At 36.1% G+C, this 121091-nt stretch overlaps 3 protein-coding genes and 1 long non-coding RNA gene across 5 annotated transcripts in view; 3 read left to right on the top strand and 1 right to left on the bottom strand.

The window, feature by feature from the left end:
* Positions 1-439, top strand: part of LOC123322984 — a 4317-nt gene extending 3878 nt beyond the window's left edge. Inside the window, exon 1 of the mRNA XM_044911125.1 lies at positions 1-439. This exon is cut by the window's left edge and continues 3878 nt beyond it. Coding sequence (XP_044767060.1) covers positions 1-439 — 439 coding nt within the window.
* A 6181-nt stretch (positions 440-6620) lies between these two features.
* On the top strand, positions 6621-6864 carry LOC123311760. Its single transcript, XR_006537508.1, has 2 exons — positions 6621-6682; positions 6739-6864. It is a non-coding gene; the product is annotated as an uncharacterized LOC123311760 (long non-coding RNA).
* Positions 6865-18642: 11778 nt separating this feature from the next.
* Positions 18643-19658, bottom strand: LOC123311722. Its single transcript, XM_044895796.1, has 2 exons — positions 19113-19658; positions 18643-19059 (listed from the first exon to the last, which is right to left on the bottom strand). The coding sequence occupies exons 1-2, from the start codon at positions 19197-19199 to the stop codon at positions 18751-18753; spliced, it is 396 nt and encodes a 131-aa protein (XP_044751731.1). The 5' UTR covers positions 19200-19658; the 3' UTR covers positions 18643-18750.
* A 6171-nt stretch (positions 19659-25829) lies between these two features.
* On the top strand, positions 25830-110478 carry LOC123311667 (sodium-dependent neutral amino acid transporter B(0)AT3-like). 2 transcript variants are annotated; one of them, XM_044895737.1, is made up of 12 exons: positions 25830-26474; positions 54582-54941; positions 86081-86324; positions 91963-92105; positions 95956-95999; positions 96051-96143; positions 96201-96369; positions 96733-96836; positions 97898-98129; positions 109154-109379; positions 109444-109697; positions 109827-110478. In XM_044895737.1, exons 1-12 carry the CDS (start codon positions 26421-26423, stop codon positions 110373-110375), a joined length of 2472 nt encoding a protein of 823 aa, XP_044751672.1. In that variant the 5' UTR covers positions 25830-26420; the 3' UTR covers positions 110376-110478. The 2 variants fall into 2 exon arrangements, with proteins under 2 accessions (XP_044751672.1, XP_044751675.1); XM_044895740.1 differs by lacking the exons at positions 25830-26474; positions 54582-54941 and adding an exon at positions 72841-72989.
* Positions 110479-121091: the final 10613 nt, after the last annotated feature.

Raw genomic sequence — 121091 nt, forward strand, 5'->3', positions numbered from 1 at the left:
ATCATCATTATGTCCCTTTACTGATAACCAAGCACTGATCAGATTGCGAACAAAAATTTCAGATAGAACCGATGCAGAGGATTTTCGTATGCCATTTGTATTGCCCACAAACCATGAAGTTGTGAAACGTTTGATTTTCGAAGAACATATAAAGAATAATCATGTTGGAGTACAAGAATTGATGAGTATTCTTAGAGCGAATTATTGGATTCTTAAAAGTAGACGCACTATTAGATCCGTTATCAGTAGTTGCATCTCTTGTAAGCGATTTAGATGCAAACTTCTCAAATATCCTGCCATAAGTTTACCAGAAAAGAAAAGCGATAATCATACCAAAGGTGAAGAGGAACAGTTATCAAAAAGATCGTTAACTAGAGATGCGGTAGTTAGAACGAGATCAGGAAGGCCTGTAAAAGTTCCTGAAAGATTTGAACATTGATTGTGTCATTACTTCGATGTATGAATGACACAAGGTGGGAGTGTGTTGGAATTAAGAATCCCCCTACTTTGTTTTTCGAATATATGTTGATCGTCGAGTTATCAGTGTGTAATGTTTTTTTGAGTAGAACTTGTCATAGTTGTCAAATACATATATTGAAATAAAAGTTGTTAATATAAGAAGTAGATTTGGCCCTCAATTAGAAAAGGTACACCCATATCTGATAGCTAGGGAACTATAGACTGAGGAAACATCAGTTCCAACATTAGGGGTGGACTACCCCTAACATTTAGGGGGATGAAAAATAGATGTTGTACTTCCTATACTCGATTATGCTGACGTAGCCTATATGGGTCTCACAAACACACAGCTGATGAAACTGGAGCGGTTACAAAATGCAGGTGTACGATTTGTCTACAACTTAAGGAAATTTGATCGTATAAGTCAATTCAGGCAAAATATGGGATTGCTACCCATCAAACAACGTCGAATTTGGCATCTTCTTTTACTGGGGTTCAAGGTGTTGAGGTCCCGCGAGCCTGAATACCTGTATGATGGTCTTAGTCTTCTGGGAGATGGGGTCCGTCAGACAAGGGCACTCTATAACTTTACCTTGAGGATACCACTCTACTCGACTAGTGTTTGCTCGAATAGCTTCACAGTTCTGTTTCCCCGGCTCTGGAATCGCCTCCCTCCGGATATCGTTCGGAAGGTAACTTACCTTTCATTTAGGTTTTTCCTCAGGAGATATTTAAGTGCTTCACCCATCACACTTACTTGATACCCATGTTTAATATGGTCCCTTTCTTCGGCGACGTCTATCCTTCTCCCTCCCATTTCCCTTTCTCCCTATTTTGGAGCAGGTTGAACTTAATTTAAGTTAGGTCAGGTATTCTTGTTTTTAGATATAAGTTTCTTTAATAGATTACTTCTGGTTGGCAGGAAGAAATTGCATTGCGATATGTCCACCTTTTGCACAATTCTATAAAAATGTATGAAACTTGTCTTAATGCAATAAAGAGTTCAATAATGTTGGCCGATTCTCATAGATACCGGATAAGCACAAAAAATTTCATCAAAATCGATCAAGCCGTTTCGGAGGAGTATGGTAACGAAAACTATGACACGAGAATTTTATATATTAGATTTATAAAAGAATAATGGAGAGCATAAATCTTGTTCAGGGCTTAAGAAGAAACCTAGGCAAATCTTCACTCAGAGCCGGAATGAGGGAGTGGCGGGAGAGGCCGTCGCCACGGCAGCTATAGCGATCTGGGGGCGAAAAATAAGTATAAAGAAAAACAAAATTCTCTCCAATTGAATATGTTTCATTCAATATTCAGCACAAATTATAATATTATAAAAATTGGCCATATCACATTATAGTCATGTGTATGAATGAATTCTATTAATGTGTGAACGTAAATGAACATCATACTCTACTGAAGGTTCTCGAGAGAATCATCTCCTGAGAACTTCTGGAATTCCTGCTGACAACCCAGACAACCTCGGTTATTCCCAAAGAACAACATGATTTTTATTCCGGGAAGGTCTATTTTAACTAATCTTCTGACATGTGTTGATACGTGGACTGCTGAATTAGATCGTAAAAATCCGGTAGACGTTATCTATCTCGATTTTTCCAGCGCATTTGACAAGGTGCCGATTAAACGGTAACTTCATAAAATGGAACACTTTGGTATTCGTGGCCGTCTACTAAGCTGGATGGAGGCATTTCTCTGCGGGCGTTCCTTTTCGGTCAAGGTTGGTGCTGCGCGCTCTTCATTCAGGCCAGCTTCGAGTGGTGTTCCTCAAGGCTCAGTTTTGGGCCCTCTACTGTTTCTGCTATACGTCTCTGAGTTGCCAAACCAGATATCGTCCACTAGTGCTTGCTATGCCAATGACATGAAGTTTTTTAATGACCCGATTAAATTTGGTGCCACAAGATGATCTAGTCGTAGCCGCAACCAAAGTTGCACTGACAGCGTTACCAGTGCAGCTTTTAAACACCTTCTAACGCAGCTCCTACAAAAAGATGGATCAGTCGAACAGGACAAAATTTGTATCCGGAGGTAAAATACCCTCCCATTCGGATCTCCGGGGGAGGGTGCCTGAGCGAGTAAATCATCGAACAAACACCAATGAAAAGCACATAGCTTTTGCATACCAACAACACCGCTAGAATACAGCATAATGGCTCCACAACCGACCATTTCTCAACCAACTCCGGAATAAAACAAGGCTGCGTATTTTCGCCATAGCTTTTGCCAGAAGTTGCTGAAGACTTCAGCTTTTTCGATGGAATATGTTCGAAAGGCTTCCCATTTGGCGAACTGAAGAAGAAAGCATTGAATTATAGTTCCGATTCATTTTTCGACGAATTTTAGAGCTTCAAATTCAAGGTAGAGCGATATTTGACAATCTACAGAATATGAATGCTACTGATCTTCTAGAAAATACGGTGGCGCCGCTCGAAAAATTTTTGACTTCATCAGTAACCATAGCTGCCACTGCAACATGTAGACGTTCTAAAGGCTAACTAATTCAGCAGGCTTATCAATATAAAGGAATCACGACATCATTGGTATTTTTCCTTTCTTCAGCAACACCAAAGCGATAATAGTGAAATTATAGTTAACTTTGAATGCATGTTTTTGTTATTTTGGGTCCCTTTTGTTCTGATTCTATTTTAATCAATTTTCTTCAAAAACAGGAAAAAATTTTCCGGGCGAAGAAAATTAGTCGATTATGAAACCTAGACAAATACAAATCAAGAATATAGAGAAAGAATTTCATAGGGGGCATATAATATGAGAATTCGCCAGAATCCTAGTTCCGGCTCTGTCTCCACTGGTCTGGTAAGAGGATTTCAAAGGGAAGGGAAACAGCAAACTAACCTTTCTTCCGTACAAGAGCTGTGTGGCTATCACCTCGCTGATAGAGAATATATAAGGAACTTCACTCAAAGTTGCTCAATATAAATCTGACTTGCTTAATAAAGATGATTTCACAATAATGGAATAGCACAAATGGTGCGATGAATGCGGCGACATTACAGAGGATACCCTCAAGGCGTCGCTAGCAACTAGGACAAAAAACGCCTGACAAACCCGAGTCAGGCACCCTAACATTCACGACTAGACATCATGTGTAGTATTGGTCTTTAGTCAAAGACCAAAGACCAAAGAACCAATGCAGTCGCATTGGTTTCTACAGCGACATTCTGTTGTTGCTTTGCTGGTTTCATTTGTCCCTGAGACCGAAAATCTTACGTTCAAATATTTCGAGAAACGAAAATAAGTGTTGCAATTACAAAAAAACGTTATATTTATGAGGTAGCCATAATCCATTTGCAGACGGAATGCAATTAGTACTTACCAAGGGCAGCTGATCAGCAAAATTCATAATAAACATACATTTCTAACCTATCATAATTAATTTTCATAAATGAATTTGAACTGAATATTTTAGAACGCCTGGACTAGATATTCAGATGAAAATCCTCCGATTCGAACTCGGGAAAATGTAGCATTACATTTGGCGGCCGTGGCGCTCTTAGAACATAGATAGTAGATACATGGAATGAACATTCAGTGCTACGAATGAATTGTTTGTAGTACACACATTCGATGCACAGATTACAGAGATTACAGAGATTCTCTGTAACCTGTGATTCGATGTTTCTCTGTCTAGGGCGACACTAAGGCAGTGGCGTTATATTGAAAAATTTACATACTTCCTACTTCCTACCTATTCGTTCTAAATATAGACGTGACAATGATGTCCGAGTCTCAATTGTGATTGGAACACTAAGCAACTATCTCACTCCAGTCTTTGGAATGTTTATTTTCCATTCTATGTATCTGTTATGGGAAATGTAATTATTTAGGTCAGTATTCATAATGCTTGGTTATTATGAATAATGACCATTAAAATCGGGCAATTTGATAAATTTGAATTATTTTAAAATAATTTCTCACATTGCCCGATCATTATAAATACCGATATTATTTCTTTGGGCACTTTGATTAATTGACACCAATGGGACAACCTATGTGAAAAGAATGGCGAAGATATTCCACAGATAGAGATTTAACTAAGAGAATGTGCAAGATTGTCATCCAAGACAGGCTATAGTCGATGTGGCTGTAAAGATAGCTGTAAATCCAACGAGCGCAAGTGTCGTAAAGAAAAAAAGCTATGTAACTCGAAATGTCACCAAAGTGGAAGCTGCTCTAATAGGCCTGTTTTGGTTCACTTTTAGGATGGTTCCAGAACGGTTCAAAACAGTCGCACATTTATTTATTCAGCGTATGCTCGCGCGTAGCATGTGTGTAGCTTCCCATAGCATTGCTGCTCCACTACTTTGAACCGATTCGGAACCGCCTAAAGTGTGAACCAAAACAAAGCCAGAGAATAGAGCCTGTATTGGCCTGTATTGCTACGTATTGACATTTTGTGTGAATATAAATTTGAAAGTACGTACATATCTAATACATTAGTTTTATTTGGACTTAAGTTTTGTTTGTACTTATTTCATCCCACCGGTTTGTTTGTCAGCAAGTGAAATTTTGTTTGTTATGTTTTGTTTGTTACTTTGTCAGTTAGGTATGCAAAAATTTGTTATTTTTTATAAGAAATATGAATTATATATGTTAGCAAATGTTAATTTGACCCCCCTTAAAATATACTGATAATGTCCGACGACGAATGTCGAAGGAAGAATAAGAGTATAGAACCTATGCTCTGTGAACTCTGTGCTCCAATGTTACCTGCTCTCTCTTTGGCACAGGCCGAATAGACAATTACTTGAACTATCTTGTCGGGCGATACGCTTTGTACCTGACCCTGTGTTAGAGCACCTCCACGTGCTAGATAACCGACCGCCATCTTACTTTGTGAATAAAAAGTACCAACCACGTGTTTTATTAAATCTAACATCAGAAGTGGGATTAAATTTCTTCTTTCGAGAAAAGAAATTGAGGATCCTATTTTGTGAGTGAAAATCGTTTGTGTTTTGTGAGAATCTACAAGAATAAGCCGAAATGGACCAGCAAAATCTCAACAAAGCTCCCGAAGAAAGTGAAGCCATTTCGGTAATGCGGATAATGGAGAACCAGGCCCAACTTCAAATGAAGATGATGGAGTTGCTAGCCAACATGTTTAGTTTAAGGAACGACACCGACCACGTGGTGACCGCATAATTATCGTTAGCCCAATTTGACCCCGACGATACATCCTTTTCAACCAAGGAGTGGATTGAGGAAGTTGATCAAATTAAATTCGTAAACAGGTACGTCTGATACTGTTGTGGGCAAGCCCTGAAAGGCCGTGCAGCCTAAATTTATCAAAATTGGAAACCGATTGTTAGAAATTGGTTAACATTTTCTAGGAATCTAGAGAAAGCGTTCCCTGAGAAAGGAACTCCGGCCACGAGGCTTAAAGCTAGCATGTTGATAAGTAGTGCAAATTTTAGTTCGTTAGTAGAGTATGCTCATGCCAAGTTGAATTCGATCAGGAAACTTTTCCGTGGGAAATAGTGTTGAGCTTGATAACACATGATATCACAAATGTAGAAGTTAAGAATAGATTATTAGTGCAAGAATCTAAGAATGAAATGCAGCAGCTGAAATTGCATCCTTCATAGGATTCCGACGCTCCATATTAGTCTCAGATAATAGTAGAAAACTAGAAAAGTGAAGCAGCTACTGAAAACAGAATCAGACAAAACCTTTCATGGGAATTGTAAGAACTGTGGAAAATTTAGGCATAGAAAGTTAGATTATTGTAAAGAAATGTTGTTTTAATTCTAATCCAGAAAATTCCAGTCTTGAATGTAATTTCTGTGATAGAAAGGGACATACTGAAGATTTTTATTTTGTTAAGAAAAAGAGAGAAACAAGTTCAGTCAAACTTTAGTTACCCAGTGTTCGTAACAATCGATTAGCACATTAGATTTGAATCTAGACTTGTCAGGATTGGACGAGCGATTAGTAAAGTATTGAATAAATCGAATGTTGTCAAATAACAAAAATATCAAGCATGTCGACTAACTTAGTCGAAACATACCTAGTGAAAATAAGATACTGGCGCTTTGTTATGTTTCAGGAAAATCAAAACCAATTGCAAAAGTTTGATCTGTTTTGTACGTGAATTCTTATGAAGATTTACACAAGACAAGCGCTCTCAAGAATGTAAAATGTTCCCGTTGAGCAATCCAGGAGTATAGTATAACGCTGGCAGGTCTCGAACATCAGGTTAGGTTACCGATTGATGTTAATCAGAAAATTTCCATGAAGGTGACATCTATCGAATGAAGAAAAACTGAAGCCAACATTTATTGGACCTTTCGAAGTGCAAGCAGTCCTACCAAACGATCTATATGCCTTGAGAAGAGTAGGAGTCCAGAATAGAACCAATGAGATCTTGGCCTAAAAAAAAGCAAATAGTGATGAGTGAGTGCTAGTTTCAATGATGCGCCATGATGAAGTGAAATATTCTCATGTCCATCAGATTTTATGTCCTATACTGTTCCTTATGAGATTCTTATTGTTATGTTATGATCCATTGTATTGTCTCATGTTCATTTTATGTTGAATGTTTTCCAAAGCACTTGAAATTCCATGATAAGTTTTCGGTACTTTAAATACGAATATGTAAAATTGACAAGTAAGGCCCAGACGGGATGTCGCTAGTGAGGCTAACTCTGTGCAATTGACAAGTAAGGTCCGGACGGGAGTCCCTAGTTGAGGCTAACCTCTGTGCAATTTCACAGTTGTGATATTGACAAGTAAGGCCTAGACGGGAGGTCGCTAGTGAGGCTAACTTCTGTGCAATTGACAAGTAAGGCCCGGACGGGAGTCCCTAGTAGAGGCTAACTTCTGTGCAATTTTATAGTAGTGATATTGACAAGTAAGGCCCAGACGGGATGTCGCTAGTGAGGCTAACTCTGTGCAATTGACAAGTAAGGTCCGGACGGGAGTCCCTAGTTGAGGCTAACCTCTGTGCAATTTCACAGTTGTGATATTGACAAGTAAGGCCTAGACGGGAGGTCGCTAGTGAGGCTAACTTCTGTGCAATTGACAAGTAAGGCCCGGACGGGAGTCCCTAGTAGAGGCTAACTTCTGTGCAATGTCACAAACCTAATTTAACAGTTTATATGTTGTAAATGACAATTTTATCAACTTTTGAAATTCCAAGTGTTTTGCTGACCTGATCTGTAAACAGTAAGCGGTGGTGGTTTTTTTTCTCGCTTGGCTCTTTTTTCCACCTATAATAATGCCGCAGCGCGAGCCAGCGCATCAAACAGAGCCATGTACCCAAAGATTCAACTGTTTTATGTTTACAAGCACCCTTTAACAATGTTGTTTGATATTAAGATATTGTTTATGCCTAGTAAGTGAAACGAGGACGTTTCAGTGGTCAGTATGGCCGTGTTAGCAAATGTTAATTTGACCCCCCTTAAAATATACTGATAATGTCCGACGACGAATGTCGAAGGAAGAATAAGAGTATAGAACCTATGCTCTGTGAACTCTGTGCTCCAATGTTACCTGCTCTCTCTTTGGCACAGGCCGAATAGACAATTACTTGAACTATCTTGTCGGGCGATACGCTTTGTACCTGACCCTGTGTTAGAGCACCTCCACGTGCTAGATAACCGACCGCCATCTTACTTTGTGAATAAAAAGTACCAACCACGTGTTTTATTAAATCTAACATATATAATTTTCAAATTGCCCACCTGATTTTTAGCATTATACATAATGACCGGGCAATGTAATATTTGCAACATAATTTATCATTTTGTCATATCCTTTTGGGCACTTTTTAAATTGCCCGGGCATTATAAACAATGCCCAATTATTTACATTGCCCGTAACATATCTATGTTCTGAGGTGGCGCTATGCTGCAGTGTGTGTTGCATATTAGAGGAGGCGAAACGACAATTTGATTCCGCCGACAACGTAATGCACGCGATCGACGGACGTTCACAGTTCTTATCAGTTTGCCGACTGATTGGGAATATCCGAGGTTTCAATAGGGCAAAGGAGGCTGAGCTCCGTTGGCTATTTACGGGTTCATTTCAATTTAACGGCTTCGTGGTGAACTCGAATTCTGGATTCTTTGTGATTTTGCTGTCAGTGGTTAATACTGAATCGGAAATATAATGGATGGAATAGAGGAAATTGAACATTGCGAAACTATTGTACATTGGATTTTGGGAACTAATTTCAGTCAGGTAGAATATCCAATGAAAAAAAAAATCATCTCTAGGCTGGACGATTCATTCTCGATGGACGATAAACATTTAGTCTGGAAACCATTGCAAAGAAAATTAATTTCAGAAAAAATATCCCTTTTTATTATATTGGAGAAATATAATTGATTGACTGCTAATACTCGAATTCATTGCTGATCAAAAGTTTAGCCCCCCTGGTTCAAATGACCACGAGCCGAGCAATGATGTGAGTACCAGTGTACTTACATCATTTATATGGCACATAGTGATGAAATCATTTTTGTGAGGTTTGTTTTCTCTTCAAGTAGTTGTCAGCGTATGGATAAATTACTTCTGAAAAAATTCGTCCTGCAAATCAGGCGGGTTCAGCTATAGTAGAGTAGTTTCGGGTAATATGGCCTGTACCCATTTTTCCAAAACTAACCAACTGTAGTGGGGTACGTAACCTCCATATCGTCTAGGCTCTTCATTTGACCGTCTCGGTTGATCCCTGTGTCCCACCGAGTGCGCATGTGCGGAAATCGAAAATTATCGGAAGAGATCTTATTTTTTAGGTAAGTTCAACTTATTCTCTCTCGTTATGCATTATCTTTTTTTATATTGCGGTTGCATAGTAATTTAGGTAATCTATAGGGAACGATTTGTCAAAATCAGCTAAGCGATCGTTGCCGTGGGGCACACAAGCTTTTCCCTCCATTGATTCGCATGCTGTTTTGGTCGAGTATTGTGCCTGTTCTTAGAAAAAATGTTCTTCCCGGCGTTTGATTAGAGTGATTGAACTATAAATTTCTCAGATATGCCTCTTTACAGTGATAATAAAAAGCTTTGTGTGCCCCACGACAACGATTGCTCAGCTGAGTTTGACAAATCGTTAGAGTTCCCTATAAGATTATTTCGTAGTGGCATTTCATGAAAGAATTGTCATCAAATTCTTAGGTTATATTCTTTATAATCAGAAAAGAACACTACGGACATTATGGCGTACTATGTAGGTGGCTTATTATATAGACTACCAGGCTATATTGTTCACCCGTTATCTCGTCTTTCTAAATGGTAATTTTTTTTCTCCCAAGACAATGGCCCCACGAAATCCCGTTGCAGAAAGGAAACGACAAACTGGTGGAAAAAGTTCATGAAAAAAGCGAAAAGAAGAAAATTGGTTCATTGAAAGGCTGAAAGCTACCAAACTTGTAATGTACCCCGAACAACTATTTGAGACGTTTGGCATCTTAAGAAGATCTACCAGCCGAGAAAGCGACTTTTGAGAGATTAGGAAGAAAACCCACCTAACAATGGCCTGGGCCATTGTGACCTACCTTGTTTAAATTCTAACGAATATTTAATTTTGACAAGAACTGCTGTTTGATTTATGTTTCGATGTTAATTAGCTTTAATTTATCATTGTTGTTTACTTTTAAGTTCAAAGAAGAGATACATACACCGAATAAAGATTTTTCAATCTTATAAAATTCAAATTTTATTTCCAAAAAGACTTATGGTGTGCCATATTACCCGAAATTACTCTAATATAAAACAAAGTGATATTCGGACATAGTTCTATTTCTTGTCAATAAATGAGGCACAACCATTGTAAGTAATAAATAGGTAATCAATAGTTTGACTCATATAAAGGTCCAATTCTGATAGAAATAAAAGATGAGCGAAAAAATTGCATGGTGTTTGAAGAAAATTGATATTTCAATTTTAAGAGGATATAGCGATAAATAGAGATCATGTAAGGAAGTATGTGATGTAAATTTAAAAAATAGAGTCGTTTCATCACGATTTGTTATACGTTTTTGTAGAAAAATTACCTTATAAAATTATTTGTTGAAATTTATTTTGTATTTTATGATTTCATGATATCTAGGAAACTAATGCATTTAGATATAACATATGGTAAATAATGAATGTCTCAAATTGGATGAAAAATGAAAATACGTAATTTTGTCATATTTGTCATCCCCCACAACTTTGTGGTCGACCCTGTGTATTTCAATTTATCCTAGATATGAACCTAGATTTTTAATAGCCCTACAACTTTTATTTAAGAAAATTTTCTATAACCCCTGTATATTTTGACATGATTTACCGTTCTGGTAATTTTTTCTCACCCTGTTTATGGAGCTTCAAATCAATTTCGTATGTAAAATATTTCGCAACTGATGAAGAAACGATCCCAAACAACACACTTCCGTCTAAATGACATCTCATTTATGTCAAAAGGGATCTAAAATGATCTTGCTCTGAATTATGATCAAAATTAGATTATCTAAATAAGACGTTTTCTATGAATGATGTTTTTGAAATATCTTTTAGATTTCTAGTCTTATGCCTGGCAAAATTCTTAGGTCAGTAAGATATCTGAAAATAGATTAGTTTCCAAATATACATCTGAAAAACGTTTTTCTTATATCTAATTGTATTAATCGCGAAAGAATCACTGGGCGGACAACTAATAGATATGATATACCATACCAATATTAGACATCAATATCTGACTTTATTAAGACATCTAGATCACATATGGAGAACATCTAACTAAAATGGTCGAAAACCAGTGACCAGATGAATATCTTTCAGATATATCATTTTGTATCGTCTATGAACATTAGAATTCAAATTGTACCAAATATGTCGATTAATATCTTCAAAGAAGACCATATATTGAAAAAACGTTTATTGGATATCTTAATTTTATAATCATGATGAAATTAGTTTTCAGACGGGAAATAGATATCATATACCATATCGATATGACACATCAATATCGGACTTTGTTTAGACGCCTAGATTACATATATAAAACATCTAAGTAAAATGGTCGAAAAACAGTGAACAAATAAATTTCTTCTAGATTTGTCATTGCTAGATCGTCTTTAAACTTAACGATTCCAAGTGTCGCAAATAATAATAAGAAGTCAATGCCATCTATTGAAGTGACTTCCGAAATTAATTATTCATAAACCATATTTCTACGATAGTCAAAAAATTTTGGACTAATCAACATCTTCCTAGTGTATTTTTCAAATTAATATTGTATTTATCATCTAAGTATCAATGCTAAAAAGCACATGTAAGTATTCGTATTCCTACTGATAGGGATGTTTTTCTAGGAGACTTAGTATCAGGATTTTGAAATTCGTGAAAATTTTCATATGATAAAACTGATTGGACAATTTTTTCAATAAAAATCGAAAATCGAGTATGAATATTGGTACCTATTCCAAAAACAATAATGGTGAAGAATGATTGACTCCTAAATTCAATATGTTAAATATGAATTTCGAACGAAACTATTGATTAACCCAAGATACTCTTGATAGTCTTGAGGAAAAAGGATATTTTTCCGAGTTTGCAGAAAATAGGTGTTTGGTTGAAGGGTCGAGAGATATGCGATGAGAAGGACTAGACACGAACTTCGATCGGGTTGGATCGCTTGGTGGCGAACTCTTATCGCAATTCGCAAGAAGCCGCGAACCGGCCATGGGCCAATAGAGTTAAAGTTCATAGTGCATAGCCATTTGAACTTGAACATTCAACATTTCCGTTAGTATACAACCCTTCTTTGTAAGAAGGTCAAGTCGGCTAGTGATTGTGTTCGTTTTTTGATTAGTGATTTGTGCTGTAATAATTGAACAAGGTGAGTGCATTTTCTACTTAGGGTAGTTACAGCAGGTAATCCCTTCACACATTAATCAAATTGCTTGAACATAGTAAAATACTATTTACTTCGATATGGTATTAGTTTGAATGTGTGCTCTCTGTTAAAAATGATATCCAGTTATCGTTTTCAAATACTTACCTGAATTTTTGGCTACAATAAATTGAGATATAGGTAGATTTAAAATAGAAATATTTTTCATAGATCAATCGTCTAATAAAGTCTATTAAATGATATTTTTTAGATAACCATTGACGAGTCAATACTATTTTGTTAGATAGGTACTATTAATGGTATATATTATATTTAAAATGCGCTCCTCTGAGGAATATCAATCGGAAATTTGACGAATAATCGAATATACAGAGTTTGAAATCTTCGAGGAAATGTTTAGATGTTTTTCAGATCATTTAAGAATTCGAATATTTTTTTGTATTTCGATGTTCGAATTGAAAATTTTGAATCAATTAATCCATAGGAGTTCATTATACAGCAGCGTTTTCTATTTCTATGTAAAATTTACTTGGTGAAGACGGTTATCTGAAAAAGTCTATTGATACACATCTTCTAGACATTGATTCAGAAGTGAATTTTGAATCAATTCACTCAGGAAACTCTTGCTGAATAATGCAACCCTTATTATAAGTACTAACAAAACAGGATTCAATCTGAAATTTGACGAATAATTGAATATACGGAGTTTGAAATCTTCGAGGAAATGTTTAGATGTTTTTTAGATCATTTAAGAATTCGGATGTTTTTTCGTATTTCGATGTTAGAATTGAAATTTTTGTATCAATTAATCCATAGGAGTTCGTTACCGCAGCGTTTTCTATTTCTATGTAGAATTCACTTGGTGAAGAGGGTTATCTGAAAAAGTCTATTGATAGACATCTTCAGACATCGATTCAGAAGTGAATTTTGAATCACCTCACTCAACACTTGCTGAATAATGTAACCCTTATTATTATAAGTAGGTACTTACAAAACAGGATTCAATCTGAAATTTGACGAATAATTGAATATACGGAGTTTGAAATCTTCGAGGAAATGTTTAGATGTTTTTTAGATCATTTAAGAATTCGAATGTTTTTTCGTATTTCGATGTTCGAATTGAAAATTCTGTATCAATTAATCCATAGGAGTTCATTAGAGCAGCGTTTTTTATTTCTAAAAAATACTAAAGGTATCTAAAGAGTACGGAAATTGAATCCTATTGATTTATAATTTCTATCTCCAGGTTTTGGTTCATCGCTTTCTTTTCTTCAAAAGAATATTTTTTCGCATATTTTCTCAACTTGTAATTGATATTCAATCAAGAAACATTTAGCTATTTGTAATTTATGTTGCTTCCAGAGGCTGTATATGTTCTCTTCGAAAGTGAAACGCCAGCAGACTTGAATGATGCTGTCATAAAACGGGCCATTCAAGACTGGTTACGACTAGCCAATCAACGGTACGAATATGAGAGGAATAAAAACACATATACAATAATCTCATCTATTTATATTATGTTTTTTCCAATTTTATGAATTTGTGTTATGTTTTTGAATTATATTTATTTTTTTTTTATTATAAATATATTTATTCATCAGAACCTGTTTTTTCTCTTCCAACTCCCATACAAACTGTCAAGCATTCCGTATAAGTATGAACTCGCCCATCACTAATCTGTAGATTTTCAAGTGGTCAGATTTTATAGATATGATTCGAAGATGTGGATCTTGAATCTACGGAACGTCCATTTTCTTTCACATGGACCCTTCTTCGAAACATATCTTGTGAAATAAATATGTCTAGTTAAGAGGTCATTAATATCACGTTCTTCAAATTATCCTAATTTAATTCCAAAGTTGACAACAATTAGAGGACAAAAACTGTATACACAATACAAGGTCATTCTAGAAATATCTAACAGACGTTCATCTTTGATCATCTAAAATAGGTGAATACTAACACCATCTTTTTGAATAAATAATCTTTCCTCTAATAGACATCCGATTTCTTCAACGATAAAGACAATGCTCCAAAGTCTAAAGAAGATCTTTGGTGCTACATGATTTAGATATCCTGATTGTCCATGTTTTTCAGATCATCTATATATTATCAGATTGTTGATCGAAGAAAAATGTCAAAAATCTAATGATATATAAACGTTATCGAATGATTTTAATAAAGTACATCCTCAAACGTCTATTATATATCAAACAAAATACCAAATCAGGATAATCTCGAGAATATCAGAAATGGTACTTGTTATAGAGATAATTAGAATTACGTCGAATAGACGTCTAAAGAAGTGATACTTTTCAACGTAAATCTCGCGGACATTTTTCCGTCGAATCTAGGTTAAAGATTCGATACTTTCTGATGTTTTATAGATCATCTAAAAGTCTATGAGCTATGGTCTATAAAATGTTTTAAATATGTGTGTGTGTTGTTTGGGATACTTGCTTCCATACCAAAGGAGTGAAAAATTGAATAATTTCCGTCACTAGACGATTTTGAAGAAATCTCCGAGGGAAGCTTGTATAGACGTTCTTGGTACCTACTCTTAGTTTTGATTCATAGCCATACCCCATTCAAAATTAGAAAAATAATTGTGTGAAACACGTTGGGAAACACTATTTTTCGTATATCGCGTTTTTTTGCGCAACGAGCGCTCATTACCAATTATTCAAATCAAACAATAGCAATCATAATAATATATCATAATAATATATGCATTTGCAATTAACTGTTCTCCTAGCAAAGGGATAAGCTGCTTAGGTACATGGACTACAAAAAAACCTTCGATTCACAACTGAACCTATTCCAATAACCCGCGGAATTTTCCAAGGAGACTCGCTCAGCCCTCTATGGTTCTGCATGGCCCTGAACCCCTTGTTTCATAGATTTAATTCTACGGACTACGGATTTGCCATCAAGAGCGGCAGTAGAACTATGATGAAGCTGAATCTTCTCCTTTACGATTTAAAACTTCTTGCATCTACTAAAAACCAAATGTAACAGATGCTGAAAGTGGTAAAAGAATTCTCCGACGATATCAAAATGAAGTTTGGATTGGAAAAATGTTGTCTTCTCAATATATCTACCTATACCTAGAGGCAAAATAGTAGACGACACATCCAAAATCAAGGAAGGTGCGAAAATCGAAGCATTGAAGGAAGGAGACACGTACAAGTATCTATAGGAATCAAATAGTCCACACGGATCAATCAAACCCAGATAAAAAGAGAATTGACGGAGGAGTTCACTCGAAGACCGAGAAAGGATGATGGAAACTGGTCTAAACAGCAAGAACATGAGCAATGCAATTAATACATACGCTTGGTCGGCACTCATCATTCGATATCATTTCGTGGACCACCACCGATTCAGCATCACTACAGAGAAAAATAAGGACAATGCTGACAAAACATGGTATACATTACCCTAAGAGCTCAATAGAAAAAAAAATAGAAACGGGTAGAGAAGCTCATCGAGAGGATGTTGGACAGCGCACTCCCTTTTGGGTTTCGGAGAGGGAAATCAATCACTGACTGTGATACTCTACTGACTGGCCATATTTATCAAGCATTCAACAAAAAACAAAATACTCTGGTGGTCTTTCTCGACATTTCCAATGCTTATGATTGTGTCGATCTTGGCATACTTTGGCGAGATTTGTTTGATATTGGGGTACCCCGGAACTTCTGTAACCTGATATATCGGCTCTATCGACACAGATCAGTCAGGATTACAGGTTCATCTGGCACGAATTTTAGTAGGGTTGTTGCCAATGGCTTGATTCAGGGTTCCCTCCTGAGCCCCCTTCTATTTGATCTGTACTCGTTGTGCCCACCCAATTAATTGCCCTGAAACGCACATCTGATTCAATACGCTGATATGACTATGCTCTGCTCCGTTCGGGGAGTGAGATCAACCAGATTGTTGATCAGTGCAATAACTGTTTAGGTGATTTGAATATATGGTTGTCCTCCCGCAACCTTAAAATAAATACCCTGAAGTCGGCGGCTGTTATGTTTACAAAAACTGTTATCCCCAGGGACCTAGAACCTGTTACTTTTGGAGCACAGCCCATCGAATGGAAATCTGAGGTGAAATATCTGGGGGTCACCTTTGAGCAAAAGCTCAAATGGGGAAAACATATAGATCATATGTGTACTAAAGGATGTTGGATCGGGATATCGTCCCGATCCAACATCATCAAAAGTCTATGTCGACCCTCATGGGGATCTCACCCTTTCACGCTTCTGAACATTTACAAGGGACTGGTCCGTCCTCACTTGGATTTCGGAGGAGCATTTGTGTGGGAGATGTGCCAAGGCTCAGCTGCAAAAACTGGACAGAGTTCAGTTTGCTGCCATTCTCCCCTATTTCCTGACTGACATAAGTATCAGATCAATGAATACAGAAATATATAAATCTGAATTAAAAAAAGAAGCAATAATTAACATATGCCTATTCCAGAAGATTTTAGCTGACAGATTCTGTGATTATACAGATATATAAACAAATGCCTCCCGATCGTATGATGCTGATTCGGTTGGATATGGGATATGGACTAGCTTTGCCGGTTAAAATTTGTGGTAGACTTCCGGATCATTGGTCGGTTTACACAGCGGAGACATTCGCTATATGTAGGGCCATTCAGGTGATCATTGAGAGGAACCTCTCGAGAGCGGTGATCGTATCAGATGCTCTGGGTGTGCTCAATAGACTGAAATACGGTAAAGTTGATGCCGACACTGATGTGGTTACGGTGAACATTTTAACACTGCTTGCGAGAGCAAAGGCTGCCGGTCTGCGAATTGCTCTAATGTGGGTTCCCAGTCACTCTCATGTTGCGCATAATGATACTGCGGACATGCTGGCGAACCGAGGCAGGGGTCTTTCCGGCCATTCCCAATTAAAGGGTGATCCAAGAGAATTATGGCCGACCTTTAAGAATAAAATATGGAAGGAGTGGACGGAGAAATTTGAAAGGATTGGCCTGACCAAGAGCAGACTTCATGCATCGATGGTGAGACCGAGCTGCTTCTGGAGAGAGACCTGGTTCAAGGGTCTGAATGGACCAAGGTTTACTATCACGACAATGATTAGGATTAGGTCGGGGCATTCTCTGACGCCTGCTCACTTGGCGAGGATAAGTATTAGGGACTCTCCGTTATGCAGCTGTGGTGAGATTGGCGACCTGAAGCACATCTTCTTTGTCTGTGGTGATAATTCCCATAATATAGATAGGCTATTTCAAGAACTTCTTGCCCTAGGGCTAACAGCCCCCATCAGTTTGTGTGAGGTTTTTCTCTCCCCCAGGCCCGAGGTGAGGATCTTGTTGAACGACTTCTTGACTAGCTCACATATAAGACAAAGTCGCATTGTCTTAGATTACATGATAACGTTATTCAGCACTCTTTACTTCCTAAGTGTCCATTTCCATCCAGTTCCCCTACATGTTTTAACTTTTATACTCTAGGGAAAAAGCAGTCACTGTATTGAAAGCCTAATTTAAATTTCACCATTACTACTGTGCTAGAAGTAACTTCTTCGCAGCTTGATATAGATTCATTCTAGACTCCTGCGCCCCTAGGAATCAGGCTGTCAAACAGTAGGTACCATCTACCTAGAGTTTGGGAGCATAGCCGACCGGCTGTTCCAGGGTTCACTGTCTCTCTTGATATGGGGGACCGCATATGAGAGGACAGGAACTACCAGAAAGATGAAGAAGAAGAATTTCGTATTTATGTTTGTTTTATTCGTTTTTTTATTTTGAAGAAATGTACATAATTGTTTTAACCTAATTCATTTCAATTCTTCCACCCAAACATTTAATAATAATAATATCCAAGCAATATCAATTTCGATAATCAGTTATGTACTTACAGAGCCTTAATTTTTTCCGGAAATGACGAGAGAGTTGTAAAAATACAAACTGAAATGGTCTGCAGCTATAAAAAGGAAAACCACTGTAATAAGTAATTATAATTATGGATTCAATAGTTTTGATAACACGGGTCAACACCAAATTTGACTTTGACTGCAAAGCGAGGGGTAAATATCTGGCCAAAATGTTGTACACCATAAATCCTTTGTTGGAAATAAATCCCTAGAAATCCTAATAAATCCCTTGAAATCCTGGTAAGCTACCAATAATTTCCTATAAATCCTAATAAAAGCCCTAAAATCCTTATAATTCAGAAAAAATCCCTATAAATCCCCATAAATCCGAAGAAATCCCCGTAAATCCTATTAGCTTAGACGCGAGTGAAAGGACTAGTAATAAGATGCATTCAAAAATTTAAAAAAATTTTTATTAGCAACCCTTATGTAGTAAACAAGACTAACTAAAATACAGTATTATTCGCTGTCTATATTTTCTAATAATAACTAATAATATGTCATCACTTCTGCTTTTTATTAGAGTAAGCAATATTAATCTGACTCAACACGTCTTCAGTGATATTGAAAATACCCGATTCTTTCTCCTTTATTGCTATAGGTCCGAAAAATATATATTGTGTTTCTACATTTGACAAATCTTCTTTCCCAGGCCATTTAAATTCACATTTCTTTCTTTTATTCTGTTTTAAAAATGTGATTTCGACTATTGGATTATCGGCAGTACCATCAATATGCCTCAGAAGTTTTCCAATAAACCATCCTTCGTCATAATATACGGCATAATATTTATTATTCTCTAAGAAAATTGTCAAGCTCGATGAACTGGAATGTTGGTTGTAGTATTTTTTGTCTGAATTTTTTCCTTGATATTCGCCTTCATTAAAGTTAATTCCAATACCAGCTTCAGAGTCATTTTCAGAGAACGTTTCTGTACTTGGACTGTCGTCATATTTTATGATGGTATCATCTTCAGAACTATCTGAGATATCTCCAGAGTTCTCTCTCTTACCTCTCTTCGAGCTTCTCTTTATGTATGTTCCTTTGGATTTTAATGAATTCAACTTTTTGCGACCTACTTCTAGTGCCCTTTGAGGTCTTTCTGTACTTTTTACAACAAAACGTTGTAGTCTGTCTGTACTAACCCTATTTTTAGTTTCCTCTAGCAACCAACAGAGCGAAGATTTTCTGATAATTTTCGATTTATTTCCAACAGTGACTCGGACATATGGACCATCTTCAATTTTGTCATCCATTAATTTCTGATCATAACTTCTCAGAATTAAGTTATCCATAACTCCGACACTCGATATGTTGCACAAATCCTTGAACAAATGACTATTTGGATTGTTCAAGTCATCGCCGTTAATTTCTTCATTTTCAATTGGTAGAGAAGTGAAATGTTGAAGCCTCGGTTGAAGTTGATTTGGTGAAACATTTGGTGAACCTCGGTATGAACTATCACTGTTGTCGATCATGTTGTCGTCGATCTGTATATCCTCTTCATCTTCTGGACTTTTATCCTCGCTTTCATCTTTTACAAGGTCTTTTAATGGTGGAATTGTAGCATTATACATGGTGTTTTCTTCTACAAACATGCCAAGTTCTCGCGTATGCGCTAGAGCATCTTGTCGTGCACGCTCGACTGCGTCGGCTATCATAGTATCCATATAGTGTTTTAAATCTGTAAACACCAGCGAATTCGTGTCAATATTCATTTTCTCTTGCCGTTTTTGTTCCCTTGGAAATGAAATGACATTGTTCAGATCGTGTATAATATTATTTACTGTCTTAATTCTCTCTAAACGCCTCAAAATATCTTTAACATTAAAGTTAATCACCGTCGAATACGTGGAGGTCATGGATCTCATAGTCCTAAACGTCTGTTCACATTTCTGGCTTCCAAAAAGTACAGGTAGAAACATGTCGCTTGATAGAGATGGATTTTCACGAATGTTTACGACAATATTAATTAATGAGTGTGCATTCAACTCTATGCAAGTATAGCAGTTTGATGAAATGAAATGCTCTCCGATTTTGTATTTGTTTATTGTAAGCCACTGACGCCAAATTCTAAGAAAGAAAACGCAATACCACATTGAATAAATTCGATGCGTTACATCTATTTTGGGATCTAAAAACGAATCAATAACTAAACGCATCAATTTTAAATAAGCAACGATGCCTTTATTCTGTGGATCCTTCTCTATCAAATCAATAACGTGATTTGAACATAATTTCTCTGCGGCTTTAAAATTCATCTTGTCTTCTAATTTTAAATCAGATTTTGTTAACAAGTGTTTGTCCTTGGAGTGCTCTGCGATCAGTTGTTCCAGTTGTTTAGCAGTTGCATAAAAATCACCAAACCTTAACTTGATTTTTTCATTAAGCAATCTAGTACGTAACTTGGTGGCTATATGTACCGTATCTTGAACATAAGAAGCGCAGTCTTCTGTAGAGTAATTTGCTTTAAACCATCTCCATTCTGGTCGTGATGAATCTTTAGTAGAAGACAATTGAGCGCCTTGCCTCATTGCCTTCAGAAGACGTGTATCTCCATCAGATCCAAAACCCAATACAGTAGCACCTCGCTCCTTCAAATTTAATTTGATATGTTGCCACCTTTTCGTAACATCGGCGGCTGTGAATCTGTTATCTGTGCCGAAGATTGCAAGACAATAACCTGGCGCATTTTGTGATATAGGCTGGGCCATAATTACATAGGCATAATTTGATCTTATAGCGTTTTCAAAGTGGTCCTGAATTGCTTTTGCAGATGTTGCTAAAAACGTGTCTCTTGCCGGTATTCCATCGACTAATGGCATCGTGAATCCAACTAACTTATTAGTCCTCGGATCATACTCAATTTTACTGGTTACTCTAGTTGCGTCCTCACTAATCCACAAAACTTTAGGTAAATTTCTTTGCTCCATAAACTGACAAAGGCCATCAAAGTCGAAATACCCTTCCTCTGTGTTAGGAGAATTTTTTGCAACAAATTTATTCAAACAGCTTATGGATGGTAAAGTGCTCTTCATATTTTCGTAGAGCGTTTCGTATAGCAGTCTCCCCCCTACATAAAATAAATATAATGAAAAGTATTTAATTCTGTCATGATATGTATTCCGATATTTTGACTGGCTAGAGTTTTTGGCAGACAAATCAAACAACCAGCGCAAAAGTTGGCCTGGTGAGTTGGTATCATCTTGATCTTGAGGTTTCTGTACAGTAGACTCAAAATTGACTAAAACACTTTGTAGTTGCATTCCCAGCTCATCTTTTCGTTCGATGATATTTTTAGTGAAATTGCAAACTTCATCGACGACAGAAAAATAGGAAGTGATGCAAGTTTGGTTATTCCCAGAACTAGAAATTTGGCTCAATCGTTTGCGTTTAGCCCTTTCTAACCTTTGATACTTTGGAGATGACCATTTAGATAAAGTGTGGGATAAGGTTGACGATGAGGTTTGAATGCTCGAGTGGACCATATTCAAGTCATTGGAAGACACCGAGGAAGACACCGAAGCGGACTCTTTAGGAGTATATATTTCGCTTTGGTTACTTTGAATGCATTTCTGAATGAGATAACTATCGTCCCAACTATCTCTGGATGTACTCGCCTGTGGCTTCGATATGTCCTTACAGGTTTGATAACTTTCTCGAATAACTTGGTTGGATACAATGTTGATTTTGGGTGCATTTTCTAGTTCCTCCGAGACTTTATCTTCAACAGGGGATATGTCGGCAGAGGTCACTGTTGAAGATCTTTCAGGAGTTATAAGAATCATATTATCCACGAGATTATCCAGCTCATTTGGCTTTTCACGAGGCTTTTCACGCAGTTCTTCATCATCTCTAGTGAGGATATTTACAACTTCCCTAACTTTTGTTTCAGTTGATAGGTTTTGTCTCGAGTTTTGTTGAAGAAAAGTGGTCAAAAGATTTTGTCGAGGTGGAACTCGGTGTGGACTCAATTTTTCCTTCAGTTTTTCCTTGCAGTCTCGCTTGCAGTATTGGTATTGCGTAGGTGTGGCATCAAATTGCTTTAAGTGTGTCATAAGATGCTTGTAAAAGTTACCATATACCCATCTCGGAGCAAGATTTTCTTTTTTGGGTACCCTCAAAATTTTGTGTGAAGTTTCACAAAAGCATCGCATTATACAACATACTTCATTCCGCTGACCATACCTTACCTCAAATACAATTCGTGAATAATTATCTTTCAAAGTATTCCAAACATCAACATTTGAACATTTGCCCTTCAGCCAATTTTTTACAGTCATTGAAACAAGGCGAGTCTCATTCGTGAAGTCGATTATCTTATCCCGAGTCTTATTCTGAGAAGCGCCTTCAACACCACCTGCAAAATAAAATTATGTATAAGGTAAATAAATCATTCGAGAAAAACAGTATTCTTCGGTTTAGGGCGGGTGCAGAAAATAATATGGATTATTGAGTTACCGTGTATATAGATAGGTAGACACTTAGACAAAGATTATCCAAGAACTTTCAATTTAATCTGGAACCGAGTCTGGCACTCACATTTATTTATTTATTGAAAATGAATATTTCCTTGTCGTTATTTTCAGCATATGCCTAATGATAAGTATTGTATTAAATGACCTATATTAGAAAGAATAGGCCAGAAAACTAACTGTCGGAAAATATGAGGGTACAGAAGTCAGAAAAAGTCATACGTATCTGAAGACGGTAACTCGATAAATGGATCTATAATCAAATAAAAATTATATTAAGAGGAATTTATTACCTTCATTACTACTCGATGTTTGCTTTGCCGATATGCTATTATTTTTAGATGATAGGGCATTATTTTGATCAGAATATTTGTTTTTGAAGAATTCGGCAATGAGAAATATGGTTTTTCTTTGCCCTGGAACAAACTTAAAGCATTCTTTTTTCTGATGAAATAACCCATAGTAGGATTGATATTCTCTTTCTTCAATCACTAACGGCGCTGTTTCGCGCATAAAGTTTTCCATATCAAGAAGATCTTGATCGCAAATATTTCGTAGTACCAACGGATTATTGAAGCCATTAATCAATAAAACATTTTTAATCACTGGCGAAATGGCTATATTCAAAGCATTTGCCACCTCAACAAAAACGTCTTGCCTAATATCCTCCGATTCCTGCCCGGTTTCCTCCATTGGTTATTGTTCTTTAGGAAGCCAGCAGCTCAGTTAACGATAACCTTGAATCCTAGCTAGAATCCTAAATTGTAAAAGGAAAATTTTAATTCACAAACCACTGAGGTTTCAAAGAAATCAATGAAAACTAAAGTGAAAATGAGAAAGCCTCGGAGTCTAGAGCCGCCAGGCGTGGGAAACGGGTCTACGAGTGAATTTTTTACGACTACTTCCGAAACTCGTTCTGATATAAAAAAAACAGTTTGAGAAACATGCTGTAAAAAAGGATTTAACATCGTAAAATAAAAGAAGAATTCCTGCAGTAGTCGCTCGACCACGAATCCCTATGAACATTATGATCGTTACAGTGAGTTTTATTACGAAAAAAAGTCTTAAAAAAACAACAGGCCGTCGTGGGGCTATCTGAGATGACGATATTATATCGTATTGTCATCCAATATAGACACTTAAGTGAAGCTAATAGGAAACCTGTCAAAAGTTGAATACAAGATTTCACTCTGCGAACTGGACATAAACCTTGTTATGAAGAAGATTAAATGGATAAAACTCACCTTAAGTTCCACTAAGGGTGTCAAGGGTTGTTAACTCACTAATTGATCACTATAAATCACCAGAAATAAACTGGAATAATAATAGTTGTATCATTAATATTCTCTCGCATAGGCTGAACTAGTGGCCATTGCGTGCCGAAGACATGCGTAAATATCTAAAATGTAATGTAATTGGTCGAGATCCTCGAACGATGGACACGTGGTAGGCGATTGCTTCTGCGCAGTATATGATCATTTGAATCCTGGGTAAATCCTTGGTAAATCCTCGATAAATCCTTGGTTATCAATTGTAAATCCTTTTAATTCCTCATAAATCCTCATAAATCCTCATAAATCCCCGTAAATCCTCATAAATCCCCGTAAATCCCTGTAAATCACCGTAAATCCCACAGACTGTACACCATAAATCCTCAGATATTTACCCCTCGCTGCAAAGCATAAAATTTCGATAGTTTAGATCCTAGTTAGACGAAAAAAAAATATATGGCATGAAAAAGTTTGCTTCTGTGTTTAGGAGACTGATTCAACGATAGCATTTACAATAAAAACAAGCAAAATGTGGAGACCATGGCTTGTCTTGATTCCAAACAGGAAGGTCAAAATATGCTTCATAGGCTTCAGAGAAAACGTGAGATGTCTTTAATTCGTATTTCACGTCACGAATTATAATAAATTGACCACATATAAAACAAAATGCATCAGCATCGTATTTACACTTTCTTGACGATATTTGAAGTTTGTCTGGGCTAGTAAACAACACCTGATCATTGTTTATGAATCGAGTGCCCTCTAGCGGCACCTTGTAAACGTAAACACCCCACTCTCATCGGACGGTCTTTTTGAATTATTAAAAATTATAAAAAAAATGAAGAACGACTATTAATACTATAACTATCACAAAAGCAAACTTTATACCAAAAAAAGTTATTTTCTTTTCGTTTTTGTGCATAATCAACCGGAAAATCCTAGTATAAACGTTAGGACAAAGAACAAAAATTTTTTTGTAGAGTCGTGTAATTCATCATTGAAAGTCACTTCTAACCACGTTCAGGAATCCAAGTTCTTAAAAACATCACTTTTACGTTAAAAATTTGTGCAGTAAAACTTTCTGCGCTGAAATGGTCTGCAGATATAAAAAGGAAAACCACTGTAATAAGTAATTTTAATTATTGATTCAATAGTTTTGATAATTCATCATCAAAAGTCACATCTAACCACTTTCAGAAATCCAAGTTCTCAAAAACTTCTCTTTTACGTTAAAAATTTGTGCAGTAAAACTGTCTGCGCGAAAACTTAAAGCACACGCTTCAGTTAAGTTTTTGTGGTCTTTTCAAATATTGAAACAGATTTTCTAAATTTCGATTTACAGGGTGTTGTTTCAAGGATTGAAACAATTCATAATGTTTTGCTAACCCGGACCTGGATTTTACTTGCGGTTATTGCATGATATATTTGACCTCTGAATATCAAATACGTTTGCCAAATATGAAGAACATATACCGGCTGGTTCGTCTGATATGGCCTCAGGAACAAACGAGCAAAATTCATAAAACATTCTGTATCTCGGCTACGAAGACAGTAAGATCCAATAAATGTGGTATCTCCAGAACCTCCTCGGTGCCACCTATTCGGCTATTGAGTATTTCCGTTTCCCAATGGAACACCCTGTATAGGAGATTTTTGATGAAATGATATATTCTGATGAGTTCTAACATCTGTTAAACGTAAACTAGAGTAACCTTTAAAATCATCCTGTAGACACGATTCACGTAGTTGTTTAATAAAAAACATTAATCGCAGAATTATCTTTTGATAAAACGTTACATCTCTACCTGTATTGCATTATCATCATTATCTCCCATTCTTGTTTTTGTTTATCTGAGCGATAACGAAACACAGGTTTCGTGTTACCTGGCTCGCAGTGTTTAGTTCGGTCAACTTCTATTTTCTAAGACAAGCGAATAAGGATTTTTACGATACCTACCAATTATTCAGGTGCATCAATCGACACGCGTGAAAATAATCCAGTCTCTTGCAAATAATCTGAATAAAAGCAAAAGTGCAGAATTGTAACGGAGGCATTAGAATAAACAGACTACTACTTTCACAATATATGCAAACTAGAGAGTCAAGAGCGTTCCGCATATTTTAAATGGTATTCAGTTGTGATTTTCATTGGACCGTAGAAGGTTGTCGTATGGTATGACGTTGATCCATCGTTTTGATTGCGAGTACTCGACTCGTCCACTAATTAACAGTGCGTGTGTTCGTGTGTTCTTCCTTAACTCAACTTTTAATGAAGTTAAAATTTGACTTATCAGTTTAACTTATAGAAACATTGTCATTCTCCGAAGATTTCGTTCGTCAATAATGTGAGTGTTGTGAATAGATCAACTAAGGATAAAAAAATAAGAAACGTTTTGATCGAAGTGAAATTCAAATTAGGAAACGAAAATGAGGGAGAAGTGGAATAAAGAGGAAAATAGAGAGACAAGGGATGATGATCCGGTAAGTTATGAGTTGCTTGTTTAATTAAATACAATTTCTATAACTTATCCGCACTGTTACCATGATAATGATAATTATTTCATGATAAAAATAATGAAACGAATATCGATAGGTACCTGCAGGTGCAATACTTTGTCACTATTTTGGAAACAGATTTCACGATATTACAGTGAGAATAAAATTGGAAATACGATAATTAGATGGGTTATGACTTTGATATTTGTCTCTTTTTGTTTCTTTGGCCCTTTAGCGAGAAGCGGTGAGAGTTATAGGAGAACATCTAGCAAAATATATTCGCTCTTTTTTCTTCGTAGTCAATCGGTTTTTGGGTTTTGACTCCTGAAGCCATGTATAGAACGTTCATTATAACATTCTGAAATATTTTCACTTATACCGGCTGAAAGGAGTATACCTATCATATCTACTTTTGTTTTTCCCCATGACACAATATACATTTTGAAATATTTCGATTACTTTGAAGCACTTTTCCTTCGACACTTCGACACAAATATTCAGTATTTTGAAATTTTTTTCCACAAGAGATTGAAAATAAAAACCAGTGTACCTACTATTCCCAGTGGAAAAGTGCCACTAGAATGTTTTTATGGTTTTTATACATTTTCGAGAATAAAGAAGCTATGGCACGTTTTCGAAATCGACAAAATATCATATCTAGTCTAGAAGTACCAGAAACCGCCAAAATCAAGCAATTTGGGATATTACGCGTGTTCGACTATCACACTGAAGACACTGCAGATGCTATTGTGATAGCGGAACTAACTTATCGTTAGATACTTGGGACAAATAAGGCTCATGCAGGACATAATAAGACCCACTTTGCACAAAACTGCAACAAAACATGAACCCCATCTCATATTTAGGTTCCAATTTATTAGGATATAAAAGTACCTACGAGTAACTTTACATAGATGAAGCATCGCCATGTGTTTTATGAAATTTTCATGAAGTTAGGTCCTTGCTAGCAATCTTATTTTAGCTTGGAAAATATGAGTTTGATTCTATTGGTGAGTAGCCTAATTATTCAATTATAATTTTATTGATTGTTTTTGGTTTAATACCTCACAATTGCATTGTCCGAAATAAAGCCCATTTATACTTATACCTCTAAAAACACATCTAATAAGGACACTTGTTCATCATGGTACTGCCCTCTATGCCAGGAATCACGGACGCCATATGAGACGTTGCATTCAATGCACTTCATGGGCTCATGAGGAGTGTTTAGGGTATACATACAACATCTGATGATTATATTATGAATCAAATGTGATGCATGAGTTTGATTTTGGTTATGCAGGAATTTATTTTATGTTAAATATTCATTTTGTTATAAGTTTACCACAATGTTCTTCATTACTGTCACTTCTCAATATTTTATTGCATTTTCATTATATGGGCCTTATTAGTGTCATTGACAGGAATAAGAGTAATAAGACCCTTTTACAGTGTTTCAAAAAAGCACGATATACAATTCACTTTTTGTCAAACGAATAGTTACTTCAATGATGAAAAAAATCATATGCATTGCATTTAAAAAAATAAAGATAAGTCAATTTGAAATTCGTCATGTTGATAGTCTTTTTGTGGACACTGCATATGCTAGAGATGCTTTATTATGGCTGGCTATGATTCTTTGAAATCTTGTGTTTCAATCTATGTAAAGTTGTCATTGGTATGTTCAAGGGTTCGTGAATTACTATTAAATAACATAGCATCTACAGGTATCATTTTTTTGGCAAAATAACGAATATTTCGAAAACTGTTGAAGGAAAATATGTGTCTCATTTGAAGAATCAAAGTCACCCCTTATTTCTTTATTGTGGGACTCCCGATATATTCGAAAATATTTTTAGGTTGTGCTATTCATGGGGTAATTCAAGTTTGCATCAAAAAATTTTGCTTAACTTTGACGGTTACGCTTATATCGTCCGCTGTGGCACTAGTGGGACACCCTGTATTTGTATTAATGTTTGAATATATTTTTTTTCAAATTCATGTTCTGAATATAGAGTTATAAGTATATGACTTTATGTTTAATGTACTTTTATTTTATTCTGTTTCTTCTTAGGTGGGCCTTATTTGTCAAGTGGGGTAACTTTGGACGAAATATGAAGTTTTCCACCGAATACAAAAAGTGCAAGGTGAAAAAATATTGAAAAAAATAATATAGATTCTTTGCTATCTTCTTTGAATATATTTCATATAAAAAATCGTCAAAATTAGGATAAATATATTTTTTTAATTTAAATATATATAGTGTCCTAACTTCCCCGTACACATGGGGTAAATTCGGACAGCACTCAAATTGATGTAACTCCGCGTGTTTAATGAATTCGGACACCAAAACTACTGAAATAAACATATTTTAGTGGTTTTTGATGAAAATTTGATATAAAAAGCACGTTTGCATATTTTTGAAACAATTATATATTTTGGCACACCATACATTTCAGCTGCCTTCCATATATTTAACTTGCGTCTTCTTTTGTAGTTTCTGACGATTTTGTTATTTGTAGGTGTCCGAATTTACCCTAACCTATATCCTTACCTAACCTATATCATTATCGGCAAAAAATATCACCTAACCTCAAATTTGGCCAGAACGTAGTTTATACCTCAGCTTAGAACGGCAAATGGTTATGTCAATCTATTTCATCAGTGCTAACAGTTTGAACTAATTATAAATCGTTATTTGCATTATTCTTTAATTTTTATTTATCATATCAAACTCAACTATACCTACGACAAAAGAACACTACTTCTGAAACGGATTTGAAGCTTGTATCACATTGAACATATTTACAAGATACACATGTTCGTCAGCTACCCATAATGAGACGGCACTGCAGCTTAATTCGATTTTGCATCGAATTGTCCGAAATTACCCCACTTGACGGTACCTTAGTTTTGTACTTTACTCATCAGTATATCTGGTTGTAACAGAGTAACAGTAGGTATCCGGAATTTAAGAGATACTCAATATAAATTTGTTTTGGGTTTAATTAAGGGTCTCCACAAAGCCATAACCACAATCAAAAAGATCAAATCATTATGGGGTCTCAGATCACTTTTCTCTAATACTGCCGCGTTGGAACCGTGCCAAACTTCAACCAATGAAACAGATCTGGGATAGGAAAATTGTGAAAAAATTCCGAAAATTTAGAAGTAAAACAATTTTCTAAATATCAAGTTTTGTCAAGGGCGGATTTAGGGGGGGGGGAAGGGGGCACGTGCCCCCCCAGACGGACGGATCTTTCTATGCATACTTGAACTCTTAAAAATAAACTTGAAGTTCATTTCTCACAGTTACTGTTGAGTTTTTTGCTCGTCTGCCCGTTGTGCCCCCCCCCCAGAAAAAAATCCTGGATCCGCCCTTGAGTTTTGTCCATATATCTACTATCCAAAACGCCACATTCAGAACCTCATCCTACCTTGATCACTTCAAGAGCCTGAATCTTTTCTTTCAAAAATCACAATGTTAACGGACAAAAGTGATTTAAAACGAATTCTTCATCAAATAGTCCAACATATCAACATGATGTTTGATGTTCTGTGATATCAATAAAGGGTCGTAGAGTGCAATCGCGCTGATCGGTGGCTTGTGTTTCGACAAAACATTTTGGAAATGCTTATTGCTCTCGAGCTCTTTTATGGTTCACTGAGCCTTTTCAATAAAGGGCTCGATCAACTAGGAGCTAATTACTGTTTTACAAAGAGCTCGAAGGTACATAAAGATTTGACCTGCACTAAGCACGAGGTTTGGCACCGCTTGGACCTCCTAATTGTAGGTCACATGAAGTTTACGATCATTATATTTCTAATGCAAGTATAATAAAATAAAATAAATATGAAGGACATAAAATGATGATATTGATATTTATATCAGTGAGTGTAATGCATCTGAATCAATTTCGATCATGATTATTCTTACGAATGACGTCCCGCTTGTATTATCGGAAGTAATGAGAAATACATTATCTTTTCCATCAAGATATTAATCCGTTCAGTTTTTGAATGGGAAAATACCTAATGGAAACGCAGTGGCGTAGCCCTGCATCAGTGTCAGACAGTAGGCCCTCATCATGTAGCCAAACACAAATGAAGAGTGACAAATTTTCACAAGGACACGAAGCATTTATTTTCACGCATATATTCAACAGGAAATTTGACATCTCATGGAGCCTCTCAAATCTTTGCTTAGTTTGCGACATGAAATGGATAAAAGCTACCTAGTTTTAACGTTAATGTATTTCAGGAGTTTATTCTAGAGGTAAAAATATGACTGAATACAACTATCAAAATGCATCCCAAAGGCGCAAGAGCCTCTCTAACTCGACCCCCAAAATACAATCAATTGGCGATAGCTTTCTCGAATTTTGGAGGATAAACTGCGTGTTTCATAGAATTACTTCAAATTTTTAGAAGGTACGTCGGTAAGTGATCTGATTGACATTTCAATCGAATAAATAGACTGCAAAATATAACAGGAGTCTATCACTTTGAAATGATAATAAAACACGAAAATTGTGTGGGCGTTTTCTACATTCCTGTGACTCAACAATATTTTGAATTGATAAAGATATGGTGTCATATTCAAATGAGGAAATGGCTGATATGAATTTAATATATTCAAAACCAAACTTGCGTGCAGACAGACGATTCTATGAAGTAGCCTTTACTGAACGAGTTCTTTGAAGCGAAAAAAAGTTCGCGAATCTCTACTGGAGATTATGTGAAAAGGCAGAAAACCTTAACGTGGTTAAGATTGTTCTACCTGTACGGTTGAAAATGGAGAAACCGTTTTGGAAGTTCTAGGAGCCAATATACTATCACAAAGGGGAAGTAGTACATACGATTAGGGATCAAGACGATCGACATTGGTTGCTTTACAGATACTATCCCAAATACGGAAATGTGCCACATCTTTGAGCAATAGCCTGAATTACGAACTGATACGGTTGAAAAAAAGAAATTACCACGGAAGAGGTAATACATATTAGGAATATTGAATAATTTTTAGTTTTTCCTCGATTTCAGCGGAATTTTTGCAATATATGAAAAAAAAAAGAATCTCCAATGTCACCCCGTCGTTACTTTTATCGAAATATGTCGAAAAACCGTCGAAAAATGATTGTGAAAACAAGTTTTATAGACTCTAAATTTCAACTTTTTTTTCTCATAAAAAAACAACTAGATTGAAAAAAAGAGACGGGATGACATCAAGACGTTTTTAAACCTCAATTAAAGAAAAGTCAAGGCTTCACGTACAACATTGAAAGTGTAAATAAGGAACTAATAAATGCCGTTTTTAAATGGAGATTCTTGAGGTAATACTTTCCCTTAAGCCCGAATCAATAATGATTATATTCGAACCAACCAATCCGTCACAATAAAAATGCATTTCATTTATATTTCTATCACGCATGCAGAAAAAGAATCTCGACATATATTCACGGAGATTGAGATAATGTGAATTAGGTAGGCCGTATTCGACTTTGACAACGAATAAAGATCGTTTCTTCCTGCTTTCCTAGAAAATACAATTGAATAAACAGCTTATACAGTCCACTTCCCTCTAAAAATGGATAATTGAAAGTACATTGTAAACAAGTACCGTATTCCCAGTGATAGAGTGCCTGTAGAAGGTTTTTTTATTTTCGAAAATACGGAAGGAATGACACATTTTCTAAATCGACAAAATATCAAAATTTTATTATATCTGCAAGACAAATGAAGATATCTAGAAATTATTTTCACTAATGGACTTTTCACGAAAATCGAGCCAAGGACTTCTTCCAACGTTTTCACCTATCTGAGCCGGAAGTACCAGAAATAGCTAAAAATCAAGCAATTAGGGGATACCCTATACAGTTACTCTCGGGACACCTTGTATGAGTCGAGGCCCCATATAAGTCTGAATTGACAATCTCGAAAACTATCATTCAGATTCAGCCCATTTACGAAAATAATCGGGAAATGTGGCCTGACGAGAGGAATTGATTGTCACCACAAATTTTTTAATCACTGAGTTTTACTCTTATGAATAATCTAGGACCGCAAAATTAACCGGAGAAAAAAATTCACCTGAATTCAATCTTGAATAACTTGGCCAACTTTGATAATTGTTTGACAGCGGATTAATTGTATACTTTGACATAGGTAGCACATAAAATTGAATTTTGCGCTTCTGATCATCCTGTGAAAAAATTCAAGAAATGGATGATATTTCTCAATACGACATTTCCAATCTTTTCTGAACAATTTGATTTTTTATTCATATTGATAAAACAATTCTTAAAGAAAAGACACAGATTCAAAAAAATTTAATAGTGCTCTATTAGCTACAAAAAATTTAAACATAAGATGACAGCAGCAGTATTGTGATATGTTCATTAAAATAGTTTTCTCCAGGAGCCTCAGTAACAGCCAGTGTTGCCAACTCCAAAAATTCCGTGTCCCTAGATTCAGGGTCAAAAGTCGCTAGAAAGTCGCTAACTGACTTCTAGGTCTGGGTTCAGAATTTTGTTTTAAGGCTAGTAGCAGTAGCAATTTGAAAAAGAAGGAATCACAGTCTGGAGCAGAAAGAACGAAAGAAAGAAGGACATGTGAAAAGAAATTTATAAAGAATTATAACTTAACATAGGTACATAAGAAATGCCGCTAGCTAATAAAGAATTATGGCATTATTTGATTCAAACCTGTGACATCGGTAGGAATAAAACCAAATTGTTCAGAAAACATAGGATTTTAAGATGTACTGATAAATATTACTCAGTTCCAAAATTTTCCTGCAGTGTTCAGAAATCAAGCGTGAAAGGCAATTCTTTGTGCTACCCTGTACGTCAACGTATCCATTCATCCTGTTCGTAAAAGGACTTGATGAAGATGAATGCATCAGTAACTTTCAAAAAAATTATCTAAATTGGTCGAAAAAATTAGCGCAGCGCAGGAATTTCCAGAGAGGCTGAAACATATAAACACAAACTGTAGACCGGTTTCGAGATCATTGTCCCTCATCAGTACATACAGTACATACATCTCAACCGGAGGATGGCTTCTTCAAGCGGAAAACTTAGTTATTCGAGATTGAATTCAAGCGATTTTTTTTCTGTCTGGTTCATGGTGTACATGTGAACAGATTTCGTCTTCAGCGTTGAGTCAAACCATTGAGCATTAATTATTAATTCAATTAAGGGTTGAATACTCAAATACAACCGTTTGGGACATGAATGTTATGTATAAGTGATTTTTGGTGAAATGCTTTGACTAGTTCTAACTCGTCTTGAAAAAAGATTCATACGAAAAAAACAGCTGTAGGTTTAAATTTTTAAGAAATATTTTAGTGATATTTCAAGGTGACTTGAATGACCATTGAAAAAAAATTGATATGAAGATCTTATGGTATGAGACATACAAGGTGTTCCGAACTCCCAGATAAAATGGAATACATTTTATACCCACAGTATTCTGGATCATACGCTGTGAGATTCAGCAGGTTTAAAAATGACGCCGCCAAATAACATTCGATTTGCAGGACCGTATTCGATAAATTTGGATAGTCCTACGAAGTTCGCGAAATCACCCTGTGCAGGGAATTTTATGATTTTTTTGATATCTGCATAAACTGTACGATTCATTCATTCAATTCTTCAAATAATAGAGCATGGCGCCATCAAGGTTGCCGAGTAGGTTCTATATTGTTTTTTTATATAGGGGGCTCAGTTGCTTAGCCGGCTAGATCTCCTGACTTAACTACAGTAAATTTCTTCTTTATGGGGATATGTGAAGAGTAAAGTTTAGAATGAAGGAATAAATAACGGAGTGTTTTCAAAACCGTGTTAGATGAAATTAGGAATGAGCTTAGGTTGATACAGAAAGCAATAAATAATACAATTGACCTGAGAAATGTATTCGAACGGAAGGCCTTCATTTCGAATACATATTGAGAGCCACTTAATCTACACCTATGTATTTCTTACATTCATCACTTCATATTTTCTTCTTGCTAATTGAATGTCTATAAATTAATTAATCATTAAAGACTCATCCTTGAGTTACTCTTGGGAAAACGTATATTTTCCATCATATAAAATATGAAATTAACATTCAATAATGTATATTCACTTGATGAAATTCAGTAGGTAAGGATCGTAATTCACCATATTATGAGATGAAGAGAATGATAAATATTGATCCGAGGGGAAACATAGTTCCTAACAAGAAAAAAAATTCAGCCAACCTTCACGGTGCCGTGAGATATTATTTGATTAATTCAATGAATAATTCCTACAGTTTACGCAGGTATCGAAGGAATCATGACAATCGCTATGCAGGCTGATACCACCAACTTAGAACAGCTGATAAACGGTCTTGCAAATCGAATTAGATATATTGTACCGTTTTCTTGAACCTCGTGGGAGCTATCTTCATTCCAAATAATCAGATAAATCCATGACTCCGTTCAGGAGGTTTAGTTATTTTAGTTTTCATTAAAATTTGAAAAACCTGTTAATCTGAATATAGTAGGTACTCCTAGATATAGCCTACTAAAATAAGCATACTATTATGAAAAAAATTGCAAGCAAATCATTAAATATTGCTGAAATAGCTTCGGATATGTCCCAATATGAATATTCTAAGTTATGCTAAAGTCGAAGGGGGGGGCTAAAATCTGCCCCCTAACTTTGTGTTTTCGTTTTGTTTTTCGATCATATCTCCAGTAAGATTAGAAAATTTGAAAAAATTGTAGGCTTCTGTTTACTTTAGCGCTCACCTTTGGATTTTTCATCAATTTCAATGAATTCGAATGTAAGCCATAAGAGAACTCGATTAGTTAACGTTTTCAGTTAGTTTATTCTGAAATATGTGGGGAAATGATCAATTTTAGATGAAAATATAAATGATGGTTTTGAGGTTAGGTTAGTAAGACAGTGAAATATCATATATTTGTATATGAAAATACCATTTTAAAATATTAGTAAAAGGAACAAACGATTGGATTTAGTTATTCAAGCGCTGAACAGGGAAAATATTTCAATTCGACTGATTTATACGGAATATTCGCAATTTTCATAAGAGCTTTAAAAAATCATATCTCATAAACTACAAGTATCCTGAAGTTGAGACATGTACAATCGATTTTTCATACAATACTCTATATAAAAAAATTTAAAATCGACGACAAAATCGGAGTTGGGCTCTAATTCAAACTTTTATCCCACCCGTTTCCGTTATACAGATCCTCAAAGTTTGACCAATTCTTCAGAATAGAGAAAAATATTTTTTTCAAAAGTACCAGTTTTTATGAAATATCTCCTTGAATAACTTATTTATTTATGTTAATCTGATGTCTATAATAGCATGGAGAGATGAAGTAACCCATTTCATAACAATTAAATTTCGAACTTTCGATCAATGGAAAAGTGAGCTGTAGAGAGAGAGAGAGAAAAAGTTTATTTTATGGCCATCGACCTGAGGTCCTTCAGCCCAATTATAAAATATGGAAACTTAAATAGGTACTCAAAGTCAAAACTTTGGATTTATACTGCCTATACAGCCAAAATCAATTTTCCGAAAATCGTGCCAAATCTTGCTCAATGTATCTACTATTTTCATCACTCAGCTAACGACATAGCAATGGAGTAAAAAAGGTAAGAAATCAAGAAGAAGAATCAAGAAATTTTACATTCCTTGTACTACAGTGTTAGGAGTATTTTTAATTTCACAGTTAGATTATCATCATACTCCTTTCAATCTCACAGCAGCACAGGAAAATTCGCAATACTTTATTTAAAATTCACAAAGTCCAAGACAGGCCGTTTTGTAAAACGCATTGAAATAAATAGAGAAAAAGAGAATAGTAGGTAAGTCTTTGACTCGTACAAATATTTTAACAGTAGATTCTTGAGGTCAAAAGATTTTTTTTCCCTGCTTGCAGCATTAATACCGGAGAACTGTTCGCCATAGGCAAATCCCTCTACACTGAAATGTCTCCGAACCAAAGAGATGCTATTATCACTTCCCTTTCTGCCATCCAGTTTATATCCAACATCTACACACAAAACGTATTATCCAAATCCAAGAGAAATGCCATGATCTCAAAGCCTACAAAAACATATCCATCATAATAATCTGGACTCCATCCCATATGGGCATAACCGAGAATGAACAAGCAGATCGAGCAGCGAATTTGGCAGAAACTCCGAGCTCACCCCCAGATCCCCCCCACAGATCTCAAGACCACCCTAAAGAAACAAACCGCTCAGGAATAGCGAATAAGATGGGACGCATGCTACCAAAAATTACACGACATCAAACCAATGTAGACACACCTCGAAATATAAATTGCCTTGAAAGAAAGCACAAAATCGTGATTAAAAGACTCAGAATAGGACACATGAAATTAACTCTCCTACACCTAATGTCAAATTATGATCCCCCCAGCTGTGAGTACAGTCCTCATTACGGAGAAGCAGCTCACAAAAAGAAGCCAGAGCAATACTGGACTATTTGAATGAGACTCAATTAAGAAAAGACTTCTATAATTACTCACTTGTACCATTCTAAATTATGGTCTCCTTTTCGTTCAGTTTCCAGATCCGTACCAATTTTTGACGATATTTTCAATTTTCTAATGTACCTACATATACATATGTATGTGTAACTGCCACCTCATGTTCTTTGAAATTCTGGTAAAAAAAGTTATTTTTTTATGGTTTTTCAACAGCCTCTATTTTTCGAACCGAGCCGAATCGGAAAAAATGGTATAGGACGCAATTTTTCTTTGACCTCAAAAATCGAGTGTTACATATTTGTACGAGTCAAAGACTGACCCTGTATGTCGTAATATATTTGTGAAAATAGTAAACCATGCATTGTATAAAATTTGGGACTTTTTTTGATAATTAGTTTTCGGTGTACGCGAGTTTTCATATTTTTAATTACTACAGCTCACTTTTCCACCGATGTTAAAAAGTGATCCAACTTTGGTGTGAAATTTTTTTTGAAATGGTTGACACAAAACAGACGTTCGGATCCCATTCGACATAGAATCTAGTGCTAGAGCACTAGTGATAGATCACTTTTTAGATTTTACTTTTATAACTATTAGGTTGTTTGGAACTTAGAATATAAAATAACAGGAAGGAGCATATTGCTCATTTCAATTTGACCGGAATAGAGGAGAAATATGGCCGACATATATTTCCGTTTCAACAGTGGCGTAGGACAATGAAATTTCTAAAAAACTAACTTCAATATAGTCAGTGGATTCTGATTAATCAAAAAAATTAGGAAAGCACTGACGTAAAGTCTGAAACTTTTTCACTCTCGTTGAAATTGATAATCAAAACGGAAATTCACCCCGCCTAACACTGCTTGGCTATATACTTAATGGTATTAAGGTCTATGACTTAACATCACCTACGCCCATGGAGTGTTATTGTCATGGGATAACCTTGTTATGTCATGAAATTCAGAAACTCATAATTAATACCTGATATTCAGCCTAAAAAAATCTCCTACCTATAACTTATTCACGGTAAAATATCCGAAATCCTTATTTCCAGCAAATTTCAAGAATCCAAATTACCAAAATTAAGTTTAAACATCACTTTGTTCATTTGGCCACAGATAACAGAATCATTTGACTTCCAAGTCTGCCACTTTTCAAATCAGAATTTGGAAGACCAATATGGCCGTTTCCGTCGCACAATTCCCGTCACATTTATTCGAAAAAGCTCCTTCCTGATATTCTATGTTCTAAGGTTTGGAATTATTCCGAAAATATTTTCGATTGGATTGGAATATTTTTCTTTATACTAAAAAATTGGTCAAACTTTAAGAACTTAAAGGTATAAGGTATAAGGAAAACGGATAGTCCAAAATATATGCGTTTAGTCTGCTTGGACGCAGAATTCATTGCTTTTTTAACATTCATGAAAACCATTTGTGTAGACTCTTCAGTTCCACAGGAGATATGGACGAAAACACATTTCATAGTCCCGTCCTTTTAACACACAAATCCGTCGATGGGGAAAACCTAGGTTTTCCATATTGGGATATAGCTAAAGCTATTCCTGTGAAATGTCTTTGGTTGCAATTTTTTCATATTTAGTCGATTTTAGAGTGTAGCGCTACTGGTCTTATACTACATATACATATGTAGATATTTCGTTATCCTCTTGCTGATTATCCTCTATCTGCTATCAGAATATTTCCTATCTTATCCGGGACAGCCTGTATAAATAATATTCCGAAAAGGCATGGATTAAGTGACGAATTATGAGAAATATTCATAATGAAATGACAGTAAACCGGTGAATAATCAATAATTTATAAATTTCATCAGTCTACTTCGGAAGCATTAGTAATGGTCATTTCCGATATGATAACGTTGATCGATATGTAAATGAGGTATCTCGGCCGCATCGTCCTATCCGTTCTACTTTATAATTTGAGTACCTCAACCAAACATATTTTCTAAATTTGAATATTCATCATTCCTAGATTTCTTCGAAAAAATTCTTTTGCTGGTAGACGATAACGGAAAGGTAGCAAAACCCAAGATTTGTGAAAAAACGCAAGTAAGGGAAATCCGCAGTGGTTTCAAACGAGAATCTGATTGTAGGGGAGTCCAAAATGGACATTTGGGATTTACTCGGTTGTGTCAGATCAATATAATAAGGGGGGATACCCTAGACCTGGGGTGCTCAGAATCACCTGCGATCTACTTCAATATTATCAGACTCCGATCGATCGACTTTGAGAAACTGCAAGTAGGTATATGTAATGCAGGAAGTTATTAATAAACAGTGCGTCTTTGACCTAAAGGAATATTTTAATAGTAGATTCTTGAGGTTAAAAGAAACACTTTTTTCCTATATAGGTACCATTTTTTTCGATTCATCTCTAATAAAAAGATATAGCCATTTTAAGTTTTCATAATGAGTTGTGCCACTCCTGGAAAAACACCTTCAGCTAAATCTGTGACAGTACACATCTGTGGATCTTTTGAACAGAGTTGTCTTCAGCCAAAGTACCCAATTTTCGAATTTCACAGATACTTTTTAATTTTTGAACATCAAATAACCCGAAAACGGCACATTATACGAGAAAATATGAAGAATACTTTTATTTTACAAAACGTTCAAATATTCATTAGAAAGCGTCCAACATAGTGGCAAGAGTTGGTTTCTTTGAATTTTTAGTACACTTTAATGGTTCGAAATGCTTATACTGAGAAAACTGGAAGACATGGGTGATATCATGTGTTGGAAAAGATTAATCAAATAAATGAAAAACTATATTCTGATATTCGTTTCATTCGATGAAACCGTTTATGAGATTAACTGAAAATCTCCTGTATCTTTTGAATCGAGCCTATTCGGAAAAAATGGTGAGGGAAAAAGTGTTTCTTTTGACTTCCAGAATCTACTGTTGGAATATTTATACGAGTCCGACTCACCCTATAGATCAGAATCGGCTTATTTTTTACGAGATCGACTCAAAAATCTCACGATCTTACGATGGACCGGTCGATCGCGATCGACAGTTTGAGCACCCCTGCCCTAGACCATACACTTAGAGACATGGACTGTGCCTTCCCTTTCTATCTGTGCATGCAATACGGTCAAAAAAGTGACTGAGAGAAAGTGAACATCGGGCATGCTAGTTTTCTTTTTCTAGAATTTTGATTGGTCCGGACTCACCTCTATGCGAACACAAAAGAGGCAGGTAATGTCACGACATTTCTCTCTTTTTATAAAATAGCCAATTTCATGCTGGCATTGATCATTCCATGTATCTATGGGTATGCCCTAGACCTAGACCGTGTAAACTACTCGGTATAGGTACTCGACACTGTGACAGTTTAATCTAAGGAAAATGAGAAGACGTTCTCGAGCACGTCGCATTTTTATCATTTTGAGGGAAATGACAATAATAACATGACCGTTTACCGAGCCTAATCAACAAAAACATCGGAAAAGGTCCCAAAATAGTTATTTTCCTATCAAGTGCGGAAAGTGATACTTGCCCGCACGAAACTGCCGTTGCCCGAACGATGCGAGTTCGGGTAAGCAGTTGAGTGCGTGCAAGACACTTTCCGCAAGAGTTAGGAACAATATTTTTTCTACAAGCGCTTGAAATATATAAATATATCAATTGCACGATACAGATCATATCTCATTTGATTAATTCATATAAAATGACAGACGTAATTCTGTCAACGATGAGAAACCCATAGTAATGACATGCAGAATTACGTCTGTCATTATATATGAATTAATCAAATGAGATATGATCTGTTTCGTGAAATGGATATATTTATATATTTCAAGCGCTTGTAGAAAAAATATTGTTCCTAACTCTTGCATAAAGTGTCTTGCCCGCACTTGATAGGAAAATAACTATTTATCTCATCATGTGCCTCAAATCTTTTTTGCATTCATTATGAAAGTTATATTTAATGCAGTTCTCTACAAGTTCTGTCGAAATTAATTTTTCATTACCTAACTAAATAATAAAATACACAATACTTCACGAAGAAGATACAAAAGTAATCATGTGCATGTTTTTTAGATAGAGGGGGAAGGATCATCGATTAATTTCGGCCCAGAATAGCGCTAGAGTGCGAATAACCCCGCCGGGCACAATACCGTTCTCAATTCACATCATTGTTTATCTCCCTTGTGTTGGCGCATTATACCTTTTTGTACGGAATACAGGGTAGCTTGATCAAATAATGCAAATAAATACTTGCGGGAGAAGTAAATAGAATTATTGAGTTCTACAGGAGCGAGCAACCAATCTATGGTTTGATTACAGCAATCTTGTGCTTGGGGCATGCAACCGACTGCTTACTGAGACGGATATATAATACTATAACGAAAAGTAGTATCCCTTAACAAAATTGATATTTGCTCCATACCTGGAAGCAATTTTACTCCCACTCATTATTTTACAAGCCGATGTGAAGTACCAAAAATAATTACCCGAGGAATTGCCAAATATTTACTTGGATTTATTGATAAATTATATTTTCCGAACAAATACAGTTATGAATGTGACAATCAGGTTCCCGTACAATGTTTTCATACAGGGTAACTCATACAAATATTTTAAGAGTAGATTCTTGAGTTCGAACGACAAAAACAAATTATACGATTTTCACAAAATGAGTGTTTCGCTATCACAATAGCTTCTTCCTTCTTCAGGTGGGTTTACCTTTGCCTACCTAAGGGCTATTGTGATATCGAAACACGTGTCGTGGTTTAAAAACTCATTTTGATAAAATCACATCTCTTTTGAGTTTGAGAACATTGAATTAATTTGTGTTCTACCTTCAAAAATTCAATTTTCCTTTGAAACCCCTTTTAAATTCTTCTCGTAAATGAAACAGTTATCTAACTTCGTCATCCATTATAAGGCAGAATACAATCAACCGAAATTGAAATGGATTTTCGGAACGTACTATTGGATTGTTCTGAAAATTTGGGTTCTAGGGTTTACGCTTCTGATCTATCTGATCAAAACCTTTTCAATGTTGCGCGTTGCCGCTTATAAGAAAAGATACTACAACTTCCGCTATTTCAAATGGGACACCCTGTTTATAATATATTATACAATTAAGTATAACTTTTTTCGCTTCTCTATCCTCATCTGAACATTTTTGTCTAGTACTTCCCTATCCCTTTTCCGGATACTTACGGAGATATTAACCGTTTTCTACACAAAATTGCCAAAAACATGGATTCAATCAAATAGGCATAGAAAAAACATTTCATACTTTAGAAAGGTAAAATTTTGAACACAGGTCACTTAGATCCTGAGGGGTGATTTCCGTGTAAAAATAAATTGGTTTGTGATATAGGAGGTGCAACAAAATTCTCCATCAAAAATATGTAAGTAACTGAAATGTGAATGCTACGATGTTATATTGAATATTACATATTAATTTCTGATATAAATTGTCAAAATTTAACTAAGTTTATCAATTTAAAACAACGTATTGCACAGAAATAACACCTTTGACGTATAGCAGATAACATTTTACTCCTGTGTCCTCGTCAAAGCTCTATTCGTTGTCCATAATTTAAAATTTTTGTAAATTTTTACGAATTTCAAATGAAAATAAAGCACATACGACTGCGTGTTTCATTGATATCAATTGATTCCAAACAATGTTAAGATGAAAAATAATGTCCTCATCATAAAACAAAACCATACTGCTGATCCTTCAGGATGTTTGTTTTCTGATCGAAACAAAGTCGATAATACACTGCGCAAAAAAATTAACGCACATTCTGAAAATCTCAATTTTAATGAAAGTTAACTCTACATTGACTTTATAACTTATTTTTTATGTTTTCTCGGAAAGGTTTTGAACGAAACAAGACACATTAAATGGAAGAAAAATTCAGGATTTCACCGAATCTTATGTGAAAGAAGAGAAATGAACAATAAGAAATGGATCACGCCTTCAACAGTAAGGCAGGTAAATAATAAATGAATTAATTCAGATGCATAACATCTTTCCGCGCTTTTTCCCTTGCTTAATTATCGTAATATACGATATCTGCAATATGGGAATAAAGCATATGGATGCATACTGCTATCTTCGCTCTGAGAGTTAGGAAATTGAATTGGGTTGGTTCCCGTTTCTCTGTCAGATGTCGGTACGATGTATTTATACACCATACCCGCTACTGATATGGAATAAAAGGAGCCGGCAATTCATAGCATTTCGTTGACAATTGAGTTTTGTTGCTCTGACGAGGTCAAATAAGACCGAAACCATGGTCAGCATCTACTCTTGTCGGCGAAATGAAAATTCTGGTAATACTTCGAGCGATGGAAGTTTGTTAGTTCGATTTAGATCGTAACATTCGTTGATTTAATTATCTGCGGATGTTATGCATCTGAATTAATTCATTTAGAAATGAACAATTTGCAAAATACTGAAATGCTGATAAGTGATTTAATACTTGGTATTTCCACCCCTTGCGTTATTTACAGCTCGGCAACGACGGTTCATACTCCAAATGAGTGATCTTAAAATGTTCTGATCTAATCCTTCCCAGATTTCTCCGAGTTGAATTCCTAAGTCATTAAGAGTAGCTGGATGATTTTCTGAACTTCTCAGCCTTCTATTGAGGTTGTCCCAAACCTGCTCAATCTGATTGAGATCTGGACTTCTTGCTGGCAATTCCATTGGAGAGACTTCAACCTCTTCAAGGTACTCTTGAACGATGCGAGCACGATGGGGTCTGGCATTATCGTGCATAAAAATGAAATTTTCACCAATGTATGGGGCAAATGGCACTACATGCTCTTCAAGAATGTTCCTTATATACTTATCAGCATTCATAGCTCCATTATCAACGACCACTAGGTCTGTGCGAGCAGTCAAAGATATTCCACCCCATACCATAATCGATCCTCCCCCGAAACCAGTAGTATTCAGGAAATTGCACTGAGCATATCTTTCATGTGGACGTCTGTATACAAGGAAACGTCTATCACAATGGTAGAGGCAGAATCTAGACTCATCTGTGAAGAGAACTCTTTCCCAATCGGCCTCTTCCCAATGGATATGCTCTCTCGCAAAATCCAAACGCGCCCTTCGATGGGCTGGGGTGAGAGCTGGGCCTGTTGCCGCGACACGAGGCCTTAAATCATATTCTCTGAGGCGATTTCTTATTGTCTGAGTGCTAATTTGCACCTCATGAGTTTGCTCAAGCTGAATTTGAAAGAGGCGAGCGGTTGCAAACCGTTGTCTCAACTCTCAAGTAACGTTCTTGAATGGCAGTAGTTACCCGTGGTCTACCCTGTCCTGGTCTTCGGACATTCATACCTGTCTCCCTGAATCGCTGCAACATTCTGGACACACTTGTATGGGAAACTCCAAACCTTTCTGCAATTCTTGTGTATGTCCACCCTTCTTCTCGCAAAACTACCGCTTGGGCACATTCCTCTTGGATCAAATTGCGTGTTTCGCGTTGCATAGCGATCGAGTGTAGAAAATCAAACGAAAGATAAACTATTGATCACTAGAATTGATCGAGAACAACTGATTTTAGAATGGAGCCAATACATTCAAAATCTGATAATATCATCTTTTTTTATTCCTGCTGGGAAAAAACATCTGTATTGAAGAAAACCGTTGAAAGTGGATAACATATGCATGCATAATTCTGATAAAAATAATTATCATTGAGAACACCTTCAGTTGTAGAATAAATTTGAGATTTCCATAATGTGCGTTAATTTTTTTGCGCAGTGTACAATTCAATACGAGGAATAGAATTCGAATTTTGCGCCCCTTAATTATAAAACAGAAAACTGTTATTAACCCTTTCATGGGTAGTGGGAAGCAAAATTCCCACCATCAAATATCTGTATTGTGGGCAACAGAAATTATTTTTACCACTCGGAATTGATGCTGCCATATGGCCATAACATTAATGAATACCATATAATAGTTTCAATAACTATGGAGGAAGAATTCTGCATAGTATTCTTGAAGTTTATCGTGCACTGTTGGATTTCTAGTCGTTCGAAAGTAGATTTTCCTCGTTTTTGTAATAAATCGACCATAATTCTCAGAACAAGGTGAATAATAAGCTTTTTGTTTTGAATTTCTGATATTCTGGTTCATATTATACGGTTTCCTTCCATACACTGGGTTATTTCTTTGCTTGGTCGAGCAGTAATTTGATTTGGATAAGTGGGAAATATCCTTCCCACCGCCTATATTCGAATATTTGTTTCCAAGGAAATGTTTCTCTACGATTCATTGCCACTTATTTATTCGTTATTCTCGCGCCTCCAGATATGTGGTCCTGAATAATCCGCGTCACATGCAGGCTGCAATGGAATATCTTTAGAGTCTGCCAGAAATCGAATTCGGATCAATTTGGCGAGACAACTGATAGTTGGTTTTTCGTCCAGAAAGCGTAGAAATAAGCCAACAAACGAGTAGTCCCAGATAAAGTGCGACTATCGAATGTGGGAAATCATATGCCTCTTCAGCAGGCTACCTACAAAAAATGTCGACTTTGTAGTACTAAAGCTGCAGAAAAGAGAGAGGTGGTTTTTCGTCCAGAAAGCGTAGAAATAAGCCAACAAACGAGTAGTCCCAGATAAAGTGCGACTATCGAATGTGGGAAATCATATGCCTCTTCAGCAGGCTACCTACAAAAAATGTCGACTTTGTAGTACTAAAGCTGCAGAAAAGAGAACACGTTTCATATGTTCCTCATGTACAATACCTCTATGTATTCAACCTTGTTTTAATAAATTTCATGGAAAATAAAGTTGATTTGGAATAATACTTGTGCCATAATAGCAAATAATTACATATAAGGTTATTTTGAATTCCATGTAGCTCACTCGATAGACATAAAGATTTTTTTAATACCATTAAATTGGGCAGTGGGAAGAATACTTCCCACATGCGCTACAAAGAAAAAGACAAAAAAATTCGAAGAAATTATGTTATGCGTAATTGTTAGGAACTCTACTGAAATTGATGCTTTCAATTAAACATCTTTTTTGAAAGCATTTCGGTCGTGCCCATGAAAGGGTTAAACAGATTTTCTGTATTGACAATACGGCTTCAGCGCCATGTCATTGTGAAATGTGTTTTCACTGGACAAAATGTAGTTGGTTTTTAGTACTAGAGATATGAGGGCGTTTCCTATCTTTCTACACATTTATCTTTGCCTAGTATATAGTTCTTCTTCGAAATTAATTGAGATTCAGTTATGTTTCTCTGCCAAATTAGGAGGTATCTAATTAACAAATATCAACACTGACAATACAACAAACCTGTAAAAATGAAGGGAAACAATATTTAAAGCGTCTAATTCAATCTTCTTCAATATAATCCTCAAACTGAATGAATTTCTTCTGACAATTCAAGAACTTCAAAAATAAATTTAAACTGACAGTTCTGACATTACAGGTAACGCTAATAAAGCCATATTTTCGCGATTAAGACGCGTGAAGCGGTGCTATTCGAGCGAATAAGTCATGACGTCAGTCTTTAAGACGCATTAAGCGGAACCTGGCGGTCTGTGGAGAGCGCCTGTGTCGTAGAGTCATCTTGTCTCTGGCCTGTGTCGTCTTAAGCGGAAAGAGGTAATATAAAGAAGAAGGGAGAATATTTGTTTATATCGAATTTGATTTGAATTCCTACTAGGGAAGAGTGCTTTTATTGCCAATAATGCAGTTTCTGCATTATCATTTAGAATAAATAAATATTTTTCAAATAATAGCCAAAGAACAGAAATTGAAAAATTCACAATTCGATTCGCTGTCTAATGACAACGACAGATGACTCAACCATCAGCGATATTCTATTTTTGCGACAACAAAATTAATGACGTCACGCTTAAAGACGCTTTAAGACATCGATTAAGACGCTTAATCGCCAAAATATGGCTTAAATTATTAAAGAAAGCTCTGTGATTAGAGCGTGCTTCTCTTAATACATATTATAATATGTAATTTCTTTTGATAGGAATTACTTGCAAAATGATGATGATTGATTGAAAAATTCACGAAATAAATTACAAGTATGTACTTCAGATATTCACATCTACCTGAAGAATTCGCATGATCTATTCGGCCCCGCTATATGTATTTTGGGTAGAGTTAGTAATAAAATAGTCCTTTCAAATTGATGACATGCAAAAACTTTGTAGTATAATATCTCTTAAACATAGCCATATATTAAAATTTTCTATTTTTTATCAAGAATATCAGCCTGTATATTGCTTCACGATGAACCAGAAGGCGGTTCTGAAGTCGTTATATAAGTTTATGTAATCAAATGAAATACAGGATGTCCCAAAACTAGTGAATCAAACGTCACACCACGATAGAGTAGATCAAATACTATAGAATGACACCAACATTAGTTGAGCGAAAATGTACCGTTTCTGAAAAAACCTAACCTAAAGTTGCCGATTTTCGAACTATTTTTTCAATCACATGTCCAATTTGTGATTAAGCATAGCATTTTTCTCCCATATTATCACCCCTATAGTGGGGGTTTATTCTCAGTAATAAAAATCATGTAGAAAAAACAACTGTTTTAATTTACATTTACTTAGGTTATCGATTAACTACTTAAAATAATGGTCTGATAGATCATTTCCTTGTAGAGACATGTTAGATTGATTTTCACGGAACTTCGAGGAAAGCAGTTGGTCAAAAAACTACATTCAACTAATGATAACGTTTCGTAGATATATTTCTACTTCTTCAGGGATAATCTCCGTAGTTCAGGCCCATTCGCTCGAAGAAACTTCTACGAAACGTTGGTATTAGTTGAATATAGTTTTTCGACCAACTGCTTTCCTCAAAGTTCCGTGAAAATCAATCTAACATGTCTCTACAAGGAAATGATCTATCAGACCATAATACCAACATTGGAAGTTTCTTCGAGCGAATGGGCCTGAACTACGGAGATTACCCTGAAGAAGTAGAAATATATCTACGAAACGTTGGCATTAGTTGAATGTAGTTTTTTGACCAACTGCTTTCCTCAAAGTTCCGTGAAAATCAATCTTACTTAAAATAATTTCAATTAGGGGAGATAAAACAATAATCTTAGTTCAATATAATTTAAAATCGATATCCTTTTTCACAAACTGGCCCTGTGATTAAGAAAAATAGTTCGTAAATCGGCAACTTTAGGTATTTTAATAAAATTCTGATTATTTTGGAAACGGTACATTTCCGTTGAACTAATGTTGGTGTCATTCGAAAATATTTGGTCTACTCTATCGTGCTGTGACGTTTGATTCACTAGTTTTGGGACAGCCTGTATATTACGATGATAAGGAAAATATGCATCTACGTAAAACCTATACTCAACTTGTGACGAGCAGTTCATTTCATATTTAAGTAGAGTTGAAAATATAAAATTTACGATGATTTTAGAGATGTTCTAGTCCTGTCACAACATGAGAAAAAAATTTTCGATCATAAAGAATAGAGGACATGTTGATGTGCAACCAATTCGATGCTGATAATTTATACGAAAGAAATTGGGTGAGAACGAATATACATAATATCATTGAAAACCAATAAAAAGTGTCATTCTGGTATCCTATGTTTTCTAAAAAATCGATGAAATTTTGCTTATACAACTATTACATGATTATTTCACTTTCACCATCAAATGTGTTTCTGATTTTCGAACGAATTTCTTCATCAGAATGATTAATACCGATTAAATAGCGTCTCGCATATGGTTCCTAGATTGAAAACTTTGAAATATTAATACTCCAACTGATATTCGAGAAGTTTTCAGCCGAATAACCTTCCGCGTATTCTATATGAAATCTGTGAATATTACATAAGCGAAAAATATCGAAGTATACGAGGTCTCCTTTTTTCCACAACCCATTATCCAATTATATTCAACTCCTCACTAATTACATAGAATTCATAGTTCCGAAGGTTAATTAATATGTTTGCATGTGTTTCTCAACTTCCAATGAAAACGTTCATTAATGTTAATTTAATTATCTTTAATAGATTCTGTTTTTGAATCGACAAGAGTGCCTCCATTTTCTTCGAAAATTATCTCGTGTAATATACCATAAATTCAATTTCGTTTTATTTTGCTTCATAAGAATGTATTAACGATTAATTTTCAAAATTCATGTGATCAGATTCGACGTAAAATGCATGTTTTAATAAGGGATGATAGACGTAGGACGTCTAATAGAAGTTCTCGGGAAACTAGCGGCCATATTGAATTGAAAATTCGTTTGTTCTATTTTTATATTTTCATGAAGTCTCTACTACCGGTTTTATCCAAAACAGTACACTACTCTCTAATTCCAAATAGAATACCTAGTATTTTGAAGCTCCGTAAGTGTGCCCATGCCCCAATTTCATCAATATGCCTTGCTTGAAATGAACGATTTTCGATTAACTACAATAGATAAAAAGGGAAATAATTCAAAAACAGGATTGGTGTGAAATGGATGAAAACCTTTTATTTACAAACGACCAAAGTAGTTTTTCTTCAGGTTATTATTCTACAGATTGTTCATGAAAAATTCTTCAATTTCTACGAATTATAAATACGAAAATTCAATAAATCAAATTAGAACTCATAACTTGAAAACATTTGATGCGTGTGTGAAACATTTCCTATATACCTTAATCGAACATGCTTTGACTTATTCGAGTAAATCGTAAAAAAAATTTCAAAATAAAAAAGAGGAACTGAGGAAGATGCTCTCGATCGTAGACAGAGATAGTTAGTTTTGATCCTTGGAATCAGAGCTCTAGGTCTGTCAGAAAGAAATACGAACTTTCCTGAGTTAATCTATTTACTCTTCTTTCGTTTTCGAGTTATAGGTCGAAATTAAAATTTCAACTTTGGTCATTATCTCCGTTTCTGTTTGAGCTAGGATGTTGAAATGAAAACATTATACAGACACTTTTCTGATAGCAATCCAGTGGCGTACTATGATTGTTTTCAACAGGTATATTTGCTGAGCTATAACATAAAGATGTATTTTTCTTATGAAAACACTAGTTCAAAATGACTTAGAAAGACTGAGGGCGATGTATGATATATTTCTGAAACCGTAAAAAAATGGCGATTCCTTCTAAGTCATTCTAAACTACTGTTTTCACAAGAAAAAACAAAACTTCATGTTATAGCTCAGCAAATAAACCTGTAGGAAAAAACCATAGTACGCCACCGGATTTCAATCAAAAAAGTGTCTCTATAATGTCTTCATGTCAACATCCTAGCACAAACAGGAACAGTGATAATGACCTAAGTTGCAATGGTCCAAATTTAAATTTTAGCCTATAACTCAAAAACAAAAGAAGATAGAGGAATGCAGTTAATGGCATTCTTATTTTCTCGAAAAAAGACGACATGAATGGTACATTCATTTTTCTCTATCTCGTTGAGTCAAGAAGTTGTAGTTCAGGTATCATCAATTTTGCCCAAATTGTTAATATTAATCTGACAGTTCGCGTGGTGGGGCTGGCCGTACGGAAGAGTGGAAAATGGTTAAAAAAAATTTTTTTGTGAGTGTCAGTTTTCTTGATATGTTAATTGGACCCCAAGGAAGCTGCTTTTCAAGAGACTGACAATTCAGACGTGAAGCAGGGTCACAGCGGTTCTTTGAAAATGCGAAAAAAATCGTTACTTGTACATACTCGAGCGTGTCAGATTTTCATACAGATGGTTAATCTCGGTGTTGCAAACGTGTTGACCCATTAATCTGACATCCATCAAGGAGGTTTTCTTAATCTGACCATTTGAAGATGATAACAAGGCATTTTTTTTTATATCCCTCTTTCTGTACTTCTAATCGTTTCTTCAATGAATGATGACTTTTTATTTTTTCGGCTTGCTGAAAATTTCAAATTATATTTTTTCCGTTATTCTTGAATCATTACTTTTAAATCAAGAAAAAAAGCTACCGCGCTCGAGAATGTATACCTGACTTTGTTTTGCAAGTTTGGTGCCCTCCCACACAACTTCATCACGCTTAAATTGTCAGATTAAGAGAATAAAATCTTTTCGATGTGTAATTAACCACATATCTCAATCTGACAGGCTCGAGTTTTTGTTTCACTGTTCTGAAAGGTTGTCGTAGACAATTCCCCCTATATGCAGGTCTAATTTTGGTTAGAGGTACTCTACAGGGTCCAAGGTATCTCCCCTTATAATAATCTGACACGCTCGATTGAATCCCGAATTTCCCTCTTGGGCTCCCCAACTATTCGAAACACAGGTGAATGAAAGGAAGGCGGCGTTAGACCAATAGCATAGCGCTATTTGCGCTTGGTGCCAAATACATGTACGGAATGTCTAAATGCCTACGGAGTATCAATTTATTTTTTTTTACTTATATTTATTTTTATTGATTTGGTGGTGAAAGATGAATCTACCGAATAGATAAATTGCTGGGCTTACTAGTCCAGAAATAGATATTTTCATAACAAGTATGAAGGGATATTTTTTCTCAAGAGACTCCGGTTGACGACGAGGAAAGCATTTTCTTATGCACATGCGTGCGGAAAATAAATAGCAGGAGTTTTTCCGTACGCATTTGTGAAGGTGCTACTTACTCAGGTGTTTTACGTCATATGTACTCTCGTAACGCTAGAAAAAAAAACTCATAATACGTTATCAATTTTTTAATTGATTTTATTTCAGAGACTGGGACTGAAAACCCTAAAATTTGCAGAAGAAGCTTTATGAAAACCTGCGATATTTCCGTTTATTAAACGTCGATAAATGGATGGATTGATACGGATTGAAATAATAAAAGCGTGTCAAGTAAAATAGTGTCGGCCAAGAATGCAAGCGGCAAGTTTTCTATTAATTTACCCATTTTTTTCCCTAGTTGAGTATTGTGCGCTCCGGAGAAAGATTTAATTGACCATATTCTTTCAGTGAACGTTGATGAATAGGTATTAGGTAAAATATAATTGTTATTTTTGTTAAATAATTGTACGATATTATGACGTTAAGATGTAGTCGAACGATTAATTCTAAGAATGTGTTGTATAAAACTACCATTAAATAGGTTCAACACGTTTCATTAATGGCAGTTGTCTAATTTACGGTGTTGCCAATATGAGAAACTGGAATAAGTTAACACTTCGTACCTTAAATTGAGAAATATTGCACATATATTATAACATACGTCATATATACTTCAGATAAAATCTGAAACAAACTGGATTCTAGATGGTCATTTAAGGAATGAAATGCTTATAGCGAAATCATAGATAGGCATACTGAGTGAAGTCAAAAACACAAGTAAAAAAGTTAAATATTTAAAATAATAATTGGTGGTACAATACTACCATTCACAAAAAAATAATGAGAATGAATCTTTACAAAACAATGAAGTTTCAATACAACCCCAGAAATCAAACTAACTAAGAAATACAAAAAAAAGTGAACAATCTGATAAGAAATCAAGAGAAAAAATACTTCAGTGGAAAATTGCAAAGAATTGAAAATAACACAATGAGTTATGAAACGAAAACAAAACTAGCAAATTTAGTATATAAAGGAAAGACGTACAAAACGGCAAGAAAAAAAGAAAATTGTTTAAAAACTGTTCAAAAAAAATTAAGGAAAAACCAGCTAATTATAGATCCTTATCAAATATGTACTTCAATATTCGCTAAGATAATTGAAACAACAATGAAAAAAGATAAAGTGAAGTTTTTGAAAATATATAAACATAAATATGGTTTCCAGGAAAAAAGTTTAACTGAGAGTTGAACCCATCCTACAAACACTCGAAGGAAAAAAGAAAGTAATAGGTGTTTTTGTGGATCTCCATAAAGCATTTGATACAATCAACATAACTATATGATTGAAAAAAATAGGAATACAAGGAAACACTTTCAAACTGATTCAACCCTTCCGTACCGATAGAAGACAATCTGTGGTTGTTAAAGGTGAAAAGAGTAATTATACGAAAATCAGAAATGGAATTCGGCAGGGCACAGTGCCTGGATCACTTTAACTCATATATGTTGAAAATGTCATTAAATCAGGATTGCAGGAGGAATACTCTTTGTTTGCGATTATAGGCGGAAACACATTATTAAAACAAGACGCGACCTGATGAAACGTGATGCGTGTTGAGTCGAATCAAATGTATTGTTTTCTATAGACCAGAATCATACTATGAACACCCGACGCCACGCCACGCGCGTACAATTTAAGCGACAACTCGCGTCGCGTGTTAATAATGGCTGTATTCGGGTTCGAATTTCGGACAGTCCGAGAATTGTTCTAGAATTGCGCAAAACTGTTGCGCCCTAATCCTCTGCGCAGTTCTAGAACCATTCTCGGACGGACTGTCCGAAATTCTAACCCGAATACAGCTAATGTGTTTCTGCCTTAAGACTCGTATAGTGCAGACAATATGAGATCTATGGAGGAAATCGTCAATAGAGATAATAATGCAGGAACACAATGAATGTTCAAACTCAAATAAACTTGATGAGAGAAAATAACGGGAACTTGGACGCAATTTATTCTCTAGAATTTAGAAATTATCACTGTGAAGGGATTTTTAGTTCAATCACTTCCCAAACAACCGTGTCTTCAAATAAATACACAAATCTCAAAGCAACCCCTCAAAATTTGATGATTGGGATTTCGAGAAGCGATCATTTTCACAAATTAACCTATAGGTTAATCCGGCTCTGATCAGAAGTATAAAATTATGATATAAAATCAGTTTAGAGATTTCAATTACACGAAGTAGAAAGTAGATAAGTATTAAATTGAATGGATATAAAATAGATGCGTGAAATGTTTTTAAATACAATATATTGAGTGATAAATGATACAAATTTTCGATTTTCAATGATTTAATAACTAAGTAAAAAGTATTAGTAACATATATAAATTCACAGTTGCATGACCTTGCGTTAGTGTGTGTATCGTTGAGGGCTGCGCTCTTTCCGCCCACTATCTCAAAAACGGTTGAGAACGTATAAAAAAAGTCTCAGACAATTTTTTTTTACCTTTGATCTTGAATACTTACGGGACTTTTGAGAGAAGTTTTAGACCACCAAAAGGAAGCTTTATGAGAGTTTTCACCTCATTATCTCCCTTATATTATATTAGCTCTATTATCTTTGCGTCCAAGGTGAAACCTTGATTTGACTGGATTAATGGGCAGCAAACATAACCTGACTGTTGGGGCCGGCAGTTGCCGTAAGTCTCATTGAATACCTTAGGGTTTAAGAGTAGCATGGGCGCTTTTTCAACAATCGTTCGGTATCAAATGTTTAGTTAGTAAGTACCTACCTATACTTGCCATTTTAGAGATCTACAGTATGCTTTCCATCAGAAAATGCATGGTTATGAATTCGCACAGAGCGGAAAATGCACAATGATGAATTTAATTTAGTATTTTCAATTTTTTTCTTCTAATATATGTGTCAAATGTGGGGATATAGTTCATTTCACCCTCACAATCAATACACGTTTAATTAACTGACAAGGCGCACTGTGTTGGGAGAATGAAATTATTAATTATTCATTGTTCTTTACAGATACCACAAAGTATTCGTTTGAATACCTACGACCTTCCACCCTTATATAAAAGCAAAGTAGTACGGACACCTTCCCTCAGAGCCATGAACAACTACAATAATCTCTCCGTCGAATCTTATGACGATAGTTTCGATAACCTAACTTTCCTTCCTGAAAACAGCAATGGCGATGTGCCCAAATATGACGTACCATACACGATATCCAATCGAAGTGTCTACAGCAACACATCTATATTGAATAAGTATGGATATGCTGTGGAAAGTCCTTTCACATCACAAATTACAGCTTCCTCTTCAGAAATGGGGTCGTTGAGAGACATGGGATCCACAACAAAACTGGTTACTCCAAAGTTAGAAAGAGTGAGTAATAATTTATTGGGTATGCCATATTGTTTCGAAAAAAATCACATAAAGTACTCTTGTTGTATTGTTAAATAGAAATGGCTTAATTTTCTGGAGCTTTGAAAGAACCTAAGTAGGCAGAATTCCTTATAAATTATCAGAAAGTATTATATTTGAAACAAACATTTGAACGAACGTTCATAGGTCGTATTTTAAGAAAGTGACACTTATAATATTCTTACGACACTCGAAAACTGACCTATTCGTAATGGTTGGGGAGCCGACGATGCTAAATCGGCATTTACTCGAGCGTCGCGGAGACCAAGTGGATTTTGAGGATTAGATGGTAGAAAGAAAAAAAGGTTTTATGACGTATGCACTTTCAGCGTGAGGAAGGTGTCTGCAGGTTTTCAAAGATATAAGAAAAAATCGTCAGGTGTACATAATCGAGCGTGTCAAATTAAGATACTATATATTATACTCTACGTGTCTCTGATAATGAATTCATGCTTATCTGACAGTTTGCGCGGTGGGACTAGCCGTACGTAAGAGTTGTAAGAGTATAATAAATTCATGTTAATCAGACAGTTTGCATGGTGCGGCTAGCCGTACGTAAAAGTTGAAAATGGTAAAAAAAAGTTTATTCCGAGCGTCGAGGGTATTTTTTCTTTATTGCCTGCAGGGTATGAATGTTGGGAAAAATTTCCTTTTTTTGGCGAAGAATTTGGAAATAGTGGGGGGAATAACACAGTCTTTTTTTATGTTGGGTGGATTATTAGGTCAATACCTCTGGATGTTTTCTCCATTTTTCCGATATATTGCGTTGCTATAGGAATATCACCATTTCATGAAAGTCTAGTTTTTTCTTAAAATTTCAGCTATAGCTCCACGTTTCTCCATCGGATTTGAGATATGAGGACTTTTTCACAGTTCTTTTTTTATTTTGGGTGGATTTTTGGATCCATACCTCGGAACGTTTTTGCCATACTTCCGATACATTGCATATCTTAAATGCCCCAAAGAATACCTTGTTGAAGTATAAAGTACAAGTGTTGCAGTGACGTGCAGAAGGAGATATATACCTTGTACTAAAAATGAAACCTCGATTTAATTTTGAAAAATTTGTTCAACACTTTTGTCGGGCGTTACATCGAATAAGTGTACAAAATATGGTTCCATTGAATCCAGTTGCGTTCGGGTTGCACTTTAGTAAAAAAAAATGTTTGTTTGTTCGTTACAATTCGAAGGTTGGTATACCTATAATGTGTAATGAATTCAATATTTACGGATTCCGAAGCGCGTATGAAGTGACCTATGATAGTGTCAGTACTTATAGAAAGGTACCAATTTCAACTTCGAACTACAAAGAAGATTAGATTTCGGTTCTTCGGTTGAATTCTCAAGGCGAAACCACCTGGTACTCCAAATTCATGTGATATGGGAGAAGAGGCGCTTCATATGATTGTCCTGTCAAAAAGCTATCCACAGATAGTAGCTGACTAAAGATTAATGGTGGTATTCTGTATTCTGCTTTCATCTGTAAGTCAATCTGTAATTTTTCATAAGCTTACAGGAACGCAATTCTGGACGTTTTTTAGTGATCTCTAGCTTACAGGAATCCGTAACTATTTACGATACGTAGTTCAAAAGTAACACTGTAAATAAGATAGTTACAGGAACATTTCTAGAATTGCATTATTTACGAATCTGTAAATCGGACACTTACAGATCAACAGATCGATAGTCCGCTACAGTTTCGTAACTTACGGATGTAAAGCAGAATACAACCATAAAAAGAGGTATATTGATTATTAAAGAATCGTAATTATTTTGACGCACAACTGAATTGTTGTACACGTCACTGGTGTTTTATACTTTCCTTACAAAGTAGTGATTGAGCTCGTATATGCTAATTGTTCCACCAAAAGAGGCTATTTTTAAGGGAAAAACGGAATTTAATGAGATGGTGATATTTCTATAGCAAAGCAATATATCGAAAAAATGGCTAAGACGTCCCGAAATAATGACCTAACAATCTATCCAAAATAAAACAAAACTCCGAAAACACCCCCATATCTCAATAGTCTTCGCGTGGACATTTTTTTTTATATTCACAATTATTGTCACAAAAACCTCAAGAAGTTGATTTTTTCAAATTGAACTCCTTACTTCTCATCTGATATTTGCAGAAAAAATCGAAATACGCATCTAATGATGAAACATTTTCCTTTACGAAAACCTCATGCACGGTTTCGGAAATTCAAAGTCAAATTTCTATGAAAGTGAGGGTTTTCAACGTACGACTACTCTTAGTTGATACCGTAGAATTACTGGCACATTAGTTTCGTGATATTCTTAAATTATTGAAAAGTGGAGGTCTCATTCATACAAGGAATTGTGTTCGTTAGATAACATTAGGCATTCTTAAATCCCCCTTTCATAGAGAGTTGACTTTATTTCCGAAATCATGAGGTTTTCGTACAGGATTATGATAGAATCTATCTTGATATTCTATGAAAATTTGAGATGAAAAATAGTGTTCCATTTGAAAAAATCTTTTTCAAATTTTTCCGCTTTGTATCGAATGACGAGACAAAGAATTTTGGGATAACCTGTGTATCACAAACCAAGTTTTTTTTTCTATACGGAACTCATCTTCAGGATCTCAGCGATCTATTTTCAAAATTTTAGCTTCCTATTATATTATAAAATGTCTTTTCATACCTATTTCATTGGATCTATATTTTCGGCAATTTTTGGTGAAAATGCGTTAAAGAACTAGACAAAAATACTCAGATCTGGATAGAGAAGCGAAAATAGTTATTATAATAAAAAGAAAGATCCATTTGAAATAACGAAGTTTGTAGTAGCAACGTCGCAACTTTGAAAATATTTTAGTCAGATCAGATAAGAAGCGTTAACCCTAGTACCACAGCCCTCTTAAAAAGATAAAGACGGCTGTGCTAGTACTGCTAGTACCCAAATTTTAAGAACAATCCTATGCTCCGTTCTTCATAACCGTTTAATGGGCTATCCACCGTGGAACATCCTGTATATGTATGTTCCTGAAAGATTGATAGTGATCAGACGAATTCCAGTTCACACAGGTAATTTCTTGAAAATCACGTAACAGCGTAACCCAAAATTCCTTTGAACCGGACCTTTTGTAAAGAGGTGATATTTCCAATTTTCAGAATATCATCCAGAAGTGGTATGTAATTTCAGAATCGGAAATGTCTATGACCAGTGAAAGCAAGTTGCCCACCCGTTAATTTTTCACAGTCTGGTGGACATAGACCATAAGGCTTCAATGCATTGAACGGAAGATCTTGGTGTTTCAGTGCCTCGGTGACCAGTAGCCGTGGAAGAAAGCTGAATAATGGTTGTTATTGATGAATGTTGAGTTGTTACTTGTTGAGTGTACTTGTGTCAGTGCCTCATCTTTCAGTGATGATGTTTCAGTGATTTAGTAGTTATGTTTGCCGGTCAAATACAGGGTATCTCAGTTGTTGGACAACGTGCTATATCGAAAAATCAGTATCATAGGTGTGAGAAACCCTTGAGGGTGACAAATAGGAAAACCTTTTTCTGGACTAAAACTATCAAACGATTGCTTCATAAGGCTCATTGTGGATATTTGGCAACATTGTTCGCAGTAAGTTGAGTGCGTCTTTTTTATGATCAACATACGAAAATGAACATTAGAATATATTATACATAACTGGTTTGCGGTAGGAATACAGAAATAGATTAAACCATTAAATTTCGTTTCCGTAAAATTAATTAATTAACACGTCAACACAATGCAAAATTATTCGTATTATTATTTATTGTTTTTGGATCTAACAGTTTGACTACACTTCGTTCGTTGAAACGTGAGGAATATCATGGGCTCAAATGTTTGTACTTTTCTGATTCAATCAGTTCTGTGCAAATACTAAAATGAATGTTTTCAACGTTTAGCGAGATTTTTCACATCCTATTGAATAATCGTTGAGTGGACACGATAAGGTCGCGTTTTATATTGGTCGCTAAAGTCATAAGGGGTTGTTGAATAGTTTCGCATTCAACTTGAATCTATTGTTTCCCACTCATTATTGAATGAACGTTTATGAGAAACGATAAGGAAACGTTTCAAATTGGTTGTTAAAGTAACAGGTTGTTGGGTAGTTGCGTATTCAACGTTGATGAAACGTTACTTACTCCGTATTGCAGATTAAATAGGTAAGGAAACGTTTCTACAATGCGCAAAAAAATTAACGCACATTCTGAAAATCTCAATTTGAATGAAAGTTAACTCTACATTGACTTTATAACTTATTTTTTATGTTCTCTCGGGAAGGTTTTGAACAAAACAAGACACATTAAATGGAAGAAAAATTCAGGATTTCACCGAATCTTATGTGACAGAAGAGAAATGAACAATTTTCAAAATACTGAAATGCTGATAAGTGATTTAATACTTGGTATTTCCACCCCTTGCGTTAATTACAGCTCGGCAACGACGGTTCATACTCAAAATGAGTGATCTTAAAATGTTCTGATCTAATCCTTCCCAAATTTCTCCGAGTTGGGATACCTAAGTCATTAAGAGTAGCTGGATGATTTTCTGAACTTCTCAGCCTTCTATTGAGGTTGTCCCAAACCTGCTCAATCGGATTGAGATCTGGACTTCTTGCTGGCCATTCCATTCGAGAGACTTCAACCTCTTCAAGGTACTCCTGAACGATGCGCGCACGATGGGGTCTGGCATTATCGTCCATAAAAATGAAATTTTCACCAATGTATGGGGCAAATGGCACTACATGCTCTTCAAGAATGTTCCTTATATACTTATCAGCATTCATAGCTCCATTATCAATGACCACTAGGTCTGTGCGAGCAGTCAAAGATATTCCACCCCCTACCATAATTGATCCTCCCCTGAAACCAGTAGTATTCAGGAAATTGCACTGAGCATATCTTTCATGTGGACGTCTGTATACAAGGGAACGTCGATCACAATGGTAGAGGCAGAATCTAGCATCATCTGTGAACAGAACTCTTTCCCAATCGGCCTTTTCCCAATGGATATGCTCTCTCGAAAAATCCAAATGCGCCCTTCTATGGGCTGGGGTAAGAGCTGGGCCTCTTGCCGCGACACGAGGCCTTAAATCATATTCTCTGAGGCGATTTCTTATTGTCTGAGTGCTAATTTGCACCTCATGAGTTTGCTCAAGCTGAATTTCAAGGAGGCGAGCGGTTGCAAACCGTTGTCTCAACGAAGAAACTCTCAAGTAACGTTCTTGAATGGCAGTTGTTACCCGTGGTCTACCCTGTCCTGGTCCTTAGACATTCATACCTGTCTCCCTGAATAGCTGCAACATTCTGGACACACTTGTATGGAAAACTCCAAACCTTTCTGCAATTCTTGTGTATGTCCACTCTTCTTCTCGCAAAACTACCGCTTGGGCACATTCCTCTTGGGTCAAATTGCGTGTTTCGCGTTGCATAGCGATCGAGTGTAGAAAATCAAACGAAAGAAAAACTATTGATCACTAGAATTGATCGAGATTTTAGAATGGAGCCAATACATTCAAAATCTGATAATCAGGTCGATTCTGTTCGCATCTTGTTATAACATTGCTAAATCTACAACATTGTTATAATTATAAAATATAGCAATATGACTGAGCGAACGAATATTCTGTTTCACCGTTTTACGCAAGATTGGTTATGAGTTTTGGCCATAGCAATATTGTTGAAAAATAATCGAATGTTTGAGCTGACAACACTGTTTTGAAGGGTGAGATTCTCATTTCATAGAAAAAAACATGTAATTCTATAATTGTTCTATGGAAAAGAAGAATAAGTTGTGTTACTTGTGTTTAATCAAAGAGTATCATCAATTGATACTCTTTGGTTTAATGTTTTATTCGGTATTTGGATTGCGAGTTTTTGGTTGAACTGTGCATCATGTCTGAAAATAAGCAAACAACAAAAAATCAGATGGAATTGATTTCATAATCAATCTCCTAGAAATTCTCTATGGATTTTCACCCACTTGTAGGTAAAAAGGAACTGTATTTTTACTGGTCGGTTCCTCTACCAATCTATTCAAATCTTCTCCTTATTCAAGCGAAACAGTTCCAGAAACTTTTCATCAGGCAATTCAAATGAATTACTGGTGTCCCTAATATATCGAAATCGTAGTCTCATATTTTCGCTATAAATGAAAAGTTCAAGTGAAGGTTTCCAAAAAGTTACTAACACGAAGCATGTTTATAATAACTTGCCTATTTTCTAAATTTCTAACGCTTGGAAGAAATGTAAAAACAAGAGATTCACTGCCATTTCCAACTTTGTTATGAAATAGCAAGTACTTAAATGATATTGCTGATATAGCAAACTGAAATAACAAGATCTTCTAGAAATTGACAGATCATATTGCTCAAAATCAATGATTAGAATACCAGTTTTTCAAACTTTGCTGTGATAGCAATATCTTTTTTATAACCATATTACTATTTCCAAACAGAATCGACCTGATTATCATCTTTTTTTATTCCTGGTGGGAAAAAACATCTGTATTGAAGAAAACCGTTGAAAGTGGATAACATATGCATGCATAATTCTGATAAAAATAATTATCATTGAGAACACCTTCAGTTGTAGAATAAATTTGAGATTTCCATAATGTGCGTTAATTTTTTTGCGCAGTGTAATTGGCGGTTACAGCTAATTAGAAATTTGAAGAAAACATTCTTCAACCAACGGGTTGAAGAATGTTTTCTTATTTAACGTTGATATAATGTTTCTTATTTCTTATCGAATATACGTTCAGAAAGCACAGTAAGAACACGTTTTGTATATTAACGAGTTGAATCATATACGTTGATTATGGGGTAAATCAACATTTGGTTGAATCCATGTTCCGAATTACACCTTACAAAATTTAAGGGGAAGTAATACCTCAAGAATCTCCATTCAAAAACGGCATTCACTAATTCCTGATTTACGCTTTCAATTTTTCACGTGAAGCCTTGATTTTTTTTTAAACTAAAACAAAAGTTGACGTCTTGATGTTACCCCGTCTCTTTTTTTTGCAAAGAGTTTCAAAGCGATATATGCCAATATTACGTTGAAATTCAGGAATAACTGAAAATTATTCAATATTTCTAGTATTACCTCTCACGTGGTAATTTCTACTTTTCAACTGACTCAGTACGTAATTCGGGCTATTGCTCAAAGAAGTGACACATTTTCGTATTTGGGGTAGCATCTGTAAAGCAACCAATGTCGATCGTCTTGATGTCGAATCGTATATACTACTTCCCCTTAACTAGTAGATAACCGCTAAACAACGACCTCTTCCACATATATACCTAAGCGTTTATTGGATTCTTGTATCTAGAAGGCTGAAATCCAATTAATGATAATAATGTCCAAGGATCGACGCCAATATCCTCAAGCCAATCCGTCAGAAAAAGTCCATATGGAAATGTTACGTATGTCGCGCATCGTAGAGATCGAAAGGACCATAGTCTTTTCGATGGGCTTCATAAATCCCATCGTATTTTCTCAAACTCTCTGTCTTTTATCCTAGCGGATGCCAATAAGGAATTCGAACTGAAACTTACTCGGTCCAAGGATCGTAAAAACTTCTTCAAATATGTCGGGTCGACTGTGAATTCGAAGATTGATCTTCCACTGGTCTTCAATCAAAACAACCAAGAGCCTGCTGACATTTTGGCTAATTCTTTTGCTGCATATCCTTTACTCATGAGGTTGGTTCATCCCCTATAATAGCCCCCGCATTCCTAGTGAATTATGTGCCATATTTTTCTCTCCTTCCATTTTGAGATTCATTTTTGCGCTCTCTAGGCTCGTTATTCGCCTTGCGCTGATGGTTTATCTACGAGGTTACTCAAAGAGTATGCCCATTCCCTGGCACCCCCTTCTATAATTTTTGTCAACATCATTTGAAACTTCTTCTCTCCCTCCTGTTAGCGAACTGCTCGTGTTACTCCTGATTTCAAAAAGGGGAACAAGCGGAACGCTGAAAACGATCGCCCCGTCAGTTTAATTCCGATAGCATCGAAGATTTGTGAGGGGATTCGATTGGATGCAATTTTTCCTTTTGCACGTAGCACGTAGTCACGGTATAATCCCACAGTGGTTTTCTTCCAGACATCTCGGCCATTACAAACTTCCTTGAATGTGTCAACTCATGGTCGGCAAGACGTAACAGTCGACGTTATTTATTTAACCGTGTGCCTAACAAGCACCTCATACACAAACTAGAGCATCTTGACTTTTTGGCATTGGTGATGGTCTTCTATCGTGGATCGAGGCGATTCTTTCGGATCGCACTTTTCAGGTTCATGTTGGGGATTCTCTGTCATCACCGAGATATGTTGTCAATGGAGTTCCTCAGGGATCAGTGCTGGTCTCTGCGTTGTTTCTGATTTATCTCTCAGACTTGATTGTCAAATAACACATTTTTTGATGCACTATTCCTGCATATTATTATGACTTTAGCATTGCAGCTTTCACACTCCTCTCTATTGGTAAATTCACTTATCCCAGATATCAAAAGCATTAAGCTCAGTTGGAACCTTTTTTTTGGGCTCATGGTGGTGATCTAGTCCGAGCTGCACCTCGGTTACCCGATGTCGATCAGGTCATGTCACCTTCTGGTCTCCTTGTTGTACCTTGGGTTCCTGATCTCCCCGTCGAAGTGGGTGGTGTTCTCATCCAGGTTATTCTGAATTTCCCATGTACTTTCGTACCGTTCTCGCCGTCCCCAACAGTACCGCATTCTGTATGACTCAAAGTAATTTAACTCCCAATATATATATATCGTACAATTAGAAATTTTCGTCCAACTGAAGTTTCCTCAAATTCTCTGCTAGTTTCTTCAGTAACAGGCCTGTAGATGAAATGACAACAGGGATAGTCCTGATATCTTGCTTCCACTGTCTTCTGGTTTATTCCTCGAGTTCTCTGTATTTCGAAATCTTTTCGAAGTGCCTTTCTAGTTGATTGTTATTGTTTGTAATCGCCACGTCGATGAATTGTGCTCTATCCTCATCTTTTTTCAGCCATATGAGGTCTAGTCTATAATAAGTTATCTTCCTGTCTGTGAGAACCGTGCGATCCCAATAGAGCTTGTGATGATCATTTTCCAAAACAGCATCCAGATAGTAATTGTAATAGGAAACCTTGACCTTAGAAGTTGGTATTTTATTCTCGATTCTTAGTGTAAAATCTTGGAAACAGCATCATGTTGATTCTTGTACTCTGTGCCCATGAACTTCTGGCTGTGATGTGCTGGATGGTTTCATGTGTCGCACAGCCGTACCGACTGATATCATCTGGTACTGACGGATCCTTGGCGATATATTTCATGTAGTTCCTTGGTGGAATCACGTGATCCTGGATAGCAAGGATGAAACAACCTTCCGGAAGTCAACCAGTTCTTTAACGCAGATATGTCGACTTAATCATGGTTGACCTCGTTCTGATGCCTTTCATGCAAAGGTTTGTCAATCAGTTTCTGCTTTTTGCTTTCTGCAGAGTGTTCGACGGAAGACAAGTGGTCCTGCTGCACCTTTAACGGAGTAGAACTATCAGCATCACAGACTATTCGATGATGATAAAGCAGCCTTGTTCAGGAAATATCCTTCAATTTTCTGAGGTTGAACAAATCAACAATGCCTCTATTCCCAAAGTGCCGTGGTAGCTCTGTTCATTCTGTTGATCAACTGCTTTTATAGTCTTAGGGAATTTTTGGATTGTAAACGTAATCAATTTTCTAATCTTACATCAGTTTAATTGCTTTTCTAATTTTATATAAGTATATATTGTTTTTGTAAAACTGTATGACCTGTCCCATACAATGGTTGTTTGTCTGAGGGTATGTAATAAACTTATTCTTATTCTTATTGAGCATTTAGGATGATGTTTATGATGTTTTGTCAGCATTCTTCTTATTTTTCTCTGCAGGGCTGCTGATTCGGTGGTAGTTCAAGAGATGATACTGAAGGAGTAGCTCAGTGCTGAGCAAGCGTAGGTATCAATTGCTTTGTCCAGGTTCTCGCTGTGTAGACTTCTTCTCGAGTTCTTGATGTGGGTCTGATTGATCCGCCTATCCTGTTTGTTCCCTAGATACTTCCAAGTATCTTCTTCCTTCAGTGCTTCGATTTCCGTACCCTCCATGAGTTTGAATGACAAGACGACATGCTTACAGTCCAAACTTAATTTTTATAGGTATCGTCGGAGAATTCTTCTACCATTTTCAGCATCTGTTGCATTTGATTTTAAGTAGATGCAAGGAGTTTTAAATAGTCCATGTAAAGGAGATGACTCAGCTTCATCATAGTTCTACTGCCGCTCTTGATGGCAATTCCGTAGTTCGTAGAATTCAATCTATGAGACAAGGCATTTTGGGCCATGCAGAACCACATAGGGCTGAGCGAATCTCCTTGGAAAATTCCACGTCTGATTGAAATATGTTCAGTTATGATTGGGCCATCTGCTGCTTTTATATGTAGACTGGTTCGCTAGATTGACATGGCGTTTTCCAGGAACTTACATAACAATTTTAGGATCTGCCTTGTAAATCTTCAAGATCATCAAGAAATCAAGCGCCATTCGTGGGGTATGGAATTATGCTTTATAGTCTACGTACGCAGCGCCTAAGGCCTGTCGCAGACATGCAACTTTTCAGTTTCGCGATAGTTGCTCAACAGTTTGAATACAGGCTGTTCGAGTGCGCTCACATACGGAACCGAATAGTTTGGTCTCCAGGTGGACGCCGACATGCAACTATTCAGTTGCAATATGGATTTCGACGGGTTAGCAACGGTGTGCGCCTTTGTGCTCCATGGGCGGAAGAAAATACGGCAGAAGCATTTTCCAGCGTTTGATAAAGGGTCAATTTCATACAGTGTATTCGGATTTAAGAAAATACCCCAAAAAGTTTTTCAATTATTACCGAATGAGTATAGCCTGTATTGAATATAGGAGGTCTATTTTGGATGACTTGAATTAACTTTTCCGTCCAATCGCCGTCATCTTCGAATTCTTAAAAAGAAAAATTTAATTTTATATCAAAAAGTTATTATGATAAATTACGAAAATTTTTCATTATTATGATGGTTTCAACCATCATAAATGAATGCATAAAATGAATAATTCCAAGATTAATTTTAGGCCTAAAATGATTCCATAAATATTAAGACCACTCACTAGGGTATTCAACAGACAGAAAGTTTCGAGGCATGCCAGTTGAAGAAGGTCATTTTTGCTAAGTAGAGTCGATTCTGCTAAAGTTTGACTCGTTCCTCTAGACTAATTTATACGAGATATCTAACGATCGATCGCTCTGTTGTTTCACCCTGTATAGAATGAGTAAAAACGAACAGAATTCCTATGAAAATGAAAATGTTTGTGATCGACCTAAAAAACGTGAGAACAATCAAAATGAGAATAGTTATTTTCACGTACCAAAGACTCCAAGTTTACGAGTTTTGTTTGCAACCTGTAAATTGATCACTTGAAAATACCTGTCCGATCGTGCCTAACTTCAGCTTTAACAAATATATATATACCCTCTTTGTGAAGTAGAAAACTGAGTTAATCCTACTCTATATTATAACACAAGTTCTTTATAAATGATTGTAACATCGCAGTAGTCATCAATTTTGAATTTCTATATTTTATTCTGAACACCTGAGTTAGGCCAGATAATGTAATATAAAGCCAACTTCCATATTACAATCATTCAGTAAAAACACTGTTTTTACATTTTCACATTTTCAATTATGCAAATAAACGAACGAATTCAATTGTTTATCTTCTCGCGCATGGAACATGGTTCACTTTGGAAGAGAGAACTTGCAACTATTCGATTCCAAGTGCGCGCGGATACACTTCGAGGTTTGTGCTCAAAACAGTTGCGCAATCGTTTAGTTTGTGTCAAGGCTGAAACTATTTGATCGCAAAACTTTTCAGTTGCATGTCTGCGCTGCCCCATATCAATGCATTGTACTCACTTCTGCAACTAAACAGTTGCAAAACTAAAAATTGCAATTGTCTGCCACAGGCCTCAATATTCCTCCTCTTAGGCCTGCCGCAGACATGCAATTTTTAGTTTGGCAACTGTTTAGTTGCAGAAGTGAGTACAATGCATTTATATGGGGCAGCGCAGACATGCAACTGAAAAGTTTTGCGATCAAATAGTTTCAGCCTTGACACAAACTAAGCGATTGCGTATGTGTGCCCCCTCGAACTGCTTGCAATCAAACTGTTGCGCAACTGAAAAGTTGCATGTCTGCGTCAGGCCTTAGGCAGTTGCGCAACAGTTTGATTGCAAGCGGTTCGAGGGCGCACACATACGCAATCGCTGCAACTTTTCAGTTGCATGTCTGCGCGGCCCCATATAAATGCAATGTACATACTCACTTCTGCAACTAAACAGTTGCAAAACTAAAAATTGCATGTCTGCGGCAGGCCTAAGAGAACGCTTTATTGCAACAGTGGCGGCTTGTCTTATGAGGCAGTGCCTCACCAAATAAATTACACGTATTAGGCCCGGTACCTTCGAATAAATTTTATTCAATGTGAATAAGTATCTGTCAAATAATTTCCTATCTGAAGGATACCTTATTTCGGTGCTTTCAGATGAAATTATTTGACGATTAACAATTCTATAAAAGCACGGTATACTACTTTTCACTGATTAATGTAAAATAAGACACCATTGTAGAAATTGTCATAATTACAACTACAAAGCAAATATCTCGTGAAACTCACACAAAGAATAACCATACATCAAGAATTTAAAAAATTTAACCAATAATGACGTACCGACATTCGATCTATGACAAATGAACTCTTATTATTAAGTTTCAATGACAGATTTATTCGATGAATAACACTATCTGAAAGTGAAAAGACTTCCTATCATACCAAACGGCACTGAGTCTCTGTTCATAAACTCCAAGCTCAATCTCATCTTTAGGCCCGGTTGCTCAGTTAAGGATTAAGCGGAGATCTAAGTTGATCCTAGATTAACCTGACAGAATTGAACTAAAATGTCAAAATAAATCTAGGATCAACTTTAATCCCGAACTGGGCAACCGGACCTTAGAGATCTCCAAAGATCATTGTACTTAATCTAGTGTAATCAATGTAAGTGATTTACTGTCATTCTATTTAACATTTTTCATAATCCACGTTTTGTAGCGCTGATGATGTGCGATGCGCGATGATATAAATACATATTTAAAGCTTGTGCTTAAAGAAAAAAAGTACAGATGGTTTATGGCAGATCTACCAAGAATACGTAAAATTTTATATAGGGGAGACTGGGGAGGGTTGATACGTTTTTTGGAATTTTTATTCTGGAAACTGAATTATATGAAGAAGCAGGACTTTTCTTATATTATATAATTCTTCAATTAATCGTTCAATAAAATAAATATAGAAGTCGCAAAACATAAACATCTTATTCTGTACAGAACGTTGAACACAAAAACATGCAAACTGTCTCAAGCCTCCCCACATATGGGAGGATTGATACGATGTACTGGGAGAGTAATCGAGAGGATTATTCAGCTCAGTAGGTAGGTCAGCAATGATACTGGCTTGCTTTGGTCCTATAGGTGTAGAAAAATCAGGAAATTGTCAGTTAGTCACTTCCACACAAGAAAAGTCGGCCTCGTTAAATACATGGGGATTGTACGGTTTTTAAAAATCCCTTTGATATGTTGGATGGTGAAGACGCCTTCATGTAGGCCTATCCAACTAGCTACGGAATATTTTTTGAAGATTATACATGTATCAGGCCTCCCCACGACAAATGTCTCAAACCTCCCTGAAAGCAATTTTTAAAGTGATTTATGTTTTCATCTTATACCCATATATTTTGAAAAGCGAATAAAACTGTAAATTGAGTAGTTTTATGCATATTTCCCAGTGAAATGTTTGTTTATGCCGAAGAATTAATGCATGATCATAAAACCCTTAGGTAACTTGAGTAAAAACTTACAATTTCTCACCTCGAAACACTCTTCGTTGAATATTTCACAAACAAACTACTGTTAGCCTTACATATTAACGTCATGCAATGCCCTCTGCCAAAGAATAGTGTTCACTAGTATAATACTTTTGAAAACGGCTACAGATCGCGGATATAAGCCTGTATCAAGCCTCCCCATGTATCAATGCTCCCTAGTCTCCCCTAATTATCCGGCAAAGAATTATTTTCCTATGTGTAGATATGTATATACTGTAATATTTGCTTATAACGGCTCCGTTTTTAGCATAGACCTATAAAACACATGGACGCGCCCTTCCAGTGAGTTTCAATAGCCACGAGTGCGACCAACATGAGGTGGAGCTAGTATGGGCAAGAAAACGTTCCTTAGAACGCCTTAGCGCTAAGCGCATACGATTTATTTCGATTTTTTTTTATATAGGAAAAATAAGAAATGGAATTTGCTTAAAAATATTTCGATAATTGATTATAAACATAATTCTTTTAATTTAGGTATTAATTTCCGAGCTATATTTGTATATTGGCGCCCGTTAGAGATAAAAACAAGTACCTATAATCGAATAAAAAAAATTAAACGAATATTAGTATCATTTAGATTGCGTTTGATGATCCAATTAGAACTAAAGAGCATAATTTTTGCTTTCGGCAACTATTCCTCCGAAAATATAACAGATAAGTTCATGAAAAGTTTGTGAATAAATTGATTTGAATAAAAACAATTGAGCACATTTTTAGCCAACACAATATTTTGATTTCTTGTTGGTGCAATATCTGAAAAAATATTTCATTGATCAATATTGATCAAAAGGTTGAAAAATAGACATTACAATCAGCATACTAAGTAATTTTTCAACTGAGGATAATTTTTAGGAAGCATATTTATATTTTGTCCCAATGGAAAAGCTCGCATTTTGGCCATTTATTTTCTCTTCTAATCTCAAGTGCTTCTTGAGTATTATTTCATCTAGATGAGAAAAGAATTGACATACATTTATTGATTTGAAATGAATAATTCAACAATGATATAATAAATCGATTAATACATTCGAAGTTACTATACCTGTGAAATTTCACTTTATCGGTCTTTTCAACTCATTTCGTACTATTAATTGCACTCTACGAGGACACCATTATTACTTTCATAATAGAAAACGGATACGACATTCAAAGTTGATCTAAAATTGATGAGAAAATTCTGAAAATTTCGATAAATACAAAGTGCAAACGAATGTTTTGCCCATACTAGCTCATATCTTATTTCGGCCGCACCCCCTCTCTATGCCGTGTCCATGTGTTTAATATGTCTATGGGTTTTAGCCAACTTTCGCTTATAACGAACTAATTTTTGGAGAATAAAAATAATAATTAATTCCTGATAGTCATTTACATTTATCCTTTATTGCGAACTTTGCATATAGCGAACAATTTTTTTTTCTGATATGCCTCACCATCTCATGCTGCCACTGGATTGCAAATAATTAATCTATTATTAGTTTATCTTTGCATCCTCGGAGGTGCATCCTTTTTTGTTGCGTGGCGACGACGTTATTCCTTTCACAATGGTTATGAATTCGGTTACATACTTGGAAGGCATGTGATTAGGTTCTTTCATTTGTATAAAAAGTGTAGCATTTTTCCACACTCGATTTTAGTATTCGTTTGCTGATTGAATTTACACCAGTGCAAAGATTATAGAGACTACTCTATAATCTTTGCACCAGTGTAGAGTTTATCTACATTTCCTTTTGACTATGTGTAGATAAACTGCACTTCCTCTACACTGGTGTAAATGAAATCGATTGTAGAAAAGTGCTACAATTTTTATGCAGACGGAAGGACCTAGTGATCGGTATTTTCTTGGGTCTTCTGTATTCCATTGGTCTTTAGGTAACCGGCGGTTGGTTGGGCCATGTGTTGGAAATACTGGCATTCTTTCAGGATTTTCAATGACATAATTTATTGCGGAGGTTGATTCGTTATGCATGATTCAAAGTTTTTGATCCAGAAGTTCTGTAAACCGTCAGGTCCAGGAGTTTTTCCAGTTGTGAAGTCTTCTGATTTTACTGCTTCGATTGTGATCATATCATGCTGCATCGGTTAGTATTTCAGAGCTTCAGATTTTTCATCTTCAATCCATCTAGTATCTCCATTGAACTGAGGTTTCGTAGATAATTGTTCGTCCAGAATTGTTCAATGATTTCCTTTGGTGGTAGCTTTCCATTTTCTCCATCAGACAATGTGAATGACCGATAGAAAGTTTCCTCCGACTTTTCAAATGAAGTATTGCCTCTTTTTAGGCTATAGTTATGTAACTCTCATGAACAGTAATTACTTTGTTAATTACAGATCATGAGAGTTACATCACTTGTATTTTAGATTCCTGAAGAAGCTAATAAAAAAGTTTGCGAAAGCTAGAATATATTAAAACGTATTAAAAAGAGTTTTCTTATTTTCCCAAAACCAGACTGTTCTTCCAATAACGTTATTTGACTATTTCATCAATATTCCATTCATTCATCCATTCTCAATCTGAAAAAGTGAATGGGTCGTAAAGAAGAACCAGGTAAAGTCTAAACTTTACAAATAATAATATGATCTTAAGTTTGAGTATTCAACCTCACCATTACTCAAAGACTTAATACACTTACCACAAAACTCAAGGACATATCTATTTTAGTCATTAAAACCCAATTTTTTTTTAAGTTTTGCACTGGCCCATTTTAACATTTTTGAAATGAGTATATTGAAACTGCTTGTAATAATGAAAAAAAATGAAGTCACATGCAGGCAGTACAAACTTAGTTCAATTAAGCACAATTTTTTTTCTTTAAATGCTGGGCTAACTTCAAACACATAGAAGAGACTTTTAGGAAATTTTCGCACGAGACTCTAGGGAACATGAGACTACCGGCTACAAGACTGTCTTATCGGTCTCGAAGATCTTACTATTTTCAGAAAATAAAAACATGAGGTGACTTCATTCTAGAAATTGAATGACTGTGGAGTCGATCGCGCAAAGTTTTTGGAAATCCGCCAATTCCTACCCCGCCATCAATAATTAGTATACAGGGTGAGTCGTACAAATATTTCAACAGTAGTTTCTTAAGGTCGAAAGAAACACTATAATCCTGTACCATTTTTTCCCATTAGGCTCTGATAAAAAGATAAAGCCATTTTGAATTTTCATAATGAGCTATGCCACCCCTGGACAAACAAAATTCCCTTTAGAATAACAGGATAAATCTATGACACCACACATCTGTGGATTTTTTAAACAGAGTTGTATTCGGCCAAAGTACCCTTTTTTTCAAATTTCACAGATAATTTTTGAAATTTTACTCGAGAACTGCGCATTATACGAGAAAATATGAAGAGTACTTTTATATTACAAAACGTTCAAATATTCATTAAATAGCGTGCAACTTACTTTTAAGAGTTCGGTTCTTTTAATTTTTGTTATTTTAATGGTACGTAATGGTCATAATGAGAAAACTGGAAGATTTGGGACGTGGGTGATATCTTGTGTTCGAAAAAGATTAATCAAATTAATGAAAAACTATATTCCGAAATTCATTTCATTTGACAAAACCGTTCGAGAGTTTGAAAATAAATTTTTTTATGGTTTTTCAAGAGCCTGTATATTTTTAACCGAGCCGATTCGGAAAAAATGGTAATGGAAAAAATTGTTTCTTTTGACCTCAAGAATCTTGAATTATTTGTACGATTCAAATACTCAACCTGTATATTGTTAAAACAGATCGAGATATTCTAAACATTATTCCACACAGGCATTCATTTTAGCTTGAACAATTCATCAAATTCTCCAGGAATGATTTAATTGATGAAGGCAACTGGTGTTAATTGCCTCAAGTAGCTCAGTACGCGACAGAATTCAAATTTGAAACGTCGTCAAGTGCTGTAAGTTGTTTGTTTGTGTTGGTGGTAAATGTCACTCAAGAGTGAAAATGTACTTTCTTCTGATTTTGGAAAAACTAGAACTAGTCATATTGAAACTACAAAAGGTGAGTTGAACCATGAAGATAAATGTAAATGATGTATTTCATTTATCACTTAAGCCCACGTACAACAAGCTCACGACAAGCGCACGACTCCACAATAATCCCGTTTTTCCCTTTTTTTCCTGCCTTATCTTTAAGTCGAATAGTTGAAAATTTGTACCAAAGATGAATCAGTATTCTTTGTATGAACATCTTGTTGACACGAAAAATGTCGGGTGTAATTAGATTGACGACACGCCTCATCGAATTCGACATCGATAAGTTGTCGATAGATTGTCGATCGATCGTGGTACCACTGCTGATTCACAATAACGAATATATTGGAAATCTTTATCGCCCCATTGTCACTTGATTACATATTTTTTGTTCTTAAAATTCAGAGCTTATTCCTAGGGAAATGTTGAATGCTTCTTTATGGCTTCAGCGTTAATTGTACATTTTTCATTACAGTGTCCCAAATGCGTTAACAAATAATTCGTTTACTATCTTCGATAGTGATATTTTTATACATGCGTTCAAATAAAATCGTCGTCAACTTGGCTATGGAATTTTGAAGGTCGATATTCAGGCTTCTGCTGTACCATTTTCCAGGTCAACCGTTAATATGCCTAAACACCAAAGATTAATTTCCTATGTGTTCTTACAATATGTGATTTTTCCCTATGCCCCCATGTGAAGAATTCTATTTTTCAAGTACCTATTTTTGATTTAGACTAACATAAGACGAGTATAATTGAAATTTTTTTTAAATCAACGATGATGATTCCATTTTGAATAAGTCAGAAGAAGATGGGAGAAATGTTTGGAGCAAAGAGGAGGACATTTCTGGGGTACCCCTAATTGCTTGATTTTGGTTGATTCTGGTACTTTTCATGAAAAGTCCACTAGAGGAAACCGTTTCACGATATCTTCACTTGTCTTGAAGATATAACCAAATTTCATTGATATTTTGTCATAAATTCTTTTGAATGGTCGGATGGGAGAAGACGAACGCACGCAGCCACGTTTTCGTTTCAATTTTGGAATTGAAATATGCAAAATAGCTCGAATGCTGTTGTATTGAGGTTTTGTGACATAACGCCCATTGGTTTTCGATTTAACATTTAATGATTTATTTTCATCTGTTTAGGAGATTAATGCTCTTCAAATCGAGCCTAAGTTTTTTAAAATCAATTCACATACAGAAGTAAGATATACAGTTTTCCAGTGGACAATAGGAACGTGGATAGTCAATTGTCCTGTGAAAAACCAGAATATGACTTCACAAAGGAATGAAATATTGGACATTACATATTGAATATTATTTCTTTGAACAAAAGTATATTTTCCCTAGCATACAATAGTTGGGTTTATGGATAAATTTTCTACGAAATTGAAACGATAGTTACTATAATGTTGCAATTTCTTTCCAATCTCAATACTTTTACAAAAAGGAAAAAAATAACTATGAACGTGAAAATAGTTGAAAACTTTTTTCTAGAAGATTTTGTTAAATATTTCTTCCCAAGTCATTGAACATACGGATTACAGAATATGGCCTGTCGCAACCCTTGATGGATCATCCCGGAGGATTCAAGTGCAGTCATCGTAAAGCTTATCAGCCAAATAGTGCGGTTAGCTACAAACAAGATGGGGTACTGCTACTTATATTTCTCCAGAATTTGACCTTTGCTATTTTGATGAAGAATTTCGCGGTATCATTCTTGTCTTCAGTCTCTCTTTTAGCTCATTCAATTCCCTTTCAAATTATGAAAGAACCATTAACTCTACACTTTTCCCTCACACTCCAAATAGCATGTTCGTCTCGAATTTTGTCATCGGGCGTTTAAATTTTTACATTGGTTAATAAGAATGCGTTGAGAAACAGTAGAAACAACTATATGTTCATTCTCAATTTCTCAACTGTTTTACAGAAAGCTTTTCTGCTATTGGAAATATGTGAAATTCATACAAAAAACACATTGCATTAATAGTTTGATTTTATTACTATTTCTTCACAGTTTTTTAATTGCCGAAAATTCACGGCCCTCAAGTCTTGCCAATACTTTTCTTTTTTTCTATTATCTTCTACATTTTTGGTCGATTGGCTCTGGTTAAACTTAAGTTTAGCCGGCTAAAGATAGGAGAAACTAAAATTAGCAAACGCCCGAAGCTAAACCTAAGTTTAGCCGGCTAATCTTAAGTTTATGTTCACACCTATCTTTAGCCGTAACATATACATACCTACAAGGTGATTCGATGGTAGATAGAGAACACTGAGGTCAGTCAGAATAACCCCTAGTACGAGGGTCTTTTAATCAAGATACAGAGTGTTTTAATGATTCTGCCAATTTCTTTAATTACCATAACTTTCGAACCATCCTATATATTTTCATGATATCTAGTCAAGTTTATATTGACATAGCTACCGAATTTTTTTATCAGGTCCGGCCTAGAGAAAACGGATAAAGAAGATTGAATAAAAAAAACACCCTTTATATCAAAATTCCTTTTATTTGATATGGTATTCGAGAGACGGAGAAAAAACTAGAGTAAATGAGATATTTTTTTCATGCAATTCTTTTGCTCAATAATCCTAGGCAAATTTGAATTTTCAGACAATACAGTAACCAAAATTTTATAAAACACCATTTTATTCGGTATTTAGTAATTTTCGTAATATAACTGAATCTTCAGCCTCTAATCAGGCCCTTATTTTTTGGTCACAAACATGAAACACAAAGAATGAACAGATTTGTATTTGGATTCATCTGTGATAATTTCGAGTTATTTTACCATTGAAAACGATAACATTTATTTATTAGATATCATACCGCTGCTTTCATAGTGTTTCACATTTGTGATCCCAAAATTTCAAATAAATTAATAAATACCGAATGAAATTTAATTTTCCTGAAATTCTGGTTACTGTGTTGTTTGCTAATTCAGATCTGAATGGCAAATAGTTCATTGAGTATTGAAATCCCATGCGGAAGTACCTTCCCTTCAGTTTTTTCTGCTTTTCTCGAATATCCTATCAATTTTGAGGGATTTGTTTTTGAGTTGAAACTTATTCATCAATTTTTTTTAACCCCACCTGAATAAATAGTAATTTGATAGGATATTCGAGAAAAGCAGAAAAAACTGAAGGGAGGGTACTTCCGCATAGTATGCCAGTATGAACTAGTTGTTGCGGAGAATAAACGCACCAAATATCATTGAAAAATATTCCATTCCATTTGGTGAACGAAGTAGTATTGATAATACAACAAATGAGTAACCGTTGGCGATGAATATTGAATAGTCTTCTCTTGATTTCTATTTCTTTCTTGATAATAATAACAAATTCAGCTTGAAATCACAGCTTAAATGCTGTGACATATCTGTGATATCCACTCGCAATGTGAAATCATTTGATATCGTAGTTTATTCAATTTCGTACAATTTTTATCAGATTCAAGCATAACCTATTTAATCTTTATTATCATATAAATAAGAAGATGATAGTGTAACCAGTCGGGCCCTGGCGGCCGGTTCTTTCTAGAAAGAACGGGAAGCCGCGAGAATGTTTCCCGCGCCTATACAGGGCGTCTCAGAATAACTATTCCTAATTTTCAGAAATGATAAAGGGCACTTAAATAAACATTCTTTATTTATAAACTAGTGTCCGAAAATGTCTCGGTGTCAAGATAACTAGAAATATTTAAAAATGAATCTCTATCCAACATGAAAGAGTGGGTACTTACTAAAGCAGGAATGTTGTATTAAAAATAATACATTGGTGTTATAGAAATTGTTCAAAGTTACGACCACCATAATTACATAAGTTGTAACGATGTGCAATCTTCTTGTTTATTAACAGGTGTCTCATAAACCAATGATTTAATATGAACCCAAATACAAAAATCAAGCGGCGCCATATCTGGTGAACGTGCAGGCCATGAAAATGGTTGTTTTTGACCGGTTACTCTGATTCAAGTTTTCAATTTAATAAGTAAATAACTAAAATATTTCCTGTTGTAAAAACTGAGACCTCTAATTTTCCTTGACACCGAGACATTTTCGGACATTGGTATATTGATATAAAATGTTTATTCAAGTGTCCTTCATCATTTCTGAAAATTAGGAACAGTTATTCTGAGGCACCCTGTATAAGGGTGACATAGTTGATTATTAGTGTTATTAGGTATAAGTATGAATAAATAGTCTTAATCAGTCGGACGTTTTAATTAAGTGAAGAAAACGTTACATTGGTGTCAGATGTGGGGTCTCAGATGTGGGGTTCATCGCTCGAATTAAATAAATATTTTCGGTTATTTGGGTTTCTTGCCAGTGACCACAAGACAAGACGCGGTGGAGACTTAAGCGGTGGAGGACTTTTTGAGTAAGATCAACGAAAGAATGGAAGAAAATTCTCGAAAATTAAATGGGAAAATGGACGAGAACTCTTGTGAGTTAAATGGAATGGTCCAAATGGAAGATAATTCTCGAAAATTGAATGAGAAAATAGACCAGATTGAGGAGAATTGTAACGATGTGGTGATTCCACTTACACAGATAAATTTGATAAGAAACTGGCAATCATAAATGCAAAATTTGATAAAATTCGAGATATTCGATAAAGTGAGTGAAAAATTTGACAAAGTTCATGAGAGACTTGATGAAAATTTGACGAAGTTTATGATGAATTAACAGAAAATTTGAAGAAATGGCAGGAATAATTTAACATCGCTCGTTCAGCTTGTGCTGCTGCTAATGGATCTTATGGTAAAGGAAAAGCACCTATGAAGCAATATAACGTCGGATCCCCCATGGAACGAGTAGCTATCGACATCGCTGGCCCCTTTGCAGAAACATGGAAACAAGTAGATTTTCGTAGCGATGGACTATTTCCCAAAATGGGTGGAAGCCTACGGTATTCCTAATCAAGAGGAAGTAACGATAGCTGAAAAATTGGTCAAATAATTCTTCTGCAGATTTGGAATACCTCTAGAGCTGCATTGTGATCAATGCCGAAATTTTGAGTCGACGTTATTCCAAGAAGTATGTAGGAAATTGGAGATTCACAAAACAAGGACTACACCTCTTCATCCACAGACGGCATGGTCGAACGAATGAATCGGACCATGGGAAAACATCTAGCAAAAGTAGTTTCTGAACACCAGCGGGATTGGGATGAATATTTACATATATTCACCATGGCATATAGGATCTTAGGTTCAAGAATCTACCAAGGAAAATCCATCCAGTATAATGTTCGTCGAGAAATGAGACTGCCTTGTGACTTGGAGTTTGGATGTAAGCCTTAAGAAGACGTAGCTTGGCAGAACTACGTTAGTCAATTGAAAAACAAGATGAATTACATTCATGACAAGGTGCGCAATCAAATGCAGCAAGCAAGTGACCGAATGAAAATGTACTACGACATCAAGGCTATTGAAGGTGGGTTCACCGCTGGAGATCTGGTGCGGTTGCCAGAGGAGAGAAGGTTTTTCACAGAAGCTACAGAGACAGTGGTAGGACCATAGGAAGTTATCAAGAGGATAAATATGATGTAGTTTACAAGATCAGGAAGCTCCTCCAGAGGAAAACCAAAGGTCGTCCATTTCAACCGAGTAGCCCGGTATGCGCAAGACGAAGGAGAAGTACGTCTTGTGGAAGTTCCGATGCAAGGTAGCAGCGATTACCAGAAGTTTATGGATTTCTATAGCGTTATGGTTCGGCGTCACACAGGAAGTACATCAAGAACTCTTTAATATCTCTGAGGGATACTCTTTCGCTCATTGTGTAGCGAATGATCTTCGTATGAGCAGAGGAATAGCAAGAGTATTCAGAAAAAAAAATTGTAGATCGGAAAGAACTATTGCGACAGCAGCCAAGAATCGCTTTAAAATTGAAGGCGGAAGGTTGGTTTATTTATTACCTAGTGACCAACTGCATTCTTTCAGCAGCCAACCTACCAGAATATATGGACGGCACTGCATAGCTTGAAAGAATACCTTCAACGCTCTGGATTTAGGAAATTGAAGCTCGGTTGTGGACTGGACCAACTGAATTGGCTGGTTGTGCGAAGCATGCTGGAGGTGGTATTTCAGAAGACGGTATATGGAATTTTAACCAAAAGCAAACCAAGGAGCCTAGCAAAACTGTGGAGCTCTACTTCCATCAGAAATGCTACTAGGAATGGTAATGAGTGCAGGTTGCGTCACGGTCCTCGGCGAAATTCACGAAATCTGTTCTGGGTCAGAACAGGCTTAAGGTTGGGGCACTGTAACCAGTTCGGCTCTGCGGCCGGTACGGTTTACAGTGCAAGAGGCGAGTGGAAATAGAAGTGGAAATAAATAGTATTGACATAGTTACCTATAGTATATCCAAATCCAAGAGGCCAGCGTAAACATTGCAGCATGCAGTGATCACGCGCCAAGAACGTGATAACGCAGAGGTGTACTAATAAATTTTATTCCGAGAGCGTTATATTTTGAAACTTTTTGAGTGTACCCGTTCCGGTGAAAAATATGTATGCTTATCTACGAGTCTCAGTAATGAACAATTAATCTAAAGTTCCCACTTTAATACATACTATGTATATAATTGTGTAACAATATTTTTTTGTAAAAGTGACTAGCCCGTAGTGTCGTCAGAAGACGCAGAACTTTCTTCTAAGTTGACGATGACTGGTGTTATATCATCCATAATATTATCCAGTTTCCACATGTCTACCTCAACTTTTTGTTTGACATGTTCCACGCACATGTTTCCATCTTTCGGAAGTAGCCCGTGAGAGAGCCTCTTGAAAAAGATTTTGGACGTCAGCCATTTTAAATGTGGTGTTTTTATCTGCCACAAAATTCTTGACATCGGCACAAATCAACTCAATAGGGTTCAGTTCGTAGTGGTAGGGCGGTAATCTAAGTACAGTAATATTTTGGGCCTTTGCGGTTTCATCCACGATGTATTTTTCAAAGTTTTCTTTGTTCTGCCTGACTATCTGCAACAATTGCGCTTTTATGAGGTCAGGGGTGAAATCAATATTTTTCTCCCTCAACCATTGTTGGATATCACTTTTTCTGAATTGTGAATTAGGAATTTTTTCCATTTTCCTTGAATGGTAAGGAGCATTATCTAAAACTACTATAGAATTTTCCTCCAATTTAGGAAGTATACCCTCGAACCACTTTTCGAAGGACTGACCATCCATTTCTTCATGGTAGTCACCAGTTTTTTTGGATTGGAAAGTCCAGAGTTCTCCAGTTAACCAGTGTCACTGCCAATACGACACAATATAATTCTTTGCCCTTTGCCTGGAAAAATATATTCACTTCATTTGAAAAAGAATGTTGAAATTGTTTTCCACCAAAAAGGTACTTACATCAAGTTTCACAAAACTTTGATTGCTCGATCAACGATTTGGCATTTGATTTCCCGAAGGAAATCATTAAAACTTTCATATTTCCGAATATATTGGAGGAGTAGCAGTTGAGAATCATTAAATGGGCGTGTATAGATAATTATTTGGTGCAAGAATGATATTCAGAATGCTTATGACCAACTTATCGACTGAAAACTAATTGACGTTCATCCGTCAATCGATCGTTGATTCTCTGATCAAGCTTTATGAAACCGAGGGTTAAACGAGGGTTAAACTCAAAATTCAAGACCTTACCAGACGGATTTTTTAATCCAGTAGATAGTCCAGCAAGTAACGCTTGCCGAGAAGACGTAACTGCTTCATCGGTCCACACTTTTGATTTGGACCGGCATTTACCCAAGTTTCATCCAAGTAGTAAATCTTCCTGTTTTCATCACGGAAGGCCCTAATTTTCGTGAGAGTTTCTTCTCCAACATTTAATGTCGTCACGGTCCATTAAAAAAACTGTTGCGTTGGCGACGTCCATATTTGAAATTAAGTTTTCTCAATATTATAGGGAAGGTACTCTTCTTAAAATTTGGCAAGTTCGAGTCTTCATTAACTATTTTTAATACTTTCTCTTTAGTCGGGTGTTCATTTCTGAAGAAAAGCTCGTGAACTTTTCGCCGTATTACATTTTAATCGAAATCTGATAAGGACTCCCATTTGGTGGTCCGGTTTTGATTTGTTGCCGGCTGTGATAGAACACCGGAATTTATGCAAGTCTCTCAGCAACTCGGAGTTCTACGTCCTTTAAACACATTCCTGCATTTTGAATTATCTCAATTTTATAAGTATTCAAAATCATTTCTTTTATCTCGGCACTGAAGTGTCGTTTCAGACGTCTCTTTTTTGGAGGACTTAAGTCAACACGCGATTCCTCAGCAGTATCAGTACTTGACATTATCTTAAATGCTTGTAACTTGAATAACTTGCTACAACTATAAACCAATTTACGAAAGAAAAAGCAATGAATGACCTCTGCAATTCTGCACAACAATTCGCCTACAATCAATGAATCAAACGTAATGCGGTTCTGCATTACTCCCACCTGCAAACATGGCGTTCCTGAAGCTTTGACCAATAAGAGGAGTACCTCAAATAAGATCACGCGTTAGTCAGTTTGTTTACGCTGGCCTCTCGGATTTGGATAGACTATAGTTATTAATGTTATAAGTGTAAATAAGTCTTTATCAGTCGGACGTTTTAATTAAATGAAGAAAACGTTAAAATATGTTCTCATAACCTGCGAACGCTGCCAAGTTGGAAAACACTGTAATAACAACAAAATTCCCTTCGATTAACAGGCTTAATCTATGGCACTACACATCTGCAATGTGTTATGGTTTATTTGATAATGTGGATCATTTAAACAGAGCTGCTGCATTCAGCCAGAGTACCTACACAATTTTTCGTATTTTTCATTTTTTAATATGAAATTACTCGAAAACGGCGCATCATACGAGGAAGTATGAGGAAAAATTTCATTTTCCCAAATTCTCAAATATTCATTAGTTAGCGTTCAACTTACTTCTTAAAGTATCTAATGGTCATAATGAAGAAAATGGAAGATGTGGGTGGAATTTTGTGTTCGGAGAAGATTCCTCACATCAATGGAAAATTTTATAAAAATCATTCAATTCGATAAAATCTTCCATGAAATATAACTGAAAATTTTTTTTCATGGATTTTCAACCGCCTGTGTTTTTTCAACAAGGCTCCATTAAAAAAATGGTAAATAGAAAATTGTTTCTTTTGACCTCAGGAATCTTCTGCTAGAATATACAGGTCTAAGACCCACTCTGATGATATTTTCTGTTCTCCCATATTTCCATTGATACCTTCTTCAGATTTGATCATTTCATGCGGAATTACATTTCATCTTATTACTGGTAACAATCGATTTACGGTGGGTAATTACCTACCTATACTATACCCATCGTATAAATTCATATTTATTTCCTCATACTGAATATTAATTTCTATTTATGAATGCAGAACACGGAATGAAACAGTTAAGAAGTTTTTGTCTACAGAGTGAGTTTTAAGTATGAAACGCTTCAATTACCTCGGAAACGGATAGCACGATTTTTATAGACTGTGGTGTGCGAGGATCTTGTGATATGGCCGATATTATGGTGGTATTAACATTGTTGTTAGATCTTTGCGTAATACCCGCCGATTATTAAATCAACAAATGTTACCATCTAACTAGGACTAATAAACTACCATCACTTATTGACAGAAATACCATTTCGTCGACAAAGGATAAATTGCTGACCATGGTCTTGGTCACATTTGACCTCGTCAGAGCCACAATCCACATCACTCCTCCGTCGACGAAACTGGAATGAATTGCCAGGCCCTATATTCGATGTTAGTAGCGGATGATGTATAAATGCAGTGACTCTAACAAGACAGTGGCGACAATTGGGAAATTTTTCAATAACATGTTGGCTTAGAAGCAAAGATTACAAAGCTGTATCTTCGTGTTCTGTGCTGTAATCTGTGGCTTGACTCCATAGTTGTGTTCTATTCTTTCGTTTCGATTATTTGATTTCTGGTACAATTTTTTTGGAATAACAGACGTTTAGATAATCCGAAATCGAACTATTCCCTATAAAAAATTGGAAGCTGCATTCAAGATTGATAAAATACATTTTCGTTTTCACTGAAGGCCTTCAATAATCATAATATTGAACCTATTTCTGATGGAAATTGGATGCAAAATTTAAGTTCAACATAAATTTCAGCTGAGGTAGGAGGACGAGTAGGATTTATTCAGTACATGAAGAATTTGGACAAAAAAATTATTGTACTACAAATCTCATCTTATGAATCTATTTATAAACCATAGAATAGTGATTCATCATGTATATTCGCTCAAAAATTGAACTCATTGACTAATAAAAATATAAAATAATATTATAATAAAATTAAAATAAAACTGCAAAAAGGAGTCCTTCTTGACCTTATCAGTGTAAGACGGTCATTGATGAACGACACAAAGTTGAACACTATTGAAGATGTTATTTACTTCACCTAATCCAAATTATCCTTGATTTTCTAATGTCTTGCACTTTCATATAGAATTTTCCAACAGTTTCGTGTATTTTCTGGCCTAGATTTTTTTCTTTCAAGTACAATTTCCTCAGTTTACATTCTATGTGGAAATCGATTGAATTGACTAATGATGAACTTCTGTACTATCAACAGTATCAACACTTGAAGATTTTTTAACAAGGAAAAGCTCAGCAGTTACAGGAGATGGAGTACAGTGGCAGTATTCACACAAGCATTTCATAATCGTATGATGTATAATCTGGATATAAATTATCTTATTTTTACAATGTGAAATGAACAAATGAAACTTACTTCACAAAAACAAGAATAATCGGTAGGCCTTCAATTATGTCTCTTCATATTAAACATAACCTGTTTTCTCCTCAAAAGATTCTTAGGGTGATGCTCCATAAAGAAGCCTCTTTTGGCAGAATTACTGTAATCGATTGTTGTAAAACCAGGGCCGGATTAAGACCACTTGGCGCCCGGGGTACAAGATATTTTTTCGCCCCCCCCATATTACAATAATGATCATTTAATAAAAAAGGAACCTCTAGAGATATTTTCATAATAAAGTTTTTCATCGAAAAGTAAACGCTAGCAAAAATTATGAAGAACATATGATACAGGTAGTTGGAAAAATAGGTGAATTGAAAACAACTTAGGTGTTTTCAATTCACCTTTTTTATTTGAAGTAGGTATCGCTGAGTCAAAAATTAAGAGTAAACCAATGTTAAGAATGCATTAGACAGTTCAATATTCGCAAAAAAAAATCCTGCAAAAATTGAATTTTTTTCATACAGTCGTTTTCTTTGTGTTTTACGAGACTGAATTTCTGAAAAAAATCGCGCGCGATTTTATTTTTTATTCTTTATAATATGGAAAAATTAAACTTTTCTCTACTTTTCAGCATTTGGGATTACAGAATGAAAATACATATTCTCAAAATTTCTGCAGCTCTACCTATTTCCTCCCAAGCATCAAATTCAAAATGTTTTTTATTAAATATTCGTTTGTGGTATACTATATGACTCATTGTTCAAAAATAAAATTCTACCAAACTCCCTCGTTCTGACTGGGTCATTTCAACTTGTTCGTCAGTCGTACTCACTACGAACATTCAAAATATACGTCCACAGACAAAGTGTTATTTCCTTTGAGCCTGCGGCCTGCGTTTAAAACTGACAACTATCGGATCGCTCCGAACGACACAGAGGTTCAGTTCGCAATACGCCCACACTGACGAACCGACGACGGAAGTCATAAAATTTTATGGGATTTTCATTGACGTTGAACGAACCGTTTTTCAGAGAGTACGCGCCTGAACATGATGAAAAATTCAAGAATATTCAATTAAAAAAAAAACGTTTCTCATATTTTTCAGACAAAAAAGTTGGTAGTTATGAAAGACAACATATTTTCAAATTATGTATCGCAAAATAATTCCTGCAACCAGGAAAGCGTGAAATGGAGGTCGAAATTCACTTGGGGGCATCAAAATTTTTTAAGAATTTAATCAACAGTTGAATTGAGCTTTGTGCCTTTGTGCTTGCTCCACTTGGTCTAAGCACTCTTATTCCATTCACTTTCATCTTTGCACAATGAACACCCTCCAATGAAATATATTATGACGTGAATCGACAGTACTGTTAGAAATATAAAAACAGAAACAAAATAAAATCACATTCCCGGCATTGCGGCATTCATAGAAGCGTCTATTTCCATATCGCAAAATTTCGTTTTCGATGCGTGCGCTTTCTATTCACCCTATATTGCTGACTAGTCACAAATGTCACAATATTCCCGAATGAATGAATAGAATGCGCTGGAGCTCGGGCATCGAAGAGGCGGTGGGGAAATAGGCAACGGTTCGTTAGGAAAGTACACCGAAAGTACCTATATGACGGCTGATATCGATTGAAACCGTATGTTTCTATTATTTGGAATTAGTTTTCTCGATTTCAGTGATTTCCATATTTAGATACTGTTACTAACAATGAATTCGCTCCCAATACTAAATTCGCCCAGGGCAATTGCCCTTTTTGCCCTGGGGTTAATCCGGCCCTGTGTAAAACCTGCCATTATCTATAAAAAATACAAGAATGTTTCAAGAATGTATTCTCTTAATAAGAGACATGCCTGTCCATTAATTATTTAAGCATTCAAAAGAAATTAATATCCCATTTTATCTTAATTAACATGCAGAACTATGAATGCACTCAAGGAAGGTCGTCCCTGATAAAGTACTCTAATTTTTGAATTTCTAAATATAACGGTATAACTACTCATGGCAATCTTCACCTACCAATTAAAAAGGAGAAAACACTAATGAAAACTGCGAAAAGTTAATCCAATAACTGGAGAACAACATAAAACCTCTAAAAATCAACAGAAAAAGCACATTTAGGTTTTGAGAATATTTTGTAAAAAATTCCGTTCAGTATTGATGAAGGATTGGTCAGTTCACGACATGTGACCTAATTCGCCATGTTACCTATTGCAAAACAGAGCTAATAAATCACAAATGAGAGCACAATTGTCGCCACTGTCTTGTTAGAGTCACCGTAGTATGAATAGACCGCAGTGACATCTGACAGAGATTATCATTTCAACAATAGTTCTGATTGATTGTTCTTCATTTCAGTCCTGCAACACATGGCTGGTACGACTCAAAACTATAATTTGCACGGTTTCCCTATCGGCTGGATTGGGAAATTTGTACAGACTACCACAATCGACAATTTTAAATGGTGGAATGCCATTCATTGTTGCATACCTTATCTTGACTGTCCTGATAGGAATGCCGTTACTATTCCTAGAACTAGGAATAGGACAAATGGCAGAAGAAGGATTCATAAAAAGTTGGAGAGTTGTGCCATTCTTCAAAGGTAAGATTGAATTCATTTACGTTGAATGATGTAGGTTTCGTGGAGAATACTGTTTACTGAAAGTATGAGTGGAAAACGAGCTTGCCAGTACGCTTGAGCTTGCTAGAAGGCTTTGGAATTTCTAGCATTGATACTCTGTTTAATAATAAATAAATATGGCACTAAACTGATATCACCCAAGGAGATACGGCGAATGAGGTGTAATTCATTTCAAAATCATTTGAAAGACTGATAACGTTGAAGGTGACAAGGTAGCGTAGAACGGACAGTGGGGAAAATTATAAAGAAGATTTTTCAAGATGAAGAAACTATATTGGGTAATAGGACTTCTTCAAACTTTTATTCAAAACTAAGGCAACGTTTCGGAAAAGATATTCCCTTTCTCAAGGTTAGTAATTATTAAAAAGTTTTCGTTATAAAAATTTAACCCAAGAAGCAATTTTGAGGTCATATCACATGTGAAACAAGATTTACAATGTACATTGTAATTCTTGCTTTGTCTTGGATTCAATTTTATCGATGATTACTTTTTTTCATAGTCTTAAATGAAATTTTGAGGAAGTCCCCTTGCCCACTATAGTTCTTTATTTGAAAAATAGGCTTTGACATTTCACATTATTCAAATTAACTTTCAACTTTTGTATGGGAGCGTTGTTTATCTGATTTATAAGTCACTTCTTCCAATGCTGAGTTCGAAGATGAGAAGTAAGGGCCAGTTTCGCCAAATGGTAATAACTCCGCTGTACTTGAACTCAATTAGAATTCAAACAAACTTTCTTTTACATTGATTATAAGTGAAGCAAAGGGGGTAAAGAAACGACAAAAATAGAGATAGGTACTCCATTTTACCTGAATTCAAAGATGAGTCATCGACATAAATCGGCGAATTTCTTTCATCAACGCCAGTTACGTCTTATTTTGGTTTATATCTTTGGTGAAATTGTCCCTTTATCACTTAAATTAATTTTTTCTAATTTTGACATATAAAGTGTGACACTTTTCAAAACTCATTGACGTTTTGAAACGTTTTACTTTTCGCAACCAGTTACGCAAAGTAAAATATTTCGCAACTGATGATGAAACGATACTTGTTTTCATAGTAACAGAAAATTGAATAATTTCCGTCATAAGACGATTTTAAAGGAATCCCCAAGAGAAGCTTTTGAAGACGTTTTTGGTACTTTTAATTTGAATTCAAATCAACATCCTATTCAAAATTAGCAAAAATATTGTGTGAAACACGTTGGGAAACACTATTTTTCGTATTTCGCGTTCTTTTGCGCAAGTCGCTTTGCTCGTTTAGGAGTAATACGCTCATTTCGAAAAATAATGCTTTTCCCAACTGGTTGCACAAATAACTATTTCCTCACTGCCTAATTCTATTTTGACGTGGCGTGTGGCGATCTCCTATTGCATCTCCTTTGCTATATCTTGATACCACCACATTACTTACACAGTAGAAATATAGAAACATCATCAATCATTTTGATCTCTAGCTTGAGTTTTGATATGAAAACTTGTTGAAAGAATGTCAGCAAAATCGGGAATGTTTCCTTGATAGTTCTATCAATTTTTAAATAAAACCACAAAATGTGGTACCTATTTGAAGCTATAAGGATTGATTATATTCAATCATTTCATCAGAATTTCATAGCTTACTTGACGACCAATTTTTCTGAATGTTATTTGCCCAGGACACTTTTGGACAGATTTTTTTCAAGCCAGAAATTTCATCATAAAAGCTTGGAAAAAACAACCGCAACTATATAATTCAAAAGAACATTTTAAAAAACTGCGATTACTGTGAGTAAGCACAGCAATTTCTTGAGCCTATCTCCCTTCGTTCAGATTTTCTTCTTCGAAATGACATTTTTCAAAAACTGGGTAAAAATGAGCAATTGGTTAGACCCCCTAAAATGACCTATTTGCACTTCTGTTTAAAACAGGTTGTACTACTACTGTCCTAGGATATGGAGTGCATAGAAGTTGTTTTGAAGATTCCAGAAAATGAAACAGTTCATTCGTTCAGATTTTCTTCTTCGAAATGACATTTTACAGAAACTGCAAATGTCTTACTGCAATATCTCTTGTTATATTAGTCTGATCCCACTGGAATTTCCGGTTCTATAATCAGCGTTGCCAAAGCTTCCACCCTAGTACAAATACTCGATTTCGAAAATCCCGATTTTGGGTAAAAAATGAGCAATGGGTTAGACCCCCCTGAAATGACCTATTTGCACTTCTGTCTAAATACCAGGTTAGGTTAGGTTAGGTTAGGTTCAGGACAGTATCCTAATACTGTCCTAGGAGATGGAGTTCGTAGAGGTTGGTGTGAAGATTCCAGAGAATGAAACAGTTCATGTTTCAATAGAGAATTGCACTCAGAAGAGCCCTTCAAAGTGAACTCGAAAATGAAAAGAGGAAAAACAAAAAAATAGATTTCATCAGTGTCAGATATCCGGAAGTTTGGTATGAAAATATAGGTTTCCGAATAAGCTGAATGTATTCCAAGCAATTTCGTGAGCCCATCTGCCATTATTTAGATTTTCATCTTTGAAATGACATTTTCAATCGGCGATTTCTCCTGTTATATTCGTCTGATCCCGACTAAGACATCACTTTGAGAAAGTGAATCCCGAATATTGACAATTCAGCACGTTGACGTGAACTACCGGCTACCACAATGCTTCCCAAACAATGAATGAAATTTATAGATTTTCTATTGCATACTTATTAGTACCTGCAATTGGATTGAGATGTAAATGAATACTTGAATTTTTGTTTTTGTTATTTATGTGCTGTCAGAAAGAGCCTTTTAATTAGTTTTAATTTGAAAAGGCTGTACACTGTTATCGTCTCTGAGAGCGAATACGAATAACTCACAATTTCTATGAGTTTATCTGTATCATATAGTATAACTGATCAATAATATTAATATTAATATAACAATATTATTAATATTAATATTATCATCTAATTGGGATTTGTGGTGATATAATCAGCGTTGCCAAAACTACCCTAGCACAAAAACTTAATTACGAAAATCTCGATTTTTTGGGTCAAAAATGGCAAGGGGTTAAGCCCCCCTAAAATGACCTATTTGCACTTCTGCCTAAAAACTAGTTGTAGTACTGATGTCCTAGGATAAGGAGTGCATAGAAGATGTTCTGTAGATTCCAGAAAACCAAACAGTTCATGATTCAATAGAGAATTGCTTTCTAGAGAGCCGTTCGAAGTGAACTCGAAAATGAATAGTGGAAAAACAAACAAAAAATTTACTCTCAAACAGTGATATATATCCGAACGTTTAGTATATATCCGAATGTTTGGTATGGTTTTCTAATACGTTCAATCTATTCCGAACAATTTCATGAGCCTTTCACCATTCGTTGAAATGGCATTCTTCCAAAAATTACAAATTTCAGTTGAAAATTCGTCGAGATCGAACGATTGCACCGAAGTAATGAAATTTTCGGATTTATTACTAAAAGAGTTGCTCTTGAGGAATACGAGAATGTATTGATATCTAGTTAGCCTAGACCAGTTCCATGCATAAAAAAAATATTGCGTTACCATAGCAACGAACAATAACTCATTAGAAGTGTCAGTGTGAAGTTTGAGGTCAAAAAAGTAAACCAGAGTATCGAGCCATCATCAAGTACTAGTACCTGTATTTAAAAGAGTTAAGAGGTATGCAGATTCACGAAGATATGCTTAATACTCTTGGTGATCAATGTCCTTCGTATGCTGCCGTGAAAAATTGGACTGCAAGCTTCAAAAGAGGTAAATTTTCCATTGAAGATTATGACCGATCGGGAAGGCCAGTTTCTGTCAGAGTCAGTCCCCGAAAATATCGATGCAGTTCATGACATGATTTTATCAGACCGTCGAATTGGGCTAGAACGGATATCTGAAGCACTTAATATTTCATACGAACGCGTTCATCATATAGTTCACGTCAATTTGGTTATGTGAAAAATTGCTGCAAAATGGATCCCCAAGTGTTTGAATGTTGACCAAAAGCGTGCAAGGGTAGAAGGTAGAAGCATCGCGTTCGATCTGTACTCGATTTTAAAACGATGTAGACTTCTTAAACCGAATTGTTGCTATGGATGAGACTTGGGTACATTTCTACGATCCAGAAACAAAGCAACAATCGATGGAATGGCGACACTCTGGTACTCCAAGACCTAAGAAGTTTCGTGTCCAGAAATCTGCTGGAAAAGTTCTTGCTTCAGTTTTTTGGGATTGCCATGGAGTAATCATGATTGATTTTTTCTATGAAGGTAGATCAATAACCGGAGATTACTATCCGACATTGCTGACCACACTAAGCGAAAAAATTAAAGAGGAAAGAAGCGGAAAGCAATTCAAAGGTGTTTCGTTTTGGCAGGAAAGCGCCTCTTCACAGAAATCTCATGTTGCCATGCAAAAAATTCGTGATTTAGGGTTTGAATTACTAGAATACCCCCTTTATTCACCAGATTTGGCTCCATCCGATTATCATCTCTTTCCTCAACTGAAAAAGAAGGTCGTAAATTTTCTTCCAACGAGCAGTCTGGTTTGCAGAGCAAGACAGGTCTAGAAACGTTGGCAGGTTCGCTGTAATAAATGTATCCAATCAAGAGGTGAATATGTTGAGTAATAAAATATTTTGACATCGAAATTTTGTTTGGTTTTATTGAATTTTTCAATATATCCTTGTAGGTGTCACATCTCTGATAATTTTCCTGGGAGATACGCGCGTCGAAAACCGACCTTCGAAAAATTCCCAAAAAGGTGTCAGTTTAAACTTCGTCAAGACCGAATGGATACGCTGAGGTCGATGAAATTTCGAGATTTATTACCGAAAGAGTTGCTCTTTCAGAATATGTATCGCATTAGGATCTACGATAATTTTCCTGGGGAGATACATGTGTCGAAAGCCGATCTTCGAAAAATTAACAAAAAAATGGGATCAGTTGAAACATCATCAAACCGAATGGTTGCGCCAAGATGAATAAAATTTCGAGATTTATTAGGTACTAAAAGACTTGCTCTTTCAGAATATCTATCGCAGTAAGATCTACGATAATTTTCCTGAAAGATTCGTGTGTTGAAAGCCGATATTCGAAAAATTAAGAAAAATATGGGGTCAGTTAAAACTTCGTCAAGACTGAGGTCAAAGACTCACCCAGTACCGTGAGCCATGAAATTATTCAAGAAAATAGTAAACATATCTATCCTTTGACTAGAAGTTGATGATGTGAAACAGAATAGTCATATTGAAAACTAAAATTTCCACTAGATTTTTCCATTTCGGAAGTATCATTACACCATCTGAAGTGTTTGCATTTTTATTTCCGTTTCAACGTTGGATAGCACAAATAAAAAACAAGATGATGGAAATAGCTCAAATAATTATTATTCATTAGTTACTGACTGTACTTTCAAATTCCATTGATGAAAATTGTGGAATAATGTTATATTATATGTTAGTTATATTCTTTTGGCGTTACAAGGTTCTTCTGTCAGATCAATAATAAAATAAAGGTCAGAATACATGAGATGGTGGTGTTGTGGAATGTTCGATTTGAACACCCAAATAATTTGAAAAAAAATTAAATGACGGCAAATTGAAAATTACGTTTTTTTTCAGGAGTTGGCTATGTGAAGTTACTAGCGGGATATCTTCTGGTTATCTATTACCCTTTGCTTATTGGTATTTCACTATTTTACATAGTATGGATGTTAAAAGGACCCTTGCCGTTTCCCGAATGTGCTGTTGTCAAAATAACTAATGTGAGTACAAAATTTAAATTTTGAGATGATTTGTTTGGTTTCTATTCCTTGAGCACCATGTCACGCAGTGACCCATGCATGAGGAAATTACTTCTTTCAGCGATAGAATTAAGGATTTTCCTCCTGTTGTGGTCACTAAAATTGCGTGAGCTGCTTCGATCATCTTCTATATTCTTCTGGAGAATGGATTGACACTTAAGGCGGAAACAGACTGCTATCACGTCACGTGAGCTCATGCGATATCATGTATAGTCCATTCAAGAATGATTGACATCCCAGTAGGTCTTGAAAGTCCAGGCGCAGCTTAATATCTGGTCACAAAAGATTTCTGAAAATTTTTGTACTTTCAATCACAGAACTAGAATATATTAATATAACCTAGAATAGTATATGAAAATAAGAAATATTCAAATTTGCAGCATATTAATCAGCATTCAAAATTAACACAACTATGTTTCCAATTCGTACGATTAAATTAAAAACATAAACAGCTGTAAAAAATTCAAATAACCGTCGGTAAGTGCATAGATTCACATATAATAGGTCTATAGATCAATGTTTATTCACAATACCAACTTGAATTTCGCAACACAAAATATCAACTTATGGTCTATTACCAACTTAAATTTGATTTTCCATAGCCACCCGAGATGTCAATCATTCTTGAATGGACTATACTGCATTATTTGACGTGATATCATGCCTAGAAACAGACTGCTATTACGTCACGTGAGCTCATGTGATATCATGTACTGCATCATTTGACGTGATATCATGCCTTGAAACGCACTGTTATTACGATAGGGCTGCTATTCTCGAGCTCCAGAGTTTCACCAAAGCATTGTGTTTAGCCCATATGAAAGCACACAATGCTTTGGTGAAACTCTGGAGCTCGAGAATAGCAGCCCTATCGTAATAACAGTGCGTTTCAAGGCATGATATCACGTCAAATGATGCAGTACATGATATCACATTCACCAAAGCATTGTGTTTAGCCCATATGAAAGCACACAATGCTTTGGTGAAACTCTGGAAAACTCTGCTATTTGCTGTTAAAAACATCACAACGTTTTTCGATGAGTACGATCGCATATATTGCTCGAATGGAATGGCCAGCAAGCAGTCCAGATCTCAATCCGATTGAGCAGGTTTGGGACGACCTCAATAGAAGGCTGAGAAGTTCAGAAAATCATCCAGCTACTCTTAATGAATCCAACTCGGAGAAATCTTGGAGGGATTAGATCAGAACATTTTAAGATCACTCATTTTGAGTATGAACCGTCGTTGCCGAGCTGTAATTAACGCAAGGGGTGGAAATACCAAGTATTAAATCACTTATCAGCATTTCAGTATTTTGAAAATTGTTCATTTCTCTTCTTTCACATAAGATTCGATGAAATCCTGAATTTTTCATCCATTTAATGTGTCTTGTTTCGTTCAAAACCTTCCCGAGAAAACATAAAAAATAAGTTATAAAGTCAATGTAGAGTTAACTTTCATTAAAATTGAGATTTTCAGAATGTACGTTAATTTTTTTGCGCGGTGTATTATGTGGCCCTTCTACGCCTTCTTAAATTTCGGCATTTCGATTTTAAATTTTCTCCAGGTAATTTCGAATGAAATTGCTCGAAATGAATATAAAAGTACCTTTTCATTCGAATTGAGAATTGATTGAGCATTTAGAAAATATGACTAATTTTTTTTCAAATAGGTTCTTGTATTGTGCGAAAAAATTTTGCCGCTTTCGTAAAACCGGAAGTTAAAATGAGGAATGTTAGAGTCACTCTATACTATACTACTTAATTTTGAAAACCAGATGAATCTGCAAATTTGTTGTTTTTAAAGAGTGGTTTTTCGACAGCCCATTTGGATAGCTCTTGAACAATATAATCATACTGATTGGTCACTTTTCAATTTTGCTCAATGAATAAGTCACAAAATTCTGCTTAGCTGAAACACACTGTACAAAACCATCGCGTAGGCTATATGGGAGAATTTGGATTGACCTATGCAGTAGGTATATCCCAACCATACATAAATGGTCAAGGAATGTATAAATTGGGAAAGTGAAGATTGAATCTGCATATTCATGTCTTCAAGGCCGCTCCTCACAATACAAACGTTTTGATAGAGTAGGAACATTTTGTGAATCCGAATCATGTGAGTATAACGAACCTATCCATAAACAAAAAACAATAATGATAGAATAAAACGATAAGTCTTAATTGAAGATATACGTGCAATGTCATCAATTGTTATACATACCTCACACGTCAAGGATATATTGTTCAATTCGATTGATGAAATTACTTTCAATTACCGGATGAAGCGTGCGTTTTGGTTCCATAAATAATGAGACTGTGGATTATCACCTTCTAGGATGTCCATAACATACGTAATCATAGCTTTCCCTTTCAACCTATTGAAATAAAATACCTAAGGCTGCTATATTTATACATATTTTGAAAGGCTTCGAACAATTCAACCTTTAGGTTGAATTGAATCTTTAGAATTAGATTTCAAACCGGGACTCAAAAACTAAAAGAAAACGCCAAAGAGAAGGCTATTATAATGTGCGATCAAAAAAAATTCGTCTTCAAGTAGACTATCGAATTTTGTTGTTTGTCGTTATTCTGTGTCTAAAAGTAATTCTCAACTCGTGATTAAGATGTCTAAAAACATGGTGTACGCACTCGTCAATTTTTGAATGTAATGACATTTGACCAAATCGAAAATAAGAGATTCGTTTCGCTCCGGCGCCACCATGTCATATGATTCGTACTTTCCTTGTTCTATCAAAGAAAGTCCAACGATACGTTTTATTTTGTTCTGCTTTGATATCGATCACAGATTACCAGTAATGAAGTAATGATCACGCCTTAAGAGGGGTCTTCACCGTTTTAGTGGTCAGTTCAAAAAAAGAAAATGAATATGTTACGTCGGAAACCACTTATTTATATGGTGTTTTCATTATAATTCAATTCAACCTGTTCGTCATCTCAGAAAGCCAGAAATTTTTTTATTCGTCAAACGGAAAACAAAATTTTTTTCATTGAAGAACAAATATTCATTCATGTTATTAACTTTCCGAGGTGCAGTTATCTCTTTTATGAATTTCTACATGAGAAAATTTCTCGAAAAGTCCCGCTATTGGCTACAATTCGTATCCTGGTAAAATTGAAAAAGGACGTTCTTTATGTGCTGCCATCTTTTCGACGAAAGTGAAAACTATTGATTTATTACTTATCGTTCAAATGTTCCGGCAACGCCCCACATTCTGGTAGTCTTTCCCCCTTTACGCCTTATACGGATGGCGAGAAAGTCCCGTGGTATAAACTATTCTAAACAGAGGGGGCCATGAATGCAATAATAAGAATTAATTCATATGCATACCAACCGACGATATGAATATCAACAAGTGTTACGATCTGAATCGAACTAGCCAATTTGCAATCATCAGGATAACTAAATGAAGAACGTTCCACCGAAGAAGAGCAGATTCTGACCATCTTTTATCTCTCATTTGACCTCGTCAGAGCAATACTGCCCCTTCTCCGATGGAGGTCAAGCAATTCCAAGCGTTTTTCCATCAGAGAAGAAGCTGTGTTGCTCTGATGAGGTCAAATGAGACCGAAACCATAATCAGCATCTGATCTTCTTCGGTGGAACGTTTCATGAGTGACAACCTTACTCCTTTCTGTTTACAAGAAATTTTTTTCATAGAAAACCGAGTGCTTTTATAAAAGTGAATGGAGTATTGGCTATGTACACATCAGATTCTTATATTCACTTTTCTATGCTAGGTGTAGGTAGTTCTTTTAACTCTACTCAATTTTTATACTTTTTTCAGGATGGATATTCAGCTAAGAGTATTGATAGACAAGAATGCCTCAAGTAAGTACATGTTCAAAGATTTTTTTATAAGCTGAATGGATAATATTTCAGGAATACATTTTTGGAATCTGCATTCAAAAATCCATATTGGTATGGTATATTTATAACTCTTTTACTTGTTATCTGGACTACAACTATAGTTCTGTGAGTATTTATGCCGTTATTTGATGGTTTGATCTTATATCTATAAATTTTTTCAAGGTCTATAAGAAGAACTAAAACCTTCATGATATCTTTGCTAGTCCTGATATTTCCAACTTTGATTTGTTTCATTGCATTGGTAGTGAAAGCCTTCTTAGCTGAAGAACAGCTTGATAGTATAGGCAGACTCATAACTAATATCAAGTGGGATGACCTCTATTCGGCTAATGTAAGTTATATGACATATGGAAGACATTTAGGGATAAATCAATGATTCATTATGGAACAAATTATACTCTAATATACAATCAAAAATTTCATTTGTGTACTCAAAATACTGCATGAAATAAAGGGACCAGATTACTCTGATATGACGTGGGCCCACGTTATAATGCGCATAATTCAAAAATATAACATAGGATTTTGTTCAAATCGAGGTGACGCATGACGTGACGAGGGAAAAACATAATCGATCCCTATCTTATTTTTGGAAATAAGCATATTGTGTTGTATTACCGTAGAGTATTGAATCACACCATTGAATGTTTGATAGAACATTTTTTCATAAATATGTATATGTATACTTTTTCAGATTTGGTACTACGCAACAATACAAGTTTTTTTTTCAACCAACCTAGGCTTTGGAACATTCATTACAAATGCCAGTATCATGTATAATAAGGTGAATCCCTTATGGTGAGTTTCATTTCAATGCAAGTATAACAATACATTTCGATAAGAGTCATTAGTAGTCAATCATCGAATTTCAACTTTAACTGAAACTGAACACTAACGGCCGGTTTCATAATCAAACCTAAAGTCCCTTTAATTTTAAAGTTTCCTTTAACCCTACTAAAAATGACAGTAAAGAAAGCTTTAAGCTTAAAGTGACGTTAAATTCGATTATGAAACTGAACGTTAACAAATAGGCAAACAAAAGGTCTTCCTAGTATTCTCGGTCACTCTGGACTCGAAGGAAATGAAGAGATCAACACACACGTTAGGAAGGCAGCAGAAACCAACTCACTGGCCCAGAACCTTTCTGTGATATAGGAAAATGCACCTATAAAATAGAGTTTTAAGGAAGGTGACACTGATGGAGAAACATTCTGGCGGAATCTTCTAGGAATGGATCATTCCAAAAAATTTATTAGCAATTTAGTTAGATCTTAAAGGTGTTTATGTCTCAGTAACAATAAGTTACACCTCCTTACTGGCTTCCTCAAAGGATATCGTCGCCTTAGGAGGCATATGATGAGAATGGGCTTATCAGAAACTGACGGGTGTAAATTCTGTAGGCAGTATGAAAGAGAAGCAAAGTGCCTCGCTATTAAAAGTCAACGCAAATATACCTTGGACGAGAAAATATTAGGAGAAACAAGGACTTACCCTGCTTGAAGCCCTCACAAATACTGGAGTTATTGGAGCTCTAGAACTCGAGGACGAGCTGTAGTTGGCACAGTGGTGAGATCCGCTCTGATTGCATAGAGACACCTTGAGCGATCTTGAGTGAACTGTAACACCCTGTTCGAACTGAACTTAACTCAAAATAAATGAGTTCTTTTTATTTGGACCGATCCATACGCTATTGAGCTTATCTGCTATACAAAAAGATAATTGGAAACTTTCTTCTCGTTGTTTATGATGGTAACGGGAGTAATGATAGATGACTATTCAATCAATGAATATATTTACAAGTCGATGGCCATTGATTCGAAATAAAAGACTATTATAATTATTTTATATTAAAATTACAGGATAGCTATTGGATACCTCGCTTCAAATCTTCTTTTGGGCATTGGATCTATCTTATTATGCTATACAATATCTGGGAACTTCAACATTGCTCAAAAAAAAGAGAATGACATAATTGAAGTTCATCTACTTACCCTCATTTATGATATGGCTGTATCTAGTTCTGACGTGAACGCTAAAGCATGGGCGTTGGTGGCATACTCTTTGATCTTTTTTGTTGGTTTGATAAGTATGGTAAGTATTATACTTCATTTCTAGCTTACCCGTAGACATTTTATTGTCATAGTGAGAGAATATTTAGAAATAAGATACAAAATTAAGTCTGAATGAAAAGTGAAAAAACAATTAACTCTTTATTGAGCAAATCAATTGTGTCCATATTGTAAATTGTGTGAATATTTTAGTCAGAGTGAATATCGACTTTTGCATTGTTCTGCCTTTTTGTAAACAACATTTTTGTAACTTGAGTACTTAGTGCGCTGTTCAACCACCTTATTCCTTTGATATAGCTGTAATTACAAATGGGGCAAGTGCCAAAACGACTTCATTTTGCCCAACGACTCGTTCTCAAATAAAAAAAAAAACTCCAGTAATGTCAGAACCATTCAAAAAGAAAATTCCTTCAGTTCCATCGTTCATAGCTTTTATCAGACTATCATTGTTTAGTTTGTGACACCCTGTGCGCGGTTTGTACATTGCATGTGAACGCCTTTATATTATAAACATGTGTAATATGACTTCTGTGCGGAAGATAACGCATATTGAATTAATTGCGCTGTACGACATCGAATGTAACACATTAGATTAAGCCAAGAGATTGTAATTACGAATATATATTTTAAAACCAAGAAATTTTCAATTATCTGTATATCCAACGGCGCAAACAGTTTTGGTGACCCCGACGTGATTTGAAATCAGTGGAAAAACATCGAAATTCAAGAATAACGACAGATTTTCTGGAGGATCCACCTTGGGAAATCGCGAGCCACATTGCTGCAATTCATCGTTTCCGAAGCAGAGGGAAGTGCATTGTTTATTCCTTTGTAATTTTTCCTTCACATGATTCAGTTTGCGTAATTCATTACATTCTATTTTTCAACTAACAACTAACTCAAATTATTGACCGATTTAATTCAAATACTATATCATTTCAGGTGAAGTTGACCTCTGAAAACTGCATAACAGTTATTTGAAAATCCAGTAACGGTTAATCTCGATTAATAACCATTTGAAGTCGCTTCGTTGCTGCAGAACCGTTTTCGTTATCAGCCCAGCTGCGTTATCAGGAATAACCGTAACGTATTCATTGTTTTGATTATTTGATTCCGTTGTTTTTTTGTTCCATCATTATTTGAGTGAAACGTTTTCTGCGTCGACAAGATGAGTGATTTAAAGGACTTAATAAAACAAAGAGGCAGTTTAAGAGCACGTATAACACTTTTTGAAAAATATTTAACGCCTTTAATGAATCGCAAGGATTTATCAAATTTGATTTTAAATGAGGTCAATATCAGATTGAATAAAATGCGTGAATTGTCGTGTGGTTTTGAAGATATTCAATCAAAAATAGAACTGTTGGATGAAGATATATCTAAACAAATGGAAGAGCGTGAAATCACTGAGAATATTTGTTTTAAGTTAATGGCTCAAGCTCAATCACTATTAGATTCTTTTCAAAATAATGCTATCGATGAATCTTCATCTAACATAAGTAATAAGTCGAATAATTACAATAGTCTTAAATTACCACCTTTGAAAATTCCACCCTTTAATGGTGATCAAAACAAATGGATATCATTTAGAGATACATTTACGTCATTAATTCACGATAATAACAGTATTGACAATGTCAGTAAATTCCATTATCTCTTATCCTTCTTAGAAGGTTCAGCATCGTCTATACTCAGTTCTATTACAGTATCACATGATAATTATGCTGTTGCTTGGGATTTACTGAGCCAACGTTATAACAATAAACGTCTTCTTATTAATGAACACTTAAGGTGTCTCTTTGCTATTGAACCACTACAGCGAGAAACTGACAGTGGATTGCGGTATATTATGGATTCATTAAATAAAAATTTGAGTGCTTTAAAGTCTTTGGGAGAACCTACTGATCAGTGGGATACTATAATCATTTATTTTGCATCTTCAAGGTTAGACACCGTAACCTCGAGAAAATGGGAGGAGTTTAGGAGTGATATAGACTCAGTTACTTTAGAAGAATTTTATTCATTTCTTCGTCAGAGATCTGTTGTCTTAGAAACTATGAATGCTTGTAAATCTGTTAAGAACAATGAGAAACGTCATAGCTTACCAAAAATAAATAACAAATCCTTCATTGCGTCCTCACATGATCTTTCACCTTCTAAAGGGTGTCTTATATGTAAACTAGAACATAAAATTCATGAGTGCTCTAAATTTAAATCATTGCCTATAGAAGAGCGAATCGCTAAAATCTCTTCATTAAAACTGTGCACTAACTGTCTTCGAGGCGGCCACCAATCCTATCAATGTAAGTTGGGCGGTTGTAGAATATGCCATCGAAGACATAATACATTGTTACATAAGCAATTACCTTTACAACAATCAATACAACAAATAAAAAATGAACAATCTGCAGTTAATACTAATAACAATAGTTTAAATACAAGTGAAAATTCGAATTTTTCAAATCCTGCAGTCGAGTCCACGGTAGCAAGCTCATCTGGCACTTCTATTGCTATGTCTGCTGTCTCCACCAATCAAGCTCTTCTTTCCACGGCGTTGGTCAGGGTGACAAACAAGGACAAAACATTTATTCTCAGGGCTTTGCTGGACTGCGGCAGTCAATCATCTTTTATTAGCTATAAGGCTCAACAAAATTTAGGTATCTACAAAATAAAAAAATATCATCAATATATTTCTGGTTTGGGAAATATGCTACTAAATGTCAATGAACATTGCAACATAAATATACAATCGCTTCACAACAACTTTAATATGAACATAAATTGCTTTATTCTACCTAAAATTACTGATAATGTGCCCCATTGTACTTTGCGTATCGAGAATCTAGGAGTCCCTAGCTCTTTGCACCTAGCCGATCCAGGGTTTCATCAACCTTCAGTAATAGATTTACTGTTAGGTGCTGATATCTTTTGGGATCTGCTTAAGCCAAATAGGCTTATCCTGGGACATCAAGGTCCTATATTACAGGAAACCTACCTGGGTTGGATAGTAGCTGGCCCCATGAGGGGGAATACTCACGATAAAGACAAAAATACTAAAATATATTGCCACTTCTCAAAGGAAATAAGTAAACAATTAGCAAAATTTTGGGAACTGGAGGAAATTCCTAGAGATAATAAAAATCTCAAAAACAACTACTGCGAGAACTTATTCAGTCGAACTACTCATCGTGAACATGATGGTAGATTTTGTGTTCGAATACCACTAAAAGAGAGCTCATCAGTTCTAGGTGATTCATATAAAATTGCCGAAAAAAGGTTAATGCAATTGGAAGAAAAATTTAAGCGCAAACCTGTTTTCAAAGAGGAGTATCGTAAATTTATTAGAGAATATGAACAATTGGGACACATGACTGAAATTCCTAAACCTATATTTGGTTGCTACCTTCCACATCATGCAGTATTGAAGGAAACTAGTGAAACAACAAAACTACGAGTTGTTTTTGATGCTTCTGCAAAAACCTCTACGGGTATATCGTTGAACGATATACAATATATCGGACCAGTAGTACAAAACGACTTGTTCTCAATTTTACTGAGGTATAGACAGCACAAGTTTGTGGTGTCAGCTGATGTGGAAAAAATGTACCGTCAGATGCTCGTTGAGCCCGAGCAACGAATACTACAATTAATTTTGTGGCACGATGATCCGACCCAGACCATTAGGGTATTTCGTTTGAATACAGTAACCTATGGTACTGCATCAGCACCATTTTTGAGTACGAGATGTCTTCACCAACTTGGATTGGATTGTAGTGATGAAGTAGTCTCAAAATGTATAAAGGACGATTTTTACATCGATGATTTACTTTCTGGTACTGATGACCCAGCTGAGTTGATCCATATAGTTCAATCAATCACTGAAATTTTAAGATCGGCTGGTCTTCCGTTACGAAGGTGGCGTACAAACTGCCCATCTATCTTTCAATTCCAGTCAAATATCTCTACACCTAAGGACTTAGATGTTTCTTCACCATCCAGTGTCTTGGGATTGAAATGGGATCCATTAAATGACATTCTGCAATTTTCAGTTGAAAACATCAACTTAAACAAAAATGTAACTAAACGTACTATTTTGTCCAATTCTGCTAAACTCTTTGATCCATTGGGTTTGCTAAGCCCTTGTACTATCGTGCCGAAGATAATACTACAAAAATTATGGCAATCCAAACTGGGATGGGACGACCCAGTAGATGATAAATTAGAATCAGAGTGGCGGAATTTTACAATTAATTTGAACACAGTATCAAAGGTCGGAATTGGTAGACATATACTCATCAATCAGCCCGTTATTATAGAATTACATTCATTCTCAGATGCTTCACAGGCAGCATATGCTGCAGCTATTTACCTCAGGTCGATAGATAGCTCAGGCAACATTTTCGTCAAATTAGTCTGCGCCAAAACCAGAGTCGCTCCAGTAAAACCTACGACAATACCACGCCTTGAGCTGTGCGGGGCATTACTGTCAGCACGACTGAGCTCAAAGGTTGCGAAATCACTCCGTTGTGATATAACTTCTTCCTATCATTGGACTGATTCAACGATTGTTTTAGGTTGGTTGTCCTCTGAAGCTTGTAACTTGCAACCCTTTGTCGCCAACCGTGTCAGTGAAGTACAAGAATTGACTGCATCTGGTACTTGGAGGCATGTGCCAGGCGATAAAAATCCAGCGGATATGGCCTCTAGAGGTGTAAATCCTAAGTGTATGCAGTCAGCTACACTTTGGTGGGAAGGTCCACCATTTTTATTTGAGGATCCTTGTAGCTGGCCTCAAACAATGAACACAAAAAATATTCTCGATTTACCCGAGAAGAAAACTACTGCTAAATGTTTACACGCTACGACTACACTCAATTCTACTATTCATGTTAACTCTTTGATAAACTTCGATAAATATTCAAGATTTTCAACTTTACAGAGGTCTGTAGCCTACGTTTTACGTTTCATCTCAAATTCGCGCAATAAAGTCGATAAATTTTCAAGTTCATTGTCCACTGTTGAGTTACATTCTTCACTCCAATTGTTGATAAAACTGCACCAGAGAGATTGCTTCTTAAATGAAATCAGAATTTTAAGTAATAAGCAGAACTTACCCTCTTATTCTCGTATGTTGTCGCTCAGTCCGTTCCTTGATGAGAATGGCATACTTCGTGTTGGTGGCCGCATACAGAAGTCGAAGGTTAGCTATGATAGAAAACATCCTGCTTTGTTAGATATAAATCATAACTTCACAAAATTGCTATTTTCCTATCATCACATCAAACTTATGCATTGTGGACCTCAGCTTTTGTTGAGTGATTTAAGAAATGAATTTTGGCCTTTAAGAGGTAGAATCTTAGCTAGAAGCACCATAAATAATTGCAAGATATGTAGAATAATGAAGGCTAAATGTTTAAATCCACTAATGGGCAACTTACCTGCTTCTAGAGTCATCCCAAGTTCTCCATTTCAGGTTAGCGGTGTCGATTTTGGCGGTCCATTTTACATCACAGACCGAAAGGGTCGCGGTTGCAAAATAACAAAATGTTATTTATGTCTATTTGTATGTTTTGCCACTAAGGCTTTACATTTAGAGGTAGCAAGCGACCTTACGTCTGATGTTTTCATTTTATGCTTGCGACGGTTTATATCTCGAAGAGGAAAGCCTCTTCAATTGTTATGTGATAATGGCACAAATTTTGTCGGCGCAGGCAACGAAATCGCGAGATTCTTAAAAACAAATAACGAAGAAATCTCAGGTTTTGCAGCAAATGAGGGCATTAATTTCAAGTTTTCACCAGCATACTCCCCTCACTTCGGTGGGCTTTGGGAAGCGGGCATTAAATCCGCCAAATACCATATCACTAGAATCTTAGGAGACAAACATTTGACATTTGAAGAACTAACAACATTATTTACGCAAATTGAAGCAATCCTTAATTCCAGACCATTGACCCCACTTTCTTCTGATCCTACAGACCTTAATCCTTTAACTCCAGCACATTTCCTCATAGGCAGGCCACTCACTTCATTGCCAGTAGAAAATCTCTTACAAGCAAATCCTAACAGGCTCAGCAGATTTCAGAACCTCGAGAGCATGCGTCAACATTTTTGGCATCGTTGGAAGAATGAATATTTCAGCGAATTACAACAAAGGTCCAAATGGCGCATCAAGCAAGAAGGGCTAAAGGAAGGCGATCTGGTTGTCATCAAGGAAGCCAACGTTCCTCCTTTGAAATGGCGTATGGCCCGAGTTTCGAAATTGTTTCCCGGATCGGATGGAGTTTCAAGAGTGGCTGAGCTTTACACATCCAAGGGTATCATCCGAAGAGCTGTGCACAATCTTTGCTCCCTGCCGGTACCACCAACAGCGGAAGTTCCTCGAAGTCCAAAGGGATTCGAGGGGGGGGAAGATGTTTAGTTTGTGACACCCTGTGCGCGGTTTGTACATTGCATGTGAACGCCTTTATATTATAAACATGTGTAATATGACTTCTGTGCGGAAGATAACGCATATTGAATTAATTGCGCTGTACGACATCGAATGTAACACATTAGATTAAGCCAAGAGATTGTAATTACGAATATATATTTTAAAACCAAGAAATTTTCAATTATCTGTATATCCAACGGCGCAAACAATCATAATCATACTTTTGTTGTTGATTTTAGAGCGGAATGTTTGTTAAAACTTAGAATGAGTTCTTTCAATTGTTTGGCATTATATTGTGTATCGTGCATTGGCAGTCTTGAACTTTTGAATAGTTGACTAAGCGTTAGTCCGTATATACACATTTGGTAACCGAAAGTTACCAGAGTGGTTACTCTGGTGACTGATATTGAACCAAATTGTCAGAAATTCGACATATACGGACCGCCCACTTACTAACCAGAAGTAACCAAAGTGTATATACGGACCACTGCCTTATTATACATGTATGGTCATCTTCTGTAAGAAAAATGTCTTCAATTCGTATCAGAGCTTCCTATTGAACTACCGAAAGTGCAACGACGCAACGTTGAGGTATTTCTTGTGCAGAAATAATAAAATAAATCTGCAAATAATTGTAGTCTACATCTGGTGGTGGCAATGCGAAGCCTTATTCTTTATGAAAGATTTGGGCTTGAAGCTGTAATGATAAATACATACTTCATAGTACATTAAGAATGTGCTGAATGCCGTGAAATTTTTGTAATAACCTTGAAAGTGGACATTAAGTTGTTCTACACTGAATCATATGTGTTACTATGCAATGACGGCTTGTCAGGGTATGCAGTACCCTGCAGTACAAGTAGGGATATATTTTATTTTTATTGACTAAACTACTTTTAAACAGTAGGAATATGCTCTTTTCTGAAATAGACATTATATTCGTAATTAACTATTCATTTAATAATCAGACATCTTGGAATAGACAATAAGAAACTGTGAAAACTAAAACGTTGCCGTCCAATCCATAGCGAGGTAGGCCCCGCTCGTGGTGGCCGACCTTGTATTTATCAAGCAGAGACGTAATACGAGGTATTGTTCAGTTCATCTTGGTGGTAACTGCGTGTACCATAACTTGAAGCGCTCGCTAGGCTGGCCCGGCTGGCTGGCCCAGCGTGATTAGTGTAAGGAAAGATGAAAAAAAAACTTCGAAATCAATTAATTCGAGGCGACCGGAGCGTCATGTTGATCGAAATAATTTATACTAGGGAATTAATCGAAATTTTAATATCGAAATTGATCATTAAGAATAAGTGTTGTAGAATTGAGTTACTGATTACTGGGTGTGTTGGACGGATAAACCAAACCTGCCACTGCGACTAAGCGGTCTATTGTAGCACACAGGTAAGCTCGTAGAGCTAGATCTCTCCCTCCATTCCCATCCTACTCAAAAAGGAGATGATGTCGGAGGGGGAGTGATTCTTGAGTTCCTCTAGGATAGGGCTGCCATAAATGTCGGAATATCGACCGGGACAAAGACAAAAGAAGGTTCAAAATCTTAAACATTAAAAAATCATCTGATAGGTTTATGATTTTTTCATTATTATTATTTTTATGTTTGATGTCTTGTTTGTCTAAATGTAATTAATTTTTCATCTGTTTATTATGCACTGTATGATCATCTGGGAAAAACTCTTTCAATGGCACATATATAACTTTAGCAATCGTTCGACAGCTGGAAGTAGTTAAAGCCATCGACTTCTACAATGAGAGAGTTTATTGCTATAAGTTATTTCACCATACTCACAAAAGCTATTCAGTCGTTCTACCCTTACAGTAGGTGAATTTGAAAATTTTGAGAACAATAGACTCCACATCAATGGACATCATATCGGCGGCACTGGAAGCAGTATTGTGAAGTATGTGCGCAGGATAACCGATGCCTTCTATGTCTTCAGACAAAATCTTTTCCTCCGAAATGAGCATTCGTATTATCCGCGCTGAAAGCAGCAATATTTTGTATTGGAATATTTAGATTCTCTGAAGATTTAATGAAGAATGAATCAGACGATTTATTTGGCAATGCATCTAATTTTAATAATTTTGATTTCAAACCTCAAACATCTTTTCGGATTTATGATTACTGGAATCAGTTGAAATTCCATGAAACGGAATATTTTCCATTTCTGTTTTGATTTGCTCAATGGAGTGTGGAACTAATAGTTATTTATACAACAAGTGAGTTGAATGAATGTTTATTTATGAGAAGAAAGTTTAACCCACGAGCCCGAAGGGCGAGTAGGTTTATTTCTTCGGATGAATGTTGCTAGGGCATTATTCAATCCATACCGACAAGATCAAGATGACGTTTATCTAGTTTAGTTCATGTTATTTAATTCAACTTGTGAGTTAAAAAAAAATTATTTCACTGAATGGATAAACGTCAACTTACCCTTGTTTCTATGGGTTGAGTTTTGTCGTGTATAAACGTCAAAATGGAATAAAATATTTTCAACTATTGTCGTACCCTTGGTTCTGGCAGTTGATTGTTTTACTGCGATGCTCGAATCCGGATACATGATAGCATTCAGTTTTGTCGAACAATCTATCGAACTAAACGATTGGTGGTGCTTCACAACTTTATGAGCAGTGGTAAGTTCAGCAGCGCATATCAGAGTATCTTCTGTCGAATTTTGTTTGATCATAAAAGACAATATATCTTTCGACGTTGATGCAACTGACAATCTGGAGTTGTGATTTTTGCTTCGAATATGATCTTTCACACTCGATTTACCGCCATGACTTACGGATATATAAAGTTCAAAAATTGAACATAAAGCTTCCTGGTCATTTCTTCCTTTTTATTGAATGACCACTCTTCAGTGTATTCGGCGGAAAAACTACACTTTCTCTTCGGCATAACTTCTTTTGATTATTGAGTATTACGATTATTACAAATCCTACGTAAAACTGGGCAGTTTTCGACTGAATGGTGAATATGTACTTATTATCCGCCGCGCCGACGCCGTATGTGGAGTGTGGGTGACATGCCCTTGGTGTGCGATTGCGTAGAGTGTAGACGTAGCGTAGACCCTCCTTTGTTGGACTGCCAGGGAGACGTCGGCTTATTACGTGCTTACCTCTTAACTACCATAGGTTATGAAATATGAATCACGATAACGTCCAAATTAATGACCGGGACAACCGAACAACTAACCAGGACACGGGGACTCAATGCCTCAAACCGGGACATGTCCCGGTGTACCGGGACGTATGGCAGCCATACTCTAGGACCATCTTCGGAGAACCAAAAACTCCCAGTCTGATCCTGTCTGCCGCCGGGCAGTCACAGAGAATTTGCTCAATCGTTTCGTCCTCCTCTAAGCAAAGTCTGCAGAGCGGGTCATTGACGATTGTAAGTTTTTTAAGATGGGCTCTGAGTCTAAAATTATCCTGTGAAAACCGCCCTGATAGATCTCAGATTGGTTCTGGAAAATCCTAGCGACCGACTGGTGTATGGGCTGGGAGGCACTGAAATAGCCCTGTGCGAGTGACGCAGTCCAGGACGGATGCGCCAGGACCTTATACCTTATCCAGCTGTTGTTTCGTTCCCTGATTAAGGAATTGGAAATTCCTATACTTGGTTCCGGGCCAATAAGCGCTGATGTTGCGCCTTCTCTGGATAAGAGCATCCGATATCTCGTTGCATCTGAGGCCAGAGTGTCCAGGTACCCAAATCAGTTGCAGTCTGTTTAAACTTCCTAATTTGGAGAGTTTAGATCTGCATTCAGATACCTGTGCTGAGTTGCAATGCAATTGTCTGCTGCGAGAAATTCAATCGCGGCAAGACTATCCGTTAGGATTTTTATTGACTTACCCGCCCAACCCATGTTAAGCAAATGGTTGGCGCATAGATCAATGCGAAGATTTCTGCCTGAAAGGCTGTCGCCGACTTCCCCAGACTGGCACTGAGTTCAGTCAGGGATCTACGACTATAGACTGCGGCTCTAGATCTCTGACTGGTTCTGGAGCCATCAGTAAACCAGCAAGGTCCTTGTAGATAGAATTCCTTGTGACGGAGCCATTCGTCTCTGCTTGGAATCAGAGAACTGAAGGTTCCATCCGTGCTGGTTCTTGTAATTATCTGATCAGTTCTCATGCCCTTCACCTCGTCTGCCTCCAATTGGACTGCAAGACGATTGGGCACGAAAATGAGTTTGTCACGCTCATTTACGATAAGGTGCTGGAGCCTGGGGTTGCTAGTCTTGCCTTTCCTTGGACAAAAATGTTAAGGGGAGGGAGGTCTAATAGCATTTCCATGGCCACAGTTGGAGTAGAACGGAATGCCCCCGAAATCATGAGGCATGCCGTCCTCTGGACTTAAGTTATTATAATTATTTTTTATTTCTCGATTATTTTTGTGCCGTCCGGTTCAATAAATTCGAAACAAGCGCACTCCTCCCATTGTTCCCATTGTGTGAATGTAAAAACATGGTGTTGGGTCTTTCTGCCATAGATTAATGTCCATGCCTTGCCCAAGGATATCAGAGTCTCTGTTTCTCAGATAGATTGATTCATAATAGATACAAATAAATAATAATATTAAATACTTTCAGGCTACCATGATGTACACATTGTTGAAGGTGACAACAGCACAGAACAAAAAGAAACTGAAATGGTGGAAAACTTGTCTTATTTCATGTTTCATTTGTTTCGTAGCGGGATGTGGTGTTTTATTGAAGAACAACTTCCAGATCGTACGCTTATTGGATGGCTACATTGTTGGAAATTTGATATTTATAGCAGTTATTGTCGAAGTATTTGCTCTCATTACTTTTTACGGTAAGTAAATAACAACAGTTGATCCCATGCAATCATAATAAACCAATTTACTCAATACTTTCAGGAATTGAAAAAATTCAATGTGATTTTGAGTTTATGCTCGGCCAAGTACTCTCTAAGTTTTGGCTCGTATTATGGTGGATCATACCTCTTCTGCTGACAGGAATATTCTGCTGGGGGTTAGCAACGCTGCCATTCGGAAATGATCCAGAGTGGCTCAGTGGTACCGGATGGGGTGTAGTTTTAGTTGCGATAAGTTGTATATTTTTCATCGGAATACATACAATCACACAACAGGATGGATATGGTTTCATAGATGTGAGTAACAACTACATTATAAAAGAAAGGTATTCATTCGTGTATTATCATCAAATTTGTTTCACAATCATTGAAAATTTCAAGTTTCATTATTTGACTTTCCTTCATATGCTTCTGTTTTCATTTCAGAAGGTGAAAATTTCTTTTCAACCATCCAAAAACTGGGGTCCGAGAGATCCAATGCAACGTTATACCTGGGTTCAGTGGTGTTCCAAGATCCAACAAGGAGAACGGGACTTCACCCTGAAGAGAAGAGGCACAAAAGATTATACTAAAGGTATCAAGAAAGAAGCAAAAAAGATGGCAACTCAAGCTTTTAATATCGCACCACAAAATCCAACTTTTGTGAGTTACCAAGAAACTAAAAATGAAAATAAGAAAATTGTTTCCAATATTCATGTACTGCCACCTAATAATTATGAGATTTCGTACAAAATAAACGGTTCTTCGGAATTCAATGGAACTAGTCCAAAAACCAGTACAATTAAAAAAGAAAATATCAATGGAAACACATTTAAATTCAACAAAAATAAGAACCCTTTGGCCAATAACTCTGCGGCCGAATGTGATGACGATTATGGGACCTTCAGGAAAGCTCCTTATGTGATTAGTGAAAATAGTATAGCACATGTGTGTCACAAAAAATATAGTCATACAGAAGCTGCCACTGAACTCTGATCATTTGTAAATATTTTTTTTAGTGTCTATTTATTATATTATATTTTAAGTTACTGTCGCCAAATGAACATACCAAATAATATATTCTATAAAATTGTGGTAATTTATTTTGTATTATATTATTTCATCACATTCAGAACCTCGTTTCATAATAAATATGAACCTGAGTTCATATCCAGAATTCCGATTTACACCGTTACACAAACGAGTCATTCTCTGAATTGGTGAATTCTGTGCGAACTTGGTAGTTCGAAACTTGAGATGTGAAATATCGGCCGTCTCAGTCTCCTATCGGGTATGTAGAGAAATCAATGGTTACATCAAAAAAGAATCTGATAAATACTCTACACTTTCTGTCTATCCATTTATCAAGGTTCTACTTTCTACTTCATCTTTCTTGGTTTTCTATCCACTGTATTTAGAAGTAGGTAGGTAGTGGGTCACGTAAATGAACCCTATATCTGCCTCAAATGAAAAACTTTCATAGTTATAAGGGAAAAGAGCCATTTCGAATTGCTTGATTATTCTATGATTACCAGAAATTATAGAAAAAACTGTAATCTGATGTTCCGATAAATAATAATCTCCTCATACCCAATACACTTTTTCCTTCATTTTCAATAACAACAGTCAAAAATTTTCAATATGTAAAATACGCATAGTCCAACACTAGCCGGTTTATAACATGCATTGAAATAAATATAGGAATTATAGAGTTATAGTAAACTGTGTGAAGTCATTTGCATCCGCATATATAGGTCTTAAAACCGACCATGACCATTCAGAAACATAAACTCCTCGGTATCTCTGCAGAAAAACGATGAATATATCCGAAATAGTCACAGTTGGTAATTAAACGCTATATAAAAGGGACAAATGAACCCAGTCTAAAAATGCCCGCATCCTTTCAAAATTTAAATTTTGCTATCAAGTCATTCATTTATTGCTGTAGGTATCCCGTTACCGGGAATAAATCTACAAAAAAAAAAAGAAAAAACAGAAAAAAAACGGTGCGAACAGACTTTCATATGGCTAATTCCTATGGCTAATTGCGACTGTGTGCTCTCATGTGACTGAAGAGACCCAACCGTGACCTACAGATCCTTCCACACTCTGGCCGCCGCTGTATCCTTCTCGAGTCACCATGTGTACCAAAAACCTCCACTGTGACCTGTCTAACGCTAGTTGTTTCCAGTTATGATTGGCATTAACTGATTTTAGGGATTGATGTAGTGTATCCAACCCGCTTATACTGGCCTCCTGGTTTCCGGAGTCTTTCTGTGCATTCGCCATACAGAGCTATTTTGGGGAGTCTTGTGTCTTGCATCCTCAGGATGTGGCCGCTCCATCTGAGTCGGGCCCTCGTTACTTGAGTCTCAATTATTGTACAACTCGCGCGTTGCAAGACTTCTGCATTCGAAACTTTGTGGAACCATCTGATGTGCATTATTCATCTTAGATGACGATGATGCGTTTGTTCAAGCTGTTTAATATGTCGCCTGTAAGGAGTCCAGCTTTCGCTTCCGCAAAGAAGCGTTGGGAGGACCACTGCTTTGTTAACAGCTGTCGTGGTCTTCAGATTGAGGTGTAGATTTTGAAACACTCTGTCCTTTAGCGTCCAGAATGCCAGTGATGTCGAATTGATACGGTTGTGTATTTCCGTGTTGGCCCTAGTATTTAAAAAGCTTCCTAAGTATTTGAACTGCTCGACCTGTTCTAGAGTTTCATTCATGCTGATATCTGTTAGAAGACATTCTGGCGGACTTACCAGGATTTTGGTTTTGTCGATATTAAGTCTAAGGCCTAAAGCTTCGTATATATGTTTATAGGTGTCCAACATTATCTGTAGATCCTCTGAGCTGTTAGCGATAAGTGCGCAGTCGTCTGCATATTGAAGTTCTGTAATAAACTTTGTACGGGTATTTACTCTGAGGCGCTTCAGGTTAAATAGGCCTCCATCAAATCTGAATCTTATTCCAACACCTCTTACAGGCATACTCATGTCAGCATAATTATCGAGACAGCTATGGCGAAAATATTGAACAGTAATTTGCGCACGCAGCCTTGTTTTATTCCAGAGTTGGTTAAGAAATGGTCGGTTGCAGAGCCATTATGCTGTAATTTCTGCTAAGAATTTTTCGGGTACTCCAAGGCGTCCCATGATTTTCCATAGCGCTCTCCGATTCATTAAGTCGAAGGCCTTACTTAAATCGATGTAGGCTGTATAGATCCCTGATTGTTGTTCACGGGCCTTTTCTTGCAGCTGTCGCAGTGTGAAAATTAGATCCTCCGTACCTCGATTTGGTCGAAAGCCGCACTGGGATTCAGGTAATAGTTTTTCTAAGAGGGGAATCAGACGATTAGCCATAATCTTCGAGAGAATTTTACCGGCCACGCTGAACAATGATATGCCCTTGTATTGTTGCAATTTGACGTATCGCCTTTGTTCTTATAGAGGTTGATAACTGAAGCGTCTCTGAAGTCTTGTGGCAAATCTCCTTGTTCTCAGATCTTGCGGAATAGTGTTAGGAGACTATTGACAATGTCTTTATACGGGGCTTTCAATATCTCCGCTGAAACGCCGTCTAGACCAGGACCCGCTTTTATAGCGGCTACACACTGCCCAACTCGGTCGGGCCGACAAACCGACTTGGTTGGGTTGGATGTGAAATCGGTTGAAAGCGTTTGTAGCTACGACCGCCGACAGAGGATTTGTCGGGTCTTGTCGTACGGCTAAGCCATCCAACCGAACGACCGACCGACCAAGTTGGATCGTGTGGAGCGCTGTCGGGTGGAAAGGAACTCATTCTGTCAGATGTCGACTGGAAAGGTATTCGCTGGTGCAAAAATTGCCATCACCATTGATCCGAGCGATGTATATATAAACTCCAGCGATCGTGAAATTCAACTTACCAAGTTGGACGGCGGTCGTGCCGTCTGTACGCAACGCCCAATCTGGTCGTCCCGACAGTTGGCCCGACCGAGTTGGGCAGTGTGTAGCCGCTTCAAAACATAGAAAAGACCAAGACCGAGCAAATCAAGCGTGACAGTGACTTGTTAGATAGTACGTGCATCGCAGGAAAAAGTTGCGTCACCCTGCGTCACGTCACCTGCGTTTCTATTTGCGCCGGGCCTTAATGTCGTCGTTATAATCCGGTGGTGTTAGGCAGCTGTGAATCTTTCTATTGATGAAAGGTTTTGTAATTTGGAGATTTGAAGGCGCTCTCTTTGGCTTGCGTTGGTATTTTGGGAGCATTGAGATCTTCATTCTTGAGATTACCAGCCTATGATCAGTCCAGCACTCCAAATCTGCTCTGGGTTTAGTGACCAATACCTCTTTCAGATCTTTTCTTCTTACGATTATATAGCCGAGAGTATGCCAATGCCCTGAGCGCGGGTGGCGCCAGGTCCCCCTTAAATTGGTCTCGTAATGAAATAGGTATTCGTTATACACAGATTGTGTTCTGCCCAAAGAGCCAGCAGACGTTCTCCGTTCGAATTGATGCTGTCTGTGCCGTATTTCCCTATTATTCCTGGCCACAGTTCTGAGTCTTGACATCTATCCATTCTGGCGTTGAAGTATCCAAGGAGAATAATTGTTTCCCATTTTGGAATTTTACTTAATGTAGCAACGAGTGTTTCGTAGAAAGTGTCCTTTAAGTTGTCAGAGGAGTTCAAAGTAAGTGCGTATTCTACAATGATGTTCATGTTATTTCTTGCAGCTAAGGGTAGGGTCGTTAAACGTTTCGAGATGCCAACTGGATTTTCGGTTCGTTTGGCGACCAGGTCGTTTCTAATGGCAAAGCCATATTGTCTGATTTTGCCTTCCGTCAAGCCCTTCCAGAAAAAAGTATACGCTTGTTCTACCAAGCTACCTTCGTCCGAAAAGCGTGTCTCGCTTAGAGCAACTATTGCAATAGATGTTCATTGCAGTTCCTTATCGATTAGGGCAGTACGCAACTCTGGTCGGTCGGCCTTGGGGTTGTCTAGCAAGGTTCTGACGTTCCATGCTGCAAAAGCTATGTGCTTTTCATTGGCGAGTGAATCATCGTACAACCGTACGATGATTTACTTGCTCGGGCACCCTTCCACAGAGATCCGAATGGGAGGGTATTTTACCTTCGGATACAAATTTTGTCCAGTTCGACTGATTCATCTTTTTGTAGGAGCTGTGTTAGAAGTTGTTTTGAAGCTGCACTGGTAACGCTGTCAGTGCAACTTTGGTTGCGGTTTCGACTAGATTATCTTGCGGCGAGGCACATCTATCCTGAGACCTGAGACGACAAGGTCTAATACGTAACTTAAGCAACGCAGAGAGTCGTGTCCTGCTCAAGCCAATGGTTAGGCTAGGTAATTGTGGGAAAGAGATACCGCTCATGTTCGGTCGCCAGAGCCTTGTTCGTAAGAACAGGGTGCACCGCGAGTAGGTGAGGTTGGCATTTGAGAGGAGAGGCTATAAAACGCATCCTTCACCCTTACACCCCAAGTCCAAGTGCCTCCCGACGAGGAGACAATGGAGGAGATATTTACAAAAAATAGAACTTTTTTGTATTTTAGGCGAAATAAAAATAATTTCATGGAAGCAAAAATGAAATGATCATTCATGTTAGTTTTGAAATTGATCATATTATGTAATCTCATATATTCCTATCTTTTCCATAACAATATTTAGCAGTAAAATCAAAGTACCTATTCCTATTCAGTAAACATATAAATGAATATAACAACTGAATAGTTATTGTTGGTTTTACTCATTCACCTTTTACCTAATTATTTTATTAATTCATCACAAGCTGTACCCGGCGCCCGCTTCGCAGGACCAATTTTTCAAATTCTTCCTTCTCCTCTAACAAAATTCCTGGACGAATGTTGTAATAATTGATGTAAAAGATGACGAAGGTCATCTTTTACATCAACTTCGACCATGTCTATGTTTTGTAATTTGCAAACATTCAATGCGCAATATTTTTGGAACTATTGATCCAAAATATGTCTTAACCCTTTCAGTCACGAATTTTTGTTGTGTCATTGGAAAAATATTGGACCTGTGGAATCTTCCCTACAATTTTAATTAGAACTTTTCATATGTTTATTTCACCCCCAAAACGCCCCCATCGGGAGTTATGGCATGTCCCCAGATGAGGGACACTGTGATCAGAAGGTTGTCGAGTAAGATATTAAGATGTATGTCCTCAAATGAGGACGCGGTGACCGAAAAGGTTAAGAGGTAGGTATTCTTGATAAATTAACCGTTTTCGAGTAATTTGAGTTTGAAGTTAGGTACGTTCTTCTTCGGAGAGTACAACTACAGCAAGTTGAACAAAAAATCTTGAACAGTACCTACGTTCAAAAGTTTGATTGACTTTCTGATGTTATACCTACCCGTGAAAACGAACATATCTACATTTAGGGTGACCGGCCACTGAATGCGAAGTTGAGCGAAGCTGAGAGTTTTCAATGCTAATATAATCGTCAAGCTACGAATCGAGTGACGTAGCTCATCATTTAGCATTGAAAACGCTGAGCTTCGCTCAACTCCGCATTCGGTGGCCTATCACCCTTAGAGATGAATTTATCGTGAAATATTTAGTTTTTGTAAAAGAATAATATTTTGATACGTATAATCTAAAAAAAAAAACTGAGAACAAAACAGAAATGAGTTATGTACTCACTTTGTCGAGAACTACCCTTTGTGATTCCGAAAAAAATTCATAATCAAATAACATCCTCTTCTATCTTAAAAATACCCAAAATCGCAACTTTTACTTCGGTTATGTAAGTTATGTAAGAAAAAACCGATTATCATTGCATTGCATACTTCCACCCATTTCAAGATGCTGACGGGATTGCAGTACCTACCTTTATTGATAGGTTCCGACATGAGTTTATTACATAAGAAGCCTTTATTTTTTGGTGTTTTATCATCCCTAAAAATATTGCTAGTGATTTCATATACCTACGCCCTACGCCTTGTATGAAATACACAACAATACAATACAAAAACTTTTTCAAGGAAAAATACCTTTGTCGGCGTATTGCGGCCGTTTTTCACGGGTTGAGCCTCACGTCACTTCTCACGAAATAAGGATATAGCGAATATAATGTAAGAAAGCAAAACTTCATAATCTTTGACTATGCATCTTTTCATCGAATTCACAATGCAGAAACTGATTTTCTGGAGTTAGTTATGGAATCCTGGACTTTTTCGCATTATATTGTTTTGAGCTTTACAGAATTTTTCTCTAACAGTTTACTCAGAAAAGAAGGAGATCATTCCGACGTTTTTTATTCGGAAATATGCCTCTCATGGTCCAATGAATATCGAACTGTGCGATCCACAAACGACTCTCGTCATAGACAACAGTTTTTTCTGACTCTTATACTCCTTGAGAAATATGATTTTCATAGTCTAAGGATAAACGGGCAACCACCTTTTCGTAATTTTCGTTGATTTGACTTGAACGTACTCTTTTGGCAAATGACAGACCATCTTGAAAAATTAACTTGAACCCAAATAAAAACCACCAATCAACCTGAAAAAAAATCCAACAACACACAAAAAAAAGTTTGAATACGAAGACACACGCGATATTTATTGCCCGCCTTAGCTGGCCATAGTTAGGTGTACCGCAAAGGTTTAACTTTTTTGTCCGCCTCAAGAGGTTAACCACAGAACACTAATATACAAGAAGTGAAATGTCTCTATCTATTGAAAAAAACAGGCAAACATCAATATTCATTCAAAATAATATGTTAATATTTGTTCAAAAGTGTAGTTACTTATTTACCTAAGGGCATAAGTTTTCTATCTATAAAGATTTTCGCACCTGAATCAGAAAACACCTGTTTATAAGGATTTTCACTCAATCCACTCATTTTTATATTGATGTCTTTATTCTCTAGGTCACATTAGATTTTCAAGAAAAATTAAAAGGTCCTTTCGTTTGCATAGAAAGTACAGTCTCTGGCCAAATTATTAGACGCACCAGTGATTCGATGCAAAATCTCAATTAAAAACGCTTCAACATTGGTGTTTGAATATTGAATTATTAAATTGAATATACATATAAGTGTAATATACTTCTTCTTACAATGGTTTTCACAAATAATACGTTATATTCAATAAAAAAAAGATTCATTAATGTATCGACATATGTAGTTGGAAATGAAATTCTAATATTTTGTTGAGCCACCTTTTGCCGCTGTGCATTAGAGCTTTAATTCTTCGCGGTATACTATCAATTGTAAGATTGTACGTTTTGGTGCATTTGTGGATGATGGGTTCATACGTGGGTGATCGTAATCACGCCCGAACTTGCAGCGAGTGGAAAAGATATGTACTCCGGTACCAATACATCAACAATGTTATGCAGCAGTTAAAAAATAAATGATAAACGGAACAGTATAATGAAATTCCTTGATGAAAGTAACAGTCTGGAAATATTAAATTCAAATGTTTTGCTTTTTTCTTGGGTATTACAAGTAAATATAAAAATCCTTAGTGCGTCTAATAAATTGTCCAGGTACTGTATAGCACTTTTCTACAATCGGTGTAATTTACACTCGATTTTAGTATTCGTTAACTGATTGGATTTACACCAGTGTAGAGGAGGTGTAATTTATCTACACCTAGTCAAAAGGAGGTGTAATATTAGTGTTCTGTGGTGTGAAAAGCAAAATTTGATATTAATGTCCCGGACGTCACAGTAATCTACTTCAAAATGGTACGATTAAATTTAAAATATGCGAGAAGTTCCCTTTTCCCTCTCATTTTCGGAACGAATATACATAAACAAGTGAAATTTTGATACTGAATATTAAAGGTTGTTAACTTCGGTACTAGTGGTGATAGATGAGGAAATCTTCGAAGTAGACGTCACAAGGCCATTGTGTCCAATAATTAATTGCGAATGCAACTCTACGGCAAGGGATACCCATTTTAAAAGGTATCGAAAAAATCATTCAATGATACTAATTTTGCTCGTGTTTATGGAAGTTTTAATGGCTCATCAGTAATATAATAAGTTGCCAAAATTGCTATAAACAAAAACAAAATTAGTATTTTTGAATAGGCTTTTTCGACACCTCTTAAAAGAGGTGTCGCTTGCCGTAGGGTTCCATTTCAAATTATTGGTCACAATGGCCTTGTGACGTCAGTTTTGACAATTTCGTCATCTATCATCACTATTTATCTCTATCACTATCATGGAGACGACTCCAAGGATTTTTTTTTCGAAAAAAGGATCAATTTTTGCAGTGCGAGATGTCCTTCAATATAAAATATTTCATCTTATTTCTAAAATAATCTCATTTCATACAATCCACTTCACTCACGGAGAGAAAGGGTTTTTTACGGGGGTTTTTCCCTGAGCTCTTGTATCATACACCAAATTGTATGGTACCCCGTTCACGATAACCTCTGCTAAAACTTTATCTCATACACATGCTATAATTATTTTCTGCTGTTAAAAATATATATTGAAACATTAAAAAAAAAATTAACAATTTGTTATTGGAAAGTACTGCAATCAGTCCATTACTCTTGTACAAATTATTGAAAAATCCTCCTACCCATCGATTTCTATTTTCCAAATTAAGTGACTCCATGCATTTTTGGAGGTTGGAGGAGTTGTCTATTTTCTATCAAAATAATATTGATTGTGATAAATCGAGTGGTCATTCTATGACCAATTCCCTTATGTGAACGAAAATGAAATTGGTGGGGATAGAGGCTTGTTGGTATAAACCTCCAACCTCCAACGTTAAAATTGCATGAATTTACTTAATTTTGAAAATAGAAATCGATAAACGGGAGGATTTTTCTCATTAATCATTTGTACGAGAATAATATTGCAATCCATATAATTCCATTTAAAAAAAATGTTATGGGGCGTAGTACCTACGTTTAAAGTAGTAAGAAAGGGAAAGGCATAGGAGAACTTGATTTTGAAATTAAAAATGGACGGGTGCGGGGATTTTCCTTAATGATTCTTCGTACAATAATTATGTTCTTGTTGCGTTTTGCGTTACATTTTTGGCACGTTTTATGTGCATAAAAAATGCTGTATAGAAGTGACGCTTCTGTGAGTGTAGTTTCTCAGTTTTTTTATTGATAATAGAAAACACCTTTCGTTCCGTTATCCTTATACAGATCACTAACGACTTTTCGTTCCAATGATATCCTGCACACTCGCTGAAAACATTAATAGGTCAGGAGCCCGAAGAAGCAATAATATATTCAAGATATCGCGGCAAGCATCTAATCCAGTCGTTCATCTTTAAAATTTAATTACGACATCTGCCACTATGCAACGGGTGCGACCGTTGAGGAAACTGAAGAACATATTTAGAAGAGGATAGAAAGATGATAATTCGAGATTCAAATGACGTACTGTATATTATACAGGGTGTCCCGGGAAGAATGCGACAAATGGATAACATGAATTAATGTCATCAGGCTGGACTCGTATCGAGAGGTTTTAATCGCCTGAGTGTCTTCCTTTGGGATATACAGGCTGATGTTCATTTTATGAGTGAAATTTCACAGTTCAATAACTCTGCTCGAACAAATCGACCGAATGATTTCAAATTTTGTTTTGTCACCCTTTACTATCGATATTCTTCTATATTTCTGAAATCGAATAAATCAGATCCCTACTAGGAAAATTTTAGACTTTTCCTACTTTTGTAAATATTGGATCACCATGTACGTGGATATTATAATTTTTTTTCGTTTACGTAACCACAAAGAATCAACTCAAAATAAAAATACTGAATCTTTGATTGGCACCGACATACAAGGTGATTAATAAACATTCCCTTCAATGAACCTTGAACTTATATGTAAAATTATTTCAAATTTTACAGTTTTGTCACCCTTTTCGACTGCCTTTCTGAAATTTCTATCAAATTGGAAAAACAGAACCGGGCTAGCAAAATTTCAGACTTCCTATACTTGAACAATATGATTTTTATGACTGAACTAGTGTTGTCAACAAACCAGACAAAGAATGTTCCAAAAAATTCTTACTTTCTACTCTGAACCAATTTTCAAAAATACGAGGGCCAGTAGGAACCATTGTTGCAGATACCGTACCAAATATTTATGCAGAATCTAAGTTGGGAATTTTTTTAAATGGGCTATATTATAGCCCATACGTGAAAATTACAATTATTTGTTTTCTCAATTTGAGGGAAATTTCAATTAATAGCAGTCGTAAATGGTGACGAATCTGTAAAATTCGAAATAATTCTACCGATAAGTTCAAGATTTATTGAACTAAGAAGTTTCACTCCTAAGGGAATGTTTATTTATCACCTTTGTATGACAATGCCAAGCAGAAATTTGGAATTTTCATTTTGAATTAATGGTTACGAAAAAGAAAAAAATCATAATATCCACTTACAGGGTGATCCAATATATACTTCTACAAAAATATGAAAAGTCTGAAATTTTCCCAGTACGGATCTGATTCATTCGATTTCAGAAATATTGAAGAAAGGCGATAATAAGGGGTGACAAAACTTCAAAATTTGAAATAATTCGGTTGATTTGTTCGAGAGTTATAGAACTGTGAAATTTCACTATTTCACTGTATATCCCAAACAAAGGAACTCAGGCCATTGAAACCTTCTAATACGAGTCCAGCCTGATGCCATTCATTCATGGTATCCGTTTGCCTCATTCTTCCCGGAGACCCTGTATAAAAATAACAA

This window comes from Coccinella septempunctata, chromosome 1 (genome assembly GCF_907165205.1).
Source record: "Coccinella septempunctata chromosome 1, icCocSept1.1, whole genome shotgun sequence".
Lineage (NCBI taxonomy): Eukaryota > Metazoa > Arthropoda > Insecta > Coleoptera > Coccinellidae > Coccinella > Coccinella septempunctata.

Excerpts from the sequence above, each read along its gene's own strand:
- LOC123311722 (XM_044895796.1), bottom strand. The coding sequence starts at position 19,199 with ATGACGACAGTCCAAGTACAGAAACGTTCTCTGAAAATGACTCTGAAG. Across the intron at positions 19,060-19,112 it reads TAATGAAGGCGAATATCAAG|ACAATTTTCTTAGAGAATAA; the intron begins GAAAAAATTCAG and ends TCATCGAGCTTG.
- LOC123311667 (XM_044895737.1), top strand. The coding sequence starts at position 26,421 with ATGAGGGAGAAGTGGAATAAAGAGGAAAATAGAGAGACAAGGGATGAT. Across the intron at positions 26,475-54,581 it reads AGACAAGGGATGATGATCCG|ATACCACAAAGTATTCGTTT; the intron begins GTAAGTTATGAG and ends TGTTCTTTACAG. Across the intron at positions 109,380-109,443 it reads TGCTCTCATTACTTTTTACG|GAATTGAAAAAATTCAATGT; the intron begins GTAAGTAAATAA and ends CAATACTTTCAG.